The sequence below is a fragment of the Taurulus bubalis genome (assembly GCF_910589615.1).
Source record: "Taurulus bubalis genome assembly, chromosome: 8".
Taxonomy (NCBI): Eukaryota; Metazoa; Chordata; class Actinopteri; order Perciformes; family Cottidae; genus Taurulus; species Taurulus bubalis.
Genome location: NC_136596.1, coordinates 18,184,451 through 18,328,629, shown reverse-complemented (window position 1 = coordinate 18,328,629; position 144,179 = coordinate 18,184,451). Strand labels below are relative to the sequence as shown.

General features: G+C 39.2%; 2 protein-coding genes across 2 annotated transcripts; both read right to left on the bottom strand.

The window, feature by feature from the left end:
• Positions 1-22,444: 22,444 nt before the first annotated feature.
• On the bottom strand, positions 22,445-28,372 carry atad1a (ATPase family AAA domain containing 1a; the record flags this gene model as incomplete). Its single annotated transcript, XM_079222040.1, has 9 exons — positions 22,445-23,284; positions 24,353-24,525; positions 24,746-24,796; positions 25,445-25,534; positions 25,727-25,833; positions 26,037-26,237; positions 27,695-27,815; positions 27,922-28,020; positions 28,199-28,372. The coding sequence occupies 9 exons, from the start codon at positions 28,370-28,372 to the stop codon at positions 23,155-23,157; spliced, it is 1,146 nt and encodes a 381-aa protein (XP_079078166.1). The 3' UTR covers positions 22,445-23,154.
• A 39,600-nt stretch (positions 28,373-67,972) lies between these two features.
• Positions 67,973-143,672, bottom strand: galnt9 (polypeptide N-acetylgalactosaminyltransferase 9; the record flags this gene model as incomplete). The annotated part of the gene is made up of 11 exons (XM_079222036.1): positions 67,973-68,119; positions 68,332-68,499; positions 74,469-74,564; positions 79,205-79,342; positions 80,874-81,059; positions 97,955-98,072; positions 104,010-104,207; positions 114,657-114,831; positions 123,244-123,410; positions 133,425-133,605; positions 143,432-143,672. The coding sequence occupies 11 exons, from the start codon at positions 143,670-143,672 to the stop codon at positions 67,973-67,975; spliced, it is 1,815 nt and encodes a 604-aa protein (XP_079078162.1).
• Positions 143,673-144,179: the final 507 nt, after the last annotated feature.

The window sequence follows — 144,179 nt, the reverse complement described above, 5'->3', positions numbered from 1 at the left end:
ATCACAGATTAACATGGTGTATCACTCCCAAGTTTTATATTTTAGTAAAACCCGTCTCTGTCTTCTCCTCCTTTTCTTTTTCCTCCTTCTCCTGGTTTTCGTTCTTTTTAGTTGCTTCTTGTGCAGTTTTCTTTTCATTTTCTCCAACTCGGTCTGTCTGTCCTCCATCTTCATGCCAAAAAAGCCTCTGAATGCCTCTGAGAGAGACAGATTTTGATGAGATTTGTTTTCCCCAAATTAAAAATGGCGCAAAATCTAAATAGGTGCATTTTAATGGTCCAATATGCTTTTTCATAGAGAGCTCCATCAGCTGTATAATTTCAAGTCAATCAGACAGGGAAAGGGGCGTGGCCTGTACAACTTCTAGGGGGCGCCAGCGAGCCATTTTCTCATAGCTGAGCATGGGACCCATAACATATAAAAATGTTCACCATAAGGCTTCCTCAACTTTTTGAGAATGAGAAAATTGATTTTTTGATTGAATTGATTGCGTGAAATGAAAAGCGATTACAATAGGGCTTTGCTAAGGTTTTACTGAGGATAAACCAGCCGAGTATTCTCGAAGGTTGAAAGTAATAGTGAGAATGTCTTGGTGGAGGATAAGTGTGAAACACATTAGATTTAACCCGAACCACAACCCGATGTTGCAAGTTAACTTAAGCTCACCAATTATTGATTATATGTAGGTTATTTGCCAAACCACAATCTTTCAGTAACCGTAACCACACTCTAACCACACTGCTGCTGTAATCCTGCAATTTCCCCACTGCTGGACTTATAAAGGATTATCTTATTTTATCTTATCTTAACTGTCATGCACAGATATTGTAAAAAACGAGGATTTTTTTTTTTTGCCATTGCACTTCATTTGGGAGTTTTGTAGAGTTGACCAGTCTTTACATTATGGCTTGGTAATGAGGTTGAGATAAAAAGTGCGCCATTTTGTTAATACATGTAAATACTATTGAATGATACCGGTTGGTTAAATCGAGTAGCAAACTGACATGTATTAATAGAAACTGAACTTGCATATTATCACTTTTAAGGAAAGGTGCTACAAACCTTGATCTCCCACTACCAACTGACTGATCCTGCTTCCTCTGATATGCGAAAGGGGATGAATCATACAATTGCATGAACAAATAACACCTCTCTGTTTGACACCTTCAGTTTTCGCACTTTGCTGTTGCGAGATTTGAAAGCTCACAGTTTTCATTTTGGTATATGCATGAAAATGTTGCTCCCTTTGCGGTCCAACACTTCTGCACATTGAAATTACACAAATAATCTCGAGGCAGATGAGAACGTCATCAGCAGGGAAAGCAATTGCACTTACAACAGAGAGTGAGCGTAGGGAATGGCAGCAAATGGCTCTTCCTGAAGGTTAGAAAATGGAAATGGCCAAGTAAAGGGACTGACTTAATGACTAAATGATAAACTAAGTTAATGTATTGTTCTGGATTTTAAAATGCAGTATGTTTTCTGTAAAACATTTTCTCTACATCTTGGAAGGAACAAAATAACCAAAGGTTTGCTCGTAAAGTTGATGGGTTACTGATGTTTTTCATGCAGTCCTGGTGTATTACAGAATGCCTCATGTAATAGACATGTAAAAGACATGTAATAGATGTATTGCATCACTTTTAAAGCCTCTGCAGAACCATTGCTTGGCCAAACAAACCCTGGGCAAAATCATTACACTCAGTTTACTTTCTTTCCACACAGTTTTTGCCTCCTCAAAGCTCCACTGGGAATTGTGTATTTGGTAACTTATTGACAGAGCAAGAGTTGTTTGGAATATATTTAACATACAGGTAAATGCCGCAGAAGTGGATTAATGGGCCAAAAGTGGCCTGAGAACAACTGATCCAAACAAAAGCTGTTGCAAATATCTTATGCAAAAATAAAAACAGATCTGATACCACTATGGTAAAGATTTTGTTATAGGTTGAGGCGGAGGCGTGCGGTGAGGTTCATGGCTGGTGAGGCCCTTACTATTTCAGTCAGATTTACAAATACTGTATATGAACCTAACACAAAATATGAACACCACACAAGTGTTTAACTGACATAGAGTGTGAATTTGTCAGCTAACCCTCTCCAGGTGAATAAAGCTAATGAAAAGTCATTTGTATTGTTGATACTGTGATGACAGGAGGTGTGGGAGTCAGACACTTGATGTGGGTTGATGAAGAGAGTGTGAGCGGTCAACTTAACCCACTTCATACACTTCACATTATGACAAATATTATTCTGTACACAGCACTGAGTAGGTGAAAAGTTTAGTTCTAACATGAGGCACCCTCTACTTTACATGAAAAAGTGACAATGATACAGAGCACAAGATTACAACAAATGACTGTGCTTCCGAAAGACAGAAAACTAAATACAGGGTGTTTCCTGCTTCTTAGAGAAATACTCAACATTGAACCTCAGGTGCCAGAATGGATATGCCGTAAAATGTTTTGGAAGTGAACATGTCAGTTCAATTTCCATAGAGAAGCACTTTTGGTAGCTTTGTCCCTCTTGTCTACATCCTTAGCACTGACGTTAATTCACATTTACATCTTAGTTTGGCAGGGGCCCTTATGTAAAGCGACTTATAATTAGAGCAGCTGTGATTATAATCATTGTAAGCCTTCATTAAAAGATGGGGCCAGAACAATATTTAAATAACAGCATGTTTAGCGTTCATGACACTCCAATAGCAGCAACAGCGGATAGAGCACACATGTCAAAATGCAAAGAAGGGTCACGTATACTGCGGTGCTCAATGCCTTTTGGGTCGAAGTGTCCAATAGTTGGAATTATTCATGTTATTTTCTGACTTGTTATGGGTTAACATCTGAGCGGAAAGATATGCAAATCCTTCTCCCAATTGTCCCATTTATTTCCCAAGCACGATTATATTCAATTTATACTTGAATATTCAGCTGAAGTTCCGACGCCTAATGAGAAAACATGATTGAGGTGCCCAGCCTAGGTGGCATAAGTGACTGGAGGAATAGATTGTCTGTCACCAATTCCTCTAATCACTGCTGGATGCTGCATTTCAATACTTCAGGTATCAGCTGCTTTAGACAGAGAATGTCAAGGGGTGTGTGCCCAATCTAGTCATGGATTAGGTTTCATCCCATGAAATACAAATATTAATGCACCAGATCTCTGTATGTTTTAAAAGCTCAGCTGATTTGTATTCAGTCAGGTAACTCATATCAAGATAGCTGGTATATAACTTTTTATTGCATTAAAATGGCAAAAAATTGGATATTAAAAGTAAATCAGATTTCAAGTATAAAATGGGAGAGTGGATGCTACCATAGCTCAGAGCATGAATGACGAAGCCTTATGCTTCTTAATTGTTTCGCCGAATACATTTTTGGAGGGAACGCACTTGCTGCACGGATTTATTTCAGTGTATGAACAAAATACAACAAAAACAAAAATAAAAGTTTCTTTAAAGCAAATTTGTTGTAAATTATTTGTTAGTTTTGCTTCTGTAACTAGAATTTTTGGCTGCAAATCAAAAATCTTTGCTCTAAAAAAAAAGAATTACAAAATAAATAAATAACTGCTCTAAAAAAACCATTTACCATATTTTTCATGCTTGAACAAAAGCAAAATAATGCAGATATTGTAGAGAAAAGAAAGTAAATACATTACCAGTGAAATGCACAAACACTAATTGGAAACTTTATATGACACCAAAAACATCTTTACTTATCTTTACTTGTAGGCGTGACTGAGATACTTGAACCAAAACACATTTCATAACCAATATTGGACAATCCATCGTTCTTTTGCAGTACCACAGTCTCAAACTTGAGAGTGCTGATTCCAATTTTTTTAAGTGCTGTCACTAACTGGCAGCTTTTGCTGTACATCCTAATGTGGCAGTGTAGACACTGGTAACCTTAGCCTCAGGCTCCATGCTGCAGGGTGGTATGCTCATCAATATGACAAGTGTTGAGACATTGGGGTTGATTATATTAATTTCTCCACAGACCTCAGCTCTGCTCAGGCATAAAGGCTGAGCAAATATATACAATTAACATCTGGGTATTCCCCAAAGGTGAAGCCTAAACACACTCCATAAGTGACTGATTTCGCTCAGCTCTCATGTGTGCATGAGTAAACAGTCTGAAATTATCTGTAAATATAGTAGTAAGCAAAGCTGAACTGATTAAAAACCCTCCTTACCAGAGTATAGTCCCACCCTGAAGACCCTGCGTGAATGAATATCTCAAAGGCATGCAAGTGTTTGATTTATATACTGCTGCTTCCCCTCTGCAACCTCCTCGCTATCCTCAAGGATGATTGAGTGAAGGAGTGTTGAGGAGAGCAGAGAGAGTCAGAAGGGAAGGAGTTATAGCTGTGTGCAGTTCACTTGCTCTGTCTGACCATGATCGACCAAAATAAATCACATGCAGAAAGAGTGCTGGCATTGTGTGACAGTTGGTCAAGTTTATGTCCTGGGATGCTTTCTAGTTACAGAACCAGGCTAGCTGATGATCTTTCCGCAAAAAGATGGATAAGTATTCCAAAAACATCTAACAAATTATTACTTTTAGATGTTATTTATGAAAAGAATAAAACAAGAGTAGCCACAAATAAGGCATAATCTAATTGAGGAGTGGGCTATATAACATAGAAACAAACGTTTAACATCCAGTCCCATAATGCACTTTTGCTGATACTCACACACACATGAATGTATGCTCAGTTTCTGCTGTTACATATGCTTACCAGATGTGGGTCCTCTGTGTATTCAACGAGTATCGCTGTTGAACCGAGAGGTTGGCTGAACTTGAGTTGAACTTGATTTGCATAAATTCACGCAATTAGAACAGGCCACGACTGAGAAAACCAATTGGATATAAGCAGTTATCACAGTTTTGCATACAAGCACAGGACTGAACAAGCATTAACGGTCCAACTAGCAGCTATGAGTGAGCATGAGATGGCAATTTACAACTGAAAGCCTGGCAGAACCGGGGCAAAATGGTAATAAAAAGTATGTTCAGCATTCATATGTTGTGGTACATAATTGAGGTAGGTAAGCATAACCAGACAATGAATCTTTGTTGGTACAGAGTTCATCGATGGCAACTTCCTATAGTTCTGTTCTTTGGCCCCAACAAGGATAAATTGATTATCTTGTCCTGTGTACTACCACCTGCTTATTGGCTGTGATGAATCATTTAAAATGGCATATGTTAGAGACAGAGAAAATGCAAAAAAGAAAAATCTGTAAAGTACCTCTTCATGCAGTTTGTACACATTCAAATGAGGACAGAAAATACATAGCTGGAATATGAAGAACGCCTTTGCATTTAAGTTTATTTTTATGAAAATGTAATTGTGTGCTCACCTGGACTCCTCACAGGGAAGTAGCTTTGATTGGAAAGGTCGTCTCTGCAGTGGCCTGGCCCGCCACCCACACACCTCACTAAGGGGCCTCGCCTCAAGCTTTATCTGGGCTGCCAGCCCCACTCTCCATACACTTACTGTACAAACAAGCACAAGCACATCCACGCTCACACACACTCACTGTGTAATTACTGTCAAGGTTGGCTGTGCAGAGGAAACAGGCTGCAGCCGAGTTGTCCTACAGTCCTTCCAGCTGGCTCAGTGTCCATTTCACTCTATTCAGACTTTTTTGACAACAACGGGAGTATGACTGATCAGACAGAGTTTCAGGGACTGGAGGGTAATTGCAAAGAAATATTGTTATAATGTTAATGCTCACATTTATTTGTGCCATTTTGAACTATATTATTAATAGCTGTTGTTGCAAACAGCTGCTAGATGGAGTCTGGAAAAAGTCCCATAAGACAGAAACTTTCAACTCAAAAAAATCATACATGATAGTTAATGTCAGCAAAGGATTCAGATAAAAATCACATTGTGTGTGTGTATGTGTGTGTGTGTGTGTGTGTGTGTGTGTGTGTGTGTGTGTGTGTGTGTGTGTGTGTCAATGACGGGATGATATCTTATCACACAATAGCAGATTAATATGACCTGATCTGCGGCGTCCTTCACTCAAAACCATACCTAGTTTGAGTTTGTCATCAAGCTCTTTTCAGTATTAGAGAGCTGAATGTGGGTGATTTCCAATCTCACCTGCAGCACACTGACAGTGTATTCTGCTTCCTGATGGCTGCCACAACTTACTTTTATCTTACAATTTCAGGTGGTGGTCGCTAAGCCTCGACTGGGCGCAGCATTTCCCTCTCTGCCAGTCTGTCGTTTTCTGTGAGTGATTATTTTATACAGTATGCAACTCAATCAATTATTCGTAAGAAATTAATTTATTAGAGATTTGAATACTGGGCAGAAAAGCTATTTAGACAGGCTGGTAGTCTGCTAGCTTAATAAGACCAACAGTGCAGTGTTTTTGCTTGATGTCTAAAATGGGGTGAGATTTGTCCCTGTCAACAGACCTCAATGAAATGCTGATGCACCTTAACCCTCAATGAAGTCTGAGACCATTGAAAATGAGCCAACCAAGAGAAATGAAATCAGACTGGAAGCTACTTGGTTTACAGACTTTTGTGGAGAGGGGAAGTTAGCCGTCTCACAACGAAATGCAGCATGTTACAAGGATTGTCTGTGGTGTCTATAATGTGAATTATTGAATATTAAACTTTGAAAGACACTACATATATTATAATTATTTTTCCCTATTATCTTATTTTCTCATTGAACAGCTCCTATGTTCCTCTGTTGCTCTGCTTCCAGCCTGCAGCACTGCTTCTAGTGCAGCTTGTTTTAAGGAGAGCTTTTATCTAATCAGATTTCACCTCTATGTTTCAATGGGTACATCCTAATGCTGCGTTTACACCAAACGCGACGCGATTTGTCGTGCCGCGCTTACCGCTTCAGTTTACTTGCACGAGTGAAACGAGGGTGTTCACATCAAATCTTGCCGCGACAAAGGGGGCGTGGCTTATTGCCGTTGCATCTCTTTGTGAAAAAGAGTTATCTTTTCCGGTATCGACTATGGAATAAATAACCACTAGTTCTGCTTTATACTTGTTGTGGAAGTCCCAAAAATGTCGGAACATTAAACGCCCTTGTGTCTGGGTTCATTACATCATCCGTAGCCACACACAGCTCGGTGAATTTCACCGACTCCTCCAGGAACTACGTCCGGCTTATCTCTGTAAAACGGATACCGTTTCTGCCATCCACCATGGAAATAACCACTAGTTCTGCTTTATACCTGTTGTGTAAATTCCACATACGTCGGAACATCAAACTCCATCGTGTCTGGGTTCATAATATTATCCGTAGTCCCACAACAGTGTCTGAATGACGGCCGCTACCAGCGCTACTTCTGGCGGAGCAGCAGCAGCTTGATTCAGCAACGGCGGTGGTGATGGCCGGAGCTTCTCAACGCTGATTCTCAATGCTGATTGGCTGACGCAACTATGACTCACGCGATTTTGTCGCCGGAGTTAGGATATTTCAACTCGCGTCAGGACACAGAACACAGTATAAATTAGGATGAGGCAGGTGTACCTGTTTATTGAACAATGTTATTTCATAGGCTGTCTTTGGGGTGAAACTCATATTTACCTCTTGAGCATCACACATGTTCAAACCATAGGATAAATATGTTTACGCGCATCAATATTATTTTGTCCAGTTACACATGTTGTAAATCTACTCACGTGATGCTACTTTAGCCAATCACATATGTGTATTCTGATAAGCAACGGGCCCGACTCCCATATTCACAGACCCAATAGTCAGCAATTATGAACAGACTGTTCAGGCTCCTTTGGCTCAACAATTCTCGGTGAAGTTGCGAGAACGGTTTTCAACGTGTTGGTCTCCAACACGCCTTATTCTGCAGACTTTATTCTGCACAGAAGTCATTAATACCACGACCGCTGGTTGAAAAATCTGCATTATATAAACCAGCAGAAAAGCAGACTAGCCTACAGCTATGCTAGCAGCAGCAGCTCTGTAATTCTACACAGCAGGGATTTGAGCTGAATGCTAACTGCAGGATGCTAATATGCTGATGTTTAGCAGGTATAGTGTGTACTGTGTTCACCATCTTAGTTTAGTGCGGAAGCACGGTAAGTATTAGCAATACAAATAAAGTACAGCTGAGGCCGGCATTAGTATTGCAAGGTATTAGTTAGAAACTAAAGAAAATGGAAAAACATTTTGACCTGATGATGGCAGTAGATGAAGGTTATCAGAATTCATCCTGAGGAGCAGTCCATTTCTAAGCAATCCATCAGACAGATACAGTTCACTTAAAACCACAAACATCAACCTCATAGAGGCACTAGGGGAAAAGTCATCAGTAGGAGGATTCCTCATCTGGTCTGTACAAACCTTGATGACAATCTACCCAATAGTTGTTGAAATATTCAATTCTGAACCAAAGTGGTGGACAGACAGACTGACCCACAGATAAGCATTGCTCTCCCCTGATCTCTGCCACTAGCACAGCCAAAGAAAACCCAAATGGGAACAAGTAAAGACATGGCATTATACTCATGCCAAAAAAATAAAAATATAGCCAAAATAATACATAAGAATACACTAAAGTCATACATGATTCAGTAAAATGTATCAAAGAGTCATTTCTATGATCAATCAGCTACAACTATGCAGTAACTTTCCCCCAAAATGTATTACTGCTTAGCTTCCTTAATCCTCAAACAGAGGATTGAAAGGATGAGTGTGGTTATTTTACAGACAGGATATTAATTTTGAGGATCTTATGCACTCTGCTCGTCACATACATGGCATCAAAAATGTGTGTGCTTGGCCCAAATCTTTGGGAGAAAAGCTTTTGGTTTTCATTTGCTTTCCAGCCCTGAGCTTAAAATTTGACAAAGTGCCACCTCAGCAAAGGGTATGATTACTTCTAATAAGACTTTTTTTAAATTTTATTCTGCAATATGATTAATGTTACTTCAAATGACAGGTTTCCATTAGCAATGAATGGTGGACCTTTTCAGAACAAAAATGAAAACAATTGGGCATATTTTACCCTTTTTTCTTCTTCTTTACACTATTTGCCTATGCAAGCTAAATCAATTAAATATATCTGAAAGCATCCTCAGCTTTTCATAGTATAAAACTGCTATATGTCTTGGTGATGATAAAAGTAGTGCAACAGCAACAAATCTACATTCTGATGATATGACTGAGAATTGTATCGGACTCCATAATCTAGTTGACATTTGAGAGTAAATAGATCTTTGTCAGCAAAACTGACAGTACTGGGGAACTTGTGCCAAAGCAGAACCAACACTGGCTGGGTTAATGTGACAAGGAGGAAGTGCATGCAGGTGATTTACTTAAAACAAACATAATTCATTAAAAATAAAAGTGTCTAAACAATAGAGCGGGCAGATCGATAATATCAGCAATAAAAGTAGTGCATGAATGTTAGGTATATGTGCTGGGGAGGTGCTGAAGTTGTAAAATCAAAAAGGTGATGCAGGGTAATTGTAGAAAAGGAGAGAGAGAATGAACACAGAGCTCAACTTTTAGTCTAAGAAGGGAAATACTTAACAGACACCTAGAGTTATAAATTCTAAGTGTGTCTTTCTTGTGGAACACCGCTAGAGTGCAGGATGTATGTGTTTTGTTTCTTTGATATCTGAAATCAATAATAGAACCACACATTCTCCTCTTTGACATCTTTTCAGCCACACTAACTGCATGACTCGATGGATGTCAGTGTTGATCTCTCACTCACTCCGCCAACCACTTTGGACCAGACTATTGGACAAACTACCAATAGTAATTGGTGGTCTCTTGACTTTTACACAAACGCCACCATGAAGTTGACGTTTGGTGAAATGTCTCTACATTATTGTCATGAAATTCTGTTCAATCATTCATGTTCTCCTGAATTGTAGTAACTTTTTTTATCCCCGACATCTGGTGCCATGACAAGGTCAAACATTTTAGTTTGTCGAATACTTTTGTGTACGACTAATTGCAAGTCGTTGTGTTTAGGGCTACTTAGCTAATGTTAGTATGGTAGATATAATACCTGCTAAAGATCAGCACACTTTTTTTGTGCGCCTGTTAGCATTTAGCATGGTGCCTCGAGACTGTCTGTATTTTCTTAGTGTGTAAACATCACAAAATGGACAATCAGCTGGAAGGGAACTGAACATCATACCACACTACCAGAACCTGGCTTTAATGAGAATAACTGTGACACTGAAAACGAAAGTGAGGAAGAGACGCCTCAAATGGTGAGGATAAAAGTAAACCCCCTCACACACCAATACAGCCTGAAGGAGGTAGTCAGGTTCAATCTGACACATCAGAGAACAACCCAACCACAACTTACCATATTCGGAAAACTGGACAGGTAGTTACATGCACATATAGTAGGAGTGGCCAAGCACACACTAGACAAATCCTCAGCACGGCAGGAAAAGCCACTGGAACATACAAATACTGGTATCATTTGCAGTACATTGGGCCCTGCAGGTTCGGTTGACCTAGGACAAGTACACAGTCTTTAAGTGGTTCCAGCTGAGCATGTCGATAGCGCTAGCCATCCTGAAGATTACATACTTATTGTGAATGATGATGCCTTCATGTCTGCCAAACACAATGAACTCAGCAACTGTACAAATAATGATTTGCATGAAGAGTTGACGGATGAAGGCCGGAAATGCATATCTACGAGGTGGGTGTGCACACTTAAGGAGACACCTGATGGTGTTGTACCTAAAGCAAGATAAGTTTAAAGAGGCTTTAAGAAATGAACACTCAGGAGCTCCCAAAAGACTCACTTACGTACATGTGCCTTGGAGTCTCGATTTTTCTCTCTCTATTGGAGTCTCTAAAATTATTATGGCAGTTATATATCAAAATAAATGGCAGTGAAACTCTATGGACATTAAAGCAGCCTATTTACAAGGCAAAGCGTTAAAGGTCTATTTCCGTCCTCCCCAAGAAGCTCAGAGTAAAGGAACTCTATGAAAGTTGAAAAAGTGTGTTTATGGCCTAACATGCTTCTCTGTATTGGTACAACAGAGTGAAAGACACTATGCAGAAGTTGGGAGCTACTGTGTCACAAGTTGATCCAGCAGTGTTCTACTGGCTGACTGGATGATGCTTACAATGTGATGGGAGTCCTTGCTTGTCACGTGGATGATTTAATCTGGGGTGGCTCAGAAACATTCTCCACAACAGTCATCCCTTACTTGAAAGTTGCTTTTCAAGCTGGACGTGAAGAGCGCAACAGCTTCAGCTTCATTGAAATGGAGGATAACTCTTGGAGGATAAGATACATGTGCAACAAAGTATTTGCATTAACAATCTGTAACCTATTCCTGTGGACCCCCACAGCGAGAGGCTCCTCCAACAGACACTGAAACTGAATATTGTTGGTAGCAAAGGCAGGGTAGACCCGACATAATGTGTGACATATCCATCCTAGCATCAAGTACAAAGCATGCTACTGTTTAGACTCTACACAAAAAAATACACAAAATGAACATCAATTTGGAAGTATCTCGGTTAGTCTGGTGAGAGTCTTAAAACATATGGGAAGGCACTCCATAAGGCCAGAGCAGCCTCATCACCAATAGAGAAACAAATAAGAACCTGAGGTTTCTCTTCAGCACTGTAGCCAGGCTGACAGAGTCACAGCTCTGTTGAGCCGTGTATTCCTATTAACCTCAGTAGTAGTGACTTCATGAATTTCTTTAATTATCCTCAAATAGAGTAACCTTAGAAACAGCTATAAAACCTGAGATATATTTAGACTGCTTTTCTCCCATCAACCTTGACCGATTGACTTAAATTTCCATCCCGACTAGGCTACTTAAAGAAGCACCTCTCTATTAGATATTAGCAATCTGTCTTTACTAACAGGACATGTACCTCAGTCCTTTAAAGTAGCTAGAGTTAAACCTCTTCTTAAGAAGCCCACTTGTGTTCCAGAGGTATTGGCTAACCACCTCTAACCTTCTCTCCCTCTGTAAGATACTTAAGAAAGCAGTCACAAATCAGTTGTGTGACTTTCTACATAGCAATATATTATTTAAGGATTTTCAGTCATGATTTAGAGTGAATCATAACACAGAGACAGCACTGGTGAAAATTACGAATGACTTTCTAATTGCATCAAACAAAGGACTTGTCTCTGTACTTGTCTTGTTCGACCTTAGCGCTGCATTTCACATCATGGACCATCACATTCTATTACAGAGACTAGAGCATTTAATTGGCCTTAAAGGAACCACACTAAACTGGTTTAAGTCCTATGTATCAGAGTATATCTTGTAAAGCAAATAAATGCAATCCTAATCATAAGACTGGCTCTTTCTGTGACGCCACATATCCAGCGACCATCACAGACCTATAATGGCAAACATTTGCTCATGATGGAGAACACTGTACATATTCAGCAACGAGTGTCATAAACAACTGCAGCCCCTTCTTTTAAAAACCCTTTCAAGTGCTTACAGCATCTGAATATTCATTCGTGAACCTTTCCACTTGAAGTTGTTCTAGAAATCCTCTCCTTATTAAGCACAGTGGTACTCATCAGGTAAAATAACCACATAAAAGTGTTCTCAATGGCACCTTAGAATGTTAATGTTAAAGATGGGAGACATAGAAAAACAGCTTTGATATGCATGCTGTGATACAGTGCTTCTACTGACGGCTCATTCTTATTCTCTGGACACACGGCCTTGTTTATTAAAAGCTGCCAAGGACCCAAACTCAGATGGTTGTCATTACATAAAGCTTTTGCTATAATTTATCTTTCAGCACAGCGCCATGAAGTCAAAACGTTGTGATATGCCAACAACTCCTGTCAAGTCTTTTTCTATCCTATTGTCGGTTTCAGTCTTGCTATTTTATTGGTGAAGGTGTCGACCAATGAGCCAACCACAGAGCCTGTCAAACTGTCAGGAGTTATGAAAGCACTTCACAGCAATCAATGTCGAGCTACCATAGGATAGCAGAGAGGGAGGGAAAATATAATTACAGTGCAGAGCATTACAATTTAAAAAGTTGTATACATTTTGTCAAGAGCAAAACCTATTTAGCTTTGTTGATTTGAGCAACAATATATACACAACAAGATCTAAGCCCTTACTAACAATCACTTATTTAATACAGTATATATAGCTTTGCATTGGTGTTTGAGCCAAAACACTACAGTGCCAAAATATCTTGTATAGATAACATTCCTACTACACTTAATATCATTATTTAGGATGTAAAATTATATATTTTGCTTAATGTAAATAATATTGTGATGAGAAGATGGGAATCCAGTTTTAGTGCATCAGCAAGAACAACATAAAAGCCGTACAACCCTGTGGGAAGGTGCAGCATTTTGAATGAATGCAGAGAAAGGCACGCTTCATGCTCTCTCTGTGTCCGTCTGTGGCATTCCAGCACACAGCAGAAGTGAGAGAGGGGAAACGCATACACACAGAAGCAGATGAAAACACAAAGGTGTAACAACCGCCGCTTTGTATGATACAGATGCCAAAGAGTGCCATAGAGCCTCGGCACGCGGATGGGTGTGAAAAAGCGGAGGTGTTTGGCTTGGGAATTAGAACTGGTTAACACCCTGCTAAATTACACCCCCACATGGCGCCCGAATGCTCTTTGCTGACCCCCTGAAACGTCCCATACAAAGCAAAGTAAGATGAAAAGAGAACATACAGACAGAGTGCACGGTCTCTGTAGATACAGACCGTCACACACTTCAAGTGATGATTGAGAGGGAATCTTTTTGTATGAGTGTAAACATTATTTTCAGAAATTGTTATACCTTTAACAGTGAGATGAGAGGTAATTTGGGAATTTGTGGGAACGTTTGTTTTTGGCTAATATACATAATCACAAGAAAATCTATCTCGTCAGGCTTGAAATAATGTGTTTGTGGTTGGCAATGCAGTGCATAAACCAGTCAGCATCCTGTCAGGAGCTACAGGCAGCTATGGGCGTGGCTTCTGTTTGTGCGCGATAACATCAAGAGGCCAAACCACAATCCTAAAGAGGTTAGTGTAGATGTTACAATAGGACCAGTTATATCAGAACAGGAGTGTATTTATTAATTGAAAGAGCAACACTGAGGGATTTTCTCCATGAAAAAGCTGTTCTTGCCCTTCTACCGACCGATTTTCTTTCACTTTTTAGAAGTCTGTGGCTTTATGCTTGATGTGTTTCAATGCTATGCTACAGTAAGTATTTACTCCTGTGAAATAAACATGTAATTCAAGAATAGGCAATATGTCAAATATACATGTGTCAATAATACGTGCATTAATAACCCTTTTCCCCAGAGCAACTCACACATTTGCATCACTGGCTGAGACTAATAAAAGACTTCTTGCTGAGACACCAATGGCTCATTTCATTCAGCTGCCTCCAATGTGGAGCCTTCAGCGGGAAGTGAGTCATTCCCTCCTGCTCCTGTGTGGTGAAGAGATGAGCCGCATGACCCCAGTGCATGATTAATTAGTGATCATTATCCCATCTCCGCTCTCCTCAGTGGGTGTTGTGCTTTTCTCCCCGCCTTTATTTGCATAACTGGCTGCACTACCAGCCTTTTGACGTGGCTCTGGAATATGGGAATGTGTGTGTGTGTCTGGCAGAGGATGTCCGGTATTTCTTATTGGATTCGGTGTTATTCTAAAGTTTATTTCTTCACTGTGAGAAGAAGGAAGGAAGCAAGGAAGGAAGGAAACGTTCAATAGGTGACAGCAAGGGTATCATTAGACCTCTTTCAGTGCGGTGTGAGCATCTGTGATATTGTGCTCGTTAGATTACTTGTGAAAAAAACACAACTAAACAAATGTTTAAATTAACATTAATTCATCAAAAAACATGCAATATGCCAGATTTCAACATGCATTATTGACGCATGTATATTTGACATATTGCCTATTCTTGCATTACATGTTTATTTTACAGGAGTAAACACTTACTGTAGCATAGCTTTGAAACATATCGAGCATAAAGCCACAGATTTCTAAAAAGTGAAAGAAAATCGCTCGGTAGAACATTGTATCTCTGACTGGATGGACATGAAGAGGAAATATTGTCTTCATTAGATACTGTAGATAAACTTGCTAATGCATGTTGTCAGCAACATATTTACTGACTAGATACATGTGGAATCAGTTATGAAGATAAGGCAACCTAGAGCCTATTCTTTGTGAGCTGATTATAACTATAATCCAGGCTGATGTAATTTTAGCCAGGTCAAATTATGTTGTTAGGCAATTTAGTTAAGACTAATTCTGGATGACATTGCCTTGGATATCTCTAGCATTTATATTAAAAAGATTTGGGGAATACAAATATAACGTTGAAACCACAGTCAGTTTAAATTATTGGCTGACCTTATACTAAGGCTTAAAATAGCAACACGCCGCTGTTAGCAGAGCAGGAGTTAATTCAAATATATTAAGAGCATAATCTGAAAACACATGTGGAAATTAAATGCAACCCTGTAATGAATATAGAGATTAAATAGACTCTAAAACATTGCATCACATTAAATGCCTACGACTAATTATGATTTTGTCTGTAGCTCATGATGCATCTTTTTGATGGCTTAGATTTAAGTGTTTGAAAGGTTGAAATCTTTCAATTTCACTTTGCAGGTTTGGAGGAGTTTGAAAGATTAATTCTGTTTACTTCCCAGATCTAGAACAATGGTCAATTATAGAAGCATTGGCGAGGGTGGTTTTAGAAAGCATGATGAATGAGTGAAAAACCGCAAGTGAATTTACAACTCATATCTACTGGCAGCAATATAAGCAATTCAACTCAAGGAATGACATGCCTGCTGACTCGCTATTGCATGTAAAGTCTCAGTTTTTCTGGGATTCAAACATAGAAATATAGCTGTCTTTTGCTACCAGTTGTGGAAATAAACTTGGAGTATTTAGCAAACAAGCGTGTGGTGGATATAATTCTTTTTTCATTTACGTCCCACCATAATTTTCAATTGACAGGGGTCGGTTGAGCTAATAACTACATACGTAGGAGGATGACCCTTTTCTTTGTCCTGCACACACAGTTCTGATTGGTTGATATAGATGCATCCTGTAACGTTCAAGTTTTTTTTACAGATTGAGTGCCTGACACAGCAACATGTTGGCATAGTTTTTATTATATCAGCATTTTTGCATGTATACGCAATAAATACATCTGAAAAGATGAGCTGTGCTTCTGATTTTGTCCAAAGAGAGATATTCAACAACAGCGTCAGTAAATTGTAAGAGCTGACCCTTCTCTTAACACCTCCTCTGACAGCCACACACCATTTGATTACATTTCATCTGGTGTTCTGCAGCCATTAGAGACTCCAATTACATCTGCTAATGGAGCAGCCTCCTCTCCAACCTGACCTTCCATCACCTAGTTAGGTGTGAGGCAGCAGAGGTGAGAGAAAATTATTTTTTTAAAGTCAGGAGAGTGGTACTTGTTGCTTAAGACTCCTGTATGCTAAAAAGAAAGATGGGAAAAAATAATATTCAATATTGAACCAAATCTGTACCATTAGTGGCTTTACTAATGCACAATCATAACTCACGTCCTGGAAGCCATTAAATTCCATTAAAGGCTAAATCAACACTGAAATCACACAGGGCCGAAAGCTATTGCTGCATTGGGTTGAAACTAATAACTATGTTGTATTTGTGTCCACACCCCAATCAGTGATGTTACCCATGGTGGTTATAAGTTGTCATAACCTGCAGTAGCATCTCTGATAAGGGTGTGGCTACAAATCCAGCATGCGTGTGCTACAGCACAAGGCAGGATGCCGTGACAGCTCAAAGAGTCAAAACACCACATCATTACCAAGTTCAGTTTCCTGTCTTTATGTACTATACAGAACTAAATAAGTGAACCAATTGATACAAAAACTCAGTTGTTGATAAATATTATGGCTAAGTGCATGCTGCATAAGAGTGGGAATGGCACAAATCATATATAATCAGTTTCTTTCCATTCTAATTTGGGCAACATTCATACGTGGCCTTAATTAAATCAGATACAGGTTAGATTTTTGGCAAACCGATTTAAATCCGAACAATCATATTGGAATTCATGCGACCAACAAAAATTGTGACACGTCACAAGATAAATTCAAGTTAATTACTTTAACTGTAGCAACCAAATTCAAGTATCCATCATCATGACTTATGACTCGGGATAAGCTGTGGTGCTTGTCGAGCCAGGGGACAGACGTGGTGGATAGCTCAACATCTCTGCAGCTAGGCAGACAACAGACAACAAACTCGGAGGGGGGTTGGCAAGTCGTTTATGTTGCCGTCCCATCATGCATCATTACGACTGGGAACCTACCGCATTGCCTGCAGCCTGAGTAAACATAAGCCAGAGCCATTATCAATATAAACTCCATAGCTGTGATAACATGAGATATGGAGCATAAAGTATATTATGTTGAACTTTACATGCATCATAATGGCAAATAAATTAATACTTATAGAACACTATATTTGACTAATCGCTAGATACCCGCAATCATCTTACTGATCATACACTGTAGATGTCATATGTGTCCAAAACATAATTTATGGCCTCCTGTTTCCACATGAATGTTTTATATGCCTTGTAACTATCACCACGTGGAGGTTTTACTTCATGCCGGTCTCCTAGACACACACATACAGGGTGTGTAATCGTCACTGAGGCTTTTCTCTGGGTCTTCAATAAAACTCTATGGGCCATAAAGTATGCAATACTTACACAAAACCCAGTTAATCTGTAAAGACATTTAAACAAGACAGTGTTTGGTTACACCAGTGATGGAGTACGATCAGGCGATGTTAGCAGACTAGCAAGTGCACACACAATTTGAAATTGACCGCAGAAAATACCCAGGCGAATAAAAGGCTACCATTTACATGAGGAATGGGTTACCGCTTTTTTTCCCAAATGTTAATTGATAAATTCTCATTTGCGATGAGAGCATGACAGTCAGTCAAATACTTAACTTGAGTGTCACTTCACCAAAGTCCACAGAAGATTTTGATGGGACTTTCCGGCTGGTAGACATCTACGAACAGAGAAGGTATAAAGGAGCTGAAAACAATGATTAAAAGACAACAGTCTCTGTTTAACAAACTGACAAAAGAGCCCTACATAGAAAAGGAGGCTTTGCCGATAGCGGGATAAGTTCAGAGGCGATGAATGCGGCCACTTTCATTTTGTCAAATGAGCTCTCGGAGGAAAAAAAGGTTAGACAGCCTTGCTCGAGCAGCACTCAAATAATGACACACGAGCATCATCAAAGTGACGCCGTCAGAGCGAGCTCCTGCAGAGATCAGCCTGGGAGGTTAATGTACAGTAAGGCAGCAGACGCAGAAAACATGCAACCAAAGAGTCCCTGACCCACTGAGGCTTCTGCAAAGACCCTGTGGCATCAGGATCTCTACTACGTGGGAGGAAACAGCACCCAGACATACTAATGGATGGATGGTCGTCCTGGAAGCACAAGGTGGCCGGTTCGATCCCTGGTCTCCCCATAGTTTGCATGTCGAAGTGTCCTTGAGCAAGACACTGCACCCCCAGTTACCCACTGCTCCTTAATTACTAAGGATGGATAAACAAGAGAGAATAATTTCTCCATTGTGAGATTAATAAAGGAATAGAAATACAATTTGATGCAGTAATTGTGACAGCATTTTAAACCATACCTTTATATAATAGAACCTGCAAAACAGTCACTACACATAACTATTATCATATTTTTAAAACTACTGTTTTTTTATTTTTAACATTCTCCCTTGTCTCATTGGCATTTTACAAACTCAGCAAACACATTTTTGGATAAATGCCAAGAGCCATAGTGGTTAAAGCCAAGTAAAATGAAGCTTCTTAGCTTCTAAATCAGCAGTTTTTCTTAAATGAACTATAACTAAGGATTATCTCTATCGCTGCAACGTTAGTCAAGGAGGCCATGCTACAACATGAACAACAGAACATGAATTTATGTATCATCTCCTTAAACTGGCATCTTTCATTAAAGGATTACTGTAAAATGTTGGGAATTAAGCTCATTTGCTTTTTCAGAGTGAAAATACGTTTTCTAACTATTTCTTTTTTAAAGACACACAATGCACTTTAAATTTAATATACTGTATAAAACGTGTTGTTAAGTGCTTTATGAGTCTATTTACAAGAAGGCACAGAGAAATGACTATACAATATTATCTTGCTTTCTACAATATGTGCATAATTTCAAGACGATAGCATCTGAATGATTAATAGAGAAGATTATACATTGTAGACCTTTAAATGTAGAGCTGCTCGGCCCATCATATATGAATGCAATATGGCTTTGTGAGTTACTCCAGCTATACAACTCTGAGCATCAGCAGGCTACAGGATATCCTGCTGAGACACGCAACAGGGATAACAGCTGCCGCTGATTTCTCTGGGCTCGCTCGATCATGTTCGATGGCAGTGAAGCTTTCAGGAGGACTGTCACAGATCAGAGTGGGGCCATTATACACTCTCTCTCTCCACCGCTCTTATTTAAAAAAGGTTAAGACCATCAAACCAACGCTGAGAGCTGCTGTGCCGACAGACCATGGCCAGACAAAAGTGAATCTATCCGTGTCTGAGCTCTCCTCTCAATGGGAAGTCTTTGACATCTCCAGCCAGCTGTGCTGCATGGGAGAGCTGCTTCCATCATGTTTATCGACTGAGAGCTGTCCTCTAATTGAAAAGAGCTTGATTGGAGACTTTCACATTGACTCCCTCTTCATAAATAACTCAATTGCTTTATGAATAACTAATCAATGAGTCGGAGTCAAAGCTCAGACAGAACATAGTTGGAGGAAAACACTCTAGATTTTGCCTCATTAAAGACTGAACCGTAAACATCACTGTACCATCGGTCCACACTACAGGCAGAAACATAGTTGCACTTATTGGCATGGCATCACACAACTCTTTCTTTACAATAACCCTGTGCAGATTAAAGAATCCAATGATGCACCCTTTTAAGGAATTAAGAATGTTTCTTGGGTGTACTTCACCCACCACCACACCTTCACAAAACACATACTGCATGCACGCCTGCAGAGGTTGAATAGATTAGTATTGTAATCATAGTTATACAGAGTATTTCAGAGGTATTGTCACAAAACAGTCTATCTCATAATACAATCCCTTCAAACTCTTCCTGCATACATACAATACAACAATGTTTTTACTCTTTAATAAGGTATACTTTGCACATTCATTAATGTTTTATAGATGGCAAATAAGCCATTATTGAAATGAGAAGAAAACAGGTATATTTTCCTCACATAGTAACTTTTGTCTTTTCAGCCTCACTTTAAAGATTGCCTGCATGAATTCAAAACAATACATAGACCCCTTGCAATAACTTGAACAGTTCAAGGATGCATCACATTTCCCCTGGAAACCATGTTATCAAATAGCTGCTGTCATATGAAAACCTAAAATCCTGACTTTAAAATAAAGAAAAAACTCAAACTTTTGACATGCTATAGCATGGCCCATATAAGTGGGCAATTCAGATTTCATGACCTTAGTGCACTTGCCAGATATCCATTAAAATCTCAGACTGTAATTTTAAGCTGTTTGGCTGTCAGCAAATTCTGAAAAGTAGACTTATTAGCAATGCAAGGCTTTTGTTAGCAACCAGCAACAGAGTGGAAAGAGAAAGTGCTTGGTTATAGCCAACAATGGCTTATTAATGCATGCCTAAAGGGTACAGGATTTGACTGCACAGCCGCAGAATTCACAAACAGTTTATGATGATTCAGAATCCCAATTAAGTACTAACCTCCCACTGCTAAACTTTTTGGGTGCCAAAAATTTACCAAAATATTGGTAAAATAACCATTGACAATATACATAACGTTGTCTTTTAGGAATGAAACAATCCATTATATTTAATACACTTAAACAAGGGCAGGACAAAGACAAACAGGTTGAAAGCCATGCTGAAATAAGCAAGGTCAAATGTTGATGGTTGAGCAAAAAAAAAAAAAGATGAATATTTTCTTCGGAGTAGTTCAATAAATACACTTTACAGTACATGGTTTACATACCATACTCAACACACATATTTGACAGTGTAATTAACAGTAACTGATAATGGCTCAAATGACCTGATAAGTCCTATTGCATTGAGAAAAAGCCGTCGCAAAGATAAGGAACTAAGACCTGTAAGCTGCAGCGACACATTCGTTGGTTTACAGGACAACATTTTGACCTTTAACCTTAAGCAGACATACCCTAATGAAGAGTAACGTGTGTCCAAAGATCACTGAATGAACCAATAATGGAGAAACAATCTAGTATGCAGAGTCATCCCTTTCATTATCACACCTCAATGCTATAAAACTGCTCTTCATGTGAGCAGTCACACCCGCCCCCGCAACAGGACTGTGAAGCTGCAGCGCCACCACATGGTCATGGTCGAATGACCGCTTTGCCCTGGCTTGTTCAGACTGAGTGGGAGAAAGGTCTGTATGAGACCCACGAACACATGCTGTGACCATGTGGTGAATAATGAAGCTTTTTATACAGAGGGAGTCAGAAAAGCAGGTCACAACAACTTCAGACTGACAGCTGATTTAAATTTTAAAGCCATGCTCTCCTGAAAGAGAGAATACAAGTAACAGCCAGAAAAACCCTGATGTGTATTGCAGTGACAGACATTGATCAATGTACAGAACAAGACGTGAAAAATGTATTATTAAAAACATTCAAAGAGAAACAATGGAGATTGACGAATAATGACAATGGGTGCAAAAGACCACTAAATGCACTGAAGACCAATTGGATTGGGTAACTTCAGTTGCAGCATTTTACTTCCATATTCACAATAATGCATGCAGCACGACTCCTATAATATATATCTGCTAATAGCTGAGGAGGCATAAATCAGGTAACATTACAGCCATAAGTAGTATGGCTCAGGTGTTTATAGCTGTGGTTTCCATTACAGTTGTTAGGCGGTGACCCCATCTCTACTTGGCCGTCTTGTACCGAATGTGTGTTTTGTCATCTGCTTTTGTCTACACACAATGACTGAGAGCTCCGAGAAAGACCTCTTTGTAGCAATCTAAAAATGTAATAATTCTGCCTTCATTACACTGAAAAGTGATTAACAAGTTTGAATCTGTACCATCAGGTCTAAAAAAGGACTAGTGAAATTAGGTGTTTTACTGAGGCAGGGTTCATACACATTTTGACCAATGGATTTCCATGACTTTAAACCAAATTTCCATGACCAAACATTTTGTGAAATCTCGGTGTATACATAAAAAAAGTAAGAAAATGTATTATTTAAACTAACAATGAGAATGCCAAAGCATACATTATACCTTAAATGACACAAATGAATGAGAGACAATAGTTTGATTAAAAGAATAAACATTTATAGATAGAGCGTATGCCTGCTTAAATTTGGAGAGTCTTTCTTTTAAAAGCATATTAATTATTTCAACTCAACGTAAATGAACGACTATATGAATATAACAAATTTCCATGACTTTTCCAAAACCTCTGGGATTTTATTTTTTTCAAAGACTTTTCCAGGTTTTCCATGACCGTAAGAACCCTGTGAGGTCTCTGGACTGTCTTCCTCTTTTTTTTGTCACTGATTGTGACTTGAAAGCATCTACAGTAGTGCTCACTTCACTACTAAAATCATGCATTTAACTGTTACACATTATTGTACCTAACATTTTTGGGGGAAATTTTTACTCCTTAGGAGCAGTAACTCATTACATGATGAGTATCGCATTATTGCAGTTTTCTGTTAAACCTCAAGCTGGCTAAAAACATCCTCTCTTACTTGAAAAAGCAAAGATGAAATCAAACAAACAAATCTATGTGTTGATCAACTATGTGAATGATCATGAAAAGCAAATGGTGATGACATCCGATGTTCTTGTCAGCTTTTTCAAAAAGTAAAAATCGTATCGGTACTTCCACCAGGACAAAGCAATCTTCACTATGCTCATGGTAAGACGACAACAGGTGGAGTTGTTTTTGAGTCGATTAAAAATCAAGCAGAGAACCTCAAGGGATTACTGGTCTAGAGTCCAGACTCAAACACACAATGGGAAAATATTTCCCATTGTGGTGCAGTATTGGTGTCTAGTCCAGTGGTACCTCTGACACAATGGGTAACATGAAGGCTGTGGCCCGCTTAGATTCCTTCATCTTGTCCAGGCCGAAAAGGAGGTCCAGCTGGGTGACCGGCCGCAACCGTTCCTCATCCACAGGTCTGGAGCAAAGGACACAAGATGTCAGAGGTCAGGCACAGACACCTACCAAAACAAGGTCCGAGTCCACACTGCACACCAATTGTAAACCGTATGTACAATAGACACTAAACATTATTGTATACTGTTTTTGCAGTGGTATTTAACAAATCTACATACTGGAGCTAAATGTCTTCTACTAAAAAGGAAATGATACAATATGTGAGCTATCGGATATCAAGCCCACTGCTATGTTTGACTAAAATACCAATTATACTTCACAAAGAGACAGCAAAAAGTTTGTAAAAAAAAAAAGGGGGGGTTTCTTTTCTGAAGTTGTTTTACCTACATCCAAAGTAGGAAGTATTTAAATATGTATGACTTTACATATTGCCCTTTTATGTTGTACAGTGGCCTTGAGAGAAGCCAACAGGCTTAGTGTTAAAATTGCTGAAAACTAAAAAAATATATTTTCTTTTCGTAATAGTGCCTTGCTCTGAGAGGGTTTCAATAGTCTCTTAGCAACAGCTGAAGCATGGGTTAGACAGATCAGATATTCAGCATTTTAATATAAGATGCTTTTAAACTCAACCAGATCCACCTCTGACACCTTTCAATGTAATCACACACACACACACACACACACACACACACACACACACACACACACACACACACACACACACACACACACACACACACACACACAACTTTGTGAAGTTAATCAACACAGGCCACAACCTGAAATTATTTGAATGCGCATGATTATAATCCTTGAGTGCATTCATGTTTTATCATAATAACTATTACGTTAAGTATCCCACTGAAAACTGAAGAGAATGGATGGATGGATGGATGGTTGGTTGGTTGGTTGTTTGAATAAGTATATATAGATATAGAAATATTATTAAATGTAAAGTTAGAGAGTACCGGTATATACATCACTCACAGTAATATTGCCATCAGCTTTCAAAAACCCAAACAGGTGTAACCTCCAGTGTTTAGGACAGGTACTGTATTTCGAACAGAAACATGCTCAGTGGACACAAGTGCTATACATTCGTGTAGGTGTTTGAATATATGAGTCATACCTTTCCTCCTCCTGGCAGTCCTGTAGCTGCTGAGCAATCTGCTTCATTTGCGCCTTTCGGACATAGTCCCGGACTCTGTACATGGCAGCATCGCGGCAAAGCTCCCGGAGGTCACTGCCAGAGTAACCGTCCGTCTTCTCCGCTATCTCCTTCAGATTTATGGCATTGCTCAGCTGAGCAGAAAAGCAGGACAGCAATGTGAGACAATTATGCAGAATTAATCCGTTAGCTGTCACTGGTCTTTAGCTGTATCCATGGGTGATCTGATCTGCTTTAATGTCATCACACAGTGAAAATACAGGTCTGAAATGACCACTGCAAATAACAAAAGAGAAAATTGAAGAGAATAATTTCTTTCATGACCGGCTAGGATGAAAATAAATCACATCTTACGTTTTCTCCTGCTAAAATCAGCCTCAGGATGTCCTGTCTTTGTCTTATATTCTGCAAAGATAGAAAGACAGTGATTCTTTAAAGAATATTAATGTGCCACTAATGAATACAAAAACAAAAGCAACTAATCACTAGTTAAAAGACATGCCTTCATCCGAAACAGTCAAAGTGCCATTTCAACTACCTAGACGATGTCATACATAAAGAGTATGTATAATTATATTTCCTGCAAAAAGATATAATTGTGTTTTCTCCTGCATGAACAGCTCATATATATATATATATATATTTATATCCGACATGATAAGGGGCTGTATATTGTACTGAATTAAAGATGAATGCTTTTTGTGGCTGGGCCAGCAGCCATAAATCAATCTGAGACACACAGTTCAGCTCAGTTTAAGCTGTGCTCCTTTATGTGTAGCGCAAAGCACAAAGTAAAACACGCCATTTCAATCACTACAGTAAATAGAGATCAGGTGATGATGTTACAAACATTGTGGTAAAGTCGGGCAAAGAGTTATGCAAGGAGCTATTGGGGTTTGATATATATATTTAAATTAAATAATGCACCTAGATTTAGGGAAAGAAAACAGTAAACATGAATTTACCAACTTATTAAACTCTGTATGAATTTATGTAGATAAATTTGCATGACATAGATAACCGTTTGCGCTGGTGTACGTGAACGTGTCTTACTGGCAGGCCAACATGAAAACTGGTGGGCATCCTGCGTAAAATGGCCGGATCCACATCCTGTGGCCGGTTTGTGGCTCCCATCACCATCACCTAAAATCACAAGTACATCAACATTATGCTGACAAAACCACCTGCAGCATTAACTCCTCAAACAAAGGACAAAGCACATCTTTTCAAATACTTTTCCAATGGGACAAGAGAAATCCTACCCAGTAGTAAAATATATATATATATATATATATATATATAACTGATTCTTTTATTTATATATGGTTGTGTTACCTGGGTGGTTAAGGAAGTATCCAGGCCATCCCACAGGCTCATGAACTGGGCCTTCATCATGGCTGTGGCCTCATGGTCCAGGCTGGAACGGTTCCTCAGAAATGACTCTAAGAGACAAGGAGCAAAAACCAGGATGAATCAGATTCTGAAGGGAGCCCTTCAATTGTTTTGTATGAAAAACATCATGATAACAATATCAGCCTCACGTGTTGGAAATAATGTCTTCTTGAAAGAGTAGACTTAAAAGATAAATCACATTTAATAGTGTATTAAACAAACCTTTTCAAAGTAATAGAGTAATCAAGCATACCGATCTCATCAATGAAGATGATGCAGGGCTGGATTTTTATTGCCAATGAGAAGACAGCAGCAGTCAGCTTCTGTGATTCGCCGTACCACATGTCCGTCAGTGTGGAGGGCTGAAGGTTAATAAACTTGCAGCCTGAGGCTTTGGCTGTTGCCTTGGCGATCATGGTCTTCCCACAGCCCGGAGGACCGAACAATAAAACGCCTGCAAGGACAAAACATACTTTCAACCTCCCGTTAGGTTTTTTTATACTAAAATTAGTACTAAAAGTAATCAAATTCCTATAAATACTCTACACAATAATTGTATGTCTATAAAATACATCCTGGTTGAGTGAAACAATACATTTAGGTTTTACACATGATTTTACATTGACCTTTGTTATTTCGGGAAATTATATATTGCCATTGACACAGTTGCCAGATAGATAGAGAGAGATTTTTTTGCAAAACAAAATAGAATGAGTGCAGATATCAGTTTTAGTATTTGATCAGTATTAGTGACTGCAATGAGCTGTTTTCCTCCACACATCCTTTTCAAACGGGGTTGTAGATTTGATACGGACACTCAATTCATGCTCAATGTTGAGAGACGCAACAGCAGAAAAGACGACCTCACGGACATCTCATGAAGATCGGCTTTTGGCAAAATGCCAAGAATCTGCGAGTCGCGCATGTGCAAGCGTAATCTATTAACGCGGCCCCCTAATATAACGGTAGGGGAAACACTGGAGATATATCTAGCAACTGTGGGAGGTATTTTGCCTAACTTGGTCTTCTCTAACACACGTAAAGATGGAAAGTTTTGCCTGACTTGCAGCATACTTTAAAAAATGTACATGATATAAATAAAGGCTGGAGATGAGGAATGTAACTGGATTCCCATGACAGCTAATTTTGGAGGTTGACTCATCCTCAAGCTCTGTATAAAGTTTTTGGCCAAACAGTGAAAACTCTGTAGAAAGAAAAGTGTTCCTCCAAGTGATCATCTGCTTTCAGGCTGCCAAATGTACAAATCTCATCTAATGCTTTTTGGCACACAGCTCTAGATGGAGGTATAAGGCACCGGTTGGCTTTCTAACAATAATGAGAAATAGAAGACATGAACCGATGTGGTTTATAACTACTTTGGATATCTGTAGTTCCTAAAACGCTATGTGTGTCGGTTTGTTGTCTATGCACTTCAACTCAAATTATTAGCATTAATAATAGATAATGCAGAAAAAAGAGACTTTGTTTATACTGTCTGTTGCCAGTATAAACAGACCATCTACGGCAGACTATTCATGTTATTTATTTATTGTGAAAAGAGGGCATGTTGTATCAAATTTCCCCTTCTTACTGCTCTTGTTTGATAAATAAATATGTATTAATATTTGATAGATCACATCATATCATTTAAAATGTTTGGTTGCAAATTTGCTCTGAAGTGAAATAAAAAAATGTACACTCTTCACTCTCATTCAATAAATTGAGTAAACAGTTACAATATAATATCATAATTGAATACTAAAGATTAAATAATGCCAGATGTTTCCAATCCATTAGTACATCACAGAGTACAATCGTATGAAGTTCATTTTATCCTTTAAAGTTAGTATGCATCTTGAAGATTAGGTGTAAAAGTCTGTCATATTTCTGATTAAATGACTGCTGTGGTACCTTTGGGAGGCTGAAAGAGTTTGGATCCAGCTAAAAGGTGTCTTTTCTGAAAGGGCAGGATGACTGTGTCTTGCAGCTCATTTACAACCTCATCCAGACCAGCTATATCTCTCCAGGTCACCTGCAGGAAGGTCGAGTATGGTGAAGGGGATAATAAAAAGAGTAAAATATCATATGATCATGACACCGGATAATCTCAACTGTCAATTGAGGACTACTGTGGTTACCTTCATAGTTTGGGGATCAACTAGTTGAGATGCAATGTTCATCTCATACTCTGTTAGTTTGACGTCCTCAACACCAATCCTCTTCATCAGTTGTTCTGCCTGTAGAAAAGAGACACACACACAAAGATAGTGTGCATAAATCTGCTTCAGCCATTACTTTCATTTTTTAACCACTTCTGCTTCACTGACAGAAGAGAACCTGGACAAATAACTACCTACAACATCTTACATACTGTAAAGCAATGGCCTGCTGATATTATGTGCTTATGTTCTATACCCTTTTCTTGGCTTGGCTTTTCTGTTTAGAGGTAGGGTCCATGGCATCTATAACCCATTTGATGCTGTAGTAGGTTGCTGCACCAAAGATGGTCAACCTCAACAACATGCCCACCACCTCATTCCTGGACAGTGGTCGCATCAGGGCCTCTCTGGGAAGATCTTTAAGCAGCATCTCCACTGGTTGATGTCAGTCCATTGTCTGGATGAAGAGGAATGAGAATGAGAGACGAATAAGACTGAGCTTGAAACTAATTATGTAGTTACATGTATACCAAATATATGTCATAAGACCCAGAAATGGACATCACATTTTCAATTTAATTCTGTCTGGTACATGATAGTCTCCACCTGGTGGTGTGAGTTATAATCACATATTGCTTCATTTAACAAATCACACAATTGAATGTGGCTCTGCAGCACATTAGTGTATTAATGACAATGTCATAAATGTAAATGTGATTTTACCTTCAACAATTGCATCTGGCGGGTATTAAACATAACATTACTGTGTATGACAGAGAGTAGGTTGAACCGAATCATAATAAAGTTTATATCGCCCTACTTCGGGTAAAACGTAAGCCAAACTGTGGAGCGGCTCGGGTGATACGCAATAGATGGGGAAACATGTTTTCGAGGTTTGAGCCTTTACATTATGTGCAGTTACTGAATGAAAGTGCACGTGAGGCGCAAGATTACAGTTATACCACCCAAAAGCTAACGCTAACTAACCCGCCTGTCGTTCGTTTCAATAATATTTTCAAACTGAGCAGCTCCTTTACAGACCAACACAATGTCGCTATAGTACAGTTACAGTCAGGATACATCCGTGTTTTATTACCAAGGAAGAAATCATATTAATTCGTCAGGTAGCATGTCAAGGCGAGCTAAAGCTAACGAGGCTGTAACTAGCATGCACCAAACTGTGACTTCAGCATGTTGATACAACTAAAGCCTGAATAAAACACTCTGCATGCTGTCAAGCATACATGTAAAGTCCTTCTTAAGATAAAAGACAAAAGAGCCAGACTTACTCAAGACGGGAACCGACAGCCAAGGACAATTCCCAAACACTGGTACCGTGCACTGTGCACCATGTTTTGTACCTCGGGTAGGAACAAACACTTGAGTTCCATATGACATATTCATTGAGCAGGCATTGTTCATACAGTCAGCCACCGGATGGCAGAATTTGCACACAGAAAGTTTACATATCAGCACCACGGACAGCATCCACATTACGATAGGACAGTGGTTCTCGACCTTTTTTTCAGTGATGTACCCCCTGTGAAATATTGTTTTACCCCCCCAAACCAGTGCAAAGCATTTTGGGTTTAAAAAAAGATGTAATATACGATGCTGTGACATCAATGTCTGATTTGATATAACATATATAGAATTCAGTGTTTTAACTCACACTTATAATGTACTGAATATTTATTAAATAACATTCTTTTAAAGATTTTTAATATATACATATATATATATATATATATATATATATATATATATATATATATATATATATATATATATATATATATATATATATTAAAAAAAAATCTCACATGGAGAGCCGTCACGTACCCACAGGTGTACACCTACCCCTATTTGAGAACCAATGCTCTAGAGGATATGAACATTTGAATACAACATTGTGTACACATATTTACCTCTTTTAAGATCGCCAAATGTTTGGCTAGTTTCTGGACCGAAGCACTTCCTTAATGGGACTCAGTTGGGGTAAATTGCTGCCCAACTGCGCCATGAAGGTGATTTCAAGTAGGATTGTGATGTGCTGGAATTCTGCATTCTGTTTGACAAACAAAAACGAGAAAGAGCACTGTAAGACATTGGTGTAATGCTATTTTGTAGCTATAGTATGATAAAATAAAGTTACATTCTCATTCTGACCCCATTAACCAAGACAGTCTTCGATAGCATGGATATTGGTGCACAATGTGTTCTAGCCAAACATATTCCGATTAAGGGTAAATGCGCAAAATCTGGAGGCTATGTGGTTATTTAAACCTTGATTAATAGTGCTCATAAAATACTTACTTTGGAATGTTTTAGTCTGTATCCAAAATGTACAAAACATATTTTACATTATTTAATTTTTTTCCTCCATTCACGTCCCAAAGTGTATGCTATTACAATATGTCTTGGGGACTAATATTTTGCTGGGGATGAATGTGGATCTTTTGATTAGACTGTGATTGGACACCAAAAACCCAAGCATTTCATAGGGTATGCTTCATGCAAATGTATCCCAGTCGAGTAGATAGCTCTTATCTGAAGCTCTTATCTGTTTGTTTTCCTCTAATTTCAAGTGCTGACTGATGCTGGATAATTCAGTCTTCTTAACAGCAGCCTCAAAGATAAGACTGTAACAAATGGGCCTCTCCTACAAGCAATTTATCACACATGGTCCAAAGGGATTGTTAATTGTCGCAGATTGTGTGCTAAATTTGAAAATGCTGTTATAGCTTGTTTCCAGACTGGTCTCTGCTTCATTATTTTATTTGTGAAATACAAACTAACAATGCTGAGAAGAAACTGAAGTATATAAGTATAAAAACATCTACTATAACTCCATAATTGTAAACCTTTTACATCAAAGGATTTAATGAATACACATATTCCTTTTGATATTCCTCCAGACTCTCAGCTCTTGCATCAACTATAAATGCAGCTCCTCAAGCAAAAACAAACAATAACAGTTTTCATTGTAATGTTCACTTTACCGTCCATGGACATGTAATACATTTTGGCCCAGTTTACCACACTTCTCTGTGAGCACAATTAACTGGATTTTGAACAATGTGCTAGAAGAGGGGGATTGTCTTTTATATTTTTCTTGGTGTACACTTGGGTTGGTTAAAAACTTCCCAAACCCCCTCCCCTCCCCCCCTTTGTAGACTAATTAGTGGTCCAAAATGGATGCTCACTTCCATACTGCACAGTTCCAGTTAAGCGTCCAGCTAAATTAAATCCACCCTTGTTGTGGAAAATGGCACAAAGGCTGCTATTGCGCACACCTTCGACTGTGAAAATGCTTCACGAAAAGCTTTAATCCCCTTGTACTGCAGCAGCGAGTCCCAGGAGATAGCGGCCTGACAGGGCCATTTTGATGGGTCTGGGCATTAAAGCACAGGCTTGTGTATCTGCAAAGTGCAGCCGGGGCTCCCACAACGACTTGCACCTCGCCTAAACAACCACTCTCACCGGGTGGGGCCAAAAAAACACATTCAGCTTCTATGGCTGTCAACCTCGACCATGCCGCTGCTGAAATAAAGCACTCTGCTTGCAGCTTTCGCATGCCAGAGCTGCACTCTTTGGTAAAAACAGGCTGGTAACTGATTGGATTGCAGCAAGACATAAGAATCTTTGTTAATGGGAAATGCTTGTGCCATAATGTCTTATTGTACCAACCAGGTTATAATTTTCCATTATTTCATGAGTGTGGAGAGTGAATATATATCCCCCTTTTTACTGAAGGGATTAAAATTTTTCACACTTCAGTAAATGTTGGCCACACAGCAGTTAATTACCCTTTCAATCTCCCAGGGAGAGATATTGTCTCTTGCAAGATAAAGAATCATTTGGAGGTGGATTATTTATTTGCCTGTTACCCAGATGAACAAAAAGGATTTATTTCTGAAAACAGTAAGTGCTGGAACTGGACTGCTCACCTGAGTATTTTGAACAAAAGTGGACTGTCTCTTTAATCCATTTTTTATTAGGCAAGACAAGACAAGGCAAGTTTATTTGTATAGCACATTTCAACAACAAGGCGACTCAAAGTGCTTCACATTAAACCATTAAATGTTGGATTCCCTGTCTGCTCGTAAGTCTCCACCCCCAGTTTCCGCCCACTGCCACACCCCTCTCCTTCATCCCAGCTGTTGTGCATTGCCTTGATCACCGGCAGGTGATTTAGGGACCACTGCGTACCTGGCTCATTTGTCGGGTTGTTCCAGTTCCAGTCTGGTTTGCTTCTTCAGGTGAGAGTGGATCACAAGAGCGGTTGAGTTGCCCTCCCGACTCTGGAGCAGAATCAGTCTGGTGTGCTTCAAGAGCATTGACTACAGGAGCGGTTGAGTTGCCCTCCCAACTCTGGAGCAGGGGAGGTGGATCTCCTGTGTTCGCTGGACATTACCGTTGGTATTAGTTTGTCTATTCGTTTTGTTTTGTCGCAATAAAGTCCGCCCTTGGAACTTGAACTGCTGCGTCTGTGCATTTGGGTCCTCAACACCACACCCCCTCTAACATTAAAAGCATCAAAACATAATGCAGAGAACACAGGATTAAAAACAGTTAAAATAAACATTAAAACAGTCAAAAAGCTAAATAAAAAAATAAAGTTGAATAAAAGTTGCAGTGCAGTTTAAGAAATAAAATGCAGAAGTGAGATGCAGCAATTGAATCTGGATCAATTAAAGGCAACAGCAAACAGAAAAGTCTTCAATCTGGAGCTGAGGGTCTCAGCAGACCTGCAGCTTTATGTGGAGCAGAAAACCTGAACGCTGCTTCTCCGTGTTTTAGTTCTGACTCTTGGAACAGAAAGTAGACCCTTTCCAGACGGCCTGAGGGGCCGGGATGATTCATAAGGTAGCCGTAGATCACAAACATACTTGGGCCCTAAACCATTCAGTGCTTTATAAACCAGCAGCAGGATTTTAAAGTAAATTCTTTGTTTGACAGGAAGCCAGTGCAAAGACCTCAGAACTGGAGTGATGTGATCCACCTTCCTGGTCTTAGTGAAGACTCAAGCTTTCTGGTTGACTTTTTACAGAGGCCTGTGAACACACCGTTACAGTAGTCAAGTCTACTGAAGATAAATGCATGGACAAGTTTCTCCAAATCCTGTTGAGACATAAGTCCTCTAACCCTTGATATATTCTTCAGGTGATAGTAGGCTGATTTTGGCTGTTCAGGTTGAGGTCTGAATCCATAACTACACCTAGATTTCTGGCTTGGTTTAAGGTTTTTAACATCAGTGATTGAAGTTGAGCGCTCACTTTCAATCGTTCGTCCTTGGGACCAAAAACAATTACTTCTGTTTTATCTTGATTTAATTGAAGAACATTCTGGCACATCCAGTTATTGATTTCTTCAATGCATTTTAGCCAGCCCTTGTATGGGACTATAGTCCCCTATTAGGGATTGCTTTAACCATGTTTTAACAGTTTTTATTTTGTTTTACTATATATTGGCTCTGTGGCACTCTGAGTTTCTTCTGAAAGAAAAGTGCATTTAAAAATGAAATTTATTATTGGTATTATTATTATAAAAAAAAAAGTTGTAAAAAAAAATTGACAACACAATGAAGCCCATAAACCACCTCTATACCAAGCATGCCACTCCTGATTCTGGTTGCCCTTTTGTGCAACCTACCTGACTCCAACTATTCAGGGGCCTAACATACATGATTCATGCTTATTATATGACAAAACAATCCTGGCATTGATGAAAACACAGAGATAAGCAGATGATGCATGAAAGAAAGGGATTTCACATGGTGCTGAGGCTTCCTCGGGCATCTCGCACACTTTGTTCATTCTGCCAGGATAACTCGCGCAAGTCGAGAACCCATCGACATCACCAGAGAAAGATTATTACAACTGTAGTTTCAGACTGACAGCTTTCTCCAGTTTCCTCAACTCTGCAGGCCTCACCATAGATACAGAGGCACTGCTTAAAAATGAGAGATAATTTCTTATTCCTTCCTTCTCCTCCATCGCCTGAGACAGGTGAGAAGGCTATGCATTCACTGTGGCACATCTATTCATGCATATAGATTACGTGGATATACGACTTCTTGCTCTGAAGAGGAAATCAGTTTGTTTGGTGAATGAGTGAGGTGGAAATTTGTGGAAAATAAAAAATCATTCCATCAGAATAGATGATATGGATATTTAATACGGTTTTAAAAAGTAACTTGTTTTTTTTTGCAGTCAAGTAGGATTTGACAGCGAGGTGATAATTATGTCTTTAGATAGTCAGGATTGTGTATCAGTAGTCAGCATCAATTATCGGATGATGTAAGGAACCCAATTATCCACTGAAACTAAGTTTTAAATTGTTAAACTGATTAACAGTGACAAGCGGAACAAGACAGATTTAAACATTGTAGCAAAAATAAAACATTAAGTTACATTCACAGTTGTGTTAAATGTAAACAGAACTCTTATAAGAAGCAGTTCAGGTTTCCCAGAGATAACAGGTGTAGCAAGTTTACCATCATGGTGCTATAATGAAAAATAAATCATCGAAGACTAAACGTCTTAATTTATACAACCTGGAGACACTGATAGCAAATATGAAGCTTGTCCCATAACAATGTCTTTATTGCCTGCATATAGCATGGAAATCTGTTGTCAGTGGTAGAGCAGGGTCATCCTTCCATCAAAGGATCGGTGGTTCGATCCCCAGCTCAGCTAGTCCATGTCGATCTGTCGACTTGTGCATTAACACTTAACCCCAATTTGCCCCCGCAGGCTGTTCCTGCGGTGTGTGTGTGAATGGGTGTGCCTTGCATGGTAGCCCCTATCATCAGTGTGTGAATGGGAGTGAATGGGTGAGTGATGACAAGTACTGTTGAAGTGCTTTGAGTGGTCGGAAGACTTAGAAAAGCGCTATACAAGTACAGTCCACTACCATAGTCATCCATGCTATTAAAATGACATGTTGAGCTAGTGTGTTTGCACTTCAGCTCAAATCCACATGCTCAGTCCACATTTTCATTTTAATGTTATAATTATTCAGAAATTGAAAGGGTAACATGTTTTTTAGTTGTATTTAATCAGCTCAGTTTACAGTTTATGTTGGGTTGTCTGAATGGCTTTAATGAATGCTCATTGTCTTGTGTTTTCAGAGGCAATTATTGGCCTGCATCATAGATATACTAAAGAAGGTCAAATGTAATTTATTCAATCTATGGTTCCTTTCTGGATGTTAATATTATACATTACCATAGTAGATTAGGTGACTAGTGTACCTATCATCGTTGAATGCAATAATGATAATTATGATAAGAATGATAATTCATTCAGATATAAAACTGACATTCATGAAATTTCATTTCAATTCACTCTTCAAACTCTGATCTCTGCTCCTTCTTTCACTTCTGACAACTGTGATATATTCATTGACTGCAATTTTGTTACATAGTCTGAATTTATATGAGGTTAAAGAAACAAAATGGGTACAAGATGTATCTCAGACTGGTTTGTCAAATAAAGCTGGAATCAAATTGACCAAAAATCCAATGTGAGAGGAGGGCACTACACTATGTTTAATGTTTGTTTATAGACATTTTTATAATGTATTAACTTGTATATTTCGCAATATTTTCTTGTTTTGAAGAGGAGGTCAAACTCAAGCAACAGTTGTCGTAAGCAAAACAACTTTATTGTTACCACTGGCAAATGGTGGCTGGCTCAAACACTTTGAGCCCTTGCCAACTTTCTGTAAATCTGCATTTCTTTTCTTGAGGGAACTACCCACAATGCATAGCATTGGGACGTTAGGCAATAGGTTAATAGGGGAATGGAAAACAAAGAAGGTAAACACAAAGGACAGAACACAGCTGTTCAGCCAGTCAAATTAAATTTACACTGAAAAAATAATCAGAAATGGTTTATTGCCAAGTAAAGCCTTACGAGGCATATTGGCATTGGGCCCAAGTGACCTTGAACGAGATGCTGAACCTGAAGTTGCTCCCCCGGCACTGTACCTGTATGTAACCATAAAGTAAAATAGTAAAACATTAGCAGAGTCTTTCAATACTTTGCTTAAAAAGCACTTAATATAGACAATTTGTCTGACTGTGAACAAATGAGCTTCACTCATTCAAACCAGTTTCAGTTGGCTAACTAGCTCTGTTGGCTGTCAAAAGACAGCAGCAACAGCGGCAAGGCCTCATCACACTGTGTCCACACATCCACCAAGGTTATGTCCTCACCACTCACCTGAAAAGCATTCTCAGCCATGGAGATGAAATTCAAGCGAACAGCCCTTTTTTCCCTTAGGTAGATTCTAATAAGAAAATCCCCAGGGGTGTTAGGTGATGGGCTTGTGTCTGTGTACGTGTGAAAATGATGGCAGTGGTACGAGGGCCTCTAAAAAGCAGGGGAATGGTAGAACTCCTCTGGCAAGGAGGACGTTTAAGTTCAGAGCTTTTGAGACTTGTCCCGTCAAGTGAAAACAATTGGCCAGTTCTAGCTCCCATATATCAAAGTGACAGCACTTGGCCACGTGGAAATGAATGAATAAATAAAGGAGAACGCATTCAGTGTGCAGATCTAGTGGAGCCTGCTGGGTAGAAGCTGCCAGAGAGGACTGTCAGTGTATACTATTCAGCCCTTGTTGGCAAAATGACATACTCCATGACTAAAATGTTCACTGCATATGGTTCTCTCCTCTCCACCACACGATAGTTCATACAAATTATTTTTGACAGCGAAAGTAAAATGTAATCTTTTCAATCTCCTCCTTTCACTTCTCATCTGCTGATATTAGATATTGTCATGGCTGACCCGTGGCTGGAAAAAACAGGAGTGGTTGACCTCGGAGAGCTCGGACATATCAACATCCCGTTCTTGACTTGGACTGTGGAAAGAAGAGTATTTGTATGCACCCCATGTGACAACAGAAAAGTATGCTTCACCTCTCACTACCCTGCTCTTGAGCTATGACTGCCACAAATTCCTTATTGATCATCGGTTTCTGTTGCCGCTGAGCAGCCTTGGTTATCCATAGCAGTGGTTCTCAACCTTTTTTCAGTGATGTACCCCCTGCGAAATATTTTTTTAGCCAAGTAATCCAACCATTGGTAAATCATTTTTGGGTTGAAAAAAAGATGCAAAACACCGTGTTGTGCCATCAGTGTCTGAATTAACAGAATATATACTATCTTCATGAACTTACACTTATATGTTATTGAATATTCATTCAATAACTATATTGGAAGGAATTTTGAATGGATGCTAATTCTTTATATATTTTCTTAAAATCTCACGTATCTTCACTTACCCCCAGGGGTGCACGTACCCCGATTTGAGAACCACTGGCGTAGAGGATAGTGATTTAGCCGTCATGATTGACTCTGAGCACATCCTGTTTTCTTTGCGTGTGTGTTTGTGAGAAACACCTCTGTATGGATTAAGTTGTGTGAGAGTTCGGGGGATGATGTTCTTCATGGGTCAGTTTGGTGGGTGTGATTATGCTGGGCTCTCCCCTCAGGATCACTGAGCCACTCAAACTCCTTCACCACGTTAAGGTGGCAGTTTCCGGAGGAGACAGATATTTGCAGGTTTTGACTTTGGGGATTCAACCCCGGCTGACACGTCCAGAACATGCAAACGTCAGCATCCTGTCAGCTCAAGCGTGCAGCACTAGAGAGAGGGGTAGGCGGGATATATTATATCATATATTATATCATATATTATATCAAATTCTGTTTAAGAACTCACATATTTATGAAATAACTATTTTTTAAGGATTTTTGAATGGATGCTAATTTTTAAATATTTTTTACAAATCTCACGTACCCCCTGGCGTACCTTCACGTACCCCCTTTTAAAAACCACTGACATAGTGGGTAATACTCCAATTTGCTTTCGTACCAAGAGTTGGATGAGACGATTGATAGTAATGCCATTTCTTCTGTGTTAATAAGTTTAGCTTAAACACTGGAAACAGGGGAAACAGCAAGCCTGAAATAGCCCTGCATAACATGTTAATTAGTGAGCTTTAGAGGCTCTGTGAGGTGGATTTATTTTTCATTTGAACCCGGCAAGTTGTTTCCCCGTTCCCAGTCTCTATTCTTAGCTAAAGTAAGATACTCACCTGCTGGTCTAGCTCCATAACATGCAGACATGAAAGTGATATTGATTTTCTCATCTAACCCTCTGCAAGAAAGCAAGTAAACCTATATCCCGAAATACCACCCTTTCCCTATATTTAATCAAGGTTTACAGTGTATATATGATAATTGAAAATAAACTGACTTTACTAAAAGTATTAAGATAAAACATTTCATTGTATGTACTGCAACCTAAACTGCTTAAATAGCAGTAATGGATGGCAGAAAGTATTTCCTGTGATTTCATAAACTTTCTTCACTCTACAGACTAAAGAGACAAATGATCCAGTGAGATGACCCCAATGTGTCTTCAGTACAACCTCAGCAGCACAGATTGGCTCCTTATCAAATATATTCTTATTTCTTGTGAATTGCACATGGAAGGAGGCTTGTAGGCCAGCATGGATGTCAATGTCAAACTGTTCGATTATATACATTATTTTTGCATGAAAACAACATTTTTCCTAAGCACATTTCATCTGTATCATTTGTCACTCAGAGCCATTTTAAATGCATCACTCAATTCTAACATTTTATGGGATACCTTGGATCAATCCATCATCACATGAACAAAACTGAATTTAAAAGCGCAAGCATCTTCTTTTTTTTCTTTATGAGGACAAAAAACTTGTATTTCCCTTATGAGCCCTGCTCCCTCAGCTGTGGCGTATCGTTCTGAGAGTGACACCTTTATCATAAATTACGTACAAGCAGCAAGATGGCCCCCAACTTTAGCTTGGGGTAAGCAGTGGGTGGTGCGGGGAGTTTTATGTTGCTTGGCTGCACAGCGAACCATATTGATTACCACTCGTGTTTCTTTTGAATCAATCTCCATCACCCATCGGCCATTTTCTCCATTATAATTAATTTCGGAGGACGGATGATGGAGTTGGCTGGCTGCGTGTATGAAGCATATCTGTGGTGCCGCCGTGATTCCATGAGGAGATTTAACATTGTCTCCATCTCACTACGATTGGCTAATGGAAGAAGGCACATCACTGTCACTAGCTGCACCCTCCCATCCTTCCCTATACTCCTTCACACCCCCTGGGGATCCAGAGACAACATTTACTTTGGCTGATTAAAAACCTTACCAAATAACATCTTGGATTCAGGCTAGACACCCTCAATGACCGATGATTCATGGTTTTGTCTATATACACATAATCATACATATTGAACGTGTTACACTGTACATGCATATTGGTAGTGAATTAAAGATTCTAGTTTGATATTCCTGTCTTTGTGAACCATAAATGAAGTGACTGGTATTGACACTTTACTGTGCATTTTTTTATTCAATGCATGAAGTTCTTCTTGAAGCACATCTGAAATAATAATGTCAATCAATGTCCAAAAACAATGAATATCCATCCATATTTCAGCTCAGAAGCCAAATCATGACCGGCGGAGACATTCCTCACCGTGACGGCGACCACACATGGCATGTTTATCCTCGAAGACAATTTAACTTTTGATTGTTCCTCGATAAGCCAGAGTTGTTGGATGAAGCCGCTGTGTGGAGCGGATTTCACTCGACTGGTGTCAGATAGATTTATTTCTCCTCCCAGCACTGGCGCTCGGTCAGTGCTCAGCTCAGCCCAAACCCCCTGGTGCTCTCACCAATCTATCAAGTCCATCAGTGTTTCATGTAGCCTGGGGGACACTGGCTGGCAGCCTGAATGAGTTTCCTCTTCCTCCTTCTCTTCCTCATCCTGCCAACGCCTCCTCTCCCTCTCTGATGCCTGCCGATGTTCGCTGGCTTTTTAGATCTCTGATGCTCTTTGTTCAATCTCCTCAGATCACCTCAATGGAAGCACCAAGTACACTGAGTAAACTACACTGACTGCATCACAGCCTATAAAAAATAATACAAAAAAGGTAAAGATGAAAAATGTTCCCCTCTCTCCGGTTTAATTCCAGCTGTGGATCTTTGTTGCATCTTAAACCCCGCTCTCTTTCTCTCCCCATGTTTCCCGACTGCATCTGTACTGTCAACTATCCAACTAAAAAGGTAAAAGTTCCAAAAAGAGAGAAATGAAATGTAAAACACTGGTTTACACTGATACGTTTACTAATAATATGTAAAATATCTCCACAGAAACCAGAAGGCACTGGAGTTGAAGGTAATATAATGAAAACGTATAATTTTATTAAACCTGCAATAACTGATTTTTGGGAGGCAGCAAACACAAGGCTGAAACATTATGGCTAATATGTTAGCCACCAGTTTATTTACATACCCACAGGGTACAGAGTAACATATAATCCATTTAGGGTTATGATTCTGTAGACGAATATAGGTCCAACTTTTGCTCTCTTTTTAGCTCTGTTTTTCGCTACAATAACTCGTTCCGTGTGTTTTTGAACTTATTTTGAATAGTGAATGTTATAAAAATACTGATTATAGCCAATTCAAATGAAAAAGTATAGCAATTGCTTATATTTGTTGATTGTTCTTAGAACCTAGAAATAAAAATTGTAAAAGGCATAATATCCTCCTGGGAACCGAGGGAAAATACTGCTCATTCATATTTTTTTGTGATTTCCTACCTATTTAGACTTAAAAAAACATCTTACAATTTAGACCTTTTGAAAATTATTTTAATTTTTAATTTCACAGCATGTCCACTGTAGCGGACGACAGGACAATAGAAGATTAAAAAAAAACGAACAAATTATGGCTATAGAGTGATATTAAACCAATAATACATTCAAATTGATTATAAAACAAAGTAATTATTCATCTTTTAATGAATGCTGCTAAATCTTCAAATACTTTGTTGTCAATGTACATGAAAAAGTATTGAATTGGACTCCAGTCTGCACGGGCTGTAGAGTCATCTTGACAGTATAGAAGCCCATGTAGCACAGGTGTGAATCTATTATGATGGAAAATAACACTATTAAATGAAAGCTAATAACAGGAATGATAATTAAACCTCAGACAAATCTATTTGGATTAAATGCAGTCAGGTCGTAGTGCATCATTGGGAAAGCTCCAAATCTGATTCTCCCTCAACTATCTGGTACAGCATGAGTTCTGTCTCCGACAACAATGTTGAGTCATTAAATGCATTAATTTTGTCCTGGTGTCCACTATAATTGACATTCATAAAATTACTATTATTTAAATAAACAAATAACTGAAATGCTTCACAACTAACTATATCATTCCTGACATGTTAATAAACAAGAAGATATATGAATTTCATAGTAAAAAAAAGACAATAACTCAGCAATATTTGACTTACCCTTTGACTTTCCATTAAATGTGCTGGCTTATCTTGTGTCGAAAGAAAGAGGAAGTTGTCATGATCCCACCCCTACCCATGTGGTATCAATGGAAAGCCCAGGATGTCCTCTTTAGAGTACAGCAGGAGTTGATAGGGTAAGTCAAATGAGCAAAGGTGAGATGCAAAACCAAAGTGTCCACCACAGAGGACACAAATGAATGGGCTGGGTCTCAGGAGGGTATAGTAAGTAAAGCAATATCAATATGATCCATCATCTTGAACATAACAAATACTGACAGCTGACCAGTAAAGTCCAGGATTAAATTTGAGCCAAACTATGACATATTCAGAGTTTCAACTGATCATGAGGTAAATTGAGGTTTTATAAGGATGGCAACATTTTATATAATCCCTCCTTGAAGTATCACCAATACTACCGGTGCTGCAGTTTATGGGGCTGTAAAGGACATTGCAGAAATATCTCATGTACTGAAACTGCAGCTTCTCTAGTCAACATTGGCAATGCTTATAATGTAAAAGCTACAAGTTAACATGACATAATGCAGCATAACATGCTTTTTGATGGGATCCCACACATTTACGGTGTCTCTGGCTTAGAAACTCTGCTGCCATTTTGGTATGCTGTAAACATCCGTGATGATCTGTTCCATCTTGAACCACATTTCTATGGTGAGGGATTTTTGTAAGAAAGTTCTGTGTCCTGGCAGTGCCCTTTTTTGTCGAATAGAAGGTGGATCCCCATTTTAAAAGTGATTTATATGTTGACACCAGTGATCTTTTGCCAGCTGTAGAGGTCTAAAGAACACATTTACAGAGACTGTGATTATGCTCTCAAAAGGTCATCGTAGCGAAAGGTGGCTGTAATCATGTATCTTGTCTGAAATCAGTGAGAAGTGGATTAGAGCTATTTTATGAGGTCCTGGCTCTCTCTTTCTTTCTCTAATTTTCTTGTTGCTAAGTGACAGGGTTCATGTGGGATTTTTGAGAAAATATGGACTCACCCAGTCATGCCAAACAACTCATACATCATTTTTTGTGACTAGAGCATTTAAAAAAAAATGTTTGCCGAGGCTTCAGGGTGGATTACACTGCTTTGTGTCGTGACTTAGATGTGAGAGCATGTTCTATATGCCTTCAGTTCAAGAGAAGACAAAGACAAGATTAATGCAGTTTATTCATTTCCACAAACCCGCAAGCCTTTCAGTCCCTGAGGGGGCATAACGTCTTGATTCATGACTAACACATTTGAAGTAGCTTAGTAGAAATTAGCTGAAAAGAAATTAATGAAATGAACCAGAGGCCAGCTGAACAATTTCACACAAACAGATGCCATTTGGGATCAGCATTAGAATTACAAGGTCGCTTGAGGCCACTTCCCTTCTCAGCTGTCTGAAGCACATCTTCAACTCAAAACCACCAATGACTTTATTAAACAATATTCCATTGAGTACAATGTTAGCGAATGTGATTTTGAGCCAGAAATGATGTGATAAAGCAAATGTTATTCTGGCATTACAGTAAATTCACAGTTTTGTTTATTCTGAATAGCTATATGATTTGGATGTGCTGTATATTTTCTGCAAAAATAGTGACTAATATTCTACTATTCTTGCTTTGCTTTCTTGCAGAGAAGATCAATACCACTCTCTTCCTCCGTAACGCTCGTCAAGAAAATTAACAAGTTTATTTCCCAAAATGTTTCACTATTGCTTTAAAGGTTTCTGTTTTGCTAATATGCTAACTTAATGCCAAACATTCTCTTTGGCCATAATACAAGCACTAATTAACCAGTGTATCATTTAATTTGTCCCATCATGAAAGATATTAAAACTCCATAAGTAACAAACTAAATTGTTCTCCCCTAGGTAATTTTTTTATAATGCTGCCTTCCCTTGCGCTAAAATTGAACAAAAGCTATTAATCTTTTGTAAATAGCTACAGAAACATGAGCTTCATGCTGTGCCTTGATATTTAAGGGAAAAAAGTTGTGGTTTGCAACCGTCTCTTCCGTATAATGAGGCATGCTGGCTTGAAAAGTACCCAAACAAAAGACGTACTCAAGAAAAAGTCAGTAGCTCTTATAGTTTATTTAAATATATATACGGTATACATAAATATATATATATATACAGTAATATATATATATATATATATATATATATATATACATGTATACAGTAACTATTAAAAGGCCAACATGTTTGCACTGAAAGATAACATAGCTTTTATTTGTGCCACAAATTGTATATTCTTGTGTACAGAGTAAACATTTACATAGATTGTTTGCTTTGAAAATAGAAAGTACAGTTTGAATGGGCAGCGGAAACAAGCTGTAAAGCCACAACTGATTTAATTGCACCACTTAAGGTTACCTGCAAACTAGTTTGCAGTTACTTATTTTCACACCCAGCAGATACAGAGCAAGACAAGCATTAATGTGGAGTCTAGTTTATCGCCACCTGATGACTGTGATTCACCTGTTTCACTTACCCTCTATCGTTTGGTCTCCACAAATTCTGACTCTGACAATATCTGACTCTTGAGCTGCTAAAGTCCATCAGCTTGTTGCTAACTGTGTGTGTCTGCTCTTTGGTGCTGAGCAGGCGGGTTATTGTACCTTCTTCACTGATGCAACAATCAAGTTTCATCAAGCATATAATGCATGTCAGAAAAGCACTTTGTTGCGTATCTGGAGTAGGCCACCATGTTCATGCTCCTACCACCCAAGTCAGAAGATGATCCCAGTTCAATGGATGTGAGAGCTGTGATGGGACGCTTGCCTAAAGTGGCACTCGCAATCCTCCTCACATGCAATACTTTTGCAAGTAGCAGCATTGTTACTCTTTCCCCTTTAAGTGGTGAATGTTCACTCTATCCATCAAGGGCATCTTTTTACAGCCAAACGTTGCAGCCAAGACAGCTAAATGTAAAAAAGCTAAAAATATTCATATATCTTAATAACATATATGTACTTTAGCGTTAATTGATAATGTGCAAAGCAAAAATAATATTATATTTAAAAAAAACAAAGGACTACTGGATACTACACATATCCCTACACATATTTTCACTCAATTTGATATTTTTCATATATGGACGTAAACAGTATGCAAGGATATATAGTGATTATATGTGATCTTAATACAAAAATCCAATGTCATTAATGCTAAGTAAATAGTATTTGCATAAATATGACGTATAATACATTTAACTTATTTTACACACATGGTTACTTTATCAAAATGAGACACATGTAGAATATATTTGACAAATGGACCCACATGTCTATACGTAAATATTGATCATGTATAAATAAACTATTTAAAAAACATATATTGCCATTTAAAAATCAATAACAGAATGGAGGTATTGCGTTTATTTTGCTGTAAAACATCCCTTATGTTGCAAATACCCAATACTGTCAGATTTGACTGATATACAATGATTTTTTAATATTAAACAGCACAGCCTTGTTTTCAAGGCAGACATTACATTATTGGTTAAAATGGCCAAACAAAACAACTTACTAAATATCAATACACTTGCCAGTATTAGATTGCTACTAGTTTCGTTATTACTTGACGTGTCAGAGCCGTCTTTACAACATTGTAAAGTGAAACAACACATCACTGTCTTGTCTTGCTTGAGGGGTGTGGGAATCCCTTGAGCTTTGTTTAAAGTGTCTAGGAGAAACCATCAAGTCCCTCGAGCTGCCTTTGAAGTGCCAGTGAATTGCCGGTGGAACATCCTGTGAGATGTGGAGCAGAGCCTGCACATCCCTGGACCAGTTCCCTGGGGCAACTGGAAGAGAAGGAATTCTACATTTGATATGTAGCTTGTTAAAATGGTTGTTAAAAATGAAATAATAAAATCATTATTTTAGGATTCAGCTTCCGGTTCTAACTTTTCAATAATACATATTGTAAAATGAAATGGTTTCAATAATGCATATTCATACTGTCATTTTTTGTAGTTCCCAGATGTGTGTCATCTTATTTTGTCACTCAGCATCGGTACTGGCCCTCTGTTGCTGAACCAGCAAGGGGGGCACTTAAAGTCCAACTATAATCACGTTAAGACATCCCTTTATTATTATTATTATTCAAAAGAAGAAAAATTGTCTTTTGGCTGGAGTGGAGGGGCATGTCCCTGTGTTTGACAGGCAGCAGGTGGCAGGCTGCCAGAATGCCTGTGTTACATCCAGGTGTCAACCTCATGGTCTGAAAATTGAAGCCAATGTGGAAATGTTTTAAACGTGTATCTTTTCTAATTGCCTTCAGGGGGCGACTCTGGTTGCAGAAATAAGACCTAGTGTATAGATGTCAATAAAATGACCCATCTTCTCAATTGTATATTACTTCAGTAAATATTGTAAACACAATACAATTATGGTCTCAATCAATATAGTTTTTGGTCTTCTTCAATACAACATGATGTTCATTTTGTAAATTATCCTTCTGTTTATGGTAAAGTAGAGAAGATTGCAGAGTATGCTTTAGGGCGTGGCTACTTTGTGATTGACATTTTGTTTCAGTGTGTTTTAAGTTTTTGAAAGTTAACTGTAACTTTTTTAGTTCCCTAAAATCCCTTATTCAGCATTCAGTTATACGTAGCAGTGAATTGGTGTAGCTCCACCATCTCATGGCACTTCTGGTTACAAAGAAAACAAGACGAGAAAAGGACTAATTAATGATATCATAATGATAACATAAGATATTCCTCGACGTGCATGGAAAACTTCTCTCCAGGAACGTGGAGGGATATCTTATTGTCAGATGTGTTCAAGGTTATTATGAATTTAACACAATCAAAAACTGTGGAAACTGAGTGTATTTTTGTGTAAAAGTTGTATGACACATTGAACACAGCTCTATAAATATATAAACCTTTGTGAGTCAGTTGACTGAGGACATGCTTGGAATGTGGCTCAGGTCTCACGATTGTGAATCGTTATCCATAAAACAGACAGATGCACGCACAGAGAGGGAGAGGGAAGACAACATCGATCAGGAGAAAACACGCCTATGATCAACAGCAGCGTTATCTGTCATGGTTGACTGTGATCACATAATGATCAAACTGATTCATTTGTAAACACACTATTTTTGCTTTAATCCAAGCAGGTCAGAAAGAAGTAACACAAAAACATAAATCACTCTGGATTGGTTTTCGAATTTTTAAGAAAGTAAAACCACAGGTTGTATAGGTTTAAAGAACACATCTTTTATCTGAAGATATGTGTGAGCCAAATAGCCTTCTACCATTTAGTGAGAAGATTAAACCAGTAAGAGCTGGCATGAGAAAAAGAAACCGCCTCAAACCACAACAGACAGAGTTGTTTCATAAGAATGCATTGAGAACACCAGGATAAAGGACACATCAATATAGAGACAATGAACAGAAATGAATAGCTCCGGGTACAGAAAAACTTAAATAGTGACCTTGTGAGTTGATCATCTGATCCCATACCTTGCATCATGGAAAAAATACAGGTCTCTGATTTCACATCTTTTTACTGTGCTCTATTAATGTCTTCTTCTTTATATCCTCATAATAACACATACCTCATACAAGCATTTATGATTACGTAATTAAAGTAGTATTTATGGAAAACACATCGATCTATACACACAGATGTTTATGTATGGGCTGTATCAGTATTATCAGCTGTGTAGAAGGTATGTCTTTATTAATTAAATACCAACTTCTCTTTGAAAACCCTCCTGTCTATTTAATTTACCCCAAATTTGCATACAGGTCTGAGTAAATCTATCAGGAATTATATGAAGTAAAGCTGATAGACAAAATGTTGTTTAAAAAGTATCCTTTTAATTTTTTTCTCTTAATCTTGTTTGTTTACCAACAATTATGAAGGATAATTAGAGGCACTGAAGTTTTGATCATAGTGTTATTATTAAAAGTGGTGTCACCATATTTATATAAAATGTAATAAAATCACACAAAACATATTTTGTTCTGCCTATACCAATCAAAGCATCTTATGGAATGCATAAATGCCATTGAATTTATTAAGTTCCACATGTCCATGTGCATGCAGTTGTGTGCAATTGTGCTTTCTCCAGCCTGTAACTGGTGGAAACTTCCAAAATATATAACTTACCACTACTGTTTTACATTGCTATCATATTTTTTGTGCCATTAGTCTCCACTATCCTCTCTCTGAAAATATGTTCATATTTTGGCCAAATTACTTTTCAGTGGACATTAAAAGAAGAAAAGGGAAAAGTAAATTACACATTCAGAAATATTGAAGCAGGTTTTCCCAATACAACTAATTTGACTAATTATCTTTGTTCCCATGTTTATCAACATCAGTAATATTATTTATTTATTTAGTCTTGAACAGCTGCCACACCACCATATCAAACAATTTTCCAATCAACACTTGCCTATTCTGAATACTAGTACAGCACGCGACGTCGTCCTCTTTTGAACTTTAAACTTTCCATACTACAATCAACAATGGTACACTGAGTTATTAGCAGACATGACATTAAAGGGAATACATGTGATCAATTAATATTACATGAAATAAATAATCACTATTCACCATCTATTGATTAAAAAAGTAAATTGTAGGTCTCACAATTGATGGGAAACAATTAGTTGAAAGTCCTGTGTTGGGACCACGAAAACAATGCCAGTGGAAAGTAAATTACGATCCTATTTTGCGGTGGACACATACATTAAAGGCATCAACAACTCGACAACAGTCAGAGCTAGTGATGTAGTTTACACAGTGTGTTGATCAGTACAAAAGACACATGGCTGGTGGAGGGGAGGTGTATGGGTCAAACAAACAGGACATTAAGCCACAAGACGTTCGTGACGTATCAGTGGTTTTGCTACCAGAGCCAAAGTTGTCATACTTATTTTAAACATCGTGATGTTTTTCATAAACCTAACTAAGTTGGTGTGTTGCCTAAACCTAATGTTGGATGTTTCCGTGGTGAGGACACATAATTGTTTTTTACTGCGGTCAAGTGAGCCCACATCCGCCGAGTGAGCCGCAGTTGCAATTCTAAATGCACCTCTATTCAAGGTGTTACGGTACGGGGGCCAGCTCAATGTCACAATATTCAAACAGCTATAAAAACAGATCCATAGACTTGTACATAAATATTCCACTGCAGGCTTGTTCAGGGGGACTTCTGCTATGCCCATGTGCATCGCCTCAAAATATTACTGTACAGTTTTTGAGAAAATTGAATTCAAACTCAGCTTGAATTTCATATTGATATTCACAGTTACACAATATCACAATATTCAAACAGCTATAAAAACAGATCCATAGACTTGTACATAAATATTCCACTGCAGGCTTGTTCAGGGTGACCTTTGCTATGCCCATATGCATGGCCTCCAAATATTACTTTGCAGTTTTTGAGAAAAGTGAATTCAAAGTCTGCCTAAATTTCACTTGAATTACTCCGCGCATCAGGTGTGTGACAGCTTTTCTTCATATTAATTTATATTGTGATATTGTACTACAAAAGATGTAACATTTCTATAATTCTTTTCATTAGTTTTTGACATCGAAACACAGTGTGCCATGTGTTCGGCAAAAAAGCCACCCACTCCGAGGCCTCCAGTCACTGAATGGGTAATGTGTTTTTTTAATTCACATTGACAGTGGACAGGAAATGAGGGGGTAGAGAGAAAATTGGAACGTTATGTAACAAAAGTCACCATTCAGAGCCATATAAATAATCGCGGTTCACCCCTCTGCCATTGGGACACCCCTTGTTTTAATCTTGGAAATGCAAACAAAATGGTTTATTTTGTTAAAAAATTCGAGGAATGTGTGTATTAAAAAAATAAAAAAAAACATTGGACAAATAGACTTTACTGTCCATCCGAGCCACTCGGATTTGTCCATGTACTCTGCCTTGCTATTTTATTTGCATTTGTACCATGGCAGCTGTAAAATTAAAATAGTACCTGTGCTATAGTTGATTTTCAGTCAATCAAAATAACATTTTACAAGCCATGAACATGACAATACAATTAAATATTTGTTTAGAAAATGAAAAATTGCAAATAGATGCTATTTGCGTTTGGGGTGAATTCATGTTTTAATGAAATTCTCAAATTCAATTGTTTCATTTTTTCTTTTTCAGATTCAGTGTGATGCATGTAACAGGTGGTTTCATGCCGACTGTCTGCAGATAAACAAAACAAAACTAGACATGCTCTTGCCGACATGTCATTTTAACATGAATAAGTTGTCATTGTCATTGCACATATTTCTTTGAGATTACCTGACAGGACTGATACTTTCATTCACATGTTTTCTCTCAATAAACCTATTTCATTACATTTGGTATGAAAGGCATCTCAGGTAGTTTATAGTAGTTTACAAAATACTGTTGGGTTGCATTGCTCCAAAAGTTTATTCCGTTTCTGCTGTTGTGTCCGTGCACATAATAGTAGCACAGTAGTTATAACCTGACATCAAACACCATCATCATAGAGAAGTTGCTGGACCATCAGAAATGTTTTTAGTTTAATTACGTGAATTATTTCCGGCGCCGCACGAGTGGCTGCCTTTTACAGTAGCTCCTGCTGCCACGGGTCCAGACGGCATCAGCTCAAGGCTCCTCAAATCCTGCGCAGACCAGCTGTGCGGGATAGCGGAGCACATCTTCAACTTGAGCTTGAGGCTGGGGAAAGTACTACAACTATGGAAGACGTCCTGCGTGGTACCGGTACCAAAGACCCCGCGGCCCGAGGACCTCAACAGCTCATCTCCGCCCTCTGGTGAGTTCATCCCTGGACCCACTTCAGTTCGCCTACCAGTCTGGCATCGGGGTGGATGACGCCGTCATCTTCCTGCTGCAGAGATGCCTCTCTCACCTGGAAAAGGCTGGATGCACTGTGAGAGTCATGTTCTACAACTTCTCCAGTGCCTTCAACACCATCCAGCCTTTGCTTCTGAGGGACAAGCTGGAGCAGACCGGGGTGGACCACCACCTGATTGCATGGATCCTACCTCACCAACCGTACACAGTATGTGCGGATACGGGAGTCTGAGTCAGATCGGGTGTCCTGCAGCACGGGAGCCCCACAAGGAACCGTTCTGGCTCCATTCCTCTTCTCCATATACACCTCGGACTTCAAACACAACTCTGCAAACTGCCACCTGCAAAAGTTCTCCGACGACTCTGCGATTGTCGGCCTCATTTCCGCCGATGACGACAGGGAATACAAAGAACTGAACCAGGACTTTTTAGGATGGTGCCAGCGAAACCGCCTCCAGATAAACTCCAGTAAAACCAAGGAGCTGGTGGTGGACTTCCGCTGGGGTAAACGCTTTCCTCCGGTACCGGTGAGCATCCAGGGACTGGAGATTGAGATCGTCAAATCTTATAAGTACCTGGGTGTTCACTTGAACAACAAACTGGACTGGTCCGACCACATACACGCACTTTATAAAAAGGGACAGAGCAGACTCTTTCTGCTGAGGAGACTGAGGTCTTTTGGGGTGCAGGGAGCACTCCTGAAGACCTTCTTTGACTCTGTGGTGGCATCAGCCATCTTTTACGGAGTGGTCTTCTGGAGCAGCAGTATCACTGCAGCTGACAGGAGGAGACTGGACAAGCTGGTAAAGAAGGCCAGCAGCGTGCTGGGGCGCCCTCTGGATACCGTGGAGGTGGTGGGGGACAGGAGGATGATGACGTCCATGATGAACCACGCCTCCCACCCCATGCAGGACACTCTGGCAGCGCTGCACAGCTCCTTCAGTCACCGGCTGATTCATCCCCGGTGTCTGAGGGAGAGGTACTGCAAGTCTTTTCTCCCCGCTGCGGTCAGGCTGCACAACTAGCTGAGCTCCCAGTAAACCACTTGGACAATCGAACACTTGAACTGAACTTGGTCACTTTAGCATTCACCTGGTGCAATATTACGTGCAATACGTTTAAGTACTTTTTTATATATACTTTTCTATTCTGTACATTAATATTGTACTGTTTTACTGCTTATTTATATTTATTTATATTACTTGTTTCTATTTTATTAGTCTTTTATTCACTTGTGAGCAATGCTGCTGTGATCCTGTAATTTCCCCACTAAGGGACTAATAAAGGATTATCTTATCTTATCTTACTACTACACAGCAAATTAGCAAGTAAGGAGCAAACATTGTAGAAAAGCTCAAAGTCCCCCTCCACTCTTACCGGGATGTTCACTGTGCGTCAAGTGCATATGCAGAATGCTTTTGTCATTCAATACATTTTCACAAGGTTATTTAACTTATTTGTAGAAAAAATAGTCATATTTATATGTGATAAAACATGGAGGGGATCTTTTAAAATCCTAGATTCTGGTTGTGCTTTCTCAAGATAGTATTGGTCCCATGGGTGTTATAACTAAACTACTAAGTGCTCTCTGAGGCTGCACTTAGGCACAGTGGTGCTTTGAGCTACTTGCAAACATCTGCCTGCTGACATGCTCACTATGACAATGCTAACATGCATATGTTTACCATGTTTATCATCTTAGATTAGTTGATGAGAATGACATTAGTTTTGCAGATATTTATTACAAAAGTATTGAACAGACCAAAAAATGTATTACACATTTTCTTAAGGAGAACAAGACTGTTTATAAACAATTTAAAAGCAGTCCGTCAAATAGTTGTTGATCTTGTCAACTTTATGGTTGGGGTATAAGAAAAGGTCACCAAAGATATTTTAATACATTGTCTGAGTCCATGAATGCCCATCCTTTAGGTAGATGTTTAGATATTCCACATGATAAGTACATCATATCTGAAAAGTGAGGGGATCACCAAAGTTATAACGATTAATCCTGAGGAGAAGAATAATGTCTGGAAAAAGATCATGGTAATCCACTCAATATTTGTATTGATTTCAGTGATGACCAAAGTCAACTGAAGTGCATATGTGTCCAAGAATAAGCAATTGATCCTTTTTGTTGGCCGAACAAAACGTTCCTGTGCAAATATTGCACTATAATCATTTACATAATTGACAAAGTATTTAGTTGTCTTTAACTGGAACTGAACTTTTAGTATCAGAGTAAAAGGAATAGTCCTTAAAATGAACCCTGATGATATTGCTGTGCTCTGACACTTTTAACAGCCAAAAAAGAACCTCTGTGTAGCATCACTGAAACATTTCATGCTTACAGGATGTGGTTTTATGGAAATTATAATTCCCGACGAGCACTGACAAACAAGACACACAATAATGAAATCAAATCTCCATTTCCACTGAAGCAACTGCAAAAGATGCAACACATCAGAAGCTTCGCGCCTTGGCCTTGTCTTAAATGGTTAGAATAAATCGGGCCACACGGGAAGCGCACTGAAATGCTCTTGTTCCTTCCTGACAGTGGATACAGCCCAGTGCATTGTGTTTGTCGGCTTGCTGCGGTCTGGGGAATGTTTGGCCGATGTCGGAGGGAGAAAATGCTCGGCTCACATCTGCGAGCGGTGGCTGATGCTCGGTCTCTTGGGCTCTGCGGTAGTACTGCTGTCAAACCCCGGGGCCCTCGCTTCTTCTCCTGGAGCCCGCGGATCAAACACTAGGCACACGAGTGTCAAGACCCATCTTGTCATGGAGAGAAGAACACGCACACTGTGAGGCTGTTATACAGTTTACTGGCAAGAAAGAGAGACACAAAGCACTTTGCTTAGAACCAATGTGTTCACTCAGCAGTTTATTGTGTCTTATTTGCATCTCACCATGTTTATAAATGTGTCCTACTTACTGACCATACATGAACACCATTGAGCGCTTCAGGAGACTTGTTACAGAACAGCATTTGTCATGTCCCTTCACGCTCAGAGTGCTTGAAATAGTGTGTCCTTAAATCTTTTCGTAAAATCAAAGAGCAAAAACATGAAACTATGGAGACAGTCTATGAAAACAACCTATAGTGATACAGGAGAGAATCAACAGAAAACATGGCCTCGAGCACAGAACCGTATCTTGGAAAGATTAATGAGTGTTCCTGAGGTCCCCAAATTAAAATAACATTGCTTTACATATCCTCTTGACAGGGGATAATTAATTACCAGCCCTCATACAATTGTTTTCAGAAACATTGTGATTACTGTACATACAAAAAAAAGTCAGAACTTTCATTAACAAAATTCACAGTTTTTTAAATATATATTTTTATTGGTGGGGTGCCAGCAGGTCAAGAGAACATCATTTGGCATCCACAGAACTGCTGGCTCAGTTACTTGCTCCTCAATTTAGAACATGGAACATAGCGTCTATAGGGAGAAAGTACACTCAAGAATGCAACAAGGACAGTACTGCAGCCATTTAAGTCATGGGGACTTATTAAACAGCACAGTTTCTTTAGAGCAACCTGAATAAATTATGGAGTGTCTCACACAAGAGATAGAGCTCGCTAAGAGAGTGGATAGAGTGTGCTTGTTTCCCCTCCTCATCAATCAAGCATGGAAAGCAATCTAAAGGCTGTCGATACAGGATGGCGAATAACATTGAGAGGTCTTTGGTGAATGGGACGGGAAGGCATAGGCGTATAGCCAAAACGTAGGCAGAGATCAAGGTAGAGTTAGATTTCGGCTGCTTGATGTTATCCTAAATCTTGTTTCAATACGTGGCAATATTTCATGTAAAAATACAGCTGTTGCTAGCAGAAAGGATTGTCCAATCGCCACATTTGAGAGGCTTGGATTTCCCTTATACGCCAACCACTCTTTGCCTACAGGACAAGTAGATTTAAATTTAGAACAAATAATAAACTGAGGGCTAAACAGCAAAATGGTCGTTTTGTGAAAGACATAATGGCTGTCCTTTAAAACAGCTAAAAAGACATATGATGTTATGTTAGCATCTAGAAATAGTATGATGTACTTCTCTACTTGCTGTGGAACAGCTTGTGTTTCACTTGCTCAATACAGATGTTAACAAGACCCCAAAACTATTTTTAGACTTTGTTACACATACAATTGTGCATCTTTTGTAGACATAAATGTTCATGCAATGCTATGCTGAATTTTTGCAACAGATTGCATGGCAATTATTGTTGAGATATGTTGACATTACATTATATGTAGATCAAATTGGTGGATGATAAAAACTGTTGTCAAGTTAAAAAGAAAAGCATGTTAATGCCATTTCAATAGAGTATTTGGAACGTGTTCAATTTGACACCTTCAATGACAATCATCTTTATTTACCTTTCGTTGTGACCAACATCAGTCTGGGAATATTTAGTTACTATCAAGGTGTAAATCAGTTCAAATCAGTTTTTTGTTGATATCTAGTGTGTCAATTGCCTACATCGTGACATCACTGTTAGTGTGTGTGATTACAGATGTCATCTTGACGTTATACAGCAGTGTGTCATGTGATATTTATCATCTTTATAAAAGGGCAATAGCATGATCCTATGCTACATGCATCTCATGGCTCGTGGCTTCTCGTGACTGCCATTCGCAAAACAACCCTATATTTAAAAGTAAGCAAAAATCACGTATGTTAACATTATCATTTGGTTGTTTCTGATCGTAAATGGTCTGGACATTCAGGTCATACTACTTCTTTCCAGATCTTTGTCTTTTGTGCTCTAAATTGTGTTATGTGACTGTGTTGTGAGCATTCACCGTGGACTCAAGACATTTTTCAAATGTCAGTGTTGCCACATTGGGTACAGTATTTTTTAATAGATGGTTCCACAAGTCTTGATTTAAATCTGTGATAATATTTGAAATCAGCAATAATCCTGTTCAGTGTGGATTTTGCCCTGCTAGTAATCCTTGACTTGTGACAAATGTTTCGTCTTTGTGAGTCAGTCAACGCCTCGCTGCCATGTTGCTGCGATAGCGTGTGTGAAGGTGAAGCACTGATCTCAGGTTAAAGGCACTTTATAAAGAAAGTGCTGTGTATTTCTAGATATACTTAATTAAGAGAAAGTCTGGCTGAAATAAACTTGATTATATTATTTCTGGCTGCTATTGAGGTAAAAATGCAATTCTCAATATACTGGCTACACAGTGTCCATCTTGCAGTAGTTTATTTGACCTTTGGTGTGGGTTATATATAAACAAACAAAAGATGATTTGGGGTTTGTGATGTCATCTACAAATCACATCATAGTGTTTTTATTCTAAAAGTTACCCATGCCTTAAATAAAGTTGCATACATAAGAAAAACACAAATACATTGGAAATATGATTCAGTTTACGCTCTGTTGTTGCTATAATTGTTTTTTTGTCATCCACAGGCTTTTTTCTTTCCATTTTTGCCTGAAGACCATAAGGCTGAACAACAATTGATCTTTGAGGTTGAGCATTTTCCAAAGCAGATACAGAGGAGAATCAATTTGAAGTAAGAGCACTCCGCACCACAATTGTTTGTGGCGATCAAAGGCTATCCTTTTCAAACAAACCATAAATCACTACTGATTGGACAGTGTGGGTTCACCACAGCTCATACAAGAAAACCAAGATTCCAATTACTGAGGTAAATATAAAAGTAGGTAAAGCTTTTGAATGTAAATGCCAAAAGTGAAGCTGTTTTGTTTAGTACAATCATTAAATGATTCTCTGGAAGATCAAGAATAGACACAGACTAGTGTGATTTTCCTGTTATAGTGTGGTCGTGGCAAATTTTTCTACAGTGAGTACAGGTGATAAATTGGTACATTTCAATCCTCAACTCTGTTTAAATGGCATTAAACATTCCAATGATAAGAATCATCTGTAGCAGAACACAGCAATGATGATTAAAACAAGTGGCGTATTTTACCCCATTGTTCCTGATTTCAACGAATCACCGACTGATTGAAAAGGTAGATTTCTCCTTTCTTCTGAGATTAACCTTGGATGGATTGGCTTTCAATTTGCAAGACTTCTCTTTGATATTTCTCTTTAAAGTCTGAAACTGAGTTTGCTTTCATAATGACTGTAGACTGAATTTCCTTCTTGTCTATTGTCACCTATGTTTGTGTCCCCTTTGAGAACTACATCAAGGGCATCAGCAGCTGCCTACATTTTAACATACATGGCTGATTATTTCGAGAGATAAAGGGAGGTTAATTTGTATTCAAAGATGAGTAAAGATGGATAAGTGAGTAAATCATGCCCGGGCAAGACTGATACTTGCTAATGAAAGCAACCCACAGGTCAAATCAATACTGTGTCAACGACAACACTGTAAAGTACATACTATGGCCATTTAATTGTGAAATAACACTTGCCACCTCAACAATGCAATGGAGGACCGCAGCGCTGCACTCACACACACTATTTTATTAAATAAATTCACTTCTGAGATGAGTCATGTCTGTGGAGAATTGTTCTCTAAGCTTCCATTTCCATTTTCTCCTCAGCCAATCTCTGATTGGCATTTAGACAAAGCTACCAAAAATTCTGGAGGGAATTGACATTTTCGTTGCTATTTTTTCCTCGCTCCTCTGCATATTTGGAATGATAAACCATTCCTAGATGAATGCAACACCTTTTTTTCTCCATATGAACAGCCATGTAATAAAAGTGAACATGTTTTCATTTCTGCTATAGACTTCGGAGAACTGTGTGTCTGTTTTATTTGTGCTAAGCTTTCACTATCTTAACCCAATACATGCTAATATTGACAAGTGCTTGGCCTTCTAGTTTAACTGGGAGTCTCAGCTGGTTCAATATTTAGTATTTTCTTTTTTATGTATTATTAACCTCCTTTGTGGCTTACAAATACTTCCTTATTGTGTCTTTGCTGCTGGAAAATGTCAGTACTGTTCAACTACGACTACTGCAACAACTACTACTTTCACTTACAATGATGATAATAATTGATTGTGTATGGCACTTTTACAATTTACAACACAAATAGAAGCGAGATAATTCAAATAACACACCTAATAAAGGTGTTAAAGGTATTAAAACTACATAAATGAGAGAAGCCGGCTTATATAATTTTAGTATGTATGAAACAAGCCCATCATATGTACAATCAAATATATAATACACAAGATAAAATACAACACACCAAAAAAGAAAGCCAGTCGGAAAATCTGTTTTCAGCAGACATGTGGCCAAGTGTATTTTGGGTGCATGTATGCTTTTGGCTGCTCTGCTTCCAAGTCAACACAGTTGGCTAATCAGAGCTTTTTTTTTTTTACTGACAACAGTCGTCTGCTGCTGCCTGACACAATGCAGAGACTGAACCCAAACAGATAATTTGCGGGTCAAAACACCATCTGAAAGATAATAAAATGCTCTGGAGAGATTTGAGAAACAGTTCAAATATGAATACCTGCGACATTATTTTATGGTTAAAGGTTGTTCCAGCAGTTTTGGCAGACGGCATGATAGGTGATAGATGTGTCCTCATTGTAGAGGGAAAAATACTATAGACAATCATTTGCAAATAAAAAAACAAACAAAAACTGAATAACAAAAGATGAGAACAAAGGTTTAAAAAAAGAGTAACATAAGTTTCTTTATTCAGAAAAGACGACATAATTGCATGGATCACCTGGTCAGTTGCATCCACTTCATTTGCCCGCGTTTAACTCTCAGCCCACTGCACACCCAGTTGCATGAATGTCCCATTACCACTTAACTGTATGGTGAGATTGATTCCATTCATCCGTGTTATTAGAGGCCTGGAGGGCAGCCAATGAAGGGGGAGTACAGTATGGCACAGCAGGGTTAGGGTGACAATTCAATTAGCTGCATCCATCTTTGCATCACCTCCACATGACCTGCATCAGTAGTTTTTGCTGACGATCAACCTAAGTAAAGTGGTAGCATCCTTGGGTTGTGCCGCGAAAGCAACCAACATGCTGATTGGCTGAGAGGACTTCAGGTTAATGGGATAGGTGGATGGGGCTTGTCCTTCGACTTTCAGCTCAGATATTGGTTTCAGAGTAATAGCTGTCGAACATCAGCCATGGTTCAATTTCAGAATACACAAAAGCACATTCAAATTACAGCTCTCTCTTCTATTCTCTCAATGTGACTAGTGCAGCATCAATGACCATAATCATTTATCTTGCAGCTGCAGCACTTCAATTATGACCTGTAATTTTATTATTTGTTATGAGATTAGATAGTCGCTCATTTTTGCTGAATATTGTAAACCGGTTACTATGTTTTTTTTCAGGTGGGCTGAGTGACCTTGGCTCATTTGTACTTGTCACTTGCAATATATTCATGAAAATCTATTTAAGCCTTAAAATGTTGAAATGTTTTGAATTATCTGTGACTGTTGAGTATGTAAAAGAGATTAGTTGCAAATTGCTTCCATTTCCACAAAGAATTATTCAATCCAAGACAGATTCACGCTGCTGTTGATATTCTATAAACAAAAAAGAGGGTGTGAGAGTTCTCAAATACTAAATTTGACATATTAGCTGATTACTGTTTAACTGGATATGTTTCAGTGTGACACACATGAGATAGTTATTGATAACAATACTTACAGCTAGTTCATCATGTACCTCTTTTTTCATTAACATGAACATGACATGGTTAGTATGTTCCACATAGAACAGAAAGACATCTCACCTGTCTTTCTTTCATCATTGTAGCCTAGTGACCCTAACCATAGTTGCCTTTTTTTCACACAGCACAGAGCTCACAATCCACATTGCATTTGGGTCTGTAGTTATGACAGAATTGTAAAGTTGCAAAGTGTATTTAGAATTTCAATGTAATTTACTTATTTGAAGAATGTTTTGATGGAGGTTTATGTTTCTCTGGCGAGTCACATGGTCTGTTGTTGAGAACATGACTGAATAGTTGTTGGGACAACTCATAAAAGCTTGATGAACCTGATGTAGAAGTTTGATGTAACAAACACAATAACTTGGTAAAATGAGTTGACACTGATCCAAAGTTGACTAAACACAAAAATACTTCAGTCTCTACATTTTGACAGTGCACTGGGAATTTTCATAGATTTTTGGCAAATTCAATCAGCATAGGTCATCTGTAAACAGGATGGGACTGAGAGGAATACATTTTAAAAATGTAAACTAAAATCAGATTACATCAGAACTAAAAATCGGCAATTGACAGAAAAGTCTGGAGTGGATTTAACATGAAGAGCCTGACCCCCAAAAAGGTGGATGTCCTTCAAGTGTAGAAATAACATGAATCATTACAGCAGCATTAGATTATCCTGGGTGGAGATGCCAATGTAGGAGCCAATTCAGTGATATTATGCAAGGAGCCATACAAGTTATCACAGAGCTGCAGGGACAATTTGGCTGAGTGGATTGGGGGTTCATCTACCAACTGGTCTTTGTTATCGATAGAGGACATGGTTGCCTGCATGATGTCAATCACGGTTCTATTTTGGATGAAGGACGTTCACACATATAGTCACACTGTAGTTAGAATGACATGTTGGCTTTCACTCTTTTCTGCTCGAGGGACAGTGAAATTGGCAAACACCTTTAGCCAGAGTTGCTAAGCCTTTGAATATGATCTGTTTATGTGCACATGACTTGGTAAAAACACAAAAATAGCACAGAATAGCACGCACCTGGGTTTTAGGCAAGTGACATGAACACCAATCCCAATAATCTTCAACACCAAAATTGTGTTACTTGATCATTATTGACTCTCGCTGTGCTTTTCCTCCCACAACAGTGGGCAGTTACAGCACATATCCTGAACTCCAGAAGTATGTATCACACAGTATGCAACTTGACACTGTCTTGGGCAAGTCTTAACTACAAAACGTATTTCAACTTTCATCACTTGGAAAAGTTTTTAATCAATTATTACCGACAGACCAATGCACTGAGCCCTTTCTGCAAGACCACTGTGTTTATATGCAATATATTGTAAGAAACCAGAACAGGAAAATAACAAGAAAGAACCAAAAACAGATCCCTGTTTGGATGAAACTACAGACAGAGTTGAGGGGCCGAGGGAACCTTGCTGTGGAAAATAACCTAAAATGTTGCTATGGGTAATGCATTCCCCCTCAAGCCATTGTTCTGTTTTCAGAAATGGTGCCATTAAAGTCATCACTGTCTACAATGTGGAAAGATGTTGGGTGCAGCGAAAAGACTGGCTGACCTTGATGGAGCTTATTAGCATAAAGCAGCCTTTTGGGCCCCACAAAATAGGTGACTGTGGTCTGTGTGTGGAAATGTAGTCAGCTCTGAAGCTGCTTCCTACACACTCTCGAGTAAAAAAAAGATTATGTCACTCTCATATTCACTGCTCACTGTATCTACAATTCTGAAATAGAGTGTAAAAGATTGTATATCGTATAAATGCTGTAATGTAATGACAAAACAACAGATAAAACAAATGACATTACAGTAAAAATAAACATGGAAATGAGGTTTGACTTTCCATCATAATTCAATTGGATGTTTTTATCAGAAATTAGATAGAAAGGATTTTTTGAGGTAATTGATTTGTTATGGATATTTGCAGGCAGACTAATTAGATAACACTACTGATTTTGACATTTAAAGCTACATTTATTGATTTGTCTGGACACTTGAAAAGTGCAGAAGAAGCAGAAAACACAACATGTATTGTCATTTACACAGCCAGCAGGAACATAGACATTAGGATTGATTTAGAATCATGATTTTCTCCATCCAACACATTTCATTTCAATATTAATTCAGCCATCCAGCCATTCTTGAACAAAGTGAGTGGGGTTTTTAGCTTGTTGCACACTCTGTTTGCCTGTGGTTTGGTGATGGGCAAGGAGCATACAATAGATTTATCCGACCTTTTTACTTGGTGAAAACATGTTGCCTCTTGAAGTTGGGGAAAGGAAAGTTTTATTTTGAAAGTAACCATCCAACGCTCAAAAAGGCATATAATTACTCTACAATGTATTTGCACATTAGTTGTTTACTAATTAAAAGCACAGTTGACATTCTATTAAAAAAATACAGCATTTTTGTGAACAGTTTTCCCATATTCACATGATATGTGTGTGTCTGCTTTACACTATCTTGTGAAAATAGTGACCAGGAGTATGTTGGGACTGATTAGTGTTTGTAAATGTGTGAAACTGTGGGTATGTTTGTGTTGATGTTAGAGTCAGAAAAGAGTTGCTGATCAATACCAGAGACTTATTATTTATTTGGACAGATGCTTCCCAGCTTCAGCCCATGGTGGAATCAATACTCCCCACCCATCAGACTTGCATCCCAGGGACGTGTGTATGAGAAGACAGGTTCTATCAATGATGACGAATTTTCTCCTGTCCTGTAAAGGTCGTGGATTATATAGCGTGGTCTGCTGCCTCTGAATGTAACTTATGCTCTCTTCATGTGCCAATTAAATGTTGGAACAACTTCATATTATAATAGCAGTCATGACACAAGACACAGTTTTCTCAAGCTGGGTCGATATTGTCCCTGCAGACAACTTTCTCTATCATATTAAATGCTAGCCCACGAAACAGATCAAACCTATTTCTCTATTCCTTTGTCAAATCAAGGTCTAAAGGCATCTTCAGACTGTATTGGTTTCCAGCGGTTATCTTGAACCCACCCTGGAGTATTTTCTTTCTCAGTTGGCTTTGTTTGAGTTTAAGAACTGCTTCGAATGGGTAGTATCATTGAGATCAGGATTTGTTTTTAGAGAGAGACCTGGATTAAGTAGCATTCAGTGGTGAAGTTGCAGATTGCATCCAAGTGATGTTTATTAGCATTTTTAAATAAACGACATAGAATGCTGCTGCCCTTTGTTTGTTAAGGAAGACCATCCCATGTTTGTTATATAAGATGCAATGGTGAGTGAGAAATGTATCACCTGTAATGAAGCGCAATGTGATGCACAGAGTTAAGAGGCTTTAAGGTGAGGGAGACGCACGAATATATCAATATCACCGGAATCAAGCATGGACCGAATTGTTGATTGGTCAATGGTCTTTATAGTAGTAAAATAGTATATATCAAAAGCAGACTGTTGCAATGGCTGGATTAAGAGAACAGCCAGTGGCATACAAAATAGTGTGATCTGCATAAACATGTACCTTGACTTGGAGCCTTTGGAAACTACCGCCTGAGTTCTACCTGAGAGACATAAAAGTCATGAAACCCTTTTATGTACTGCTCATTTACTCCAATCGAACATAATTTTTCCAGCGAAATATGCCATGATTGACTATGAAAAAGTGCTGCACAATGTTTAAATTGTCCAAAGCTCCAAAATATGAAGTACACATAAAGTAGTTGTTGCGCTATGACTTATTCAATATATAAATTAATAGTTTTATACAGTATATCTAGCTTGAGAGACAGGTCAGTTATCTGTGTTGATAGTTAGTCCCTCGAAGAATGGTCTATTATTTGTTGCATTGCCTAAATCTTAAAAATACCAGGACATGCACACAAACATACACACACATACCACCTCAGTGCTGCCTATACAGTTATATATCGGAGGCAGAGCAATGCTGGGCCTAATTGTGTCTTGGAGCTACTGTGCTGCTCATCTCTGGAGATCTCATTATAAGATCCACAAGCTGTTCAGGCACGTATCTACTCCCTTCCCTCTCTCATCCCATCAGCTTGTACATCATAACTGCATGAAATCTCCATTGCCCCTTTGCAGTATTGACAGAATAAAACAATTATTGTTGATTAGGAAATTGCACCAGGAACTTAAAGAGAGACACATGGAGACAAAGAGATAAACTGCTCTGTGAGATGTTTGATCTTGCCGTTGGCTGTCAATAGCGAGTGTCTAGTTAGGAGCTCTGATCTGAGCCATGAGAGCAGAATGGGTTTCAGAGTCTTCAGAAAGTTTTGTCCATTTGACAGCAGATATGGCTGTTGAAGGGCCCAAAGCATGCCTTTTTCACCATCCAGCTTGGGGGCCGTGCTCTCAGTTTTCACCCCTTCATTTATTCAGGTTTGCATGTGGTTAACGTTGTAAATCATTCATGGTTAACAATTTAACACGTGATTAAAGTTGTGAAGCGGTTAGGTCTAGGCAACAAAATAATTTAGTTATAGGGTTAGAAAAATGACCCTAAAATGAGTCTCATTCTGGTGCTAAAGGGTGCCTTTTGTGTCAGCTTCAAGGCATCGAGGGCCACTGCCCAAGCATCAGTATGTATCTTCTATCAGAAGATGCAGGTAACAATTACATTAATATTTAAGGAGATGTTCATGCAGGCCTAGCTGTTGAAAAAATAGTTTTGGGAAATACGCTTATTTGCTCTCTCTCTCTGAGAGTGAAATAAAAAGATACAACTCTCCAGTACGGACCAGGATTTGGGAGGCAATTAAAACTGTATTATACAAACTGTATTATAAAAACTAGAAGCAGGGGGAAGAATATTTTCTAAACTCCAAAGGTTACTAGTTAATGACACAGGGTTCCTGATAATATCAATCATAACATGTGTCCAACCCCTGCACATCTCAGTCAAATTTTGGTTTGTTGCCTCAGAGTAGCAATGTGCCACGAGGGTACTGAAACAGTTTTTATATTACATATGATAAGAGGAGTAAGGAAAACAAGCAACATGCATTTAAAGTTATATTTTGACAACATTAACATGTAAACCCACATCCAAAGGGCAGTGTGTGTGTGTGTGTGTGTGTGTGTGTGTGTTTGTATGTATGTATGTGTGTGTGTGTGTGTGTGTGTGTGTGTGTGTGTGTGTGTGTGTGTGTGTGTGTGTGTGTGTGTGTGTGTATGCGTGTGCATGCATATGTGTGTGTCAGTGTGTGTAATAATTATGACTATTGTTTTACTTTACTATCTATTGATAATTACATAAATGGACACAGGAACATGTTATGCGCGTAATGAACAGGATCGGGCAGTTAGGGTCATTTGAAAGACAATTAAAACTAATTATTAAACTTTGCTCATTCCAACTTTTGCACTTTTGTACTTATTGAGCTTGTTATCTGTCCAGGTCACTGTGCTTTCCAAACACTGCAGTAATTGCTGTCAGTTTGTCTGCAGATGAATAAACCTCAGCTGGCTTTCACATGGTGATGAATAAAAGTGCAAACAGTCCTGGTGGTCGAGGGAATTAGCATCTGTTTGGTTTCACAATGGAAGTGCAGCCTTTTGCAACACTTCTAACAGACACAGTTGAAAGAAAACCCACAAACTCCTATATCCCCCCAGCATGCAGCTGTCGGAATAATGAAGTCACCTCTTCCTCTTGGCTGCATTGCAGGCATAAAAAAGAGTATTGTCAGTATCACAATGAGAAAGAATGAGGGTCCCCTGCACATGAGACGGATGTGGTGTCCTTGCCCATGCAACCCCGACCCCCCACCTCCAGCCCCACTTCCCGCCACCAGCTCCCTGTGACACACACACCCCTCACCCTCCACCAGCCCATCACTCACTGTCACTCTATCATCCAATCTAAGGGGAAATGCAGACTAACCTTCCCTTTCAACTGCTATAATCAGCACAGTGGGGATATAGTCTGATGCTCAAAAAACACATGCACACACATTCTGCACCCACACTTGTGACTTATGTTGGCAACGCATATGATCCATAACCCTAACTTCAAATGATAATCCACCCCAAACCTTTTGTTAAAGTATGAAACAGTCACCCACACTCACAGAACAGAAATGTAGCCTTCAAATATATATATATTCACCACCCTCAACCCCCAAAAATGTCTCTCTGAAGACACACAAGTACACGCTCACATACTACACGTACACACACTGCCATGCTTTCCCGTACAGAGGATTAGATTGTGACTGTTGTGTATCCAAAATGATCACAGCCTCTAGGTTCTGTAAGCATGGAAATTACAAAACTGTAAATCAGAAGATAGTGAGTGTTTGAAACTTAAATGGCATATTGTATGTGTAGCAGTACCAATACCCTCCAACAGTTATTTTAATCATACATTCAAATGATCATCTGAGGACATTTCTTTAGTTTGGTCACACAAACACAAGCACACAACTGACTTTATGTAAATAAAGCTAAGCTACAGACACTGGGGCTCTCAGTCACTGCTGTCTGCCATCTGCACCACATTTCTTTGGAGCCCACTATAAATCGGTTTGGCAGGTGAGTCTTGGTGGTACAGAGCTGGAACCCACTGAATGCACCCATTCTATCAGGTGGTGTGACATTATATTTCAGGTGTGAAGTCTGGGGAAACCCATATTGCTAGAATAATTTTCCGGTGCAGACTAGTTCTTCTCATGGGGTTCGTGAGACATTGCACTGGTGGTGTTTGTAAACCTTGACTGACACCAGAATAAGATATTACCTTGGAGGATGAAGTGGTATTCGTTTAGAGGACACAGATGATGCAACGCTTATGAATTGATCAGAGGCAAAGAAGCATGACATGGTGGCAAGTGTAGGCAATCTCTCAGGGTAAACCAGCTGGAAATCAAATTAAAATAGGCCTTTGGAACGTGTAGGTTTGAAAGCATGGCTAACCCGAGAAAAAAAAAAGACATTTCACTTTCCATTGCATCCTAAAATGCTCAGTATATCTGGGCTTGAGGAGAGTTGAGAAATAGATTGGACACACAAGGCAGCCTCTTGTGAATGCAACAAATGTGGTCAATGCTTTCAGGATAGACAGCATATTATGCATTTATAGTTACAACAGTGGACAACTGATGACATTGAAAGTTTCAAAATTCCTCGTCTTTGATTTGGGACGGAGGTAGACTAAGGCTTTTTTCTAATTTAAAAGGCAGATGTTTTCAGATTTATTCAGCTGAAGCTACTAGGTACTTAAGAGTACATCAATTTAATTACTTAAAACGCCGTCTCCAGCTCACATATTAATATTTGCAGCTTACTTGAAAACCATTAAATATGTACTTGAACCAATTAATCCAGTTAAATCCAATTACTGGCCTAAGACTGAGGTAAAAGGCAAAATGTTGAGCTCCTTCATGCTGACAATCTACTATTGTTATTGTTTTGCATTGTACAACTAGAAAGTCCTAAGAATCATAAGGATTTATCTAAGATCAGACTTTTTGTGTGAATTTTTCCATAGCATGAATAAAGACTGAATTCATCATTTATAGAGCATTATTCCAACATAAACACTGATTAGTAACTCATTCGTATGCAATTCAAAAACATTCAAAATATACATGTTCCATTCTTGATTAATAAGCTTGGGTTTTCATACTTTTATAAATAGTGGATTCCCCATTTGTAAATAAAGCATTAAGGACTTGATGATTAATAAGATCATTTTTAAAGTGTTAGTAAATGATAAAGAAATGCTGCAATTCATGATTAATTCAGTAGTTACTACTCATTAGTTAAGTATTAGTTAAGTATGTTCTGTGACCTCATCTTAAGTGAAGACTATGTATGCCTTACAAAGCATTAATAACTGGCATGATTATTCAGTAGTTACTACTCGTTAGTTAAGTATTAGTTAATGTTAATAGTTAATTAGTTTAAAAAAATGTAAAGCTCAACAGGCCTGTCGTACCTTGTTACGATTGTCCAGTAATGATTGAACTTCGCTGTTTGGGTGAGGAAGACCAGTACATAACCTGCCAATGTTTGTACGTCACATTTATTATAATTCATGTCAATAAAAGTAGTGTATTACATAATTAAGAAAATATGGTGGGTGTTTTTTAATATCTAGGTTAAAAGCATGTCAAAAAGCACTTTGAAGTCATTTTGGAAAGACTTTACAATAGAACACAACAAAATAAGTAGTTTTCATGGTGCACTCAGACACATTCAGTCGGGGAGCAAAGGTTGACACTTAATTCTTTGAATTAAAGTCAGAAGTGATGACAAGAAAGACAAAGAAGGAGAGGTGGCTCAGAATAAAAAGGATTTTATTATCCTAATTGTTATCAGAGGTCGGATATCAATCCTTCACTTTTTACAATATATTACTATCATTAGACTGCTTTATACATCGTTTTATATATTAATAATTTTCAAATGATTTTGTACATGCTTTTGGGACTGACATTCCCTGGTCAGGATAAGCAGAAAAATGAGAAAAAAGGCACATGATTACTCCTGTCGTCCATGAGCAATACAGTCCAAAGAAACAAAGAGCTGTAGTGGTTTTTGTGAGAGCAGGTGAAATGGCTCCCGATCAGATGATCGGCAAGCCCTTTGAAGGCTATTACATGTCTTGCCAGTGCAGCACAATATGTCCAAAGCAATTTTTCAAATCACAGCCCAAAATAATCACTTTGATGGGGCAATTGACAGAAATCAGAACTTTTGATTTGCTCAGATGCACTCAGAAAAAACCCTGAAACACTCACAAGCTCACACATTCTTTCTCATCTCCAAAGATCTGATAGTTTTACAGTAGAAACAAAATAATTACAAGGATCTTAAACCACCTTTAGGGCCTGCACTGAGGTGTTTTGTTACTCAGTTCTGTACATTAAGTTGAATGTAAGAAATGTGGGCCATTTAAAACAATGCAGCTTGCCATAAGGTCTCTGTGAACACGCAGCTTGGTGCAACACATGAATTGATCAGATTCTTCTTGAAGACATAATGTTGGAAAGCTCTGTGGCTGGAGGGGAGCTCTGTGTGCTGTGCAGTCTGCATAGTGTGAAATACCACACACTAGCACCACTAGTCCGTGCTCCTCTCTGAACTGTCCACATTTTGAGATCCTGCGACTTGAAACACTGCCCAAACTTTCTCAGAGGTTGTTCTCTTGCTTCAATGCCTGGGGTGCTTAATCCAGTTTCGTATCATCCACTTCTGACCGGAGCATCTCTGGACCACCAAGCGGAGGCCAAAGTTGGCATCCTTGGACATTTCAACCTCCAAGCATCGACCGCTGTCCCTGCTTATGATTGGGCCATTCTACAACAAAAACACATGAGAACATGAACAAACTTGCACAATAACCATATAACCTCTTATAACTCTCATGTTATAATGCCTGTTGGCAGGGTATCAGTTATTAGGTATTCAGTAAGATATGAGTCACTGTCTTAATTTATCGTGCATTGCATTTGGTGAGTCTGAAATTAACTGGTGAAGATCAGTGTCAAAAGATCCTGTGTTCTCTTTACCTGTGTAAAGTCCCAAAGCCTCTGGGAAGTCCTTGAAACAGTGTCACATTTTTTCAGTCTGGGTGCACGTCCTCTGCCATCATCAACGAGGCATTTTGTGTCAGGCAGGAAGGTGGTCGACCCCAGGGGTCCTAACTGGAGAAGCCCCTCAGTAGCGTAGCGGGCGAGCTAAAACATAGAGGAAAACAATGTCACACTGCTGGACTCACGTACTGTGGGATCAATACAAAAAAATTTAAAAACACATGACACTTTAGAGAGCACCCCAACATACGTGGAAAGCAATGAGTAGAGTGAATGCGGATGCTGTGGATGCTGTTTAGCTCTTCTGCTCTATGCAGACTGACAGCAGTTACTGCAAAAGCAGCAGGGTTGCGGGTTTTCAGGCCGGTTGGCAGTGTGCATGACAGATAGAAACGTGTTTTTAATTTTACGCCTTTTTTAGCATATTACTTGACACAAAAAACAAGTGGCATAGAACTATACAAAATACATAAACATTTTGAGACTGCTTTTGAGACTCTGCTTTTGGATGATCCTCGCAGAATGTTAGAGCGAAGCGCTATCATCAATCATCAAAATGTGTTCTTTCAGCTTCCTTAACCATTTCAACAGTTTGCTCAAGAAAATAAACTTCATTTTGATTATTTACATTATCTGTTTTTCTAGGTGTTTATTATTTATATATACTATTATTAATAGGAAGTTCATTTTGAAAAGGGACTCATGCGGAAACTGATACACCATTCCTGACCGTTCCTACAGGGGTACCTAGAGTTTTAAGTGTAGGGGCATTCACACTTCAGTATTGGACGAGTGAGAATGTCCTTGTGCAAATTGTAAATATTGCACCACATTTCTGTGGTTTAATATTTGTATATGCTAGCTAGAAGATGTCAAAGTCAGGTTTAGGTCTTAACTCAATTTAACTAAACATATTTCAGTGTACAGCATTGCAAAGAAACAACTGTGAACAGTGTATTAATGCCACAATTTCCCCAAACCAAAACTTGATCCCTGAATGTTTCATCCTGCACATAAAAGGCTCTGTGGTGATATGTATCTATTACGTAAGGATACAGTAGCGATAGCCTTTATTATTTATGGAAGTGACTCTATCTGAAAGTTGGGATGCCAAAGATAGGGAGATCTTCAGTACGACAGCAGCTTTGCTTCAAGGGGAACACGCATACATGACTGAATCACGCACACACTGTCTTCTACTAAAGCACAGGGTATGTATGTTATGTTATTCACAGTCCTGGATTAAGTCAGTTTAACAGAATGCCACTGAATCCAGAAGAAACAGTGGTTTACACTGCTTTAGTGATGCAACAACATGCCACGTCCTATTCTGTCCAATGGCCAATGAGAGAAATTCTTTAAAAACTAATTTGTGGGTTTGACAAAAAATGAGATCAACTATAAGCACTTGGTAGACCCATTGCAAAAGCAGGTTATTTGTACTACCATCACTCCAAACTTGGAAACAAATCTGTTAAAGTTTGAAAATGCAATAATATGCAAACCTATTATTGTGTTCATATCCTGTTCAAGTATCTTTTCAATTGTTTTCAGCATGTTAACAGCTCTTCAAACTGATATAACTTTTTCTGAGTGGAGGAATTTTGGAGCATGGATGGAGGAACTGAAGCTGCAGAGAGTGGCCTGTGTGGGTGCTGCGCCTTGTGAGAAGAGAGAATGCAGGTGGTTTTATTCAAATGTTCTGCCCTGAAGAGCCACTTTGAACAAATTGAAAAATAATGACGAACCAATTTCCATGCCACTCACAGTTCACATATTTCAAACTCTCAATCTAATGCGAGACACATAATGCGGTGAACTTGTGCTCTTTTTCTCCAGATGACAGCCTAAAGGTCAGTTTGAGAATTATTTGTGGAATTCTGGATTGCTGTCTTGTGTCTTTCAGGGTTACAGTGTAATGCTCTCAGCAGATTTATCCATGATGTAAACTATGACTGGGCAGAAGGAATACCTCATATAATCCCCACTAATACCTGTTTACAGCTCAGTCTGGCAGCAGTTTATATGCTAATACATGTAAAATGGGACCATAACAAATAATGAATGTCTGGAAATTATTCTGCTAAGCCAATTAACCTGTTCCTCATGCTGCAACATTAGCTGCTCCATTGCCTTCATGCCATTGTAAAAGTTCTCAGCCACTTCCTGGAGGTCAAGCTAATCTAAAATGTCTTAATTAGCTCATTAACGGTGCAACGCTGTGACAATGTCAATACAAGATTCAGTGTTTGTACATTGCATTGGGTTGTAATCTCCACTCTTCTACCTTTCCTGTGCCTTGCTCCACCAGGAAGTTAGGAGTAAATTCATGCCACAGATTATAACAAACTTTTTAAGAAGGGCTTGGCTTGCATGTGGTAGCACAGGTACTCTCCATATGTGACTATTGTTAGGCATGGGAATCTGAGTGAGCTTCCAACTTCACCCCAAACCTCTAAAGAGAGCTTCAAGAGGCCCCACAGCATAAGCGGTGCAGAAGGTGACCATCAACACCATGCACATCCAAGTACATAGCTAGGATTACTTGTGGGAGAAAGGAAGATTGCTTTTCAGTCGGAGGGCCCTGTTATCATGGAGGCGCAACAACTAGTAAAAGCAGTGCTCCATGGCAGGTATTTGTTTTGGTGAAAATTGCACTGGGAATAGATTCGTCAATAACAGCAAACTAAACACTTGATGCTGGGCCAGTGTGTAAATGACACAAGGCTGCTAAAAAAACACACAACTCTAGACACATCAGACTGATCGGTACTCTGGATATTTATGCGGATAATGCAAGATTAGTGGCGCTTGTATATTCAGTTGCAGCCTCTTTTAAACTTTTATAATATTTCTTTATTAATACTGCAGTTTCTGTTTTATTGTTGAAAGGCCTTATGGCGCACATGATGCTGTCACATCAATTGTGGTATGATGTGATCACTTACAATATGTGATAGAATTATGAATGAAATAGTTTAGGATTGCCCAAACATTTTTGTATCTTTTATCTCAATTGCCTGCCTCTGGTTGCAGTTGTGTAGTGCAGTGTGTTCACATTGTACAACCGGCACAGTTGTTTGAGAGCTATGAGCAAGGGCGTATTATGAGACAGTGGGCCCCTGGGCAAAGACATGCAAAAGACCCCATCTTTCACCACACATACTTTATGATGTTTTTATCTCTTTATTATTGTTTTGCATGTCTTTGTAGTTGTTACTAATCTCTCTATGTTTTTTGTCTCTTTGCGGTCATTTTGTCTCTTTGTAGTCAGTTATTGGACTGACACATGGGGTCCCTGAGCCTTTGCTCAGCAGGCCAGTTCAGTAATTCATCCATGCCTGTGAGACCAGTGATGTGAACTGCAGAGGGTGTATTTATTAATCACCACTTCATCTGATCTATTATCCACCTCTCCCAGTCCTTTGATGTATGTTCCACATACAATACTAATCAATATTTGTTACCTTGAATATTAATAGCCAAATGGTTGAACAGACAAAGGCAAGAGCTCCACTCAAACAGAAAATCTATGGTAAAAGATACATGACTTACTTTAACAGACTGCTTCTACTACTGCTGCTGTGTGTGTGAGTGTGCATGTGTGTGCATGGGTGTGTGTGTGTGTGTGTGTGTGTGTGTGTGTGTGTGTGTGTGTGTGTGTGTGTGTGTGCGTGTGAGATGCAGGCGGTGTAGCCCCTCCACGATGCATTCATTGCATTACATTAACGGACAAAGGTGAGACATTGTCCATGATTTAGATTTCCACTGGGAGAGCTGGCAGAGAGAGAGACTCATTTCTAAGAAGCACAATGAAGAATTATTAAATTATATTGTGTCCTAAGTAAATGGGGCAATGGTAAAAAGGAATGTGTCCCACCAAATGTAATTCTGCCACGCTCATAGTACTGTTGGTCATCACTATAATCTAATGATACAAAGACACACAATTCATCTCTATTTGTTTATTTCCCTCGGGGATCAAGATTAAAAAAGTCAGTGAAGCTTTACATTACTGGACCCCACTGAGCTCTCTGTAGAGGAAAAGAGGAGAGGCAGGTGAGCTGCTGGCCTCCTTATAATACCCCCTCCCATGAGAGATAATGAACATGTCACTCACCAGCAAGAGAAGCAGTTTGGAAAGGTGGGAAATGTAAGAAATACGCATGAATAGCATTTGCATGGTGTGTCTTCAGGAATAGCTTTTGTTTCCGAGCACAACAGAACAACCGCGGCCCACCCCCAGTGTCATTTGTCCTGGAATCTAGTAAAGGTCTTACTGAGCACACATTCTTTTTTTCTGCAGCATCTGCCTGCATATTCATAGCTACATGCAATCACACCTGGGAGTGGCCCAGTATTTTATACTGAGCGGCTCAGATTGAGCTGTTGGTGATGCCTTGCCTTGTACTCTCTTGTCTCTGTAATACGTTTTTCAAATCCATACTCACATCATACAGTGTTATTAAAAACAACTAATCATGAAGCAGTGTGAAGAATTGTTTCATTGTAATACTTTACTCCCACAAGCCTCATCATCTGATTATTTTACTATTAAAGACAAAACAAATACAGATGTCAAGGAAAGATAGTGTGTCATTTGGGCTTTACATCCTCTGTGTTTCAAAGCAATATGTCCATAGTTTCACTTCCTGTTAGCTGTTGTGAAAGCATGAGTTACTTGAATTAATTTATTAACTTTTACATTTTAAATTCCTTTTTTTAAAATGGTATTAAATGACAGTAGAAATGATGACAGTCAAATATCTACCAATATCTAAAGATTCTTAACAATAATATAGATGAGACAAAGCATGGAGTCTCTTAGTTAATGGTAATAAAACATGTTGTAGTATGTTGCACGTAGACCCAGCACACACTGGAGGGATAACATATCTCATCTGGCAAAGGTAAAGCCTCGGGATCCCCCAGGAGGAGCTGGAAAATGTTGCTGGGCAGAGGGACATCTGGAATACTCTCCTAAGCCTGCTGCCGTTACAACCCGGCCCCAGATAATCGGAAGAAATTGGATGGTTAAGGCAGCCAGATTTCTTTTCTTTTTTCTTGGACCCCAAAGCCATCCATAAGTGTACTTCATCTTCCACCCCATGTTCAGGTTTTATGAATGAAATTCAATCGAGATCTGCAGGGTTTGCAAATGCATTGCAGCTTTTATTGCAGCATTTCATATTATATATATATATCACTTTATATGTATTTATTTCTTAGATTGTTATATACAGTGTATATATATATTTTATGGGTGGACGGTTTACTGGCGTCCCTTGATATATATAGTCCCCTTCAGTCCAAACTGGCGGAGGAGTATGCTGCGCATTGCATACAGTCTGAGATTCGAGTTGGAGTTGAGAGGCAACCTGATTGTTTCAAGTTAACAAGCAAATTTGTAAAATAAATACAGTTAATAAAAAGCTTAATTGATAGGTGATAACTGGTGGGTTCCGAGATTGCATTTCGGGCAACACTCTCCACATTGACGGTTTAACTGCATTCAACCATAGCCGTACCATTACATGTGACAGTAATCCCACATTTAACTAGTTTTCCATGCATGCCATATATGTTTGGTAGTTTATTACTATTTAACCAGAATGTACTATATTTCTAATATATTGTTACCACTTCACTGGTGATTTGGGAGATAATGTCTGCCCTCAGTGGGTCTTGGGCGTGTCCTAGCTGTTCATTTAAAAGCTTCGATGGGGAGGTGTGGACGTCAATAGCTCTGTATTTTGATCAGTAGTTAGGCAATAGTGCTGTTGCTACTAACTTATTAAACAAAAATGTGTTTAACTTCTATGGAACTTGAATAGGAGAGTAATTACACCACATCATCCTGAGCAGAGTCCTCAATCGTTGAAATACAGAATGATTCATACATTTAAGAATCAGTGTTTACATTTTCCTGGAGGGCAAGACAAAGAAACCAAATATAAAAATCAGACAAGTAATGCTAATTTGGAAGAATCTATACAATACATGGACTGACTGACAACGCAACCTTTTGCACTATTGACTGGTTGCCAGATGAACATGGCTGCTTAATGAAAACAACAGTGAACATGGACACACAAACAGTGTATGACTCTGACCTGCGAGGACATGCCGTGGCATGGGTAGAGGATGGCTTTGTCATCGTCCTCAGAGCCCTGGTCCAGGCAGTAGCTGCTAGCTTTGCTGTTCCTCACCTAAAAGACAACAAAGAAGGTCCAGGTAGTATATGAATGAAGTTAGGAAGATACAAGAGAAAAGGTCTGGTAGATAGGAGGTGTATTGGAATGAAGTGTAGTATACAGGAACAGTTTGACATATGCATATATGTCTTGCTGAGAGTTAGATGAGAAAAGTTAGACCACTTTCCTATCTGTTAAATAAATACTGTATAAATCTACAACCTGCCAGCACCATGCAAGCTAACTAAAGCTAACTAAATAAACTAATCTTACTTCTCTGAGGGTGTTTTGTTATATGACAGATATGACATGTTAGAGATGCTAATAGGGGGATTTTGTTACTTTTGGACAGAGACAATTTAGCTGTTCAGTTTGTCTCCCTTGTTTGTTCTCTAGACTAAGCTAACGGTCTTTTTGATGTATCTTTAGATTTACATGCAAACATGAGAGTGGCATTGGTCTTCTCACCTAATCTCAGCAAGAAAGTAAGGAAGTAAATTTATCAAAATGGTACACTCTTGTATTAATTATATAATGACAATAATTGTTACAAATTATGACGTAGGCGAGGATTAGTTTCAGGGGTGGCAATTGGTTAAAAACCGTCCTCATTCTATGTTAAGCTTTTGCTAACCTGTTACGCCCACTGATTTTACTCTGGCCTCTTTTCGGAAGAGAACCGTCTCTCTGTGTTTCAGGTCTGCCACGCCCCCTTTCAGGGCTCTACAATATATATTGTCACAATATATCAAAAAATATAATGTGATCAAAATCACAAATTACAAATTTGCCTCAGAGGGCAAGCAACAGAGGATTCTCCCCGAATGGACAGAAGTACAATATATTTTAAAGTGTACAGGATGAACAACATAACCGTGTTATAACACATTCAAAGTTTTGCATCTTGAATATCTCCCTTGTTGTGGTCAGTTAGGGAGCACGGTATTGTTTTTCTGTTCGTTTCTGTAAGTCAGTTGAACTCCTTATTTTTTAGTTAGTGTGTGCAGTATGTTTATTATTTTGCCCTTGGAGACCTTAACAGCCTTGCTTCCATTTTAGTTTGTTCAAAGGTAAAATGGCAATCAACTTCTGCTCATCCCGATTGTCCTCGAGGCTATTCCTTTCAGCAAGATCACTGCTCCTGTGGTAACCAAAGCCTTGCTGAAATTCTTTCCAACATTTGGTGTACACAGCGGGATCCAAACAGATGGCAGCACCAACATTCAGTCCAAAGTGTTCAAGCAGCTCTTACAGTCCCTGAGTACTAAGAATGCCATCTCCAGTCCAGTCCAGTCACAAGGTGCGCTAGAGCAATGCCATCAGACCCTCAAAGCAATGATGCGCAGGTACTGCCTTGAGACTGAAAGCTATTGGGAAGATAGTCTGCTTTTTGCTGACCGTGAAGCAAAGCAGGACTCGCTTGGTTATAATCCAGCAGTATTGGGGTTTTGCCATAGTGTACGCAGACCATTGAAAGTGCTGAAAGAACAATTCTTGGCTGTAGGTGCATCACCTAAAACCAATGAAAATCAATGTACTTTATTTTGTAAGACAGTGCTTGTTCTATAGCCAAAATAGTCCTCTCATATATGAAACGGTAACGACAGGAAAGCAGTTGAGCGTTGTTCAGCCTTGTGGTGCAGTGTTAGTACTAATGCCTACACCTACTCCTGCCCTTACTGCACAGTTTTCAGGCCTGTATATACTGTAAAAAATGGGACGACACAGACTACAACATTCAGGTTGGCCTGGGCAAGTGTGCCCTGTGACTGCAAAGGTAGATGCTATTCAGTCCTCGCTTGGTCCCACCACCAGTCCGGCGGATCCAGGGCCTGGTTGGGTATTATTGTTGCCTCTGCAGACATTTTTATTTGGTGGTAGCCCCTCTCACTAACTTGTGCAGTCCAAGTCAACGTTTTGTGTGGACTTATGACTGTCAACATGCCTTTGAGTGTCTAAAGTCTCTTCTCTGTAGTGCTCCTATATTGCTGCCTCTGACTTCACCAATCTCTTTTAAGATCAAGGTGAAGGCTGTTGACAACATTATTGCTGATACTTTGTTGAGATTGTGATTTTCACATGATATGTATCTCGGTGTAAAAAGAATGTGACCAACTTTAAAAGTTATGGGAGGGGTGTTACAGCCATTATAAAAAGTAATTTCCTTAGCATGACGAACGTTTTACATGAGCGGTCACATTTAAACATTCTGTGATAGATAACGGCATATTAGAAGTGCAGGAAAGCAGTGAACATAGACAATCTGGGGAACAGGGAAAACAAAAGAGTAAATAAACAGGGTAGGTAATCGGGGGCAGGTGAGTAATTGAGGGCAGGTCTGGATCATCAAAGAGGTGAGAAAAACAAGTTCAAAGATGACACCTATCCCAAAGATCTTACCAACCTTGCTCAGGTTGTATAAGCATACTGAGATGAAAAGTATGCGTGACTTCAAACACACTTTGACAGCTTCTTAGGCGCAATGCAGAACTTTTCATTGATGGGCTTCATTCATGATCTTCTTCAAGAGACATACCTTAAACATGTTCAATATGTAGAAGAAGCTATAGTTCAGGTATTCTATATGTGCAGAGGTGTGGCAATTATTAAACACTACACTGCATTCCAAGTTGGATTTCAAATACATTAGAGACAAGGTAGGGTGCCTTGCCTAGGTTTACTATCAGGCTTCCTTTATTTCTCTATTTTATTATTCATAATATTAGGATATTTCAATCATGTGTCTGACTGCAATGTGTACCAGTTATCCACTCCTATTTCCAGTAGGCCCCAGAAAAGTGTCAGTTTTTCAGATTTGGAATTGTTTGATGCTAAAAAGCCATCCAGACTGGGACAAAAATCACCCCATTTATTTCATATGAGGATTATGATTCATAATCCTTCATGCCTGAAATAATTCCAAATCAGGACAGAAATCTGAAAAACTGACACTTTTCTGGAGCCTACTGGAAAAAGGATGGGACAACTGGTATACATTGCAGTCAGACACACAATTGAAATCTCCTAATATTACAAATTAGTAGAGAAATAAAGGAAGCCTGAAACTAAAACACAGCACCCTACCTTGTCTCTAATTCATTTCAAATCTAACTTGGAATGCAGTGTAGAGTTTAATAATTGCCAATCCTCTGCACATAGGAGTAGAATACCTGAACTACGCAGCTGCTACGCAGTTGAACATGTTTAAGGTTCAGTCTGGATGGCTTTGTAGTTTTCTCTTCTTTTTTTCATTATCTAATTGCTGTTGATGGGTTATGTTACTTGTCTACCTGTGTATGTATTGTGTGATGCAGGGTGTGCTGTATTTTGTTGTAGCTGTTTGATACTATTTGAAAAACGAATAGAAGTCAGAGGCCTCTGGACATCAGGCGAGAATGTTACATTAACATGGTGTTGGGGATAACCAGGATTTCGCTTAAAAAAACTGAACTGCTCCAAGACTACTTCCAGCCTATTGGCTGCTGTGGTTACATTTGCCACAAAATTGAATCTGAAAGCAAACCAATTGCCAATTCTTTATTTTTGTACTACCCTTGAATCATTGTATTATCCTGTCTATCAGATCTACTGCAGCTTGTTCACACAGTCTTATATCATCTCAAAGTGATGACCTGGCCATGACAGGATATTAACATGCTGTGACCAGTCCCTGTCTGTCTCTTCCTCTCCTCCAGGCTTCCAGATGGTGGTGTGCGTTGAGCATGAGCTCTGGTTCTGTGTGATTTGAATGTGTACAGCTTCATTTCCAGGTTGTGACACATCTATCATGTGCTGTTGTCAGGGAAGGTTCCACTCGGCTGGTCTGGTCAGCGTGCCCGAGCAAGGCGCTGATGCTCAGTGACAGATGAGACTCACTTCGGCTGTGGCGGTGTGGCAACACAAGGCTTGTCGACAGATCTGAAATAGTGCCACTTAAGTGGGTGCCGCTCTGAGGAATCCATTAGCTGAGTGCCAGAGCCAAAACAGACGGCATGGGAAACAAATTCACATAGTTTTGATGAAGCTAGAGGTTAATTTGGATGTATTCTGTCATTGCATTTGCAGAGCATATAGATTTGACACTTTTTTCCATTGTTGAAATTGATATGAATTGTGTGTTTCAACAAACCTCCTCTTTTTTTCCCACTGTGCTGAGGATGAAGCCAAGCCCAAAACAATCAAGTGTTTAATTAAAACTAATTCTGAGGAAATTGCATCTAATCCTGTGTGGTGATGCAGCGTTGGTTAGAGCAATAAGATACCTTTATCTTAGACTGGCTACAGTGAATTCAGAATTATTTTGTTTAATGTAGATGCTTTAAGCCTTTCAATACTTGTTTATATGCTCATATCAGTTTGTGTTTGACCACCACTTTCTAGGAGATGGTTTTTTTTACAAACTATAACACATGTCAACATTAAATGTTTAAGAAGAAAACAATACACAAAAGTCACAGAACAGATCCGTAGAGCTCATACATTAATATATTCCTAGCAACACATTTTCTGTATTTATCATCTGTGGAATCAAATTAGTTGTCTCCGTGTATGCTCCTCTTCAAACCCCAGCTCTATAATATAATTACAGATGACGATGATATAGCAAAACTAAGATGCAGAGTGTTTCAAATAATCCTGTTAGCAAAGTATCTCACCTCGCCGTATGTGATGGTGTTGTTGTAGATCCGCATTTCTGGGTAGACGTGTTCAAGGTACCAGCGAAAACTCCGACATTGCAACCTCTTCCTTAAGGCCAAGCGCTCCGAGACATCCCCGAAATCAACCCCAGGGTTCTGTCAACAAATGGTACAAAACAAAAAGAAAGAAAAGCTCTTAGCCAGCAGGCACTTTACTTAAGAACCAAGTGAGAATACTAGCTGCTGGAGAAATGAAAGATGCAAGAGTGCTGAGGTGCTGAGAGGACGCAACAAGCATTTAGTTAAGAGATGGATAGATGTGCCTGTCATGTGGGACCTTTATTGTTCTTTCATTAGACATGATCTGTGCTGAGCAAATTCTAATCAGCTGCTTAATTATGAGCCCTCACGGCCCTGCCTGCCTTATGGAGGTGGCTTCCCTGATTGATTAGGGGAAAGCCTAATAGCTGCACTGCCTGGCATAGAGGCCTGATCCTGATGCGCGTGCGCGCACACACACACACACACACACACACACACACACACACACACACACACACACACACACACACACACACACACACACACACACACACGTTTGAGTACCATACACTGTTTCCAATCTTCTCATCAGTTTCTCCTCGCTGTAGGAATCTACAGCCAGCTGCTGAACTTGCTTTCAACATCTGTTGATAATTAATTCTATTTGGAAATGTCCACTTTTTTGCACAATAAAGTGACACTAACAAATGCATTTAATTTCAGTCATATGTTGTTTGGTATTTGTATTTGTGGCTGGCCGCTGTGGTGAATCATAAAGCCTTCCGCTCTCAGCAGGTACCTCAGACAATAACAAGAATCTGGGACTGTGTGTATGGGAGGGCTAGGAGGGAGGGGGGTAGATCGAATAATCGTAGCGTTAGGTCTTTGTACTGTACACAAAATAACTCTGCGCCACAGGACAGCTCAGGTAATAATGTGCCATGCCACTGTGTTTGTAATTACACTGGAGAAGGGATGTGGCCTGATTGGCTAGTTTGTTAAAGTCCCCCAACCCTCAACATGTTCTTCATGCTGCACTCAACGATTACAACATTTCCCCAGCTGGTACTTCCTGCCTGCACTTAGTGAGTTCTCATGTAATGATGTTTGTGCCAGATTTCTAGACGTCATGTAGGCATCCGCAGTGTTTCAGACCTGTATGTGACTGCTACACAGGCAGTTATGGTTTGGTTATAAACAGCAGTGTGGTTGTTTTGGACAGCGCTAAGATGCTTTCATTGACGTCCTTCACTGGCAATCATCTCATGCATGGCTGAAGAGGCAATTAGGATTCAATATTAAACTCTTTATTAATAAAAGTAACTGGATATGATTTTGCAGCACTTCTCAAAGACCCTTGAAAGCAATTAAACTAAACTGATGTGTATGAAAATAGACTGATTAGACATGAGGCTCATTTCATTCACTTGGTGCTCTTCTCACATCGGTTTAGAGTGAGACTCCATGGCTTTCTCGTTCTGGCGTTCCTCTGCTGCCAGTATGAAGGTCAAATGGAACGAAATCTGAATTTTGAATTTCTATTGGAGACCCAGGCTGCATGTCTGAACGAGCAAGTGAGAAAAGAGGGAGCAAAGGGAGCTCAGGGTTTAAGAGAGGGAGTGATCTTAGATGGAGAAAAACTTACGTTCATGGGGATGTTCCAAGCCATGTAGACGTGGGATTTGTATTCATCCATCCATACCTCTGCGGCCCTCAGGGCATTGCGCTTAGCGTAGTAATCTATGTCATTGTTGTAGGGCTTCTTGGTGCGCTCGATGTGAGCCACTCTGGAACATGGCAGGACTTCCATACTCCCTCCACACTGCCACACCTGGACAGCAGCAGAAAAGAGACTCCATGTTTCAATCAAATGTGGATAAGCACCGGAAAACTTTTGTTTCAAATACACATTAACATGGTGGAAATGGAAGATGCATTATTTCAACAGTCTAGGAGCAGTGGAAATTACTCTTACCATAAGTGTCACTTGACTAAAGTCACAAATCTAATTAATTGAAACTCAACATCACAAAGTTAAAAAACGCTTGCACTCAGGACTCATGATGAAAAGGTAAAATATGCATCTTCATTAATTCTTCAGTTGCATCCGGTTCATAAATGGATTTGCTGTAGTCATCTGCTTTTTTATGCAGCCTACTGATTAACATATAGGATGTATGCATGGACACACAGAAATCTGCTACTAAATGTTCCATTGAATACACAAAAATGGGAGCAGAGTGCACAACAACCACTACATGAATGGAAAATAACAATAAAAAAGAGCCTTATTTACAGTAACATTCTACATTATTTTTTCACTTTTAGCTAGCTAGTCTTTCTTTAACATGACACACATGTGCTTGATGCTGAAGGTGTTTCTGTCCACTATTATCTGCTGAAGCTAGTAAAAGAGTGGGTGATAAAAGGCTCTGTGACCTTAAGGTCCATAAATACAAGAGTCCTCAGAGAGTTGCACATGACAACAAGAAAGCCCTGATACCATGAGTGCTGTGTGTATCGCATAAGGACAGAGTGATGTATAAAGCCAGGGGTTACATATGCATCTTGAAATGCATCTATTACAGCAAAAAGTATTGATTGATTGCAGATTCAGAGATATTGTCACAGTCGTCCAACCTACTCAAGGAAAAAAAATTGTGTCAGTCACTTATTTGTCAAATTTGTATTTCTTGAGGCAAAATATCTACATTTTAAAAGCTCTCTCCAAAATAACACCCTTCCAATGATATACTGTATGCAAATCTGCAGATCTATGCCATGCTGTGGGAAAGTGGCCCAGCAGTTACACACTCACGCAGCGCCATCAGAATGCCACAGCATATGGTAATGTCCTTCTAGCTGTACAAACTGCAGAGCCACCACCACCACCCACAGTATCTTAATGATGATCACCACGATTCGTAACAGATGTTCTGTACCATTAACATCTCTCTGAACCCAAAATGACACCCCCTGCATGGTGTTAGAGAAGACTACTGCTGCAAAACAATTTTCTTCCATTAAGTCCATTGCAGGGGTGAAGACTGTGTTGAGCTGACCATGTTTATTTAATGTCATGCAAGTAAATAAAACTTATTCTGCATTGTCGCATGTTCACAATTATCATGTTTGGAGTGATGTATTCAGATTGTTCTCATATAGTTTGATTCCCTTAGTCAGGCTAGAACTTAGAACTTAGAGCAACACATCACAACCTCAGGTGTGAGCCTTCTCATCCTCTTCCTTCTATGTTGTTCCTCTTCGACGAGAGAGTACCAACAATTGAACATGACCACTACATGCAAAAGCGCTCAAGATGATTAATCTGGTTTGTCTTTAACTAATGTGAATCACTTTTAAAAACAGGTCATATAACATACACTTAAAGTTCCTATCAGGAGTTTGTAACTGTTTATGAAACACACTCACTGTAATAAAGATGCCTCCATAAGCAAACGAGACCATCAGCAAGTAGATTGTCTATTTCTACATAGTTATTCTGCCATGGCGGAAGGACTTCAATCTGGCCTCACCTACGAGCTCTGGTGTCTACCACATTTTTCCAAAGGGGCCACCAAAATCAACACAAGATAAAAGTTCCTTGTTGTAATTTTAAACTTGAAAAGAAAACACTGCGAAATACGTTCCTCAAACAGCTGGGTACTGTTTCTAGTAAATTATGCTCAATTGGGGGTAAATAGCCTATTCATTGTGGACTATTTTCAGTCGTGGATTCAAATATATTTGGTTCTCTCGTGAGTTATTTCTTTTGGCAGAAGGACGGTGTATGTGGGACTGCCTCAAAATAAACCTCTCATGTTTATGGTAATGAAGGAACATGTCATCCAGGGACAGTGTTCTTGATTCAGGGTTATTACGAAGCTGTTTTTTAATAATTCGCCAATTGTAAAGGTTTTTCCGAATTAATTTCTTATGCAGGTAACTATTCAGTACTCTCAGTTTTTTCTTTTATCGTGAAGTGGCATGGTAGATTCGCAGATTAAGATAACAGAAAATGTCCACAATTATTAGAAATTACAAGAGGTCCCCAGGTAAGACTAATTGTCTGCAAAATAGGGCTTTAGATTTCCATCTAGCTCTATTACTGCAGTGTTGAAACTAGCTGAACAAAAGACAGCAAAAAGCCCAATAAAATCACCAGAGTAAGATCCAGTGGGCGGGCAAGATGTCTGACTCAGTGCATTGAGCCATGCGGCCAAGTGTGCTGCATTCATGTAAATGAGACACTATCAAACATTTACCCAAGATACACTTCCCATAATGTACATGTTTGTGCAATGCTTAAGGGTGTTTGAAAGTGTTTAATTGAAAGTTAATAAAGGCATCCACCCTCTGTTATTCTCTTGTACCCTGAAGCCCTTAATTGCCCCGGCTGTATTACTGGTGGAGTTCACCGGGATGACCTGAGCTTAAACACCTCCATTGACTGGCTGACCCCTCATCTTGACTGCCAATGATCTACAGTGACCCTGGTCTAAAAAATCCATTTGTACTTTGGAGTAGGCTTTACCTGCTTTGCTGCTACCCATGACAAGTGCTGTCTTTCCACAATAGTCTTTATGGATGGTGCATTTATGTGGGTGGAAGTGCAATACCAATTAAATGGTAAGTCTTTGGTCCTTGGAGATTCGCCCCAGCACCTTTTGTATCATAGTAAGCTCTGTGTAATGGCGTCTTTTCTATGGTTTCCTTCTCCAGGTTTACTGTTTAATCAATAGGTTTGGAATGCACTGTATGTGTGTGAAATAAATATATGTGTGTTCAGTGTTTGTGCACTAATGGATAATTGAAAATGTGTATATGTGTAACTGCAGTTAGCAGTTGGCCCGGCACTAAAAGCAAATTGAAGATCGATATTTTTTCCACCACTATTTTCAGAAGGTTACAAACCTAATAGCTAACTAGGCTTGTAAAACAGGCTTTAGTTTTTGCATCACATTACGCTTCTGTCATTGGACATAAGCAACACACAGTGTTTTCTCAGTAATGAGGATTATTTTCCCTTTTTTTTCTTTCACATGACCGGAGTTCACTGCACATCTTTACCACTGTACCTCGAGACAGCTGATACTATTCTGTGTAAATGTAATCATTTCAATAAGCATACTGCATGCTGATTATATATCACAGCATGGCGTACGGCAAATTACATGCTCAGTAAATTACAAGAAAACATTTAATATGATATCCAACGTAGCAAAATGCTATATTATCTGCCAATTCCGGCAGCTGTAGGTGTTAGTAGATCCAGAAACGTTTAGGGCAGAAAAAGAAGAGTTATTCCAACAGCGTTCCAGTATTGGAAAAAAAGATACCATTGCTGAATAAATTGAGCTGCTGTAGCTTCGTACATACATACTAAGCTGTGAGGGACTGTCTATAAACAAACTGTGTTTAATATATTGGGTTTACCTTGTTAGTCAATATCCCTCACTATAATTAGAGATCATATGTTTGTGCAGTGTGACAGTGACAAAAACATTTCAAACAGGAAGCTTCAGGCCGAATTGCTGGTCCTGTTGGAGGGAAGGGAGGCATAAGAGGCCCAGAACCAGGGCTGTGCAGAGCAGACAGCCAGACCCTGCTGCAGTTAAAGGAGAGGTTTTCTGAAGGGACTCTGGTGCTCCGAAATACTACCACTATTGGGGACCGCCAAAATCAACACAAAAAGAAAGTGTAGTAGCTTTAAGAAAATAATCTGAGTTGGGGAAGTACATTCCTTCCTTGATTTAACAACAAACAACCTGACAAGACATCTACAGGAGTCAACTCTGCCTTTGAGGATCATCAGTGCTGATGTGATCTTTTTCAACATGTGAGAGAATCCCAGATCTGATGATTTAAAGAAAAAACAAGACAGCAGATTGCTGGCGCCAACAGTATGAGTTGCATTCCAGGACTGCTCATGACTCTATCCTGCAGCCTGTATCTTCAAAACCAGGGCTTCAAAGCATGAGCAAAACAAATCAGTGTTTGTGTGATAAGTTTTTCCATTGAGATAAAAGACACAGTATGGAGGCATGTGCTTTTGTGTTCACACTGCAAAACGTATTAATGCCACCGAGATCACCTCTGCTAATGAATGACATGGCACTTTTTATGTTGCTGTAATGAAAATGATCGAACATTATGTGCAATCAAGCTGGCTAAATAATGTGAGTCTCTCTATACTAAGCCAAATAGGTATCTGCTGCTCCACTTACTTACAAATAATATTGGAATTAGCATAAATCAGCATTAGAATAAGAATCTCCAAGCACTTCGAAACACATTAAATACAAATGTGGAACAAAATCAATATGATGCTATTGTACTGGGGAAACAGAATTTGAAAAGAGTGAAGATATGCTGCAGTTACAGTTTTTCCATTAAATAATCTAACATTATGTAAATATAATGAAATCTAAATACCAAAAAAGATTGTTTCATTCTTTAACCTCTCAAGACAGCCCACACACAGGACCTCATGACTGTATTTTGCATAAGTTCATTTGGTACTGACCCTTCATAAAATTGCAGCCTGCATCATTAAGAGGAAGCACTTAACACAGAGCACTTTGATGTAGTGGTAATGTAATTGCTAATTTAATTTAATTGTCTCTGTACATGCAGTTAGTTAATTGCAGCTGGACCATTTGCGTGATAAGCTCCATGGGGCTACGGAAAAACATCAGACATAAAAAGCATGAAAGCTATTAACAGCAGTAAACAGGTTTCCATCAGCGCCATTACACAATACTATCAATACACTGGGAAAATTCAGCATGTAGAGGCTTATAACGGGCATTCAGGAAGGCTTCAGATTTATATTTTAATGGCAAAAACAATTTCCATATGTGGGTGAAAAAAGCCACTGGAACAGTATTTACTCCATCATGGGCCATGAAAACTCTCCATTGAAACTGGATAATACTCCAAACAGTAATAATGGCACATCATCAGTGCGCCATCGAATCACTTAGTCAAGGATTGAATTGACCTTAAACCTGTCCATATTTCCAAATACACTATAATAATACATACCATGGCACACCTGGCCAATCACTATATGAAGTGTGTGTGAATGTTGGATTGTTGGTTTTGGTTACAACAGTAGTCTGACACTACCGGCATGATGTCAGAAAAGTGTGGAGGGAGGAGATTTCAGATGGTGTTTCCTTTACTGGAACTACAAGGATGATTTTACCATTCTGGCCTTTTCTCAGTGAGTGGTCAAAATGGAAAATAGGGCAGAGGAGACGGAGCCACTGTGCAGCTAAAAACCCAGATAGTGATGATGAAAGGGAGTGCTGAGGTCATGCAGATTTAATATAATCCTTCATCTTGCAAGATGGCTGACATATTTGACCGACAGGGAGGAAAATTACCCTACAGCAACAAACACAGGCCCCAGGACTGCCCAGATAAGTTTAGCCATGTCCTGGGGTCAACCAGAGTCCATCTCCACTTTCTAAGATTCTCTATGTATCACTGAAGCAGCTTGGAAAACAATTGGCGGGAAGATATATATATATATATATGTATATATATATATATATGTATATATATATATATATATATATATATATATATATATACATATATATATATATATATACACATACATACATACATACATACATACATATATATATATATATATATATATATATATTCATATATATATACATATAATATATATGTATATATATACATATAATATATATATATATATATATATATATATATATATATATATATATATATATATATATCTTCCCGCCAATAAGTTTTCTTCCCGCCAATTGTTTTTTTCAATTGTTTTTTTAGAGACATATATATATATATATATATATATATATATATATATATATATATATATATATATATATATATATATATATATATGGGTTTAAACGTAGCGAAAAGAAAACATTATCTGGAGGACTGACTGTTTCTCTTTGTAGTGATGGAGATGCCACTTTCTACCACACTGCTTATTAAATCAACACCTTAGCTAATGATTTCTACCTATGGACAATCATACACAACGAAGTATTGACATTTTGGAGTCATAATGCTGGAGATACATGAGACATCAGTATTGATGTCTTTGATGGACACATATCATATCTCTGCATCAATTCATTTATTTTATATCGGGCACTACTGACAAACTTGGCTCACTTTACCAACAGTAATTATGCAAAGATGCTTACTAATCAAAAAAGAAGAACAAAACATAGTGAATTAAACTGGACTTATTCTAGTGAAAAAAATGTTTACAATTTAACAAAATAACGAGGCTCTGAATAGTAGATGTCAAATTACAAAGTGAAATGTTGTAGCAGATCTTCTCTGGGGAGCATTACATTGACTGGCAATCGACCTGTTGGCTTTAAGTTTCTTCAAAAAACATCATGAAAATCAATTACCTTCTCCTGTCATTTGTTTTTCTCCATTAGAGATCATTACTACTGTGCCATAACAACATTGTTGGCAGGACTCTGGGAATTAACATTATATAACTCATCGCTTTACTTTCAAGCAGTTTCATATATTTAGTATTGCTCTCGGCTAATGAGGTGTCCTGTGATTAAAGGGAACTTTAAAGAACTGCGTTGCCTCTGTTTCTCTCAATTCAAAAGCATGAATAATGTCACTATGAGTGAATACATCTAAATATATATTCCTATTCATTTTTGAGGATATTCAACAGGCTCAGTTTGTGTGACATTTCAGAACCTCAATGGATGACCTTCTCGCAGTCCGACTGCTGCGTTCAAAATTGATTGTGCACATGCATTAATCTAGCAGATCCCAGTCCTGGTACTTGAATTCCCATCCAAGCTGGTGTCCTATCAACCACTTAATAACATTCATCTAAAATTACAGGTGTTAAATCAATGCCTAACTAGATGGCAGGGAAACCAGAAGGGCTGTCATACTTCAAGATTGAGAGCTATTATACCAACAACATCAAAGAAAAACTACCTTGGAATTATAAATATACTATTTATATTCTCTTATGTTTTCTGACACAAATATGAGCATACAGTCTGTATTCTTAATTGTTTACTTTGGTAAACCTGCACAAAAAATTGATTAAACATCAAAAACTATGACTGCATGTAAGCTGCATGTGATGCTGCATGGGTGGTCAGAACCTTCTCCACCAATGATGACAGAACTTTAGACCACCATTTATCAGCTGCATACACAACACTGACATGATTTTCATCTTCAAAGTCCATATGGTGAACGTGTTAGCAAAGAGTTGCCTCTACATCCAACAACCACCATTAGCATTCATTTGAAATGATGTTTCTATCAGTTGATTCACTCTACTTCCAGCTCTAGTTTGCTCTCCACTAGCTCCTCAGGAAATTATCCAGCTTTTAACAGCTAAATGCTAAACCATCTACTTGTTAGGTTTGTTGCAGTGCAGTTAGTGTACAGTTGATTTAACAGAGCTGATTAAAGCAGTGAGGCTTAACTAAAATCCTCTATAGGCCGAGGGGAACTGCACATTTGGGTGATATTTCTTTCTGGATTTGTCACTAAGAGAGACCCCTTTCCCTCATCTATTCCATTTTCAGGAGAACAAATATTGACTAAAGCAGCTTTAGTTTGAGGTAAAGTCGTGAAAAACAGATTTACACATTCTTTATCTGTGCAGTGCATGCGGTGACTCGATACAAAAACGCTTTGCAGTATGTATTGTATGTCTGATTAAAGATTCATAAGCAGAACTATGTCACAGGACTACCTCTAAGTTCACTGGGAAATGTTCACAATTAAAACCTGGAAGAAAGCCATCGATAGACTTGATGTATCCACTTGAGATATTGAGTTGTGTGGCCAGATGCATCTGGAGAATTTTACACATCCCTATTTCTAATTGACATGCTCTCAACTCTGCAATCCTTTTACCCAAGGTATGTCTTTCTGCAGGACGATATCCCTAAAAGTCTCACCCTTTTCAAAGAAATGCCAGGAAGTTTTATTTAATTTTTTTATCTTCTCACATGCTTGTTTTAAAGAATATAATATAAAGGGATTTTATGAGGTACAGTGGACAGAGTCTAAGTTCCCAGTGTGTTGATTGTGACTAGAGCTATTAGAATATATGGAAATGTCCTTGAGCTAACCTTTTTTTAAATCAGCTCTAGGCTCACTATGTATGCAATATGTATTCACACCAACAGTAATGTTTAGTTCTGAAAGCTGTGAATATCACATGGTAGTCATTTTTCAAAGCTGTTGCGTGAGTGAGAAGAATATCAACAGCGACTTAAAGAGGAATTAAGGTTCCATTTGTTTTTTAACTAATGAATAATAACTTTGAGCCACCTGTTCTCATGGGAAGACACATAAGTAGCATTATATTTAAGGACATTTTAAGGCTTTTTTGCTTGTCATTTTACACCTTGTTATTACTGTGAAACGGATGCAATTGGGTTTAGGCAACACAGGTTAGGTTCAAATTTAGATTTGCATTAAGTAAGTTAGGACTTTTTGAACTCTATCAGCAACTGGCTTTTTTTAAAAAAGATAATAATGAATTCACATTTGTACAAAAGCACAAACAAGCGAGGACAGAGCCCCAACAACCTAACATCTAGTAAAGAGGTTGAGAAGTATTGAAAATAACAGTGTGCAGTAATAACCTTTTCTTTGAACAGTGTGTGTTGTAATGTAGGAGGATGGAAAATGATAAGTGAAAGGCCGCAACCTGAGCAGCTAGCAAAGTAGCGCCTGAGTCACTGAGTTATTGCGTTTTCGGGGACATGGTGCCTGAACCTTTGACATCTTATTTAATGCACTGATGTGTTGCAGCCTGAATGAGCCTTCAATAGCCTTGGACCTGCTTTTAACTGTTCAATTTAAAATAAAGACAGAGAAAGGTATAATATTTTTGGGGGGGAATTCCGCTTGTTAGATTTTCTTTGCTGAGAAGAGATGCAAAGATGCATACCACTGTCATGTCGGTATGCTAATATGAAGCTTTAGTCTGGTTCTGCCAAATGTAACTAAATCTGCCTTCCAGCACCTCAAAGCTCATCAATCAATGTTGTGTTGAACACCGGTGTTGTATGGATTAACAAATGTTATATTATGTTTTAATTTGTGAGCCATAGTTGTGTTTTGTTATACCTTTGGATAGAGCCACACTTGCTGTTTCTCCCTGTTTCAAGTCTTTCTGCCACACTCCACTATCTATCTAATGTAGGTAGCGATACATCAGAGTACACTGAGACCTCTGTGTTTTTTCTTTATGCTTTTCTACACTAATTCTTTGGAAATGTTCCCCAGTTAGTTAATATGTCACACTGGACAGAATCATTGCCATGCTAGCCTCCCCCATTCCCTTCCTCTCAAGTCTTGTGTAATGAGGAGAGATGTTTCAAAGCGTTGGGAACTGAACGCTCCGTCATCCATTGAGCGGCTGGATATGAGCCACTCCCCCCCTCGGCCCATCACTTCATTGCATGCCTTATTTTCCCACCTCTTCTCCTCATACATCCATAAAATGGAGGATGTTGATGGAGATATACTAGATGGATGGAGAGGCCCTTTTAGCTGTACCTATCTAAAGCTAATTTCATCCAGTTGCTGCCTTCGTCTTTGATATGCTTGCAAATATGCTTGTGCGACCAAATCACTGCCGAAGTATTCTTCTAATACCTCGGCCTTGTCATATCATTTTAAGATTCAAACTTGCGTCTGAGACATCTAAGAGAAACAATTACGTGAACAGATTAACTAATGTTCAGATAATGAATGAACCAATCTGTGCTTGTTAAGTGTTACTGTATCTCCTGATGATGCCACTGAGAGAGCCTTTGATGCTTCTCTATATCAATTGTACAGAATAGCAGAAGGATGTGAAATGCTCAGTTCGTCTGAAATGATCTTAATTACCTTGTCAAAATGTGCTCAAATTAAGGTGGGAGTATCTGCAGTCACTCTTGAAAGAGGTTTTTAATGAAGTTTATAATTCACATGGATAATAGGCAAGCTGACAAGGTCTGTCTAATTACTTATCCCTTTGGCCCTGAACACCAAAGCAGCAACTCTCTGATGTATGCTGATGCTCAGAAAGCCATGTCATCTTTCCAAAGCCATGACAGGTTGAGGAGTATGCTGCATGTCACTGTTTAAAGGAACACATAAAGTATACTTTCAAAACACACAATCTGTTCAGGGGTAAATTACAGTTAAAGCCTGGATCAGCAGGATCTGAAGTAAAAGCAAGACAATACAAACCCTGAATTATCTATGTATGGAACTCACAGATGCATGAATGCAAATCACCAACACGTTTTATAACGTCAGTTGATTGAATGCAAACCCTACGGTAAAATCCACAACAACAGAAAGCATATGCAGAGCTGCTCCGCTTTGCCATATGCCGGCGGTAAGCCCTTCAATAGCTGCAGTAATTCCTCTGAAACAATATCTCATCTTGTATACACAACCTTTACAGCTGCATATCTTCCCACTTTCCTTCCTTAGACGGATGCAGACTAGAACATACATTAATGAACCATGGAGTAAGTAAACCTGACTCCATTAAGCCCCAACAGATTGATTCAGGCACTAAATAATGCAGGCTTGAAAAAGACAAATGCCCAATCAATATCCAATGCTATTGTTACCGTTAGGCAGGCTGTATTGATGGAGAGCAGATGGTTCCTCCCATATTATAGTTTGACTGCGTTGTGAGAGAAAGAATCGTAAAGGCTACCAACTGGAAGTTAAGGCAAAAGTAAGACTGAGATCAAACAAGCTCTGGACCAAGAATAACAAATTGAGTGTTATCCCAACTGGAACTAGTCTTTAACCAGCAGCCATTACATTCATTTTTTTCCATTCTGAGAGGTCAGAAAACACTTAAAAATTAGACCAGACTCAACCACCCAAGCCCTGTAACAAATAATGTCCAATAATGTCCAAATCCAACATGAGCTATATACAGTATATGCATAGGTCAATAAAGGATATGTTGCTGCACCATGTAACTACCAGATTGTTATACATTCCCTTGTCCACAGGATCCTACAGCATTCCTCATTATGGCATTCATCCAACAGTTCTCCACATTTGTCTTCTACACTTGTCAAGGTTTAATATCAGATTATTCAGAGGACTAAGATCTGTTGTCATCTTTGGAATGACTCAGTGTATTGGAGAGGGCTCACATATGGTCAGCACCCAATGCAATTTGCTGCTTGATGGACATGGGCATTCCAGTGATTTTGAAGCAGCCAGAATGGCTGGTGTCCACAGATGGCTGGGACTTAATGCCGCCTCATAACGACGTTCCTGCCCTTTTCAAGGTTATTTATTTAGCTGCGAAAGGCCTGTAGGAGTTCCAGAGGTTTGGTCAGATGTTCTAAAAGGCATAAGAAACGCATATCAGAAATGTAAAGGTCCAAGTTACAAACTGTATGATCTGAATGGCCCTGTGCGCAACACATAAGACGACACACCAAAGCACACATACAAACACATACCAGCACAAGATAATTCGTGGTGCGGTGTGCTATGAATGGGGGCAGAGAGAGTGCATATAGCTTTGCAATTCCCAAAATGAACCGGGCTTATCAGGAAGTAACTTGCTCTGGGCTTTTCATAGCAGCCCATGATAACTCATTGTAGCCTGCAGATGAGATTAACATTAACTCTGTTAGTCCTGGTAGGTAAAGGATCAGTGTCAAGCCCTGCATTGCTGTCATGTTGCTGCATCCTTTCAGACAGTTCACAGCAAACCACAATAACAACACACCCAACTGTCAGAGTTACTTTCTGAATCTCATGGTCCTGTATTTGAGATTTATGGGCTTGGTGGACTGAATGAATATGATTTCACCACTAAAATAAACATCAGTCTTCCCAGTGTTGTTAGTTGTTTTTTTTCAGAATGATTTTGCCAACTCCCTTTGAATCCATTTAATCTGCAAATCCAGGTGACTTGTGAGGTTAATCAACAAGTCTTGTTAAACATGTCCAGTGGGGCAGATGTTGAAAAAAACATCTGACTGCTTCTACCAACTGCTTTGAAGGAGCACCTGTTATTGTCTTTACTTCACAGTTTGTTTATTCATTTATCAATTTGTTTTCCAGTCAGCAACATTACCATCTGACTGTGAATGAGTGGGTGGCATAAGATGCAGCATACTGTAAAATAGACTATTGGGTTTATTCTGTGGTTGATAATTGATGCATCTTAGTCAACAGATGATCCACCTTTTAGCTAAAGGTTGATGCAGTTAAACAATAATCAACAAGAATTGATTGTGAATAAATGTTCTTTACAACATACTCACAATAGAGTGCCCCATATATGAGTCAGCATTTTTGATTCAGTTCACTCGTCTTCAACTAGATTATGTAAAAGGTTTTTTGGTTCAAAATAAGGTCTGGGGTAACACAAGCTGAAGACATTTCAAGATTTTGACATGAAATATATCAGTTTGTGAATTTTAGTGCTTTTACAAGTCTAAATACAAGCGGTTGCTAACAAGTATGATACTACACATTTTCATCACGTCAAACACTAGCCTTTACAGCCTCGTTTTGTATGCATTTATACTTAAAAAATCCTAAAAGTGGTGTTCATTTATAAAGATTATCTTACTAAACAAAAAATATAATCATCATCAATTTATGTTTACCACAGACCTTCATTTTGGCAATAATATGCCTGAACAGAAGTTACACATAATCTAAAAATGTGTGTATTGTGTCTGTTTGTAGACAAAGTTATGTCTTAAAGAAGGACTGCTTCTTTTGACGCAAATTGTGGGAAAAGGATACGGAGGGTTTTAAGTACCTTCCTTGGCTCTATGGGCTGCAGCTTCCTGTTATTCAGAACAGCGGTGCAGCAGGACACTGTCATGCACCTGTCTCTTTCATCTTTGCAGTTTCTCTTTCGTGCCCCCCTGGGAAGGCATCTCTCACAGTTTCAAAACCCCTGCTCAATAGACACTGTACTCTTGAAATTATTTTTTTAATTATGTATAGTGGGCAATCTGTTTAATATTTAATATATAAAACTGATGAAAAATGCAAAATCTTAAATGTACTGAACTGTTATACTGTAAACTGTCATCACACTGTAATAACTCTCCTTTGGATGCAGAGGGGACCAACTGAAGTATAATTATGTTCCACTCCTGTCTAGCTGTTGGTACCGCTTGACTTTAATTAGCTCCATTCTCCTCACGACAGAGAGATTATGGCCAGATGCCTCAAAGCCCAGCCCAGGTGGTTGTGGAGACGAGACTTCAAAGAAAACATAATAATATATGTTTTGGTTCATTATTTTTGAAAGGAGCTCCTACTGAGTTCAATAAATGTCATTGAGACAAGCAGGCAATGGCATAAGATCACACTCAGTTTCTTGGAATTGGACTTGACTTATTGTTCTGAGAAAGAGACAGAATTCATGAAGCTGTTTGGATGGTGACCACAATAGAATAGTGTGTAAGGTAAATCCATCTCGACTCAAACCAAACCAAATCAGTACACCTCATAGTGTAAAGATTGTGTGTCGATGAACAGATGACTGAAACAAGTGACAGAAACAGCTCCTGTGTAAACACACCTTTTCTGCAAAAAATTGTTTTGATATTGACTTCTCATCTTGGAGGGATTTATTTCTTATGTCCTCTTCTGTCGTGATTCAACATACACGTTTTGGTAGATTTTTGTTTCCTTAGTGGAAAGAAATACAAAATGATCATACTGAAAAAAGTCAAAAACTCTATTATTCCCTCTGCCAAGGAGGTTATGATGTATAGGCGTCTGAATGCGTATTTAGAGGTGCATTGACATTCTCGTATCTCTGCATAAATGCTAACTTCATAATATAAAATATATTAAGAAAATTAAAATATATGTCCACGCATTTACCACAGGATAAAACTCGAGCCCACAGGAATTTTGAAATGAAAGGCAATGTCCCGGTCTCCTGAGATGCTATATCAGCAAAGACACAGCATTGCAGGAGGGGTGGGAGACACATTACAAGATAAATATTGACTCTGGCAAAATTAATCATTTCAGTCCCTGACCATTTTTCTCTGTTTGCGAACGGAGCCTTTTGGGGAAACAAAATGTTTGTATTCAGACATTTATTATTTTTTGAAAGGTGAAGATATACAATTCCCATGTTGCAGATTGAGTTTAAGCAGCATCAGTTGATTCTAGTTAACTTTGCAATGATTATGTAGCCTCCAAGAATGAATGTATTAGTGGTGTGGTTGCATATAATGTATCGATCACTCACTACATCATGCCGAGAGCTTATTTTACATATCCATTTTCGTTATTTGTAGTTTCATCCTGTCTCTTTTCATTCACAGGACCTACCCTGTAAATGTGAAGAAACAAAAAACTTCAGTGAGGTGAGGTGTATGATATATTTTCCCTTCCCTTGGCTTTATTTTATTCTCTACCTCACGGAAACAACACCTCATGCAGTACCATGTACTGTATAATCCACCCTAGCACATCCTAGCTTCTGTTCTGCCTAAAAAGAGGCCAGTTCTTTAGATCCTGGAAGTCTTTTTATCCTGAGCAATATACAGAAGCCGGAACTCACAGTAAATTATAAATACGCTATAACCTTTCTGTGTGAACTCTGTGTTTCATCACCTCCTATAGTCAGATTGTCCCAGGCAGGTTCAGCTATTGTGAGCTGCCCTGACTAATTATTAAACATGTTCTTGTCAATCAAGCCTATCTGAAATGGCAACTCCTGAGCCAGCACTACAATGAGCTTCCTAAGCTGCAGTTGCCTTAAAAGGGGTAATTGCCATCCACTCGCCAGAAGCCCATCTCCATTCCTTTAGTACAATAGGGCAGACGCTGGTTGTTAACTGCAGCCCAATTAAAGCTGAATAGCCCCTGTTTCTGTGGTATGTGTTGATTTTTCCACACAGACAGGAGGATAGGTAATTGCATCGATGATGGCATTGTGTTCACAGACAGAGAATATTCTCTTCACTTCATGAATTAAAAAGCTCCAGTAAATATTAATTGTGATAACAATCAATGAGGAACTTGTGTGTGAGATAGCTAAAATAAGTCTACTGCTACAAAATATTGCACTGTTCAATAGAGTTGTTCTAACTTTATTTAGCTGCTGTAGCTGAATTGATCTTCCCGACGAACTCCATCTCATCATTGCATGGTTTGTTAGGTACATATAAGCAGCTCTGCTGAATGAGAAAACGCTGTGTAATCTGTGGGAGGATTTTGGCAGTTGGCACATAATATATAATGCTGATAATGAGAAAAAAATAATCAGAGAAAGACACAAGAAGCAGATGATTGTCATAATTGCCAATGGCAAAAAAAAACATGTTTTTGATGTCGGGGAAAAAACACTATGTGGAATAATGAGACGTTTTGAAATGGTCACCAACAAATGCAAACGTCTCTGGCTTCAATAAAGCACGGCAGCAAACTGTAAACCAAAATCCATTCTCCAGCCTCCGTTCAAGTGCGGTTTCAAAGGGGCCCATCACTTCAGAGGTGTTGTTGAAGGTGCCTCGAGATTTTTAAATGGATTTGGGGATGACGTTGAATGAAGGAGTGAGATATTTCAAGCATATCTCTTAAGCGAAAGGAGTGCTTTTGGATTCAGAATGGTTACACTCGGCTGGAGAGAAACATTTTCTGAATTCAAACGCTAAACAATTCTTCAGCAAGCCCTTCGCTCACATGAAGCGTTACATTCAACTGAAAGCAGCAGCAAAAAAGATTTACATTTGACGTATACAGGCTATAGAGCCTATGGGTTGGTTGAAGATTAGCATTAAGGGATTTTTTTTTCTCCTCCAGTCCCATCTAAGAAACTTTGCAAAATTGAATCATGGCTTCTGTTGACGCCCCTGGGGGTATCTTTAACTGTTCCCCCTGACTGGGAAACACTAAAAAACAACTTTTCTTGCAGCAATTCTCTGAGAAATGTCATCTTCTGATGAACATATGTGAATTTTAATGGAGTTTAAAAAAGACAAGGTCTACATTTCAAATTACTATTAAAAATTTCATTCCAATTTAAATGCATTTAAACCTAGAACACTAACGTCGGGTGATGTTCACCCGTGCGATTGTGGTTACGTTATTTTCATTGTGTTGCTTTGGTCTTAGTTGTGTGGGTCCTAGACGTTATTGAAGGTAGGCGTGTCTCCCTCCTCCGATCACTGTTTTTTTCAAAAGGCACATGTTCGGGCGATTTTCACTCGGCGTTAGTGATAGAGGGCGAAAAAGGTTTGGATGGGTTTTACCATTGAAGGGAGATTTTTCCTTCACAGGACAAGGCTTGCATGTCCCAGGAACAGATGGACCAAAGAACAAGTTCATAGTTTTAATCATGTTTCATTGACGATTCCCTAATTTTTCAACTGATTCTGAGCCTTTTTTTAGGATCCCCTTTGATACCTGTTTTTCGTTTGAGGAGAAGTTCTATAGGGTAAAATAAAAGAAGAGTACTTGTATTTTAATATATTTTGATGAAAATATTTTTTAGCATATATTTTTTAAATATTTTAAATATTTTTTAAATAAATATTAAATATTTTAAATATTTTTTAGCATTTTTTTTATATTGGGTAAAATATACCCGACGTTAGTGATGGTGTTACTATTAACGTTAGTGTTCTAGGGTGTAAAACAGTGGCAACAGTGACAATCTGTGGTTCTTACCCGCATGCCGAGCTCGATGTTCTCGCCTCCGTAGACCTCCATGCCAGGATCCAGCAGACCAATATCGCCAAAGTATTCCCGATCAACCACAAAGGAGCATCCAATCATAGCTGGAGTTCTGGATGAGCAAAGAGAGACAGCATCCTTTGATTATTATCCAGCCACTAAACTTATATTCACTCACAAAGAATGCTAAACTATTTATTGCAATCAAAACAGAAGATATCTCTGTCTTCTGTTTTGCCTTCCTTTCACCATAGAGCCCCGGGTGGCTCTTTGACAGAGTGACAATATGTGCATGCTACAGAAATAATAAAAACAATTAGAATTTTACATCTGCATAGATCAGCCTGGTTTAATTTAGAAATGTCTCTTATCCAATGACAATTGAGAGGGCTACTAGAAGTAAGTGCCTCTCATGCCAAGATGTGGTGCAGCTTTAAATCAGCAATAACTTATCATTTGGCAAACATCAATTTGGAAATGTGTCAAGTCAAATATCCACACCATTTTGTGCTCTGGTTTAGTCTCCACTAACTTCTGAGAGCTACTAAATGCTCCATTGTATTGGCTGTTTGGTGCTGCGCAAGTAGTGCACAGTGGTAGATCAGTATCAGATCTTTTTACTGAAAACATTATCTTCATTTGGAAATGAGGTTGAGAAAAGAGAGAATGATCCAAAATATTAACATAAAATCAAAACAATGAACTGCAATAGGATAAAATACTGCACATCTCTGAGGGAAAATTGCAAGTTAGTGGATTATTCTCTGTCATTTGATATATTGTCAATATAAAAATATTGATCAGTGTAGTTATAATATTTATATGAAATAAAAAAGTGCTGTTGCAATAATAAAATGTGAAACTAGCGCTATTCCCCATCACAGTCCAGTTCAATTAAGAGAGACTGTTTCAGAGTTTAACAATAATTGATTCCAATTGCATATATTTGAATAGTGAAAAGTCTTTGGCGATTGGACTCCTGAATTAGGATAAGCAAGGGGTAGTGAGGCTGACATCTACGACAGCAGAATGAATCTCCCTGGGGTCCAGACACTGTGGTGATGTTGAAGAAGGGAGTTGCTGTGAGACTTAGAGACTGAGCTTTTGAATGAACCGGAGAGTAAAGAGTGTCTTCCTTACTGAATTTACACTTGAGCTTCATGACACCAGTCCAGCATAGCATTTTGACTGTAATTGTTGGACTTCATTATATGTATGTATTACTAATTCTTTTAGAATTAAAAACCCCAAAAATACTTTTAGAACTAGCACAACTTAAATACAAGTTCCGCTGGTAGAGCAAGAGACGGAGAGTGTTTTTTTGTCAAAACAAAGTGGTTACTTTCTACCTTTAGTAACATAAATGGCCCCCCTTTGGCTGATGTCCCCCCATCTGTCAGGTCTTCAGTGCTCTGGGAAAAAGACCCACAAAAAGCAGGGCATTCATACAGTGTACTGAGCTGCGATAATTTGTACTCAAAGCGAACCTGGATTTGACGCCTGGGGTAAGTTCACCATATATTCTTACACACACACACACACACACACACACACACACACACACACACACACACACACACACACACACACACACACACACACACACACACAAACACACACACACACACACACATACTGTATAGAAGAGGCATATGTGTGTCTTCCTCTTCAGTTTGAAAGACGTGACAGGAGAAAGCACTAGAAGGAGAAAGCTGCATTATGATTCACTGACTGCATTTAAAGAGTGCACTGAACCATACCATGTGAGAGCCAAAAAGAAAGGTGCTTTTAGGTTAAAACCGAGTGGAGGGGTGAAAGTAAACCCACCATGAAACACTTTCCTGCTGTTTTGCTGACTCAAATATGTATGGCATGACATTCACAGTATGTTGGGTAGTGCCAACTTATTATAAGTTGCTCAAAATAAAGGAATGTAAAGAAACAACAGTGCGACAGCATTATACATCATTTTAACAAATACTTCATTGTGAAAAATATATATTCACATTCATGTTGTGAATGTCTTTGCTGCCATTAGCTAAGCATTCTCAATACCTTTGCTCCACACTGAACTTGTATTACAACAACACATGCTTTCTGACTTCTAAACTCTCCTTTCCTGACGTAATCTCATACAGTCTTTGTTTTATTTCTAAGACGGTGACAGGGAGGCTTTCAAGTGCCATTATTTGCACTCACCGTGCAGATAAAAGGACAGATACAGCACATACTGAGCTTTGTTCACCTCATCCTTTCTCCTCTCTTGACAAGTGACCTACCTTGCTTGTCTGCACAGTGCAAACTTTGCACAGCTCTCTTTGAGTGTTCTCTTTAGAATAAGCTTCCTGGCAATGTAAACAGTCCTGTGTTTGAGTAGAGACTCAGCACCTTAATAAGTCAGATGCATGTGATGATGAAGCTCAAACCTCTGGATGACACACATTTGTTGTGTTTCAACACAAGGCAATGTTGTAAAAGAAACATCCTCACATTGATAATAGTCAACGCTTAAGTGGGTTATGTATTGGTTATGTTTATGTGGAAGATGTGCTGGCTCTCTCATTTGTATGGTGTGGAAGGTGATCAAACATGCAATATAAAGGCATGAAAAAGTAGTTTCCCTACTAGAGCCAATTAACTGTTAACTGAAACTCAATACCCTACATGTACACTGTAGGTTTCAAGAATCAAGCAGGCAGAGTTTCATTACTGACCAGGGATGTGTTAACGATATGTCCATCAAAGCCAATATTGATATACATAGCCATGCCTGATATATAATGGCAGGGCTTAATCTAGACAAGTGCATGTCATATTTTTTGTTTGTCTGTGTGCTTATTGTATTAATGGTGTGCATAATGTACGGCTATACTTATGTACAGGTGTCTACAGGGGTTTCTATAGTCTACATATGTGTTGATACATATATAGTAATTTGCTGGTTTATATTGAACTTTGTTTTATCCAAGGTTAGCTCCTATTATGTACTGCAATTTTTAGGACTTTTTCAAGTATCTGTATGAGAAAGATGCTTGCATTGATGCATTTTGTTGAAGTATCCATTCAACGGTAATTGCAGTAAGTATTGTAGTATATCTGTTGCTAACTCTGATTCTCACATTTTCATTGCTTAAAGTTGAGTGCAACCACACCGGGTGACAATCACAAGAAATTACACAGCTTTTTAGATTGAGCCTTCCTATAAAGCACTAACTCCTATCCAAATAGATGGCTTTCAGCTTTCAAAACAACGTCTCTGTGTGATTTTTGTTGAAGATTTCAGGTTTTTGTCCATACTTCCAAACCCCTTGGTGGCTATTTCCACTACCTTTCTAGTTTGTCCTGTCAATAATCGCTGTAGTTGTAGAAGAAAAAGTATTTTTTCAACCTACAAAAACGGTTGCAATCCTGTGGCAGTTGTGTGCCCTTTGTGGTTGAATGTGTCCAAACAGCCAGAAAAGGCTTTGAGACTGAGCTCTGAATGGCCACAAGGCTTTTGTTGATGATGGGCAGAAATCTTGAGGAAACAAGTGGGAGAATGATTTCCAATAGAAATCCACACAGCTGACACACTTCAGCTGGCCCTTGAGGCAATCTGTCCATTTGCAAGTGTAAATGGGGAAACACGAATCAGCTCTGCATTGTCAGAGGCTGTTCTCCTATCTTTCATCCACACCAAGTCGAGCACTTAATAATACATGATTTTCATGGAGCTTTGATAAGACATCCAATATTTAGGTCCGCGGTATTAACTGCTATCACATTGTTTGTTTGTATGAGACCAACTGTATCAAATGAAACCATTATTGCTTTGCCTACGCCGGACTGAGAGGTAATGAAACTCTGCTGTGGAATTTAGTTTTTATTGCCCTTGGTCAAAATCTGACAGTATGTGTGAATGTCTTTAGCTTTAGTCGTTTGAGATATCTGATGACATTCTGGCATTAAGTACCAATATGTTTCATGTTTGAACTATATTTTTTCATTTATATCAGTGCAGCTTTGTTAAAATGCACTAGCAAAGGCTTTCAGTCTTTTGATCTATAACCACCTGGTAGAGAAGCTTTTCCTACAGCAGCTACTTTACTGAAGTGATTGCTTCTTCGTCCTTTTCTGCCACAGCTGTTTTCAGAGAAAACCTACTGTGCTCTTTCTGCTCAGCACCAAACAGCAGACAGACATAGACGGAGACTAGCTGTTGAACATAGTGGAGCAAATATCTGCTAACGAGCCAGATATTTCCCTCAGCAGTTCGTAGAGGCCAAAAACAAATGGACATAAACACCGCTATAACTACAGGATGTGTAAATAAGCAACTTTTGTTGTTATCAATTTAAGAGATGATGATGTCAGTTTGGAGTGCACAACTTTACAGTTTCAGCTTCTCCATGTAAAGCAAGATATGACAGGTTCAATGTGTCCTTCAAAAGTTCTTAAATGCCAATACCATTAGACAAGTCAATGATGATATTTCTCATATTTTCCAAGGTTCAATTGTTTCTTTGCATGAGATCCATGCCATGTATTCATTTCACCAGTGAGATCAGGGAGCTCGGGGGCAGCTTGTATTGCTAACCCAATGTTTAGTTAAAGGACCTTTTAATAGACATGACCACATTTGCTTTGTGCATACTTGCATTGGTTTACTCTCTCATATTTTGCTTGAATTTACTCTAGATCCAATTTGAATAATACAAATCTCAAAGATCATAATGCAGCATGGGTTTTTTGGTAGATTTTTAATATGAAACATTTCCAGGAGGCATTGAGTTTCATTGAAGGTAGGTTAACAGCAATCAGAAGCGATTTTGATTAATCAATTATTGTTGAAAAGAAAATTTAAGTAGTTGTGAAATTAGCACTGTGGACATATACAGCATACCAATTTTCTTTCTTTCTTTTTTGGAGCAAAGTGGTTTTATCATTATGCAGACATGTATTGTGTACTGAAGTTTGAAACATATTTGTCTGTAAATTTCTTGGTCTCAGTCCCAGGAGAACTGTTGGAGACGAAGCGATGGTTGAAAAGGATTAACTGTCATACTTGTTCAGGTGGCTTTTTCTTGGCCAAACAAAGAGCCGTGTTTTTTTAGAACATAAAAAAATCAAACAGCACAACCAACCCTCCTTTCGTGATTGTATTATGGTTGGATTCCACGAAAACATGAAGGATTGTGTCATCGAACGCCACTCGTCAGGCTCAACAGAAGCGCTGCGAAGTTTGAAACTTCACTTGACTTGACTGCAAGAAAAGGACTGTCGAAACGGACTGTGGTGAGATCGGGTGGGTTCTACAGATTACTGAACAGCAGTGTGTGGCTTGCCCGGTTTGGGGTATTATTTGTGAATGGCTTTTGTTCGGACATTAACAATTCATTTAATTTACAGTAATATATGGTGTTGTATGAAACAAATACAAAAAAGGGAGAGCCTTTCAGCTTATTTTCGTAGCTTTCAACCATATGAGGCAGTCAGATTGCATTGTCTGTCCACTTTAGGCATCAGATCCTCGGGTTCCCTTTGATTTAACGTATATACTTTTTCCCCTTCAATTTTTTTGTGGTGATTTGTTACAAGTTAAGTGGGTCCTAAAAAACATCCCCCCTAATATGGGAGGTAAAAGATAGCAGGGAATAGAGGAGGTCTCAGGGAGGAACAATGCTCTCCCTGAGTCAATTAAAGTCGAGGCCGAGGGCATATATAATCAATTCTAGGATTATACAGAAACACGATACAAGCCAGTACTGTCCTTCAATCAGCGGTGCATATAATGGAATGCCTGCTCATATTCAACACACAATTACACTAATGACACAGTATCGCTGTGGCCTCATGATCCTGCATCAAAATAAAGATATTCATTAAATCATGGTAATTAGACAGCGTTGTACAGGTAGGTTTTATTTGTGTGTTAGGGGAGGCAGAGCACCACTACAGAACACCTTAATTTGATGGTTCCACACATGAATAAGTCATATCCTGAGCCTATCCATATTTCATCAAACATCCTCATCTATAATGTACGCTGTATGCCAAACGAGGACCTCACCTGATAGGGGCCGTCTCATCGCCCTTGTCCAGCCACTCTTGTGGTGGGATGATGTACATACACCACAGCCCCCAGTTATAGCCATGGGCGGCATTGGCATATTGCTGCACCTCAAATGTGTTGTACTTGATGTTGTCTATGGCGGGCAGGATGATGCGGGTGTGATCCTCCTTCATCCGGGTCAGAATAGGTTCAGCCCTTTGGAGAAGAACAGAGGCAGAAGTTAAAAGCGGACCTTTTGTATTAAGTATGCAGGAGTTCAGTTGCACAATTACAAAAGATGAAGAAAGACAATGAGAGGAGAACAGGCTGCCACAGGGAGAGAAAAAAAAGTATTCTGCCCTGTAGAGGTTTCAAGTACTAATATTGCAATGTTAGAATGAATAATTCTGGTCAAGGATGACCAGATGGGTCACGTAAAAGAACGGAAACGTGACGTGAAGTGAAGTTGTGAATGTGTTTTTTCACAGAAACTGAAAATCAACCGAATTATTTATTAAACATACTGAACAGGGCCCTATTTCTCGTACCTGGTTTACCGAGTTAGCGGACTAATTTTCAGGATAAGATGACGTAGGTCTGGCTTTTCGGTTCTTCGAAGCAAGCTTCGATAAATCACCATAGCAACACAGCCAAAAATTTAAACCTGCTTCCGGGCAGGCTTACTGAACTTCACTGGATAAGCTGGCCACTCCGACCGGACAAAAAAGGCAGCTCCCTTCCTCATTGATGAAGGAGCGATATTAGTTATACTAGTTTTATAGGGAGAGAGTTCTTCCAGATCGCCAAGATCCGTTCTCACATCATCATGACTTCCTGTACGCGGCGCTATAGATTCTGCCGGCAAGAAATCATTTATTTACGAGAGCTTCTCGAGCCGCGGACATTGATCACCACAGGCGCAGCAGATTGCCCGTCTCACAGACAGAGACTATCACCCGCTGCATGCCGTACTGTTCTTAAGTTTATTTAGCAAGAAACTTATGGATGTGTTGAAAGCACTCAGAATTATATGACAGTGTTATTAGTACACCATACTATCATTATTGTAGAACATGATTAAGGTGGATTCATGATGAGAATACAGAGAATCATACACAATTTCTTTTCACTGCTTTAATTGATTACATTTCTGATTATGAATAATACATACATACTGATCTGCCCATACACATATTCAAACTCCTAGTTATAGTACTAATCTACACATACATTTTCCCAACACTGACGCAACTTGAACTTCTGATATATTTGCGACGCTTGTGTCTCTCAGTGGGGGCGGCGTTAAGCTGCGTTCACACCAACAACGTTGAAATATTCGCAACACGTTTGCTGTGAATGATTAAAGTATTGCCTTCCTCATATGGGTTCATGATCATGAACTTTCAGTCCAGCACTACATGTACAAGTGGTTTTCAGTCTGTCAAATCAGTATTGTTTTCAACATTTAAACCCAACTACTAGGATGTGCTTCCATCCACTGTTTATGATGAGAAGATCATGCAAAATTATTGTTTTGCGGCACAACCAATAATATCATAATATTGTATACTGCATCTCCTGCTCATTAAAACAAAATGTTAAAATGTGACAGTCATCCCGGTGAGACTTGATAAGAGGTCAAATCTGATATGACAGAGCACATCAGGTGAAAAGAGAGGCTCAGTCTGCTCCAGGAAACTATCCACTCTTTTGTTTCTTCTTCCTCTATGTGAAGATAGTTTCTGAAAAGGCCTTCCTGAGTGCTCAACAGGCTCTTCATCTCATGGCTTTTGCTCCGAGGCAGCTTTGGCTGGCACATATTTTTTTAGAGCACATCAAGTGGAGAGCAGAGGCCATATTAACACAACATCTGAAGGCTAAGAGTAGCTCTGAACAGGCCAATTGGGGAGAAACAGCTCTCGTACCTTAATACTTTAATGAAGGTTTTTTGTCTTAGTTCATAGAGCATTATAGCACCAGCCTGTGGAGGGTTAAGGGAGGTCAAGAGGACTGACAAGTCACTGAGAACAAGTAACTCAGTACTGAGAGTGGCTGCTGCTGGCAGTCCATCCAGTAGCTGGGTCAATAGTTTTGAAAGATTAAAGACATTGACCTTTTGAAAATACATGTATGACATGTATTTTACTGTATTGATGAGAGCAGAGCTGGGTACAGTATGCAGAGCTCTAGCCATTATTCAGAATTAGACTTTAACGATTATTAGTTGACAACTAAAAAAAAAACATTTTCTTAAACATGTAAAAATTTGAATATTTTCAGGTTTCATTCCTCCTATATGAAAGTTAACTAAATAGCTATAGTGGACAAATCAAAACATATGAGGATGTCATCTCTCAGAAAACTCGGATTGACCAAACCACTGTGGCAATTAAGATGCATGTCTCCTTTCAACAGTAAACATTGCTTTTTTTTAAGTAAAACTTCAACATGTTTGGAAATACACCTTCAAAGCAAAACGGTATCAACCTCTTTCTATTCGTTTTAAAGTTACCTCCCTTCTCATAATAAATGCTGCTCTCAGAAGTTGTGTTAAAAGGTTTAATAGGCAACAGGAACTTTAATTGTATCGAGGAGGTCTTCTACTGGCAAAACAAAATACTCCAGAGTTTTACTGCCTGTGTCTCTTGGTTACTAGAATGGTTTCATCAATGCCACACTCCCTCTTCTATTTAAACATTGTCTTGAGAACCATATGGCAGGTCTACAGAACAATGCCAAAGTGCTCCCGGCTGCATTTGTACAATCTTACAATGCTGAAAAGATGATCTCCACCACCATCTCCACCACATCTTCCAAAACTTGTGAAAAAAGAGTGCAATTATGAAATGATAACTGTATCTCTCCAGAACACTTCTACTTCCTTCCTTCCTCCACAACCACTGACCTTTTTACTCTCTGCCTTTACCCTTCTTTGTGCTATTATCGACTGCCTACAACAAAACTCTGCTCCATAATATCAAATTAAGTTGAATGTATTTCCAATAATTGATCACGTTTGCATTCTGAATAGCAGCGGCACAACTGTTTCATGCACACTTACTTTCACATTTCCTCTTTTTTTTAAATATTTTTTTCAACATTACCTGTGAAATAAAATATGTATCTATCACTTAACAAAAATACTACTGAAGGATAAAATATTTACCAAATAAAAAGCTGTGCATTGATAAGGGGATGCAGTCAATGCAGTCATAATAACTGGATATTAAACTTAAAAATGGCACTCATTCACTGTAAATAAAACATTGCTCTTTAGGCTTAAAAAAAGGTTTCCCCGCCTCCTGGATTGCTTCTTTGTTGTTCCCCACTGCACATGCACATTTGTGTTTGTCCTGCTATCTTTGTGATCCCACTGGGTCCAACTGAAGACAACGCATAAATGAGCACATGTTAGCCTCCATGAAAAATAAATATGAAAACAAAGCCAATAAAAAAAATATATAGCCTGTTCACAAAACATACAGAAGATGTACAGATGTGTCGATGTCCGCAAGATACTCTTTTATGGAAAACAAAAAAATGGATCTGACGGATAATGGTGTTTGAAGATAAATGGCCTAAATATTTTGTATGCATTTTTGCTGCTGCCGGTTGCAATATAATACATCATTTTTTAACCTTTTGGTTTTTCTTAACTGCCGGCAAACAGTTATGCAAATCATTTAGTCATGTTTGTAAAAAACAGTATGAGCAAACTTTGATTTCTGAAGGCCAACATGTCATGTACAACAGGAGAGTAGCTGCTAAACTATATAATTGTCTAATGTTGTGTTCCTGACGTGGTTCGCTGATGTGTTGCTGCTACTAAATCTCATTCTACACGCCCTAACCTTGAGGTGCTCTTTCTGCCATCACAGCATTTTCCATTCATCTCCCTGAATCCTTGAGAACCCCCAAACACCCCCAGCCAGCCGCTCCTGTACCTCAGGGATCCATGAGGCTGATAAGATAGAGACGCTCTGGAAATGAGGACACATCTGGTTTTGACAGACGAGCCTACGTCATTCCTCTTCCTGTATCTGCCATTTCATCTGCATAACACCGAGAGGGTCATTCGTCCACATCAACCCAAATCATTCTCTGTTCCATATTACAGGATGTGCCCCCCTTCCAGCAATGACTCATCCAATATTATGAATACATGTAGACAACCTCCATCGCCGCCTTCCTCACCATACCATTTGTGTAGAGGTTCATATTGAAGCATGAGGTCCTTTAATGTATTACATCTTTATGGATGACCGTTTGTCTTTCATAATATCCGGTACCTTTGTTGAGACTTGCATCAGGCTGTGCACACATTTCACAGAGTTAAACAAACAGAACCAGCCTGGATAAATATCACTGTACAATTTCAAGTCATATCTGTTTTACTCAGCCTCTGAATGTTTCACCATCTGTTATACCTTTGTACAATGCTGACGTACAAATCCTGTAACTATCCCTTTTGAGATTGCATTCTTATTTTGAATGTAGAAAACCGTCACAAATCTCATCTTCATGAGAAGCTAATTTAACTCTAGTTTGTTAAGGACCCAGATGCAGTAAAACAGGATTCCAGAATCGTTTTGCCAAGGCAGATTTAATAAAACACAAATAGTCCAGGATCTGCTTCCGGGGAAAAATCCGACAGGAAGCAGGGGGAGCTGAGGCCGTTCTCGTTGTCGGGGACAAAAGGTTATGCATGTTCCGGGGCAAGAGTCTAAACGGGCTGGGTCGGCAACAGGAGAGCAGTCTGAGGGTAATAGCTGGAGGGTCTGGCATAAATGCGGAGAACGGTATGACAGCGAGTGTGAGTGAAGCTGGGCTTTATATACTAGAGGAATAGGTGCAGCGGTTTGGACAGGTGAGAGTGATAGAGCTGACGAGATGGGTGTGACTAACAGGTGAACAGAATACGTTGAAGGGGTGAGTGTGACTACCAGGTGCACTGAATGAAATTAAATTATGAAATAGCTATAACTTTGTGATTTTGTTTAGGCCAGCAGAGAAGGCTTACCAGGCCCTGACGGCGCACCACTGCTTGGTTGTAAAAAAGTTATAAATGTATTGAGATGTCTGGTAGGGTTGGACTGGGGAGCAGAGGTTGCATCCCTGATACACATATACCTTAATACCTTAAGCCTTAATTAAAGCCATATTAGATTATGGTAGTACATCATATGGTTCAGCATCACAAACTACACTTAAACAGCTGGATGGTATCCAGACCACGGCCCTCAGAATGTGTATATGTGCAGTGAGAACATCACCGATGTGCCATCCAAGTAGAAACAGGAGAAATGCCATTGTGTCTTTGCAGAAAACCACTGTTGGTTAATTATTGGATACATCTGAGAGGTCATGAAGATAATCATCCAACTAAAAAAGTACTAGAAGCATGTTTGGAAAGGCAAACAGTACCAATGACAAGTTTTGTCTGGATAGGAGAAGCAGCAGCAAGAAGCTTAGGAGTCTATGATGTAGAGCTTATCCCTACTGTCATTTGGCCAATAACTCCTGTGTGATTACTTAAAGAACCAGATGAAAAATACGCAGAGCATGTGCATGTTTTTACAGATGGATACAAAACAAAACAGATACAGACAGTACAGGAACTGCTGTTGCAGTTCCCCAAGTCACAGTTTTGAAATATTTAAACGCATATCGAATTGTCTGGCTGTGTACACAATTATTAAATTGTATGCAATTGTTTTGGATAGAGTGGGTTGAACAATACAAACCAGGCAAAGTCCTTATTTGCAGTGACTCCATGTCAGCACTCGCTAGTCTGAAGGCAGGTATGCCCAATACTCGACAAGATCTGATAGGTAAAATAATGTCAATGCACTCGAGAGCAGTAGAACGAGGCACTGCAATTATATTTAGATGGGGAAATAAAGGCCCATGTAGGTATCAGAGGAAATGGAGAAGTGGACAAACTAGCCAAACAAGCACTAAATGAAAACAAATTACACACATATCAAGTTATCCAAAGCAGAGGGAAAGAGCATCATCAGGAAAAATATCTTCAGAGTATGGCAACAACAATGGGACCAGGACACGAGGGGGAGACACCTACATTCAATTCAGAATAAAGTGAACAGTGTAAAATACAGGGGAGGAAACAGGAGAGAAGACGTTTCAAAGGCAAGATTAAGAATTGGACACAGCAATCTACGGAGCACATTATACGTGATAGGGAAGCATCCACGTAAGCAAGAAAAACCAAGGCTCTCTTAACTCCGACAAACACCAAAGAGATCAGAGATTCTTCTTTTGTGCTTATTCCAAACTTTCCTCCATCAATTATGCTTTCAGAACGTTAACTTGCTCTAAATGTACTCTAATGTATACAGGTGATGCCAACCAGAGCAGAGTTTGAAGAAATATTTGATGGATCACAGAGCAATAAATTCATCACATGAATTCCAGGATATTTACTGTTAAAAGTAAACATACTTATGTCTTATCCCTGACCTGTATGATTATATGCAATGTATGAAGAAAATTACTATTGACTGTTTAAAAAACAAGATGGGTTAAATTGTTGAGCTGCGTAAAGTGAAATCATGGAGGCAATGAATAAAATTAATCGTGGGGATTTGAGTTAGGTGGATTTGTATTAAGGCTATTCTAGATTTGCATGTTCAGACAGATTTGTATCTTTATACACGTATGTATGTTTAAGTAAAGTGAATAACACATTTGTACTTCTCCTTTCTCTTTATTTCTCAAAACAATACAAAACATAATTATGGAATTTGTGCACCTGTGGTGTATGTTTAAAACATATTTTAATAGTTTACTTTACATTCACAGTTTATTGTACAAAATGGGATTATCGATTCAATAGTTTCAATTATACACTTTACAGTAGTAATATGGAAGCAATACCTGTACGGTTTACAATGATACTGTTGGGGAGCTCATTTAGAGAACAATGCAAAGTGTTGACATGTACATATTTTAGAATCTAAAGAAAGTAAAACAGATTAGCGCACAATCTCAATTCATCATGGGGTAGATAGTGAGATGCAGAAGCATGAACTGGAAAAGGATCCTCCGATTCAATGTAAGATTCCACACTACTTCTAAATGCATTTGCTCATGATATGGTTGAAATGATACAAATGTAAAGATGGCATAAATCTCTGTCTGCGCTGCGTTTCGGAAGACTGCCTGGCCTGTGCTCTCTGAAGCACTAAGTATGGCTGCAGCCTTCTTTCTCGTCTCCAGACAGATATAAATACTGAGCCACCGCCAGACACAGTGAGCGAGAGTTAAGACATGATTTACTTTTGCTAAAAAGTATTTCCTTAGCCTTCAAGAACTCGGGAAGTTGTACACCAAATGTATTTATAATACCAATTCACCTGCAGAGCATTATAGGTCAATGATATCTCAATGATATTAAAGAACTGATATATGCCATATAAATGTGGATATGGCAGATATTACATATTTCATAATGATAGGAGGTGGAGGTTGGTTGAAACAGTTTTCCTTGTTCTTAGATAAACTCACCAGGTCACATAGCAGCTGAACATTCAAAATTCATCAAAGTGTTGCTTGCTGAAGCATGCATTTCATTACCACCGGCCTGCAATGACAATCTTATCTCCAGCACACACTCAGCAGGGAGCAGCTGCTACACTTCTAATCATTATGTGTTAATAACCTGAGATTGCAACTGTGCAGGGACTTTAAAAAACAAATACATAATAAAATCCTGCTCTTCTCCTCTGCAGATATATCGTAGAATACAGTAGTTCCTGATTACAAAAAAGCTCCCATTTCCTGTCATTAATCCGTTTTATTTACAGCGCTTGCAGAAGGAAACAGGTCCTGTTCGCAGCAGAATGAACAGCCGTTGTCTCAAGGATGGATGTATATAAAGCGTTAAAGGAGATGGATTATGAACATTTAGCTGATGCAATACTGCCTTAATAATAGGCAACGATTTCAAATCCTCATATTAAAACAGCAAAGCCGTGGAAGTCTGATTCCATCACTCCTCTGGTGGAAACGCTTCTCACTTAACTCCTCATAAACCAACATGGTGTGAGGAAATGGGAAACAACTGTCAAGTTCACTGTACGGTGTGATACAATTATGTCTGCTTTAACAGAAATACCAACCACAAATACATTTCAGCTGCAAATGTACAGCATACCAGGTGGAATGCCTTCTCAATGAATCACAGCACTGCAGCTGGCAGCATTGTCTCTGGCTCAGTATGCACAGGCAGTGTGTACAAGGTCATTGTGGGAGACTCACCACAACATCTAGAGGAACCATCCATCTCACTTATCACTGGATGTGCAATGGTGAATAATCGTATTATGATAAATAGGGGGCTTCTTCCATTCAAGCAAATAGATAGTGTAGATACGAGTGAATTTATCTGAGTAAAGGAGCAGCAAAGAATGTTTTCAGACATACAGTAGATAGTAAATGGGCACACACACACACACACACACACACACACACACACACACACACACACACACACACACACACACGCCTGGCATCTCTTACATTGCAATATCCCTTTACCCAGCATCTGCAAATCACAGGGATTCCTGTAAATAAAACCTCACACAAAAGCAAATCTGAAGCAGCAAACAACAACAAAATAAAGTCAGTGGGTTATCAAAGAAAGATGGAGGCGGTTATGTGTGTGAGGGTGTGTGTGTGTGTGGGGGTGGGGGGGATGCTATTCACTCATGGCAGCAGGTGAACTAACTCAAAAGAAATTCGCCAACACAGCCTCAACATGTAGAACATTGGGGGGGGTGGTATAGCAAGAGCGCTGTGGAGGAGGAATCTGATGCAGAGGTGAATGGGTTATGTGGGGGCCTGAAAGGTACGTCTATTTTTGAGCAAGAACAGATGGGGGAACAGATGAGGGATCCACAGGGTATCAATTATCATCACTATTGCACCTAGGCAATGATGCTATCTTCTCCCTCAGTGCGGTTTGTTGACTGGGCTGCTCGACTTGCATGTCATCCGGGCCTCAAGTATATATTCATGCTACAAAACAGTGTCGAGAGACAATGATCAAGGTACATTAAATCACTAAGCGTTAGGAGGTCAATGTATTTGGTGGTGAATGGCTGAAAAAAGCTTGTTTTTACCCATTACTTGTTTTACATGTTAGTACCCTGCTTTCATGTGAGCATGGTAGTGTAACACATACCTACTATCTGTGTCTGTTTATTTCACATACATATCTGTATTATTATTGTATTCGTATTTATGCAAGACGTGGGCAAAGCCTACACCAGCAAATTTTTAAAATACTTCTCTATAGCAATGGTTTATACTGCTGTTTATACTATATAAATAAGGACCACAACCTCGTAATAGTGCATTATGCGACTTAACATATTATGCCTACACCACGGAAAAAATGCTGATGGAAAGTCAATTAGGATTTCTCTTTCCTAAACCTAACCAAGTTGTTGTGTTGCCCGAACCGAAATCAAAGTGATCAGTTGAGAGCTCCGGTCCTCTCTTCCCCCAAGTGTCCAAGACATGCAGACGCAGATCTGATAATATGACCACACAGTTGATCAACAGTCTTTGGCCTACGGTGTTCTGGTACCAATATATGAGCCATATTCATGCATAGGGCAGTTCATTGGTGTAATTAACTGCCCTATGTATTAATATGGTGTTTGTTATAGGCCAATCTATGGCTAGCACATGCCTAGTGCTACGTGGAGGTGAGCCCATCTATAACTAGTTTGTACTGCTCCACCTCCCACACTCGCTCCAGTTCCTCCCACACCAGCTCCAGTTCCTCCCCCTCCACATTCCACATCCCTAGAGATAGTCTGCGATGCCAGGGGTTGGCATGCCCCTCCACTGGGACCGCTTTGCCTTGGGAGACCCTACCAGGAGATACCGAGCCCTACAAACAATTTACATATTTGAACTGCACTGACGGAGTCTGTAGAAAAAGTATAATTAAGCATTTCTCTCTGTTCTCCTCCATACCTCCTGTTCTTCCTTCATCCCTCATTGTCCCCTTCCTCACAGGCAGCTTCCCAGGGAAGAAAAGCTACACTTCATCTTCAAACACTGACAGCATGGCAGACTCAAATTAGGTGCCAATTACATCTATTTGAGTGACTTGTTTGCTGGTAAACTTAAGCAGCAGGCAGACATTGGACTGAGACCCCCAGAAGTAATTTCATATCGCAAAATAAGTCCAGAGCCTGCAGGTAAAATTATGTAAAAATGCCTAATATTTATGTTCCCTCTTTAATTACACTCACCTTTCACACTGTTGTACTCTCTCTTATTATAAGTGTGTATTTGTTGGACAGGTAGTGTCATTTAAATTGGGCTTTTATTCAGTTCAAACCAAAGCTATTACTCACAATTTAAAAGGAGATGCCAGAGAGAAAAGCTTATTAATGATAAACCCTTCCTATTAATAAGGGTCATTCTGCTGAAAATGCTGTATCAGTTAGAATTGACCTGGCACTGTATCAAAATGCTCAGGGCAGAGAAAGCTGCATATTCCAACGATAATAATCTTACATAACATCCTTCTGTACCGAAAATATGAAAAGCAAACCACAAAGCAAAGATGACAAAAGACAGAGAAACAGCTCGGACCTTCTAATGTTAAACATGACTTTTTCTTACCAGCCAGGATTGAACTCGACGTGGGCGTCAAAGAAGCCAACGACAGGAGCCGTGGCCGCGTTCCAGCCATGTATTCTGGCCCGGATCAGGCCCTCACGCTTGCTGTTCCTCACAATCTTTACCAGGCCTGGGTAGCGTTTGTTCACATACTGGTCCAAGTTGAATTTCAGCTCCACTGAAAGAGGGCAGATTAGAGAAATTCTTTCTTAAAATTCCATCCAGATGAATGGAATGTAAGGACAACAAGTGAAAATATGTTTCCACGATGGTTTTGTTTAAACTTGCCTTAAGTCTTTATGTCAGGACTGCAGTGAAAATGTGTTTATTTTTTTTTATTGTATAATGATTGTAACTTGTGACAGGCAAGTTGCTTGAAAAATGCAGTTACTCATTACCTGTTACTCAATAAACATTTCTCATAACTGTTCCTTAGTTCCCCAGCAGAGCCTTATCAAAGGCAGCCTGTATAAGGTCACCTTTAATTAAACTCCAAAGCTTCGAATCCCCTCTTTGGTAACATGTAGAAGTAGAAAGTGAGTCATAATGCTTTAACAAGAAGCCACTCTAAGGTTAAGTCAGTATTTACGTTATCTAGTTATCTAGCTTAACATTAGTCCTGCATGCAGCAATCCAGCAGTCTTGTCTTTACAGTAAACCCGTTACCTGATAACACCGACACACCCTCCAATTGCGAGTGATTCCTGAATGTAGGCTTATGAGTGGCTTATGTTAGCAAGCCAGCTAATGTAATAGCATTTATCAGGGCAGACATTTAGAAAAGTCATGGTAGGAAAAGCACAGATGTATTTAATAACATTAATAATGCTACATACCACTCAATGGTATAGGTAACTGGGACACTTCATGGAACTGAGCAATCATTAATGCCTGTCATTGAGTGTCTATTTGCACCTGGGTAAGTATAGTCACATGCTATTTGGCAATAGTGCAGACTGAAAGTAGTGACATTAGTAGTATAATAGTATGTGTCGGGAGTAGGTTATGGTGGATGACAGGGTCAAAGTCAGAATTTACATCTAAGAGACTGGGGCTTGAGTCCCACGAAAAGCCTAATCAGCACCACTGGGGCCTGGACAGCTTCGCCTCAGGCTAACCAGGGTTAAATAATAAGTGTTAACTACTGTAGGCTATAACCCATGTATGTTCAACCAAAATAAATTAAGCCCCAGGTTCAAATTGAAGAAGAAGAAGAAGAAGAAGAAGAAGAAGAAGAAGAAGAAGAAGAAGAAGAAGAAGAAGAAGATTCTCTCAATGATGAGAGCTGATCTGAATGTCTCATACAAACATAAAGTTATTTAATCTTATCAACAGGACACCAACATTTCCTCCTCCCATTAATACCACAATCTCATTGGACGAGTGTCATGGAGTGCAGCGTATTTGGGCAAATACAGTAAGAAAGTGAACGAGTTGAACTCCCAATATGTTGCTGAAACAAATAATTACTGTGATTATTAACTGTGATGTCACCTAGACCTACTAGTTACAGAATATAGTAATCCCATTACTGTAGTACATTAGTCATGTATGTAGTGCTCAAAACTGATGGTCAGCCTAACTGGCAACTTTAGCAATAGGGGAAAATACAATAGTATGAGAAAACTGTTTGGTTAAACAACCCACTCCATTATCCTGACAGCTTATCCTATAAGGGTCGCGAGGTCGCTGGAGTCGATCCCAGCTGACATTGGGCGAAGGCACTGAACATGTCGCCAGTTTATTGCAGGGCACATATAGAGACAGACAACCATTCACGCTCACATTCACACCTACAGGCATTTTAGAGCCTCCAATTAACCTGAGCTTTGGGAGGAAGCCAGAGAACGGGTTCAAACCCCTTTTACTGTGAGGTGACAGTGCTAGCCACTACACCATCGTGCAGCCCGGTTAAACAGCCCATTACTGCTGTATAAAAAGGATACCAAACTGATAGGAAACGTAACCTCCTTTGCTCTCACAGACAAGTTTGTCTGTCATCACTGGAAAAAGTTTGCCGGATTAACAGCCAGTTGCACAAATTGCTGTCTGTGTTTCATTGGAGGATAGATGGCTGTTTGAGCTTCTCCTCTGGGTTTCTGCTGAGCGTCCCACTTTCTGAGGGAGATTAATAAGGACGCTTGTGGCACACTGGCTCTGAACAGCATCCACACCTAGTTTGTGAATGTGACTCGCAACATAAATCAGCCAGTGAAAGTAGAGAAATGGCAGACTAATCCTCTGTCTGTGTGACTGAGGAGACACAGTGAGTGAATGGATTGTCAGGAGTCTTTTTCTAGGTGATGGTCTAAAACAGGGGTCTTCCTCAGGCCAAGGACCCCCAAACTGAAAGAGATAGAGCAGGGACCCCCTACTATATATATTGTATAACATGTCGTTTTATATTAAACTGGGCCTAGTGCCATGTATAAACATGCATTCAATACTAAGCTATTAAAATAATACACAGGTTCATACATTTTTATTTCAAACATGTGCAGTGTACTTTGAGTAGGGTAGCAATGCTACTGCCATTTATAAACATACCTTGCACACCGATACCAATATCAATACGTTCTGTCAATTGTATGATAGTCATGCATTCAAGCTATTCAAATTGACGTTTTTGTGGAAAGGAAAATGAGCGATGGCCTATTAGTGCCACTGCCATTAATAAACATACTGTCTTGCATAACACTGAACTATTAAAATAATGCATAGATTCAAGTTTTTTTTTAAACATACATGTAGGGGACAGTGAAGCCTCAAGTCATGTGGATGGCACACATAGGCCTATTCCCACATTAGTAAGATGTCTGACCCTGATGAGTAGCACACAACTTATCTATCCTTGGATGGATGGAGGTTGCCAGGCAGAGGGTCATATTAGCCCCAGGCTAGTCTTGCGCTGTGAGTGAACCGGTGCCCAGCTTGATAGAGTACTGTGTGTCACTGAATGTGTGCATTTGTGAAGAATTGTGTGAGGAAAAAAAAATGAACCAAAACTTTCACGAGCCACAGCCTTATCACCGTGCACCCCCTGTTGTATAGCCGCAGGGAGAGAATGTGGATTTATAAGCGGTGACACTTCAAGTAAACCGCCTTTAAGTAAACCGCCGTTAGCATTTTACATCAAATTAAAGCAAGCATTCATGGGAACTTTCTGTTTGTGGCGGTCTCTGTTTGTGGATTTCTTGTTTTGTATTTAAATAGTACTCTTAAGTTTAACATGAACGAATTTTCAGCAGGTCAGCTCAGTGGTTAGCATTGTATGTGGCTGCAATAAGTAGTAGAAGTAGTAGTAGATCTCCAGCATTTATGCGTGGACTTTCCATGTCTTTGTAAGTGTCTAATATCACTGGTGGAGAGTAATTATGTACATTTACTGAAGTACTATACTATGCTTTTACTCCAATATATTTCAGTAGTAGCTAGAAAGTAGCCGTTCACTCTCCATATGGAGTTTTCTTTTGCTATACTCTAAGTACATTGTGCACATAATTCTTCTGTAATTTTATTTAGGTACTTTTAGTAAAGTTTAAGTAAGTACTTCAACTTCAATCTAATTGATGATTTTGGCACATTTCATAATCGCGAACAGAGACAATCTTTTCTATTTCATCTTTGCTGTAAAGTGTCTCAGAGTAGTGGGTACAAATGAGCTTGCTGTTAGCATTTAGTACTAATGCCACGTAAACTCATTAAGGAATAACGAGATTCATCTTTACTGCATTCCCATTTGGATCAGTCACTGTTAGAAGCTGCATTGCTCCTCTTTGAAGGTCCAGAGACATTTTCAGTTTGGTTCCGTTTGCACTGTTGAATATTTCTAACCTGTGCATTGGGTCTCCTTCATCATCAGCCTACTCTGCAGCTACAATATGATAAAAGCTATTAGAGTGCAATAATTACTGGCCTGATCCTATAAAATAAAACATTGGACTGCATCCATGGGAGGAGAGTTATGGAGCAGGGAATACATTTTAAAGGAGTAGCAGTGAAACATATATGCGGATAAATAACTATCCATCATACCATAAATTTAAAATGAATGCATTGTGTACTGCTCAAGGAGCACCATGAATTCCTTTGGCGACATGGGAGATTATGGAAGCCGTTGTGTTGAGGATAGATGGGAGAGAGTTATTGAACCTGCCTTTGATTATTTAAACTGGGGCAAAGCCTTAGAGTTCACTTACAAGCTGCAAAGCCTGAATTATATCCTTCCACATACTGCCTCTTTTGTGCTCACTAAATATGGGTACACCTGCATTCAAAATAAGCCACAGGACCTTCTGTTTCCAATCCAGTGGAATCAGCCTCAGAACAGGCATCAGTTGAGTTTCTTTGTGTGTTTACAAAGGTCTGGTCTCTGACAGACCATAATCTTCTAACAGTGGATTGATGGACATGTATCAGACACTGATACAGAAACAGGTCTGAAATTGATCAATCACAGGCAGACTAGTGGAGTTGGTAAACTGAATCACCACAAGTAATGTGATGTTCATTAAATATTCAAAAAACTGTTGCCAAAAGTAAATTGATACTCCTCATTCTGGGGCAACATCTCTAAATGCAGTGTGACAGTATAAGCCCTTCATTTAAGTAGGCCTGTAAATAATCGGTGCAGCAGCATGTCAGCAATTTGGGGGTTATCCACCTCTCACAGAAACACCACAATGGTAACTTGGTTCATGTGTTTTTGACTCCTAACACATCCCCTTCATTTAAAATTCTGCCATGGCAACATTGTGTTTTTTTTTTTCTCGGGATTAGTTACAGATAATTTATGAAAAAAACCATTGTCGCTGCTCTCTTTTCATCGCCGCTCCTTCTTGTTTGTATCATAATGCTAGGTGATTGCATTACTTGCTCTATACATGCAACATACTGTGTCTATGCGATGCTGTCCTACTGCAAGTAGGAACTGAATGCAGTATGTGAAGCTTTAAAGAGATATGTGATTGAGTGTCTCAGTTAGAGTACAACCAGGACAAACTCTTTCCCATTAATAGTTTTTTGCAACTGTCAGATAGGCTTTTAATTAAATGTAAATTGACAGAACTGAGCTATTTTGAACCGAATTAAGATAATTATATAAAAATTAAACAGTGTCTTTTTCAAAATTGTTTCTTGCAAGTGTCATAATGTGTCAAACAAATATTCTGTTGCGTGTTAATTTGCAAATCCTCCATTCTTTAATCAGATTTAATGAATGCAATGTTGAAAGTAATTCAGCGCCTTGAAATTAATACCATAAGCTGCGTCTACTGGTCCTCAGTTTATATCCTGTTTTCATTATATGAATCATTAAGTTATCAATGTGATGGTGGTATTTGCTGGAATTAAATCCTATAAGGTTCATTAAGCCTTTCCTTGCTGTTATGCTGCTAACATGGCGAACAACAATACATTTGAGTCGTCCTGCCTATTACACACACATAGCCAAAGCTCATCACTTGGAATGTGAGTTTAGTTTAAATGCTGTGAATAAACCGTTCAGCCTCAAGGCAAACATGCTTCCGGTGCTTAATTTATTATGCCAGAAGTGAGTGTGGCTGTACCTCCACTCATCTCACTGAGCCTTGTTTAAATGAGGGGGGACAGACAGAGCCATGCAGAAAAGGTCAAGCATACCAGCCTGCATATTAATGTCACAGCAGAGCAGCTCCCTAGAAACCGCTCACACTTCTGCACAAATCATCATCACTGTTGGTAAACATACAGTAAGAGCCGCTGACGGATGTGTCGGTTTGCAGGCAGTGACCTGAATTTGACCTCATAGATGTTTGTGGACACCAGAAACATCAACACCTGGTAGTCATGTAATTTGATGTCAGTGAACTGCACACAGCCCACTATTGTTAAACACCAGTCTCCAATGCTTTATAGCAAAGGTTACTCAACAAGTGACAGAAGCCATCAGTTTAGCTTTCTGTTTTGCACCTTGCTGTTTTCAACTGTGCTTGTACATCAGTTACAATGTGTCTCTTCCTCTGGCTGGAGACAACCTTATTCTAACACCTCTGAAGAGATTTCATGCCTGAGGTATTATTGTGGCAAATTAGGTGACTCGGAATGAGTTGGCGAATTTGTGGTTTAATTATCCGGATATCAGACATGTAATTTGACAAAGGTGTACTCATCTATTTTAAACAGGACAAACTTGAAATCAAATTTCAGTGTTGGTGTTCTTGTCTTACAATGTTATATAGATTATTTGGACAACTTCATTTAAATGAAAAACAATGTATTCTTAAAAAAAAGAAATTACCATTAAGTGCCACATTTCTCATGTTGAAGTACGCTTCAAATATTACAAAAATGGTGCGCTTAAACAAAAATTAAGACAGACAGTTTTTTTTTTATTGGTGATACTTTAATAAATACATCATTCCATATTGATGCATCGTTACAACCTTACATAACACATAGTCACTTTATCTTCCCTTATGTAAATATATTAATCTATATATTAATTAAACGTCTTAAAATATTCTAGAGTTTCTGCTGGTAAAGAATTAATAATATTATTAATTGTTACTCCAGAGTCTTTGTTATCATTATAGTCTAAAAATGCTGTTTATTTTACACCCTTGAAATGCTATTATTTCATGGGAGGGAGTAGAGGTGAAATGTAGCACATGTCAGAAAATGTTGCAGTCTTTATCCTCCTGAGACCCGGCAATGCATTTTTGTACACTGTAGTGCACATTATGTTTTTGCTAATTCTTCTCATAGTACACATGCCACTCTATTGAGTCCTGATGTTCCTATAAGAGGACAACTGTAGCTTTAAAATGACATCACATGGGTGTGCCATTGCAAACTTTCCTTGGCTGCAGCCTCCACAACAAGCACATGTTATGGAAAAAAAGAATGGTAAGCATTACATTCATATTTAAAATGTTTTTTAATGATATATTTGGATTGTTTTTAGTCAGTAAACATCTAAGGAGTAAGGGAGGGAGTTTTCAGAGCTGAGCTTATTTATTGTCATAGGAAAAACAACTAATTTATGAATGTAGTGCACGTCAGGACTTTGTACTTGTGTTTATTTCTATTTTTTTAGTAGAGAGCTCCATGACAGAGGCAGAGAGCATCCGTAACCGGATCATTGATGGAGATTCAGACCTTTTTATAACAAATGTTTTGTACTAAATTATAGAGTGTGCTATGTATTTCTCTTAGGTCCATGCTGTGTTGGAAGAATACAGAATTGCACATGATAGAACCTAAATAAGCCGTAGAGACTGCAGCCACAGCAGTACTTCCAGCAGTACGTTGACGAAGATCTGTCCTTAACAAAGTCCTGTTGTACACCACAGTGTACATGTTATACAATTATAATAAAGTAATGCTTCAAAAAAAGTAATCTTTGCAATGTATTTTTTACCACCCCAACACTTAATTTATTATATATATATATATATATATATATATATATATATATATATATATATATATATATATATATATATATATATATATATATATATATATATATATATATATATTTAACATGTTTTTTTCTTGGGTAGTAAAGATAGGGTTGTCCTTCAAAAATCTATTTCAGAAAAACCTTTGCGAGAGTGAAAATGCGTTGGGCAGACTGACATAATGAGAGGACGGGTCGACTTCCTTTTGTATCTGTTCATTGGCTGTTAACGGCTGCCTGTTTAATTGTCGGCAGTTAGAGCCTCAGCGGGGAGCAGAGATGTGCCAGCGTGGACTCTTGCTCGGCCTTCTTTCAGTATGTTACTCATGCGCCCTTTTCCAGTGCCAGCCTGAGGGAGGCAGGCCTGTTACTCTGTGCCAAGTGAAGGAGGGCCAAGTGTCGTCTGGAATCTAGTTCATTGTCCCTCGCTCTCCAAACGGAAAAGCTTTTGGGATGTGGAGCCGAGCATCGTCAGCTGCTGTGGGCGTCATGGTGTGGAGGCGACTGAAGCGTTTGCCCACATCACCATGGAGACAGTAGTAAGCAACAGCAGTTTAGCAAAGGACGAGACAAATCCCATCCCTCTTTTTTTAAGCTATTTTTAAAACCTGGTGTGCAAGAGTCCAGGGGCTCTCTATCCCTTCAACTGTTACTCACAAAACCAAACACACAGAAAACTGTCTGACACACACACACACACACACACACACACACACACACACACACATGCAAACCTGTAGCATTAGAAGACTGACTACTGTGGCAGGAGTCCAAAAACATCACACTAACTCAGTTGTGTATGACGCCTTAAGTTTGCGTTCCACCAGGGACGACAAGACATGATAAATAGGGTGACTGTCTCAACTGAATAAGCAAACCTAAAGGATTAGACAATGACAAACTGCAGGTTCTACAGGTTTCATGATTGTAAGTCTGAGAGGAAACACTTGTACATGAGGAACAATTAAATGTGCTGCAAAAAGGAATGATCAGAAAGATATTGGATCAAACCACAGCAACTGACAAAATCTCAGTGACTAACATGAATTTATGCCCTACAGAGCATATAAAAAAAAAAATTGCAGTATAAAAATAAAAAAAATAAAAATACAGTTTTTATCCAACTAATAAAGCTGTCAAAGGTCTTACCACTGTCACTGTTGTCGTCCACCAGGATGATCTCCTTGAGCACATGTGCTGGTGTGTGGTTGACAACACTGTGGACGGAGCGCAGGATCACTGACAGTGCCTCGTTCACGAAGATAAAGACCACGGAGATCTGAGGAAGGTCTTCTGGGTACGTCAACTGCTTGCACCTGTTAAGATACAATCAAGATTATTAGCCAAATATTTCTCGCCAAATATTTCTCACAACAGGCATTTTGACTTGTCATAGCAGAAAAAATGTGTTATTAACAATGGCTTTGATCCTTGTAGGCGTGTGAGCATGTGCAGTAGCAGGGCTCTGGAACCGGCACACCTGCTATAAATGGGATGCAGACATAATTCATGTGATTAGTTACACCTGTTTTTCACCTACACCTACACACCCACAAAAACGTATTATGTTTTGAGAAATCTGCCTCTTCTTTCTACTGGTTGGAGTAGAAGCTTTTATCTCTTAAAAATGTAATTAAATGTCCAATATCGCATTCACAGTGTATCCACATATTGCATGCAGCCTCATATTTCTGTCCAAAAATAAAGGGACGTAACCTATATAACTTTTTTCTCAGTGAACCAAACCAACAATGGCAGAAATAGCTCTCATCTGAGATATCATTAGAAGTCCCACATCCATTTGATGGTGAAGCTGCAGCTCCCAGACCTGGATTCTCTATACGTACAGTGACTACTGCTACAGTATAGCTGCCATACTCTCATCCTGCTTGTGAGAAACCTGAATATGCTGACTGGAGTTCTCTTATAGAAACCCTGATTCTACAAGCTCACATTGTAGGCAAAATAATACCATGTTAATTTCATTTGAACATGTTAGCATTCTAACATTTTCTAATTTGCAACGCAATAAGTGCAGCTGAGGCTTATCATTAATTTTGATGGTATTTTGTCATATTCCAAAGTATTGGACAAATTAAAATGCTGTGACGTGATGATGGCTTTAATCTAGATTAAAGGTGAGAGGATCACTAAAGTGATTACAATTCATCATGAGGGGGACACACCAATGCATCCTCCCTTCGAAACAAACAATGGTAATTGACATAATGATGATATATTACCTTAAATAAAGTGTGACTTAGGCAATGTCAAGGATAGACTGCATTGTCTTGCGTTAATGGTCACATACGTATACTGTGTGTGGAGCGGACCAACCCGGACTCCTTAGTTATTGCCCTTGGGGACTTTAACAAAGGAAACCTCAGCCATGAACTCCTTAAATACAAACAGTTTATCAAAGGCTCAACCAGAGAGGGGAATACTCTAGATCAGTGGTTTTAAAATTGGGGGATGTGTACCCTTGTGTGTGTGATGTGAAGGCACTCCAGGTATGTGAGATTTTCTTTTTAAATATATACAAAATTAGCATCCATTCATACATCCTATAAATGGTTATTTAATAAATTATCAATAAATGTAAGTGTAAATTCATGAACATAATTGTATATATTCTATATTAAATCAGACACTGATGGCACAGCGCTGTGTATTACATCTTTTTTTCAACCAAACATGATTTTGCACTGGTTATGGGGTAAAAAAGGTTGAGAACAACTGCTCTAGATCACTGCTACACAACAATAAGTGAGGCCTTTCACGCCGTCCCTCATGCTGCACTGGGACCCTCTGACCACATTGTGGTCCATCTAATTCCTGCATACAGGCAGAAATGAAAGCTCTGTAAGCCTGATGCGAAATCAAAGCAGTGGACCAGTGAAGCTATGGAGGGTCTTTGTGCGTGCTTGGACAGCACAGACTGGGATATTTTCCGGACTGCTACCAACAGCCTGGATGAGTACACAGAGGCTGTGACTTAATACAGCAGCGTCTGTGAAGATAGCTGTATACCATCACGCACCAGGGTGAGTTATGAGAACGACAAACACAGCATAACTCCATCAGCCAAAGTTGAGAAAGGAACAGGTGTTTAGTAGCGGGGACAAGGACTTGTATAAAGAGTCAAAATACATGTTTAGCAAGGCGGTGAGAGACTCTAAATGACAGTGCTCTGAGAAACTGCAACATCAGCTCTCAGCAAGTGACTCTGCTTCTGTCTGGAGAGCGCTCAGACAGATCGCCAACTATTAACCTAAAGCCCCCCACTCCATGAATGACTTTCGCCTGGCAAACCAGCTGAACCAGTTATACTGTCCTTCGAAAGACAATGGAGCAGCCCTGACCCCACTCCATAACCCCATCCACCAGTTCAGAAGGGGCCCATGCCTCTCAAACACCCATCCCAGTGTAGTACAGTGTACAGGGAATGACCAAGTTTCTCTAACATGAGCCCAAATATGATCAAAACCAGGGTGAAACCAAAAACTGGGTTACACGTATCCTTTTAAATGTGCTCAATGTCTCCCATCTCTTAACCTGTTAAGTCTCACACACCACCCATCATGCCTCAATGTCTAAATCTCACACGGTACATTGATTCCATGGTAACCTATTTTAAACATCTGCGAAAACTTACACTATCACAATTCATAACATGTACTGTACACTATGCCATGCAAATGAATGTTTGTAACCTTCATTTGGCCTGTGTCTCCCTCTCACACGACAACAGCCCTGTTACTCTACTTTGCTGATAATTTCAAGTCTGTCACCTCCAGAAAAATATGGTATTTTCTCACAAGCTGTGGCTTTGAAGTCAGAAATAACTGTGTTGACTGGACGGACATAGCTGATTCCTATGGCAACTGTGAACACACACACACACACACACACACACACAGTCAACATCTTGTGAATCTTGCCGCTTTGTAAAAACTGGGCTCCAAATGCAACAGCTGACAATCGTGATTCACTCGCTTCTGCCTTTGTTTCTCCATGTTTTCACATATCTTATTCAGCAGTGCTGTCTCATTATGTGTAGGGATAAAGAGGTGGCTATTGGATTGTTGTGATTGAATTATTTATAAAATATTTTGACTGCAATGAATGTAATATTATTCCATATTAGAATCTCAAATTGACATGAATCAACAATAGTGTAAACACATCTATGAGTTTTGTTTAGTCTCAGTAAACCCTGCTCAGCTCTTGAAGTCGTTTGCCAAACATTCCCACCAGGGTAGTGTTAGAGACAGTGAAATATTGCATTTGGCAGGTGAAATATTGTACACTCGAGAACTATTATTGAGAAAACATTGATTCGACAGAATGTAATGTCTCAAATGCTATCACAGATCATTAGATGTGATAGAGGCAACGAGTGAGGCCAAAATTTTGTCTTGAAAATCTGCACTTAGCTTGGGCATTTAAAAATAACTGTCTCATCATCCTGAAACACAAATTAAGGCTCTTAGAAAAAAGAGCATCTATTATATTAACTAATAAGACACAGCCAACATATCATAAAAGCCCAAATGAGATTATGGAGCTGCATACAATCACTAGTCTGATGATATACTGTGTTATTTCTGTATACTGGAACACATGAAATTAAAACCTCATCTTTATCAAAATGTAACCGCTTAAGACCCTTGTAACGTCTCTGCATTAACCCTGTGAGTCCCAGGCGGCACAAAGGCAACACGCTGCGGATTTGCGGTTCGTAATACACTTCATTGTTCTGATCAGCTGTGCGCTCCCGGCCTTGCCACTGAGCGCACCCGTCTGCTCGTCTCTGACCCGTGGACTCAGCTGTTTCGGCTACCGCTCTCTCCCCGTTCATCAGACGCTACTCCTGTTTTAACGGGGAGACCCACACACACACACACACACACACACACACAATTGCCCCCAACTGAGGCTGATTATACCTAATCCTGTCACCTGTTCCCTTGAACCACACCCTCGCTCAGTTCCCTCTACAGCTGAGTGCAACCCCGCCCTGCCGCCACAACCCTGTTGATGTTTTTCCTTGTTCACTGTGTGGTCGTATTTTTAGATATAAAACTTGGTAATGTTGGTATCAAAGTCAAAATGCTGCTACCTTGAACGTGTTTTGTTCAAAGACAGCACGTTCCCTGCTCTTCCACCCTAACTGTGAGCCATCTGAGCTCGACTGGAGCACGGTGCACTGATACCCCGGTGAACTGCGATGTCAGCCTGAGTCAGCAGCATCCATGGGGTCAGGCCGCAGGGGTGCGGGCACACAGCAGATGGATCCCAGCATGATGCTAAAGTTACATCCTCTTCTCTCCACCCATTGGAACCCTCCTTGTCCTCTACAGCCGCTGGCTTGTGTGAGTATGTGTGTGTCTGTGTGTGGCAGGCATGTGTTAGCAAGTTCTCACCTTTCAACAATGAGATTTGGCAAGAGAGGAACTAGCAATGATGTAGAAAGACACAACAGATGGTATCTTTTTAGGGCCTGAGCACTGACAACGTCGGACCAGCGAAGGCCCCATTGAAACTGTGCTTCTTCTTTTTCTTATCCTGCTAAATTAATTGGCTTTTTGGGGGCTTTATCATATCCCAAAACTCACCAAAGTTGGCATGCATATCAGGACTGGTGAAAAATAGGAAATACATAGAGTTGTTTTTAAGTTAGAAAGGCCACACCAATCGCCCACTATGACCAATCGACTTGAAATTCGACACATGTCCAGTTCTGTCGACAGTGTAGACTGTAGACTCTACACCATCAGCCCGTCACTGGACGGGAAGACATCACTAGACTATAGACTCTACACTGTATACTGGACGGGATGACGTCACTGGACTGTAGACTCTACACCATCATCCCGTCTCTGCTGCAGGACAAGCTCTCCCAGCTGCATGTGCCCAACTCCACCTGCAAGTGGATCACAGACTTCCTGTCTGACAGGAAGCAGCATGTGACGCTGGGAAATCATGTCTCAGCCTCTCGGACCATCAGCACCGGAGAGGGTGATTGGCTGAAATCTGCCTTCCCTCCATGAATTCGCTTCCAGAACACTGAAGCAAGCAGGTAAGATTGTAGCCGGCCCCTCTTACCCTGGACACAAAAGTACACGTGTCACATTAACTTCTATTGTAAATGATTCCCTTGCAATTTGAGCTGGTTGCTTTGAAAATAACTTTTTCTCATGCATGCTGGTGTACTCATGCTGGAGTTGCTAATGTCTGATCTTTAATTGTAAATAGACAACATATAATGGTACAGTGTGTTTCTTCTTCCGCAAAACTGGTGTTTATTGCAGGAACTGGCATACAGAGAGCACATAATTAATCAGACAATATTACTCGTTTTGTCTTTTTTTCCAAACTAATTATTGTTCATTCAATTCAAGTCAAATTGATTTTAGACAAAAGTAAAAAATAAATTTTTTTTACTAATTAATTTGCAACTTACTTTTTAGCAAACCGTTAGCTTGTCCGACATCCAACAGATACGAACGTTACATTTTGTGTTAGTATGTTAGTCATTTATCATAGTCGTGTTTTTCACCACCTGATGAATGTACGTAAGACTTATTTCTTATCTTATTTGGTTGACTAAATCTGCCTAAATCTGCCTGAATCTTACTTTATGTTTCACTACTTCAACAGAGTAAGGTTCAACCTTAGCTATTGACACAACCTGGGATTTTAGGTGGTTGTGATATAATACAGGAGCTTGAGAAGCACTGAAACATCTTGATCCTTTTTATTTTCTTCCGTAACTCTTTAACTTAATACTGGCATTGACTCATGCATAGGAATGACAATTACTGCCAATAGTCCCACTGTGTAAGTAGGCTATGGCTTGCTGTTCTGGACTGGGAAAGTTTAATTTCATGCACTGTTATCAATCACTTCCATTACCACAGTCCACATGCCTTTGACAGCAGAGGTAATAAAAGGAAAACTAAACCACAGAGAGTGTTTATGATGGAGCATGTTGCGTACGTCTATCTATACTTTAAGCCCGGCTCTTGCGCTCTATTCGTAAGAGTAAGTGCAGAAGTGTTTTGATTGATAACCCTTCCACTGTATCATTTCAGTTCTTCCCTGTGCTTTTATGCTCTCCCTCAGCAACTCCTTTGTTCCCTTTCACAGCGTTCTCTATTGCCTCTCTCAATCAGCCATGCCAGGTCTATAAATACGATGACAAATCTGGCAGTGAGTTTGAATGTAGATTTAATTTTTCAAGTGCGCAAAACAAAGTAACGTATATTTCATTCCTTTTCAGTTCCACGACTCGTGGAGAGGCTGCGTTTAATGAATATTACCACAGTAATTTCTCGAAAATGTCAATGCAGCGCAACGCTTCTAGTTGAGATGTGGAGTGGGGCTGGTTTTCAGTTTCGAGATCCTAAAGTGATATTGTAGTTCCATTGCCCTAGTTACTGGATCAAATTTAGGGCATTGCTCAGCCTTACATTTTTACCTGTCTGCGGGGAAGCCTTGTAAAACCGTAACAGGATGAGCGATCGACTCATCTGTTTGTAATGAGACTGAGCTCACTGGCCAGCGCTCATAATTTGACCCGGAACAAGCTTTGACAGAAACGGAGCGCCTGATTAAGATGTATTCCAATCACACCTCCCCCTTCTTCTCCTCCTTCACAAGCTGGGTGGCTCAGTGCTTTCTCTGACTTTTTCCCCACTGGCGGCTCTTATTTGCTGTGAAATTTCACATTAACCTCCTGTAACCCGTGAGGTGCAAGCAACACCAAAGCAACTTTCCAATCCGCAAGCACTTCTCTCAGAAAGATAATCGTTTGCCTTGTCATTCCTCCACCCCCCCTTTCCCCCATCCAGGAGATAAACTGTGGCACTGGAAAGAGCAACAATTTGCTGCAGGAGCTCCTGCACCATGGAGACCTTACGATCCCATTCTGCAGTATCAGACGCTAAAGAGATGAGGTAAGCCTGTTTCTTCAGCCTCGCTCTCTGGATATCACAATCCCACAGGCAAAGAAAAAAGGTCCTTGGTCTTTAATATAGTTTTGGGTTTAACTATTTTGACAAAATATGAATAAACTTTTTGACAACGTGACAATAGAGATACAGATGTGATTTTAAGTAATTGAAAATGAATTCCTTTGCAGGAGAAACACTGGTGGTTAAAATGCCGGTAGAATGCCTTAAATAGCATTTTCTATTTTCAACATCTTTGTGTTTGTTGCATCAGTTATCTTCACTTGCATGCCTTTTATAATTTTTCTCTCCACAGCCCAATGAGATCTTATCATACGTAAACCTCCCAAGGACAATGAATGGCAGGCTCAGAGTCACTATAATATAGGGCCTAGTTCGTTGGTATCTCAGTTAAGAACGTCCCATGCAAGGAGTGAAGGGCAGAAGAGAGAAATCCAGGCTGGCGGGCAGTGAAAGAGGATTACAGTTTTTTTTGTTCGAGAGACAATTGTGACTACAATATTATGAATTGGTTTTGCTGCAGACTGGCAGGTTTGAAAAGAGAGAGACTTGAGAATGTGTGGCTCGTTCAGTGAAGAGCCATGGTGATGGTCTTTGCTTCCCTGTAGTCATCAAAGTCCTCTGCTTAATGACTCCTGGTCAATTAAAAGCCCATTAGACAGGAGGTGACTGGTTCCTACTTTTAACTTCACTTCAGCAGTGCTGCAGTCACCTTTATCCTGCAGGACATTAGAATCAAAAATAGGTAACAGTGTTTCATTCATGAGGGAACTGCTTCAAACTGAAGCAAACAGGTTACTTGTAAGCGTGAAAGCACCCTAAAAGTCCTCACTAGTGCCACAGCAATGCTAGCAGTAAGAGTATTGGTCTGGTTGCACATACATCTTTAAAACTATCTTTAAAACTATGTTTGCACATTGCACTGTATTGATTTCCATTGAGCCTCACAACAAATGGACTAAGTCTTTATCATATAGTGTACCTATCGAATAGCTGTCATGGACTGAAGCTTTACCTTGTTTGACACAACATGTTTTGTTAGCGCTCATAGAAACTATGTGCTTGTTTATGGGTATACAAAATATTCTGGATACGGAGAACCAGATCAAAAAGTATACATTGCGGAATTGTTTCACAATCGTTGAAACAAGTACTAAATCCATACACAAACACAGAGCACCGATATCAGACTGTTAACACTTCGGCAAACCCCCAACACTCACTTCCCCTTTGTCTTACTTTCAATTTGAACAAGTTGATTGAAAAAAAAAAAGAAAATCCTAAAACTCCTCCATTCCAGAGGCACTCTCAGCGGACTTAATTAATTAGCTAACTCCTTTTAGTTTGGCCCCTCCTCCCCGTTTGACTCTTTTTCTGGGCGTGAAAAAAGCTGGGAACAAAGCAGCGTGGATCAAATGAATTGTTATCCCTGCTAAAGCCCTCAGAAACCTCTCTTGGCCGTCAGATTTCCGCTCAGTGTGTCCGCCTGTCGCCATTGTTCTTTGACACAGTGTGAACGCCACTGGCAGCTCTGATTACACACACAGACACACACACCCCAATCCATCTACTGCAGCACTCACTGTATCACAACTGTAGTCTCTATATAAAATGTATTTTAGAAGGACCATTTAGGCTGCTTGACAATGAGTGGACACCCAGTGCACTCTGTCTTTCGTAAAAAACAACAAAAATAACTGATTCACAATTCCTTTTAGTGCGACATTACAACACAGCACAACTGTCGCCACCATCTTCCCCATGTCTTTTCATGTAGGGATTCGGCGTGACAAAAGTCATTTTCTATTGTGTAACTCCCCATGGCAGAGGCCTCAAGATGCTTTGTGGCTAATCTAACTGTACCACATAGAAAGAAGAGACAAGGAAGGATTAAGTGGAGTCAGGCAATAAGACATACCAAGGAGATGAAAAGTATCAAACAGGAAGTAAGGATGGCTTTTGCAGTAGGGAGGCACACTGTCATGTGACAGCAAGAGACAGCTGTAGTTACTGTAGGACACTTGCTCGCTTGCATAACTGTCTTGTAAGAGGATGTTAATTCGAGAAACGCCTTCCACAACTGTTCTAGAACATTTTGTAAAATTGTCAAAAAAGGCACAAAAAAACTCAAGACTCATTTTACTCTTTCGTCTCTTTTTGGTTTTGAGGCAGTACATTATTACTGGGATTCAGATGTAATGAAATCATTGTCATTCAAATTCACTTAACACAACATAAGTGACTTTACAGTTCACAATGTTTTCCCCCCAAATTCTTCGATGTGTGTGCCTGTCACCAATCTCTCAGTTTTTGATCAAAATTACATTCCATAAATCTCCTCAGCAAACTGACAGCAGGCACTGGGTCCAGTGTTTTAGAAGTTAGTCTTGAATAATGTAAAAACAAACCCAATTCAACAGCGTAGATTAAACTGGAAGTATAAAGCTATGTTGGTATTGAAAGCTACTTTCACAAAATGAATGTTAAAAACCTCACTTTTTGCGGCACCACTCTACTTCTGTTTTGCATAGTCAAGAGTAACGCCAGACCAAAGCAATGCAAGTGCTGCAAGTGTCTGCTATTGTTAGGATGTGATCTGTGAAGTCACTGTGAATTGCACAGTATTCAGATAATGGAGAAAAAAAATTGCTTGATAATATTATCACCTTGCATGTCTTCATTGTCATTTAAATAAACGTCCTTTAATCATTGTAGAGTAAATATAACTATTGGGTTCTGTCACTGCAAGAGTTGGGCACTTAACACAGCATTTTTAACATAAATCATCTGAAAATAGAGACATGTACTGTCACTTTCAGCTGTCCATATGTTGCTGATGCCATATCGCTAAAGCCCTAAGAGGTCCCTGGCATCCATAGAGGACACACTCACAAACAAAGTAAGTCTAATTTACAGCATGCTACAAGCATAAAAATATCATGATTATGCCATTCGATTTTGACCTTGTCTTAAATTGCAGGAAATTGTTGTCAATTCTAATAATCCTCAACACCACCACTTAACTACACAGCTTCTAATAGACTTGGTGCTGCAAATCTGCTTTTATTTTGGCACAATATTTGTTTTGGAAATTCAGCAAAACACAAATGAATACCAAAAAGAAGAAAAAGAGTGAAAAAAACTGAGCGCTGGATGAAAATGCTAGTTTCCTGGCGAAGGGTCCTGCCGTACATTGAGTGTTTTCACAAAAATAGACCAGCAGCAGGGATTAAAATGGCAAACCATCCAGGTACAAGCCTCTCGAACATTACACGACCCTGGCGGGAGAAAAAACACTTACAGTAGGAATGAGAATGTATGACAGAAAATTAGAAAAACAGAAGGTAGACATACTTTTTAGGCCTGTAGTCTGGGATGCTCCTGTCCAGGGAGATACGGTCACTGAGCTGAGCGTTGTAGCCATACTCCTCATATTTCCCCTCCGCATCATGACTGTCCTCTCCCAGAGTAGCAGCAGCTCCCCCTTGGCCAAGGCCTCCGGGTCCCTCAACGAGCCCCATGGGCTTCGCCAAACCTGCCAAGAAAATGACACGACAGAGAGACAGTCATACAGATGTACATGGCTATAACTGAAGAAGGACCCATTACATTTAGGAGAAGATCCAAATTACGAGGTGGATACACATTTTCGTTAACATTGCGGGATAGGGCATTTTGCCTTGGTGGAGATCTACTCTCTGACTGCCCTTCTAGTTTATGATGGTATACATTCACTCGCCGAAGTGTCAGCAGATGCGATAGCACAGCAGTTTGTGAACAGTACAAAAGCACAGAAAATGTAATTTAATTGATGTTATTATTGGGTAGGGTTAGCATTATTTTACAAGTAGCTTAACAAAAGCAGCCTTAAATAATAACTAATTTAGTGCACCACCCGGTAAGAGTGCGACCAAAATCAAACACACCCACAATATTCAGTCTGATAATGGTCTGAGTAACATTCTCATCATCTGACACAAAGCGGCTGAATAAACTGGTTAAGTTATGCAATGAGAATGATTAAGCATATATTCTGAACCTCCAGCAGATTGAGGAGGACTTCACGGTGCCCTCATCGGTAGATGTAACTCACTGCACAAGGATAATTAAATGCCACTGCATTGCCTAGTACTTGTGAACTTGTGTCTACATTTCTATACTGCTGTACTATGCCGGCTGTATATTTATATTTGATCATGCAGTGATATGTGCAAAGTGTAAATGTCACTCTGTAGAGAAGGAATTTATTTCAGTTGTTTTTTTCTGAACAATAAATATGCGTTTTGCTTAAATAATTAGTTGAATTGCAGATCAGTTTTATTTGAAGTTTACAATGTTTTGTTATCATCATCAAATGATCAAACTTTCTAAAAAGTCTATCTTCCGAACTTATGCTACTACTACTACTACTACTATTTATGCTACTTAGCTACAGCTTAGTAGCTAAGTAGCATAAGTATTATCTCCTCTCCCGTTCCCGGTCACCTACAATATCAATATATATTCTTTAAATTATTGCTGGCTGCTTGGTGTGTCCAGATGGTTTCTTAAAATATTTCAAACGATGTCTTATCAGCCCATTCTCATTCCCAGGGCGTCACATACTGGCGCTTTGTCCTGCCCCTTGGGTCTGATACCAACACACAAGGCATCCTTTAGCGCCTGTGTGAGATGCACCAGGCTTTCAAGTAACTAAAACGTAAACCCATCCACGTAATTGTTAAACGCTCAGAGAAAAGGCTCTGGGAGTGTGATGTATACAAAATACATTCACGAACCCTGTTGTTTTCTTATTTTCATAGTGTTGATTGACATAATGTGATATGGTGTGTCACAGTGTTGAAAATACCTTAAACTGCTCTGTTTTTCTGCAGGTATGGCGGATAATGTATTATTTATCAATAACTACATTAACTTTTTTAGGTAAAAATATAGACAACTGAAATGTATCAAATGTAAATAGTTGTGATTTATATTTAACCAGTTCTACAGAGACCAGTAGTCCAACACAAGGCCACCAGATTTTAACTGAGGCCCCATATGGGTGATCATAAAAACATAGACTAAGTGTGAAGCAACATGACAACTGTGAAGTGGTTATAATTCAAACAGTGCTTTTGCCATGCAGGTCCTTTTATCCCACAAAGAATCACTGAAGAAAGGCCAGCTTGCAAAGTGTCTGTGTGCTTTAATGGGGAATTAGAGCCAGTTCTTGGCCGGCCCTATCATGTTAGGCTTCCTTGGTCTCACAATACTAAATTCAGCACTGGATTTAATGTGTCAGACTTAAAATACCCCTCTGCTCTCATTAAAATGACTCATGACTGTGATTTAACAGAATGTCACGTTGGTAGCGTGACAGTGACATTTTCAAACCAAGAAGGAGAAAAATGTGGTACAGTATCAAAATGAAGTCTTGGCTGATGGAGAAAAGGCCAGTTCACTGATTCAGGGACGATACAGAAATGATTAGGGAGGACAGAGGGCCTGAACCTGACGTGTATTTATTCTTTTAAAGAATTACCCTCTTCTTGTTCGTAGTCTTTGGTTTGGACCCTCCCCTTTTGACTAATACAATAATGCAATATGCTTCTCCCTTATTTCTCAATGTATTTATTCACTGGTTGTTGTTTCTTGCAAATTACTTATTGGTTCAACCAGCTTCTTGAAAGGCTGGACTACTGTTTGACTATTTAAAATTCCATGAAACTGCAGGATAATGTCAGATTATTGTTATGTGAGCCAAGCTCCAGTGTGGCCTCCACAGAAGAATCGAGCTGCGTCTGTTCTCCATACCAACAGATGGACACACAGACAGTAAGTAAACCGTGCATACCAATGAAGAGCTCAGCTCTCCGTTTCAACCCTCCAGGAACTGTGGAGTAATCACCATATTTGGATGGCCTCAAATCCTCGGGTGCTGCTGAAGATTTGTAATTGGAGCTGAATGGTTGCAAACTGGCTTCTCCCACGAGAGGGATTTAACATGTCCTGCACCAGCAAATGTGGTGACATTTTGACAAGTATGGGTGGGGTTTACGTCACGGACTAGCCATCTGGCATAGTGGCCCATGTGACACAATAATAGAGATACCCTCCAGAGCTGGAGTCTCGAGTCTGGAGGGCCTCTCTGTCTACGCATGACTCCTGGAAGCAGGACAATGCCTGCCAGCTTGGTTTTCGGGTCCCTGCATCATTTTACGTCCCCCAGCATTCTACTTCCTCTCTCTGATTGAAGGAAATTCCATTTTGAGAGGAGAGGCCTGATAATCTGAACACTTCAACGTGCATTTAAAGATTCTGCAGAATCAATCTCATGATGGAAAGTTTGTATCAGCACTGTAGCAAATGTATGCTGTTTAGCTTAACTGCAAACCTTTGAAAATATTTTACAGGGTTCTGTAGCTGCTAACCTGTTTTGATAAGGCCTGGTGTTTTTTTTTTTAGATAGTTAAATTACTCTGCCTGGCTCTGATTTACCTTTTATGTTTCATCCATTTGATCTTTTCATGTTGTGTGATATGTTTGGAAGAAAGCAGAGTAATAAATTGAATATGCATACATTTATGCTTATTTGACACAGCAACCTTTATTTCTAAAAATGGCTTGCTTACAAACAAAAATAGAAGCTTTTAAAACATTTCTTTGAAGGAAAAATTGGACCGTGTATTTCTGTGGGCAGAGCATAACACTGTGGATTAAGAGCTCTATTCCCAAGGCGACTGCATGAGTTAAAAATGTACGTACACATGATCCTGGGAGGCACTTTGTATAAAAGCATCCAGTAAGTGGGCCGTTATGTCAGAAAAGGATGACAATGACTAAAGGCCCACGCTGCTCACTGTAGTGCTGTGACAAACATAGCTACAAATGCAAATACACAATAAATATAGAATGTATAACACCTGACGTATTTGACTACACAGCTTTAAAATGTCCATGTATTTTCTCTGAAATATTCTTTCATTCACTTTTCCCGATGTGAGCCGCTCAGCACTTTCATCATCCCACAAGGAGACAGTTACAACATCTGCTTCTTCCATCCAAAACAGGATGTGGCTCCTCACATTGTCAGGCGCCAATTTGAATCTCATTATCTGAGTATACATCTGTCTCTGTGCTTGTTCCTCATAGTCCATTTGTCCAAATCCCCCTGACATGATACGTGAAACCCATAACAGCTATAAATCACACAGCAACCTTAAGAATGTGTCTGATTTGGCCTTTATAAGGCAGGGCCTCAAATTCAAAGATGACCCCATTTTTAATGAATGATTTAAGAGCAAGAGTGGATTTATGCGAGTACAAAGTGATACAGCAGGGTTCTAAATATTGATGGTGAGGGCAGGGCGGGGAGGAATTCCGTGATTTCATCAAGAAGAGGAAAATAACTCGATCTGGAGTGGCTTAAGCCTTCAAAGGCCAAAACAAATCTATGAAATATTGAGAGCTGGGTGAAGAGCTGAATTAATTATACTGTAGCGCTGCCACTCATAACAGCAGCAGGCATGTTAGGATGATAACAACTCTGATTTGGAAATTGGTGGCACTAGACCCCTAATTCATCTCTAAACAATGGATTGTTTTCCTTTTGCAAAATGTACAGCAATCCCTATGAGGGCTGGCATGCCAGTGCTAGCCCAACACAGATAGAGAGAGCTGCTATCCGTATCTGTTAATTTCACACACAATATTTATGTTCTGTTGTTGGGAATCATCTTCTGCTTTGGTTTTCTTTGTCCAATTGTTTTCTTCTGCCATTTAAACTATTTATATGTGTTGACCTGTTCACAGACTTTACAAGACATCGTCATATTTCAAATATGCACTTCAATTCAATTCAATTTGAATAAAACCGTGCTATAACACATGCCTGTATAACTAAATGCGCCACATTGCCCTGTTAAAAAAGAATCAAGGTGTGCATGCAAATGGGAGAAGACAATGTGATATATGAAAAAAACTAATAAGCTACTGACAAAAGGGACTCGCCATTTGCTCATCATTATTATGGACGCTGTGAAGTCATGCAAGGTTTTCCAATAAGCCAGGCTTAAATATTGCGTTATGAGGTGTAAAATAACACCGGTGAAACAACAGTCAGTCAAGCTATATCCTTCACCACAGAACAAAAGTGGTAACAATTATAATTATTATGGACTAACCGTAGCAAATAGCTGAACATCAAAGTATTGCCTGTATTTATTTACATTGCTGGCATATCTGCACCGTGTAATTTTGCTAAGAAATAAATATTACTGCATCAATTCTAATGCCGTTTGCAAGTGTGCGTTCTCTGTTCAACTCTGAATAACGTATTTGTATTTCGGTTACATTCTTAGTACTGGTTGTCCACAAGACTTTTGTTCCATTTTGTGAAAATTCTCAAAAGAAGATGAAAAAATAATCAAAATTCAGAAAGGCAATGGAAAACCATTTACATCATAAATTATCCAGCCTGGCACACTGATCTCTGTGTCCCTCCTTCATCAAATGTCTTCATTAAATGTTGGTAAAGTAATCACTGCATGACTCGAGGCCAACAGTGTAAATAAGATGAATGCTCGCTCCATCTGAGATTGCCATTATTGTCTGTGGCTGACTGCTGATTGTCAGGTTAGCTGCTGAATCCATTATCATGATTCCTCAAGGCTGAGCAGAATTGATTCTTATCTGACTCTGAAACTGTTTTGTCGACCAGAGCCTCATCTACATATCGTTATTGGAATATATTTCAATTCATCAAGCTTCAGCGTGCTCCCCTGCAACCGCCTCCATTACACACCGCACAGCAAAAATATGTGCAACATTGAGATACAGTTGTATCATGTTTTTGTGCCTTATTTTTATTTATTTAGTAACTTTTAATGTAATTCTGTGTGTTGCGAGGACCCAGCAAAAGAAGCTTTTCATTGTACAGAGTAACTGTCTGTTATCTTTGCATATGACATTAAAAATATCTTGAATCTCTTTGTGTCTGCGTGGAAGATAGCAAGAGGGTGACGTTTCTTATTTTTCATCAAGTCTTTGATCCAGCAGGCTTAGCATATAAACAGCGTTAGTTTCTTTGTCATAATTGGGCATTATAGATAAGAAGCATATCTGGTACTGCAGCTGGGCCTGTGAGGCTGCCATCCCATCAGCACATACGCACTGGGAGAAGGCTGGGAGTGACAGGCATGGCTGATGACAACAGCCTCAGTAGGACCGTGAGCTGAGGGACAACAGCCGAGCTCAAGCAATGACACATCCAGCGTTGGTCAGAGGAGTGAACCGAATAGTAGCACATTCCCTCGTTAATAGCGATATCTTTTTTTTTTTTTTTTTTTAAGAAGCTTTATTTTTAGAGCATTTATGCTTTGTATGACAGAATGGTAGAAGAAAGATAGGCAATGAAAAGAAGGTCAAGTCGTTTTATCTGGGTCTAATCCAATTTAAATTTGACCTTAACACCATCGGAATGAAAATTATGAAATGTTATGTTTTTTTAATTCATTAGGTGCTTTCCTACTAGCTTATATTTTCATATCCAAGTCTTGGAAATGACTGATTGCTATACCCCAGTCAGCAGGGAACATTCAGAGTCAGCATAAGACACATTTTCAATCAACTCATGGACCTAATATTAGAGACCCAGCTAAAGACAGCTGATGCAATCTCTACTGACAGTTGTCATTTCAACCAGCAAAGTTGAGGGTTGCCAATAAGAAGCCTGCTTTGATCTACCTGTCTGAAATCAAGGACCCATTGTTTGAAAAATATTATTGTAAACTGCTTGATGTACCATGGGTAAAAAAAGAAGGCTTGAAAGACATAGCAACAGTAACAGAGAGAGGGAAGGGTTTATCAAACTGTAGATTAATTATTTAATCACGTTTTCTTCACATATCAAATAATTATGTTTGATTTAAAATCATTAAGTTTGATTTTTACAGCTTAAAATGTCCATATCAATACTGACCTTTACAATCCTTATAATAAATGTGTTTCCCTCTTTTATAAAATAATTACAGCTAATTGTAGTTGTACTGTTCATTTAGGCCAGACAGCCTCACAGGGCTTCATAAGTAACGACAGGGAGGTATTTGTTGGTTTTAATGCAGTACTTAAGGTCAAAATGCTGCTTCATAAGCTTGTTAACACGCTTAAAGCCCCCTCATCTGATTACCCAAAGACGGTGGCAACCACAGCAGAGAAGTGCTTCTGATAAACCTCATGTTTGTCATTTTTGCGCAAAATGAGCTGCTGATAAAGCTTGACCGTTGTTTTCTTGTTGGTAGTCCATCTGACCATCCATCAGACGACTATAAAAAAGGAATTTTGTGACTTGTTTATGTCCTTCAAATCTAATTGGACCTTGCTGTAGCTCCCATGGCATACCATTGGTAGGCAATAAACAACAGAGGGAATGGGCAATTACTTCATATCGCTGCTGGACATGGTAATAGTTATTGGCGCGCTGAGTCCTCCCCTCACCATAGTTATTCCCAACAGCCACAGAATACAATTTGTGGTCTGTGCACGATTTAGAAAAAGGGGCAGTGACCTGGGATATGAGGATATGATTAAGTATGCCATTAAAGAGCTCAAGACAAATCATGGAGGGATTGTGACAGCCAGAGAACGTTTCCAGCCTGTGAGCCCTCCTGGGTACACATTGTCGCTGTCAAAGAAAAATTACGTAACTGCAACTAGCTCCTATTTCTGTTTCAGACTTGGATTGTGTATAGCAAGCCTTAGAGGAAGTGAATGCACTTGAGCCAAGGCTCAGGGCAAAAAAACTCAATTAACAATTACACTTTACCCCAAAACAAAAATTCTGCAAATTTAGGTTTTAAAATCTACCTACTCAACATTGGTGTGAGATAAATTGAAATAATGCATAATGCAGTTTTAGCTTGGACGACTCCAATGTGTTTAGTTAGAAGTCTTTATTTTTTCCTGCAGTCCTTAAAGAGCTTTGCAGACGCAGTGTGTTTCTGTCCTACAGTGATATGGTGTGGGGTTGCCTTGCCTCTACATAAAGCTAAGTGACTGAGAGGATGCATTGTATTTTTTAAGAGGCAATGCCTGCTGGCTGGATGGCCAGATGCCGAGCATAACTCAAAGTGACAGAGTGACCGTCAAATATCTGCCGATGCATTGGCATTTTAACAAGATCATGCAGCAACAAGTCTACAATCGCACTGTTTTGGGGCTGTGAAACCTCCTTAACTATGACTGTTGAGCAAACTGTCAAATGGACTGTCAGGGCACTCTTTCTGGATCATTCGAGGGTTTACTGCTTTTACGGGTCTGGATTGTAATTAAAGGGGTATTTAGATATCTGTGACCTCTGCTGGTGACCAGCATGAAATACAACAACACAAGCAGAACCTGCATCCTCCATCCCTCGCAGCCCTCCCTTCAGCTTGAGCTATGGTAGCCTTCACACAAATGATAAAGTCACAAATTCTCCAGAGAGCGGTGAGCTAGTGAATAGAAATTGACGTTACTGATAAATTAGAAATCAATCAGTTACACCATGCTGAGGAGGAGTAACATGCAGATGTCTCCTTATTTCCCTTCAGGACATTGCATTTTGGCTTTTATAGTGAGTTCAAAACATGACCCTCATCACCGTCCAGTGAATAGGTTGTAGGTTTAAAATGTAGCAATCAGTGAGTCATTGCTACTGAAACCGATCAACCATCTGCACATGCATCAGGACTGTTTGTGTTGTAAACTGGAACAGCATTTCCGCAGCATTCTCATAGAACACTACTGACATTGAAGTATGTCATCAGAGTAGTGTAAAAAATGTTATTCATGATCCCACTTAGCCTCAACATCATGTAAGTGAGCAATGTGCAGTCCAAAGATTGTTAGTTACAAAACTTCAAGAAAAGGTTTTTCAATGAAATCCAACATTTTACAAGAAATACAATGCTATTGTGTATAAATCTGTAGAAAAGATTATATCAGAAAATAGTACCTCTAAAAAAAGAAGCTGAAAATGATTTAGTTCATCAACAGAAATGTAAATATTTGTTTTAATTAATGGTTTGTAATTTTTCAATATTTTTTTTGTTGGCTAGTTTTGCTCTCAATATGTGATGATTTGCTGCTTTTCCTTGTCATATTTGTGTAATAAATAATATATGTTGTAGTTTTGGACTGTTGGTCAGACAAAACAAGACATTTGAAGACATTTAGCCGATCAAACGAGTAATCGACTAATTGAAAATAATTGGCAAATTAGTAAAAACAATATTTATATGATGTTGATATGAATAATCACATGTAGAGTTAATTTAAACAACCACATAAAGCCCATATATGTAGAAATGTACATTTATACTGTAATTGATTGGATATTATTTAATGCATGGTAATATGCGACTTAATGTGATTTTATAATGAATTTTAAAGGTAGTAAACGTTTGTTTGCTTCATTAAATGTATGAAACACTAATGTCTCTAAATTAATTACAATAAATTATATATTTGGAATATCTCATGTACTGTATCCAGGCCAGCCTTTTCAAGCATACTTGAATAATGCCATGCACGTCAGTTGTGATTGTGTGGATTTCCCACAAGGGAATACAACTAAGTAAGACATAAGTAAGTCATATAACCATATGTTAATGTGTATGTTCTGCTGAGGCAGCAAACCTGCCCCTCAGACTAATGACCATGTAATGAAATCTAGGTCTGTCATTCCGTTATAGAGCCATTACATTACACTATCCTTCAAAACTGAGACAGCTTGTTCAGATATGTTTCGGTGCATCCAGTGAAATGAGCTGGTGCTGAGATACTGACTCCCTCTGACTGGGATTATATACAGAACTACAGACATGAACATAAGTTTATGTGAAGTTTACAACAAGTAAATTATGGGTTAGGGGTGTTGTGATCTCATAGGCCATTAAAATAACAGCCTAGTAAAGTATATCAACACAATATAAGCACATATACCAAGCACTGCATTGTAAAACATCACCATTCATTAGCTTATATCAAACAGGGTCAGTGCTTTATCACCAACGGGTTAACAGAGTTTTTTATGTGTAAACTAAAAAAGATTTTTCACTGTTTTATCAAATAAATGAGGCTACAGGCTGACAGAAAAATATGCATGAGTCATGCTTCAGGTCTACGGAAAACTCACCCCAGTGCATGCAACCTTGGCACCTTCTGTATTCTAAAGGACAATTTGGCACCAATCAAACACAACGAAAGTGCTCTACATTGCAGGCGGTCTGCCTATTTATAGATACTTGCATTGGTCATTATTTGCTTCATTATGATGATGATGACTTCCTGACCGGTAAATCGCAGATTTTTTTATATGCAGACGACCGAGGTTATCCTACCGTTTAACTGATTGTAGACCACATCCTCCAGCCTCTCCAGCCGCTGGAGAATAGACTGTCTGTCCACCAAGTTGGAAACTTTGCCAGTCCTGGCTCGCAGCCTCTGGTCAGACACACGCCCTATCTGGATGAGCTCCTCGGATCGGTCTTGGATCCTGCAGTAGACCGAGAACAGGATAATCCCCACAAACACTAAAATGTTGACGGTCAGCAAAGTTTTGATTTTGCGTGCCACAGCCATGAAAGAGAATATTGTCTGGCTGACCCAGTCAAGCCCAGCAGCTGTCCATGTGCGGTGGCCTGTTTTGCCACCTTACTGTGTGTTGCAGGAGGACGATGTTCTGCTCGAGAAGAGAAGGTCAACTCGCGGGGACCCGCGGGGCTGACGGATCCGTTCAGCACCTCGGACAGCTCACGAGGCTGCGCTCACTTCTCAAGGTGGGGAAGGTTGCTGCTGGTGGCCGCGGCGCTCGGCTCCAGCGGTCGAGCAATGTTTTTATAAGCTTCACGAGCCGAGAAACAGCTGCACACGCTCTGTTTGCGTTTGAGCTACATATTACAAGCTAGAAATGACGCCGAGGAAAGCATTAATCCTGAACAGCCCACGGCAGTTGCAAAACATCTTTCACCCCACAACGTGATAAGTCGCCAGTTCCTTAGCCCCAATATGTCTCGTCCATCTTACGGGGGATGCATTGCAATAAACGCTCGCATCGAAGCATCCTTCTGCTATCACCGCTTCGCTGTG